This window comes from Adiantum capillus-veneris, chromosome 10 (genome assembly GCF_014529385.1).
Source record: "Adiantum capillus-veneris isolate H3 chromosome 10, ASM1452938v2, whole genome shotgun sequence".
Lineage (NCBI taxonomy): Eukaryota > Viridiplantae > Streptophyta > Polypodiopsida > Polypodiales > Pteridaceae > Adiantum > Adiantum capillus-veneris.
In genome coordinates, this window is record NC_140940.1 from 30,541,336 (window position 1) to 30,685,514 (window position 144,179).

The following is a 144,179-nucleotide window of genomic DNA, read 5'->3' on the forward strand; positions in this document are numbered from 1 at the left end:
AAGGGGACAAGGTTTTCTCCATTGGGAATCTCTTGGATTCTCACTCTAACAATGAGGCAGAATATGCAGCTTTAACTCTTGGGTTAGAGTGGTGTGTGACACAGGGCATTCAACGGTTAAATGTATTTGGTGATGCCATGCTTTTAATAAAACAAATACAAGGAACTTGGGCTTGTAAAAATCATATCTTGCTAGGCCATTTGCGCAAAGTCAAGGAACTTTTAGGGAAATTTCAAGTTGTACAATTACATCATGTCCCTCGAGCAGAAAATCAAGAAGCAGATGCTCTAGCTAGAGAGAAGTTGCAAGATGTTTCAGTGGTGGGTGCTATCAAGTTGAAGCTGCCTCTCTTCCAAGGTAGCGATGCTATGCATGACATCATGAGTTTCTTGGACACAGGAGAGTGTCCTAAGGATCTTACTAAGGGCCAAAAGCAGTGGCTTGTGCGCAAGGCAACAAAATACCGCCTTATCAATGACGACCTCTACTGCAAGGGTAAGGATCAAATTCTTAGGCGTGTACCTCTCTCTAGAGAGATCACTGAAATCATTTCAAGTTGCCATGATGGTGTTTGCGGAGGACACTTTGCACTTGACATCACTAGTAGAAAGATTCTACAAGCCGGGTTTGTATGGCCTAGTCTACATAGGGATGCGCATCATTGGTGTAAAACATGCAAGGAATGTCAAAAGGCAGGGGAAGGAGGCTCACATATGAGCCACAGACTCCTATAATCTCATATGGACCATTTGAGAAATGGGGAATTGATGCTATTGGGCCTTTGCCAAGGAGCCAATCAGGTAAATTTTATATCATCATGGGTGTGGACTACATGACCAGGTGGGCTGAAGCAGTTGCCACCACCCGGATTACAGCTAAGGAAGTGGCTAAGTTCGTATTTGAAAACATTTGTTGCCGTTTTGGCACTCCTCTTGAAATAATTTCTGACAGGGGACCAGGTTTTAGAGGAGACCTTGTAGGAGAGCTAATGGAGAAGTTAGGTATCTCACGACGACACTCAACTCCCTACTACCCACAATGCAATGGTTTGGTGGAAAAGATAAATGGTATGATCTCCAAGATCATCACTAAGCATGTAAACAATCACAAAAGTGATTGGGACAAGCATCTTATGGCTGCACTTTGGGCTTATCGCACTTCATTTCGCACATCCCTTGGGTTCACACCATATCACTTGGTGTCTGGTAAGGAAGCCATTTTACCCATTGAAGTACAATTGGCTAGTCTCAGGGTGCTAGCTGGGCAGGTGGAATGTCCTAATGCTCATCTCCACAACCACATTCTTGATCTAGAGAGGCTTCAACTAGACGGAGAAGATGCTATCAACTATTATGCAGCACAGGCATAGCAACGTCGACTTACCTTCAACAAGGGACTTAGGGCAAAAGGTCTCAAGAAAGGTATGTTGGTCCTACAGTATGATAACAGGTTTGACACTAGGAAGGATAAAAATTTTTCACCCAGATGGGAGGGGCCATTTGTCATTAGAAAGCGCTATGCCAATGGCAGTTACCGATTGATGGATGCAGATGGTAGGCTCCACAAAACACGTGTCAATGGATGGAGGTTGAAGCAGTACTTTTTGAGATTTGATCAAACACCTATGATGGAAATCCCCGAGGAGGGAGATTCCTCCACCTCAATTGAAGAAGAATCAGGTACAACGCTAGAGGCATGAATACCTCTAGCCTTAGGGAGAGGGCTAATGAGGCATGCTTTTCCATGCATGGGAACCCCCCCATATTTTTTTTCTCTTTTACCAAAAATATTTCCTATTATATAAGTTACTTTTGATTTTTTCTTCCCTTTTTCACTAATGTTTTAGCCTTTATTAAATAAATAATACTTATGCTAATCAATCACGATGTAGTATAATAAGTAAGCTTTCTTTGTTGATCTCTCTTTTGACCTTATATATTAAATATATATATATTCTAGTATTTTCTAATATATTTTTTTCATGTACATATATTAGTTCACTCTACCAAATATTTTATTCACTAGTTTTCATTTTCAAACCTCAACCCCACTTTCAAATTTCAAGAATACCTCCATCTAGATGATTGCCAATCTTTTCAACACTCTAGGTCATGTTTTCATACACATGAAGGAGCTTACACTTGAAGGCAAGAGAGAAGTCCACTCAAACGGGACCACCAAAAGACTGTTGCAGCCACAAATAATACATTATTTGGCTGAATTTTTTAAGTAAAGAAGAACCCCGAATCTGAAGGAGCGTTCAACATGAAAGATGTAGCTCGTGATCTCAACTTTTAGCTCAATTTTTTCCTGAATTTTTGGATTTATGAACACGGAGATATGATTTTTGTAGTGGACCCCAGTTTTCTCGTGTAATGGTGACACAGGTCATCCCCAATTTTCTTCTCTCTAGAATGTCTATGGTTCTACAAGTCTTCAAGCATGATTACAAGAGACAAGGCTCTTTTAATGAGGTCTTGGCAAGTCTAGAGTGATTCTATCACCATTTTTGGAGGATCCATCCTCATCAACAACTATCCACCTTTGAGAATCTCTCTTGTAAATTTCGTATCTCTCTCTAATCTCCCTAATAAGCTTATGTCTAGCCAAATCTAGACTATTGTAAATATCTCCTATCCTCTTCATCCTACCCGCATTCTCTCATCTTCTCTCTCTATTGACTCTGGTATTTTAAATAATGAGGAGACAAGATGGGAGCCACAGTCACATGCACCCCATTTTCCTAGTCACCAAAGTGGGACACTCACCTCAAATAGAAATATTGCTAAATCCTCTCCTCCTTCCCTATATAAGGAGGCCATGAGAGCTCACGTGGGGAGAGAACACACACACACACACACACCTATCCATACACACTCTTGTGCTACATACTTGTAGCATGAACCCTAATCACATAATCACAACACCATCATCATCACCATCACCATGCACAAAAGATAAGAACCACACCTCCACACCACTTGTAATTAAGGGTTGAAGGCACAATTTCAAGAAGAAGAAGGGTGGACACACTCATGATATTCCTCGTCATCAACTCCCATCTCTCCATTATGCCTCCTACGATCTTGTTCCCTTCTCATTTTTTTGCCATACACTACCTATTGTATTCATCTTTTGCAAGCAATCAACACACTCCATCTTGGTGCCATACTTTGTGTCGCTTTGGATACATCTCATTGTGAGTATGGTATATGCTTGTTCCTTGCCATTTGTTTTTCTGCTTATGTTAAGGTGTGCGGATTCGCCACCACACACACACACACTCTCTCCCTCTCATATTCCTATCATCTTGCTACTTCCATCTTAAGGTGTGCGGATTCACCACCTTTTGTATGAGAAGTGAGCATACTTGCATGTATCCCTGACCTCGTTATCTTCCTTACTACATGCACGCGTAGCGAGCCCATTCTCACTCACTCACCACTCCTCTCAACTTATTCTCCGACCACCCCATTCCACATTTGGGCATGGATCTTGAAATTGTTTTCCATGCATGCTTCATTGTGTATATGTATGCGTCCTAGCCGCATATCTTGCTAGGTGGTGCCCCTATTGTGTATTCCCCATGATGAGGCCATTGTGCATAGTCTTGGTGTAGAGGCCACCGAGTCTATTTTTTCACTTCCGCCTCTCAACACATGCACACACGCACGTACACTCTCCCTTGTAGCCTGTGTTTGGGAGCTCCTTAACTTTCCTCGAGGTAGTGTGTGCATAGAAAGTTTCTGCCTCATCCGTTCTCTGTCTGCGGAGCAATGAGAAATCGCAGATTTGAAGGTCTTTCACAAGACGCAATCACCTAATAAGAGAAGGCCTTTCACCAGATGCAATCACCTAACAAGGGAAGTCCTTTCGCTCTATGTTGCTTCTAGAGGTGATCTCTCTCACTTGAAGTTTTGTGGCCTTGCACAATACGTTTATATGTGTGATAGAATTTCCAAGGAGATGGTTTCAACAGGTTGAGTATCTACCAGTCGTAATATTGTTGATTGCATTCCGATGAAGAGAAGTCTTCCCTTCTAAGGCTTTCAAGGAAGAAATTTCCTGCATGGGAAGTAGGAAATTGTTGATTGCATTTCGATGAAGAGAAGTCTTCCCTTCTAAGGCTTTCAAGGAAGAAATTTCCTGCATGGGAAGCAGTCTCCCTCTGTTTCTTCTGAAGTTCATTAAAAGGCATGAGTCATCGTATTTCTCGCAATTGCTGCTGCTCAAGCTTCTCCGAGGCTTGTGCTGGAAGTGGGCTTGCATGGTTTTCCATTTGCAAGGGATGTGTGAAAAAGATGTGGGCTATTTCATCAATGCAAAGTGATGGACTCTCTCATGTTACAATCATGTATGATTGCAATTGGGGTTCGCATTTGAGCTTTGCAATGTATTCGTGGCCTCTTTAACATGTCCAACAAGCGAAAGACATGCCGGAGAAGCCATCTCTTTAGATGCATTGTTTTTTTATTATAAGATTTTTGGAATGAGAAGAGTGAGAAAGCTCTGGGCTACTTTGGTCCAATGTGAAGGCTATTTTCCTAGGTTGATGTCATCGGATGCAAGGCAAGCACTTTTCTCGATACGCAATCACTTATGCTTGCACCTGAAATTGTGGTTGTAAAATATGTAAGGCAAGAGTGATGATGCTATGGGCTATTTCCATCAAATGCAGAGTGATGGAGTCTCTCATATTTTGATTATGTGTGGTCGGATCTAGGCAACAGAGGCAAGAAGCTGTAGACTACCTGCAGCTTTGCATTCGCAAGAAGAATCATAAGGCTTCTAGAGATGGGCTTCTGGAGAGGATTCCTTCGATTCAATCCAGGTCCTAACGACTAGTGTCATCGAGACTTTTGGACTCGGTCCCTAACTGCACATACTGGTTTGTAGCTACGACTGACATGCACATAGAAAACAACGGCTTCATGCACTGCACTCTGCACCGCGATGCCGCTCTGGATATAGTCGTACAAGGTCTCTCGACAATGGTCTCAACATATTCAAGCCTTAAATGCATCCCTGAAGGATGTAGCTGTCATTACTGTTTCCCTTACCACCCTCGAGGCTCTTGCACCCATGGAGATCGGACAAGTCGATAAATCTCAAGCAGAAAGTGTTTCTTGCTTGTTGCGGTGGAGGGGGGGGGGGATAAAGAAAGTTGCCTACATCTCCCAGTCTCCCAAATATTTTTCCTTCGCCATCTCTTCAAGCTTGGAAGTCAAACATCTTTTCGAGCATTCCAACTGCAAGAATCGAGCACGGCTCTGGATATATAAGCATTAAGAAGTGAATGGGGTATAGGAGGTCCTCTTTATTTGGCAGTTTAAGGGAATGCTTAAAGCTTAAGCCAAGTTTGACCAAGCCTAAAAGAGAGGGCAAAAAGGCCTATGCTGAGATTTTAAAAAAATCCATTTCCATATTTTGAATTTGAAAATAGTTTATTAGTAACCCAAAAGAGAGGGGGGTAAATGAATTTTCAAATGTCCTTTTTCCACCCCTCTTCTCTCTCTAATATATAAAACACTCTCTCTCACTTAGAACTCATTAAAGAAGGCACTTTTTAGTCTTCCCCTGCCATAAAAGCAAAATTTTTACATTCTCTCACTGCATTCTCTCTCTAAAACGTGAGCCAACTCTCTCTCTTCCCCCCCCCCCCCCCCTTTTCTCTCATGTCACTTTCTCTTCCAATCATTAAGGAACATTCTTGGCTGCCTCTTTCTGAAAAAGTGCAGATCCTCCAAGGTTGCAAATCTGTCCTCTCTCCCACTCTCTCTTCCTTTATTCTCTCTCTCTCTCTCTCTCTCTCTCTCTCTCTCTCTCTCTCTCTCTCTCTCTCTCTCTCTCTCTCTCTCTCTCTCTCTCTCTCTCTCTCTCCCCCCCCCCATGCTTCTCCCACTCCATCTCCAACTGAGTGCAATGAAAAACTCCATTACCTCTGTGTCCTTCAACATTTCTCTCTCTACAGTCATTATCAACAATTTGAATTCAAACGAGATTGAGCTGCACTCTCTCTCTTTCTTTCCTCCACAACATAATATTTTTCTCCTAACTCTGAGTACTCTCCACTTCTTTCCTCCATAGCCACCTTCACCTGCTTGTAGCAGTCACCATTACACATTCTCACTAATTTGCTTGATTAACAAACACAAATGTCATTCAATCCTCTACCACTGCAAGACATTACAAACAAATCAGAACGATATCGATTAAACATTGATTTAGAGCAGGAGTATGCAACTGTGCAACTTGGCACATCTAATCCCAGTGATGGAGACTAGCTACGGAACCATGGATGTAAGACAATCAACTTATAGGTTGATGGCCATATTTACCCTGGCAATCCAATGATCGATGCATCACCGCCTTTCCGTAATGTCACTGAGCTACTCCGTTTTATTGGAGATGGGAGAGATGGACTGTGTGGCTACTGCTGGAGATTACATTCAGTTTCTTTCAATGAAAGGGAAGCAAGAAAATATCTCTGTGCCACCTATTCATCATTGCAAGAGAAGTACGTGAAAGACATTCAGCAAATCAGAGAGGAAGCCAATGAGAAGACGAAGCAGCTACATGACGAGATGTCAAAGCTTATTAAAAAGGCAGAGCATCAAAAAATGGACCAAGCGCGTTGTCTAGACAATTATGTTCAGCTACAACACACTACACATAATATGCATCGGCGAATCGATCATCTCACACACATTCCATTGGGCTATCACATTCGCAAGCGCAAGAGGTGATGTCTATGCTATCTTCAAGCGGTGGAGCTCAAAAGAAACGTATCCGTCAAACTCGATAGGAATACAAATGCAAGCTTCTAATTTCATACATTTTTTGTAGATTGCTGTAATATTATTTTAATATGTAGGACCTTGGCTCGGACAATGATGGGAATCGAGTCCAATGTTGAAACGATTAGACATACTCTACTGCAGCATATCATCAAACCAAAGGAGTTGGTGGAGCTATTGGATGATCCATCCAATGCTAGCATTGCTAATTTTTACGCCAGAAGTATTTCAGTGAGCTAAAAGAACATTCTTTTACCTCAGGAGATGATGGAGGTATGTGATAGCGCATGAATAAATTTCAAGGCTTATGAAGCTTTGTATAGACTTGTTACACTAGGTCACAGAGAAAAAGGTTTGTTTAGGTTGATGTCAATGCCTTAGAGTGTTAGCATCGCAAAAAAGATGTGCCAATAATGATGTTGCAAGCCTGTTGGTTGGATTTCAATATGTGGAGGATGTCTTGCCATTAGAAGAGAACAAATATTTTCGTTACAATGAGTTCAATAATGTCTATGTTGACTTCTTGGAGCTCCAAGAGCCAATGATCAGATTTTATGGGTTGACACAGGAAGAGTGTGATGGAAAAGTTATATTTGTGATGAAGCTTGATGAGTGCCAGATTTTCAAAGGTCAATGAAAAGGGTAAGCGTTACGCTTATGAACAGAGCCTTGGTGGACATTAATATTGAGCTAAATGCCAACAAGAAGGAAAACACCTATTTAGGTGTTCAATCCAAGAAGAATATTCGGTGATTGGCAACTTTTCATCTTCCACATGAGACACATGAGTCTCTCAAATGGTATTTTAATCACATCCCAATAGTTGACGTCATTCGGCAACAAAAAGAAGGACAACGATTGCAGGTTTCAGGTCTGGGTACATTCTAAGTGGAGTGGCATTTGGCAGGAGACTTAAAAACTCTCAAGTGTATGTTAGGATGCAAGCAAGGTGCAATGACCCTATTTCCATGCATTTATTGCTGCCACAGTAAGTCTCATTAGCAACTGAGGGCAAGGGTAAGGGTAAGGGTGGCAAATCTACAGTCAACTCTACAAAAGGTAAGGGTAAGGGTAAGGGTTAGGGTGGCAAAGCTGCAGTCAATTCTGCGAAAGGTGTGACCACTACACAAACAGTGGGTAAAGCACTCCAACAATGGTTTCAAGGTATCCTCAGTTGTAACCAGAGTGTACCCCCTAATCGAGACATGGACGATCCAAAGTGGGATTGTATTTTACCGATTCCTCTGATAAATGTGCATGTGTGCACTCTTCATGCCCGTTTACAAATTCTTGACAAGTTGCTGATGCTCCATATTAATTATGCTTGGAATATGGAGTCTGCAGAAAGAAGAGAAGAGTGTGTCAGAGAACTTAAATCTATTCTATCAAGCGTTGGCCTGCATGGCGGTGCAGTAGAGCTATCAAAGGATAGGAAGGCATCTGGAAGTACACAAAATCGTCCTAATAAAATATATATGGGTGGTAGTAAAGCTAGGCATATGCTTTCAGAATATTCTAACTCCCAAAGTCCCAATGAGTTTCAATTGTGGAAAAAGGTGTGTGACATTACTACCTACAGAGGTAACGAAGCAGCCCTAGGAATTAAGCGTGCTCGTGTGTGGTAGTCAGTAGATGATATTTTTTGTTTGCTTGAAAAGAAAAATCTAACTTCTGTTGAGATATCCACTTTAAAATTTGTAATCAATAGTTTCACAGCGCAAATGGTGGATGCCTGGGGGGAGACACACATAACACATTACATGGTGGATTGAACACTTTGTCTTTGCAGTAAAAAAACATCAGTGTTTGAACTAAAGGTTAATATTTTTGCAGCATATTCTTTTTGCTCATAGCTCATTTTTTCTTGACACATTTGGCTCATTGGGCATTTGGAATAGCCAAGGAATGGAGCGCTCACACTATCAAGCAAAAGCAATGTATTTTGAAAATACAAGGCATGGAGGTGGGAAGAAAAAGAGCAATGCCCTGCACAAAATGTTCAATTGGTTCTACAGAGTTTTAGCGGGAAGAGAAAGGAAGAAGACTAAAGTGCAAAGAAGCTTGAAATGTAGAATGGAAAAAGTGGTTAGCGTGAGGCGATCAATCATATCATGCTTCTAGTGCAAAAGATCAATTTCAACGGTGGTTGGTGACAAGGCAACGAAATGGCAGACGTTGGATGGAAAACCAATAAATTTTTGACACTAACCATTCGCATATTAAGCATACATTGTAATGCCACATGATTTATTGACGTCCCAATCACTAGTTTCATGTAACAAATTTCGACAATTTTGGAGTTATTTTGGACTTTTAATGACATTATTGAGTTTTTAAGTTTTTTTTTTTAAATTAGTACTTTATGAGTCACAACTCACAACTTGAAGTTCATTTCTTGTTTGCACATTCTAGAAGATGCACTCGAGCACAAACGCACGCGCACTCACATCTTGCACCACATGGACGATTCATACGAGCAGGCTGGCACTATGCACAACAATACCACCACAACCACTCACACCGTAGAAAATATGCAGCCGAAACCCATGCAAAATCTACGGCTTCAAATACACATCCGCAACCACAAGTGGATAACTCAGTGCCCCAGCCCACTCCAAACACCCAAGAGCCTCCCCAATTATCAAATCCATATGATCTACGCAACATGCGACACATATTTGAAGGTCTCGGCGATATAACCCATGCCACTCACACACCTCTTCCAGATCCCCCATCGATTTCACCTCTTCACAGAGCAACGCAAGAAACTAGAGAAACAGAAGAGGAATATTGAGGTACGCTTGAAAATCCACCGCAATCACCTCCTGCCACAACCACTGGTGCTCAGGCCACCCCACATACTACGCCACAAAAGTTTCCACCACGAATCAAAGAAAGAGTAATCAAGGTAATACCAGGAAACCTGATATCTAAAGCAAAAGAGTCTAAGCGAAGTAAAATACAAAGGGAGAGGGAAAAGAAGGAGGCAGCTAAGAAGGAAGCCCTTAGAGTACAAGAAGAGAAGAGAAGACAGAGAGAGCAAGAGGAAAGGCAGAGAGCTAAGGCTGAGAGAGATCATTTAGCCAACTTACAAGCACGAGCAGAGGTAGAGAAGAAGGCGGCACAAGATAGAGCTCAAGCCACCCAACAAGAAAAGGCTGGGAGCTCAAAGCCTTAAAAAATCCCTCAGAGAGCCAAGAAATGTGCAAAAAGAAAAAGGGACAAGGTGACACCAGAAGACCAGCAAACCCAAGAGGAGAGGAGGAAAAAATACAAAAATGATCCTCCTTAATGGGCTAGGTAGGTGGTTCCTCCACCACCACCAACAAAAAAAAAAAAAGCGGAGATGGAGGCCAGGCACAGTGGCTCTGTGTGAGATCAAGAAATATCAAAAGAGCACTGAGACAATCATACCCAAAGCGGCCTTCTCTCGGGTGGTGAGAGATATGATTGATGAATATAGTGACTCCGTTACAAGAATACAACGCGCATCTTTACTGGCCCTATAGGATGCCGTTGAAGATATTTTGATGCAACTTTTTCAAGATGGCCAAATCCATCTCATCCTCTATCTTGAAGCCCCGTTCCGTGAGGCCTTTTAATAAACCTCAACAAGCGAAACCGGAAGTTTTTGTCAGCCGCATAGAGATGCTTCAAGAAATCCGATGGCAACCACGCCATGTCGGATCCCTCGAAGATTATGGCATATTCCTCCATGGGTTGTGCCATGTAGTCAAGAACGCTTTTGAGTGCCTTTGCATGAAGGTTGGCAGTGGCCTGCATGTCATTGTCCCCTCGAACACATTGAGTAGTTCATGTGCTTGATCTGCAAGTCCTACCTTTTCTAATTGTGTGAGAAGTGCATCAGTAAACGTTGCAATGGGTTCGTTCGCGAAGAAGATGCGAAGAGAGCTTAGAGCTAGAGTTCTGTGAACGTGAGAAATGAAGTTTAAAAACTAGAAATTCACTTATATATCCAAAGTCACTTTTTGAAAATCACTTAAAGTAATGTCAAAATAACTTAAAACTTTAATTTTAAACAAAATCACGCGACAAAACATTGAAAGACACCAACATTGAAAACATTTGTGCTCCAAAACAAATAAATTGCACGTTTCATTCGAAAACTTGAACAAGCTGAGAATAAACAAGTATGCGCAAAAACAAAATTCAAAACACCGTATGTATTAATGTGGACAATGTTGGAATTAGGGTTGTAGAGAAACACACACAGCTTGGAGAAGACTAAGGAAGCTCAAGGCACACAATAGAGAGTGTGTTACTTAGTGTGCAATGGAAAGATAGATAGCCCTAGAGTGATGGGCGTATATACAATGCACGGGGGAAAAAACCTCCTAAAGAGGGAAAAAATGCCCCGGCGGTCCTAGTGTGTTCACACACATCACTACCACATGTCTATGGTAACAAATCCCCCCTGGAGTGATGTGGTGTGGCACATGAGTAAAGGGAAGTGCCATGCGCTGAGGACATGATCAGTCCACAAAGGGGAGTAAGCCCAAAGCTTTGCGGAAAGCTTCAAGCTTCTCACGAGACAATGCCTTTGTGAAAAGATCTGCAAGGTTGTCCTGTGTTGGCACATAAGCCAAGTTGATCTCTCCTGCTGAGAGCCTCTCCCTGACATAATGGTAATGCACCTCAATGTGCTTTGTGCGAGCATGAAAAACTGGGTTCCTCGCAACTGCCAATGCGCTCTGACTGTTAGTGTAGATAGTGTTGGCAGTGTCCTGTCAAACACCCAAATCAGCCATAAGGCGTCTAAGCCATACACACTCAACCGTAGCTGTGAAGACTGCCCTGTACTCAGCCTCACAACTCGAAGTGGCCACAGTAGGTTGCTTCTTGCTCAACCATGATATACATGAACTACCAAGCATGAAACAAAAACCACTTGTGGACACTCGCGCGTCAAAACAACCAGCCCAATCTGAGTCCGAAAAAGCATGTAAGTCTGGCGGCAACGATCCCCCATTGGGATAAAACAAGCCAAGATGTAAAGTGCCACTAAGGTAGCGGAAAATCCTCTTGACAGCCTGCCAATGCTTAGACCCTGGGCTATGCATAAATCTGCTGACCTGTGAGACTGCAAATTGAATATCCGGCTTCGTGTTGCATACATAAATGAGGCAGCCAACATCAGTTTGGTAAAGAGTGACATCAGTAGAATCGCCAGCATCATGTAGACTCGACTTCAAACATGTTTCCATGGGAGTGGAAATAGGTTTGCACCTCAAGGCCAAACTTACATAGCAATATCTCTATGTAACTTTTCTGACACAAGGCAATACCACCATCACACTGCTTAAACTGTATACCCAAGTAATGATGCAATAGCCCCAAATATTTCATCTTGAAAGTAGCATTCAAATCAGCCTTAAATTCAGCAATATGTCTCTCATTTGGTCCAGTGATCAGCAAATCATCCACATAAAGAACCATAATGAGAAGTACATCACCCTCACGCTTTACATACAATGTGCTTTCTGTTGGACTGTTACGAAAGCCTCGTTTAACCAAATGAGTGTCAGCTTTCTCATACCAAGCACGAGGAGATTGCTTCAACCCATACAAAGCCTTCTTTCATCTGCACAATTTGTCCTCTTGTTCTTTTATGACAAAACCGCGAGGTTGCGTTACATAAACTTCCTCAAATATGTCACCATTCAAGAAAGCAGTAACAATGTCTGATTGATGTACATCCAACCAAAATGAGCTGCCAATGCACATAGAAAACGCACAGTAGTCATACGACAAGTCAGAGCAAAAGTCTCTTCATAATCTATGCCTTTTTGTTGTGCATAACCCTTTGCAACAAGTTGAGCCTTATGGCGATCAATCTCACCATCCGGCTTGCGTTTCAACTTGTAAACCCACTTCGTACCAATGGCCTTTTTGCTAGGACGCAAATCAGATAAAGTCCATGTGTCATTTTCTATGAGTGCATCATATTATGGCAGCCATCCAATTTTTTGAATTCTGTGCTTCATCAAAAGAGAGAGGCTCCTCAACATCATGTAAGCTAGACACAGCCAAAGCATAAAAATCTGATGCATAAGATGCATGGCGAGAGCCTGAACGAGTATGACTAGACAAAGGTGCATCCAATTTACTGTCACGCAAAGTGGCCACATATTAAAATGGCACTATGTATGGTCGAAAGTCAAGCTTTGCCAAATTTGTTTTGGGTGTTTTATCCCAAATTGGTGTTTTATCCCACGACTAGCGAGAAATGCATTAAATTCATGAGACATATACTCCCTCCCTCGATCAGAACGGAGGGTGCCCATAGTACATTTCGAGACATTTTCAGCCATAGCCAGAAATTTTTTGAAGCACATAAAAACTTCGGACTTCGCTTTAAGCGGAAATATCCATGCATGCCTGGCGTAATCATTAATGAAAGTCATGAAGTACAGGTAATTGCCCAAGGACGGAGTTTGCATGGGTCCACAAACATCACTATGCACAAGCTGCAACCTGCATGTGGCCCTAACTGAACCATCCTTTGGAAACTTAGAATGTTGCATTTTACCCAGAATATAGCCTTCACAAACATGTTTGACAGATGCTTCAAGAGGCGTCAAAGAAGCAACCATATCAGATTTCTGTAAACGCAGCAAACTGGCAAAATTCAGATGACCAAAACGTACATGCCAAAGTTTTGCATCTGAAATAGCCCTTGAATTTGCAACAGCATTTGTAAAAATTTGTCCACACTTGTCATACAAAGTGAGCTTATACAGCCCACGGCACAAAAGCCCAGATGCAACAATTTCATCACCAAAACTGAGATCATGAACTGTACATCTGTCATCCACAAATTTGACTACAAGTCCAAGTCTAGCAAGTGCGGATACAGACAAGAGATTCTTCTTGATCCGAGGTACATAAAGTGCATCAACAAGTGTGAAGGAACATTAGCAGTAGTGAGCACAATCTTTTCAACTCCCTGAACTGGATAAGAGGCGTTGTTGGCACAAGTGACTGAATTCCCATGAGGGACAGACTCGAGAGAGGTAAACAATTCACGATGTGCGGTAATGTGCTTTGTAGCACCACTGTCGAAATACCACACATGTGAATCTGCAGCAACTCGCAAGCATGCATCATGGACAGCAGGGTTGTAAGTGCACTCTGCGCTAAAAGCCCATTCTGCATCAACATCAGCAACACAGTCTCCTTTCATAGAAGACTCAACAATGGCTGCATTTGTAGTGGAACCAGCATTTGCAGTGGAACCACACTCTTTCTTCTTAGCCTCTTTGGCCTTCAACTTAGGACATGACTTGATCAAGTGATTATTAGCTTTACAATAATGGCAACGCATCTTCTTTTTGCCCTTATCACCAGAATTGCTAGACGAAGTGTTGCCAGCAGAAGCATAAGGAATAGAATTTTTTCCACTCGCAGCAGAACCATAAGAAGTGACTGCATTGCTGTTACCACCCTTTATTTGAGAAGCAATAAAAGCCTATTCAACTGCACGCTGCCTAGTCCTGTTTTTTCTGGAAAGTGACTCTTGCAACAGCAATGTGCATAATGCATCAAACTTGACAACTTTTGGATTTCCTTGGGTCATAAGTCTCCAAGTACTAGCAAAAGTCTGGTAGGAATCTGGTAAGGCATCAAGAACAGTCTGCACAAGGGAACTGTCTGAAATGACTTCACCTGCAGAAATAAGTTGCTCATTGATATCCTTGACACGAGCAAGGCAAGTGTCCATATCATCTTCCTCATGCATAATCTTTGACTCTAGCTCTTCACGCGGCAAAGCAATTTTAGCCTCATTGCGACTTGCATAAAGACCAACCAAAATATCCCAAGCCTGTTTTGTAGATTTTGCTGAACGAATTTGAGGAACGATGGTGCGCTTCACAAACAATGCAATCAATTCATGAGCCTGCGCATCCTTTTCATCCCAACGAGATTTTTTTGCCGTAGGCAAAACAACTCTAATAGCAGCAATCCACAACATCGTCTGCATCCTCAGAACCAGGACGTACATCAATGACTTGCACAATATTCCAGACGCCCTTTGACACAAGAGCATGTTGCAGCATGTAAGCCCACATAGGGTAATTGTCCCTATCCAACCTGTCGTCAACGGCAAACATCTTGAACACATTTGTGTTGTTGTCAGCCATGGTAAATGCTGCACCTGATGTGAAAACTGTCCGAAAATAGGAGAAATGGAGCGGGAACAACACGTGCTATATAGCACAAATCGTAGAAGACTCTAAGGCACCTGTTATGCAGAAAGCGGCACTGACAGAAATTTTGCACAAAATGACGAAATTGCTTGTGCTGACCTGCCTGTAGTGGGAACGGAGGCCGAAATGAGCCCAAATCGAAAATCTGAGCAGATCGAGCTGTACGAGTATACCCGAAGTATTTGTCGACCTGCAAACACTCGCCAAAGCTCACTAAAATGGAAGAAAGTGAGCAAGCGTGTACTGGAGCAGTTGGCGACTAAGCCCGGGAGGACGCAACCTACTCTGATACCAATTGTTGGAATTAGGGTTGTAGAGAAACACACACAGCTTGGAGAAGACGAAGGAAGCTCAAGGCACACAATAGAGAGTGTGTTACTTAGTGTGCAATGGAAAGATAGATAGCCCTAGAGTGATGGACGTATATACAATGCAGGGGGGAAAAAACCTCCTAAAGAGGGAAAAAATGCCCCGGCGGTCCTAGTGTGTTCACACACATCACTACCACATGTATATGGTAGTAGACAAAATCCATGTCAGTTATAAGCTTTTACAAAAATACATCGCGAAAACGGAACGGTCTCACACAGAAAGCTCTTGTCTTTCCTGGAGCGAACAATCTTTTCATTGATTACAAAGAGATATTGCTTGGGCAAGGTATATATGAGATTAAGATACTCGCGAAGGTGATTAAGATGCCAGTCATTGTTCACTATAATGTGGTACACTACATCGTCATGTGGAGATGTATTTTTTGGTCAACTAATTCTCTAGCAGCAACCTCAGAGTCTAGTGCCTCCCATTCTTCCATCATCAGCTTCCATCTTTTATAGGGAAAGACCATCGACAAGCTTTGCTTCGTAATATGGTATCTGAACACCACCTTGTCAGCAACTATAGAGCACTTGATTCTATCTTTCTTGTGGTTGAACACCTTAGTTTCCCATCTAGCTGCAAGAAACCCATTGATCACACTTCCCCCTTTGCAAGTCCACATTGTTGGTGTCTTGTGAACACTCTGAAGCCGAAATATAAACATAAACACATGAAGAGACATAAACCATGTTACCGTGGCTTTATGGGAACCATAGGTGCACTTCATTGCTACTTGCATATCCACCTCGATTCTCCTTTTGGTTGCTGCGATCAAGGCACTGTCTGGCTTAGGCCATTCCAAACTCTCCGAGGTTGGCGAGTGAACCAGAGATAGATTACCATATCCATTTCACCTAGGTGTGACATAAGTATGATCATAAAAAAAAATGCACGTGAGGCAAGCTCAAAGGACTGACAACCAGCATAGAGCAACTTGCCAAGCTCAGTGTGGATGGCCTCAGAAGTTCCTGTGAAGGACTCTATTGGCTACCACTCTACAAAATCGGATGAAAAAACATCTTTAAACATGAGCAAAAAGAAATGGAAATCTTACAGTCATCAAAAGCAACACACAAGGCAGAAATACTAAATAGATAACCGAAAAACTTGCAAGAGGAGTAAAAATTACAATTTGCAGGAAACCTCAATGGATCCACTGCTGTCTCTAGCTTCAGTTGTGAAGCAACATACACATGCTGCACCTTCGCAAGCCTCTTACCTTCTTGTGTTCACTTCAACTCCATGATTCTTCCCTTCCAATGGTGTGCTCTAGAAGCCATGTGTCTCCTTGAGACCTTGTGTGCACCTCTTAAGCTGGACTGCATTATCACCCACATCATTTGTTTTAACTCCATCGTCACCCAATATCCATTGTCATCTTGTACATTGCTGCATGAAATGGAGTCAATGACACTCCTAGGTCGTCGAGTACCTGATGGTGCCATGAAAAATAGTGGCACAACCTGCACACAAGCACTTATGATTAGACATTGCATCCATGTTCTCAATTGTATAAAAAGCAAGAATCTTGATGGTACACAAAGGTGAAGGATGCCACTTACTGCTATACTGCTCCACCTGCTTGTTGGCTTAATGTGGAAGATAATGGTGCAAATCTTGAGAGGGAAGTCGATCCTCTCTAGAGAGCTTAATGGAGAAGGAGCAAGAAACCTCTTGAGGAAAGAAAGAGGGATGATGTAGCAGAAGGATATGCTGTAGACTTCAGCTTTAGCTAGAGGTGTTTAGTGAAGCCCATGGAGTAATGGAGAACTTCAGCTTGAGGAGAATGCAGCCCTCAAGAATGCAGTAATCTTGAGGAGGAAAAGGAGGTTAAAAATTCTGCTGCAGAGCTTTTAGGAGGGAAAACTGAAAGGAAGGAAAGAGAAACAAGGTGAAGTAAAGAGAAGTGAGAGATGGTACAGTAGAGAGAGAGGGAGGGAATGATCAGCACATTTTTGGAGGGACCCCCTTTTAGGAGAGAGAGGAGGAGAAACTAGCAGCCAATAGAGAGAGAAAGGATTGGTTTTTACTCAACTATTTAGAGAAAGGTTTATTTTTTTGAATTCATAAGAGATTTTCTCTTTGTATTTTATAAAAGAGTATAAGTTTGACCACTTACTTTTAGGCCCTGTCATACCCACCATTTTAGTCCACATGGCATCCACCCATTTGCCCCTTCCATAATCTCCTTTTAATCCCATGCCAAATAAAGAGGCCCCCTTAGACCCCATTCCCTTCCTAATGGGACCTTCTGTTCCATTTTTGTATAATAGTAAACTGTAAGGATACTTGCATAGAGGACTTGCATCTGACTGGTTCGAGCCTGCCCTTTTGTTGAGGATTATCATGTGATTGTCATTCTCATGACCCAACTGTATGCTCTCTTTTGCTGTCAGGCAGGGATCCCGATAAGAAAAAGCTTTGTCACTCTTAGCGAGAGCTCTCCGACTTGCACTCACTTTCAGGTTCACATTCAATACATGGTGATTTCCTTGCTTGGGAAGTTGAAAGACGTCACCCGCCACGAGCTTTCAATCTCGTGAATATTCTTACTCACTTCATACTTGCCCAATACATTCAGTCCCTGGAGCTTTTGACTGGTTGAGTCAGAAGAGAACAATGCATCATTGCCGACATTTACCCGTATAGTGTTTGACTCTTCAACTCTCAATGGCTCATTTGAATTTTCACTCCTTCAAGAAGGGATTGTAGTGAAGCCAAGAGAAATCCATTCGGTGATGAACTGTCATCAAAAGGATGTAGATGTGGCTCGAGAGAGATTTTGATTATCAAGTAAGGTGCCGCCTTTGGCGGAGAAGACATCCGATCATGTAATAAGGCAGTGAAATGCATATACTAAATAAAGCTATCATCAATTCTGTCTATATAAACAACAAACATCTACAACACTGCAGGCCAACAAGTGTGGGACATCACGGAGGAGCAGCAAGACCCCTCTATCGGCAAAATCCCCTCCCGCCCTTCCTTCATCTCCCCTGCCTACCACCCCTACGCAACCCCTCATCAAAGGTGTTCATTCCTCCTCCTCTTCTACTGCTCCGTGTGGAATTTCATCATCTGCACTTTGAGAGCTTTTTACTGAGTGTCGCTTAAACGTGATGCACGCAAAATTTATACATTTCAATCTTGATTTACTTCGATTGTAATGAGAATTAAAGTACATTCAAGCATTCATTCCTTTTGTCGGTCTTGGAACTCTCCTTAGAGCTCACTCCAGTCACCCGTTGGATCCCCTAAGCCCTACTGAGAAAGCAGTAGCTATTGCCAAGTCCGGGCAGCTGACACAACTCCAGAGGTGAGCATCTCACCATGTTAGGCATGCCAGTTGTGAGTTAATATGGCCTCACATGAGCATAAATTTTGTTGCAATTAATACTGATGCAGCTGAGGATGGGATGCATTTCATAGAAATTATCCTTAATGAGCCAGAAGAGCATGTTGTTGCTCTCGCAGATGCCTAGTCCCTCCCCCCCCCCCCCCTTCTCTCAAAGCAGTGGGCTTGGTTAATCAAGCCTTGGTTATACCAAGCCAACCAGACTCATCTTGCACCTGCCTACATGATTTCTCGAAGCCACCACATCTCTGGCCATTCTAACACCATTTATCTTGCTTTACAATAGTCGATAAGCAGTACCTCTTTTCACATCTCATAGCCACACCACCTTTAGCCCTCCTGTGCAGCCTCTTCACCTCATAATACCTTCCACCATTGGTTGCTGATTTGAACTCTTTGAAAGAATGGTGCAAGATGGCATAGAACCAAGTAGAGTGACATTTATATGTGTGTTCAAAGCATGCAGTTGTATAAGGCACATAATCTATGGTTTTTTGCTCCATGCACTTGCGGTAGAGAATGGACTTAAGGTAGATCTAAAGGTTGGAAACACTCTTGTCGATATGCATGCGAAATATGAATGTGTATTTGATGCTTATGTGGTATTTTGTGTGCTTCCTAACAAATGTTGTATCATAGTGTGCACTCATATCTGGATATGCAGAGTATGGCCACAATCATCTTGCAATTGACATGTTCAATTCTGTGCAGGGCGAAAGTGTAAAGGCTATAATTGCAGGATATGTCCAACATGGGCATGGCTTGCAAGCCCTCAAAATAGGGATTTTTTCTAGTTCTTTTACGTTTATGGAACTATGTACTGTGTGCTCTTTTGTGATACTCGGACTTGTTGAGGATGATTCAATTGAATCACTTGAAGATGATTCATTTGAATTACTATCTTTATTGTGTTTAGGTCTTCTGTCTGGGTGTTTCTTTTTTGTGCTCTGTTAACCTGTTGAAGCTGACATAATCAAATCTCTTTCCACTGCAAGGAGTTGGAATATCTGGTGCTTTGCTCACTGGGCAGATATTCTTTGCTCACTGGGTTCACATATTTTATTGATAGATATTGATAATCAGACCTATTGAATATGATTCATTTGAATCATTGTCTTTGTTCTTTGTAGGTCTTTGGTTTTGTATTTTGTCCAGGTGTCGTTGCCTATTTGTGTTTGTTTAATGTGTTGAAGTTGAGATGATTGAAGCTTTTTCCGCCGCAAGGTTCAACGTCAAATATTTGGTACTCTACTCACAGGGTTTAAATTTTTTACCGGTATGCAGGGGTATTTTTTAGAGCCTAGATCAGTAGCCCTTCTAGCGTCCATGTTTGTTTCTAGAAAGTATTAGATTTTGCTTTATAGTATGTTTAATTTCAAAAAATAAAACTTGAAAATTTGCCTTGATATGATATTTTGAGAATATAGCTATGCAAATAAAACAGAAATAATGTTAAAATTAAATTATAAGAAATAGATATACTAAAAAAAATGAAACTCCAAATCATATATGAAGCAAGTTTTGATTTAGGACATGCTCAGTTCTAGTTTTTTTTTAATTTGCACTTTGTTTTCCTCTCATGACGTATTTGTACAGGAAAAATAGAAAATAAGTCTGTGTTTAAATACATACCATCGTCTTTTCTTAAAGACTTGGTTGTGTTCCAACAAAAAAAAACTTGCATGTAAGTACACTCTTACGTCTTTCAAAGACAAAGTAGTACAAAAGAAATATGAAATTTCCTGCTTGAATGCATGCTAGTGTCTTCTCTAGAAGACTTGGTAGTGCTCCTTCAAAGCAGATAAAGTATTGTGCTCAATCTTATCAATAATTTATAATCTTGGTACTCATGTTAAAATTATACAAATTTAGAACAATCCTTTTTTTATGCTATACATACTGGAAATAATAATAGAATTTATGATATTGATTTGTATATGTCAGTTAAGTAATAATGAGGACATTTTTGTTTAGTATCTTTTATGCTGCGCTTGACAATTCATTTAAAAAGAATTATGTTTTGCATTAAAAAAAAGGTAGTTCATGAAGTTTTATATTTGTATATAAGAGGTTTCTTTATCAAAATTTTATGCTCATTGGTCACAATCAAGTAGTATAGTATAAATTGTCATATTTAAGGGTTTTTTTATTTGTTAAAAATTTAATGATTTCGGTTTTTGATAATTCAATGATTGACTCATATATAATTCATAGTCATGTTTTTTTGTTTGGGTAGAAAATATATTTCTATCTTGCTTGAATATATGCTTTGTTGGAATTAGGGTTGTAGAGAAACGCACACAACTTGCAGAAGACGAAGGAAGCTCAAGGCACACAATAGAGAATGTGTTTCTTAGTGTGAAATGGAAAGATAGATAGCCCTAAGTGATGGGTGTATATACAATGCTCGGGGGGAAAAACCTCCTAAAGAGGGAAAAAATACCCAGGTGGTCCTAGTGTGTTCACACACATCACTACCACATGTATATGGTAACAAATCCCCCCTAGAGTGATGCGGTGAACGAGAGATGGCACATGAGTAAAGGGAAGTGCCATGCCTTGAGGACATGATCAGTCCACAAAGGGGAATAAGCCCAAAGCTTTGCGGAAAGCTTCAAGCTTCTCACGAGACAATGCCTTTGTGATAAGATCTACAAGGTTGTCATGTGTTGGCACATAAGCCAAGCTGATATCTCCTGCTGAGAGCCTCTCCCTGACATAGTGGTAATGCACCTCACTGTGCTTTGTACGAGCATGAAAAACTGGGTTCCTTGCAACTGCCAATGCGCTCTAACTGTCAGTGTAGATAGTATTGGCAGTGTCCTATCCAACACCCAAATCAGCCATAAGGCGTCTGAGCCATACACACTCAATCGTAGTTGTGAAGATTGCCATGTACTCAGCCTCACAATTCGAAGTGGCCACAGTAGGTTGCTTCTTGCTCAACCATGATATACACGAACTGCCAAGCATGAAACAAAAACCACTTGTGGACACTCGTGTGTCAAAACAACCAGCCCAATTTGAGTCCAAAAAAGAATGTAAGTCTAGCGGCAATGATCCCCCCTTGGGATAAAACAAGCCAAGATGTAAAGTGCCACTAAGGTAGCGAAAAGTACTCTTGACAGCCTGTCAATGCTTAGACCCTAGGCTATGCATAAATCTGCTGACCTGTGAGACTACAAATTGAATATTCGGCCTCGTGTTGCATACATAAATGAGGCAGCCAACAACAGTTTGATAAAGAGTGACATCAGCAGGATTGCCAGCATCATGTAGACTCAACTTCAAACCTGTTTCCATGGGAGTGGCAATAGGTTTGCAATCCTCAAGTCCAAACTTACATAGCAATGTCTCTATGTAACTTTTCTGACACAAGGCAATACCACCATCACACTGCTTAAACTGTATACCCAAGTAATGATGGAATAGCCCCAAATCTTTCATCTTGAAAGTAGCATTCAAATCAGCCTTAAATTCAACAATATGTCTCTCATTTGGTCCAGTGATCAGCAAATCATCGACATAAAGAACCACAATGAGAAGTACATCACCCTCACACTTTACATACAATGTGCTTTCTGTTGGACTGTTACGAAAGCCTCGTTTGACCAAATGAGTGTTAGCTTTCTCATACCAAGCACGCGGAGATTGCTTCAACCCATACAAAGCCTTCTTACACCTGCACACTTTGTCCTCTTGTCCTTTTATGACAAAACCGCGAGGATGCGTTACATAAACTTCCTCAAATATGTCACCGTTCAAGAAAGCAATAACAATGTCTGATTGATGTACATCCCAACCAAAATGAGCTGCCAATGCACATAGAAAATGCACAGTAGTCATACGACAAGCGAGAGTAAAAGTCTCTTCATAATCTATGTCTTTTTGTTGTGCATAACCCTTCGAAACAAGTCAAGCCTTATGGCGATCGATCTCACCATCCGGCTTGCATTTCAACTTGTAAATCCACTTCGTACCAATGGCTTTTTTGCCAGGAGGCAAATCACATAAAGTCCATGTGTCATTTTCTATAAGTGCATCATATTCTGATTGCATGGCATCCATCCAATTTTTTGAATTCTCTGCTTCATCAAAAGACAGAGGCTCCTCAACATCATGTAAGCTGGACACAACCAAAGCATAACAATCTGATGCATAAGATGCATGGCAAGAGCCTGAATGAGTACGACTAGACAAAGGTGCATCCAATTTACCTTCATGCAAAGTGTGCACCAGCCATTTTGTCATACCTCTAGCCTGCTCATTTTTAGCCCTTTCCTTATAAGGAACATCATGTAAATCTGCATCAGTAATAGGCTGATCTGTAACATTTTCAGAAACCCCCATAGGCTGTACATTTGCCTCATTGGAACTTACATTCGTATTTCCACCACCAAAAAGAGGCAACAAAGTGTCATAAATTTCCTATGAGCTTACATTACTGTCTCTAGTACATGACAGCAAGGGGTGAATAGAATCTTCCACAAACACTACATCCCGTGAAATCAGAATACGTTTTGTATGTGGATGATACAACCTGCAACCTTTGCTTTCAGCACTATAACCAACAAAAATACATTTGATAGCTTTATCATCTAGTTTTCTGCGTTGTGCTTGTGGCACCAAAGCATATGCTAAACAGCCAAAAACACGCATGTGCTCAATAGAAGGCTTTCTATCATGCCATGCTTCATATGGAGTAATAGACTGCAAAGCTTTTGTAGGACACCTTTTTAGTACATAAGTGGCACACATGATGGCCTTAAGCCAAAAAGAATGCGGAAAAGCTTGACTTTTGACCATACATAGTGCCATTTCCGTAAGTGACCTGTTTTTCCTCTCTACAACACCATTTTACTGAGGTGTATAAGGCATTGTACATTGGTGTTTTATCCCAAGACTAGCCAGAAATGCATTTAATTCATGAGACACAGACCCCCCCCCCCCCGATCGGAAAGGAGGGTGTCCATAGTACATTTCGAGACATTTTCAGCCATAGCTAGAAATTGTTTGAAGCACATAAAAACTTCGGACTTCGCTTTAAGCGGAAATACCCATGCATGCCTGGAGTAATCATCAATGAAAGTCACGAAATAAAGGTAATTGCCCAAGGACGGAGTTTGCATGGGGCCACAGACATCACTATACACAAGCTGCAACTTGCATGTGACCCTCACTGAACCATCCTTTGGAAACTTAGAACGCTGCATCTTACCCAAAATACAACCATCACAAACATGTTTGACACGTGCTTCAAGAGGCGGCAAAGAAGCAACCATATCAGATTTCTGCAAATGCAGCAAACTGACAAAATTCAAATGACCAAAACGTGCATGCCAAAGTTTTGCATCTGAAATAGCCCTTGAATTTGCAACAGCATTTGCAAAAAAAATCCACACTTTTCATACAAAGTGAGCTTATACAGCCCACAACACAAAAGACCAGATGCAACAATTTCATCACCAAACCTGAGATCATGAAATGTACATCTGTTATCCACAAATTTTACTACAAGTCCAAGTCTAGCAAGTGTAGATATACACAATAGATTCTTCTTGATCCCAGGTACATAAAGTGCATCAACAAGTGTGAAGGAACTGCCATTTGCAACAGTTAGCACAATCTTTCCAACTCCTTGAACTGGATAAGAGGCATTGTTGGCACAAGTGACTGAATTTCCATGAGGGACAGACTCGAGAGAGGTGAACAATTCACGATGTGAGGTAATGTGCTTTGTAGCACCACTATCGAAATACCACACATGTGAATCTGCAGCAACTGACAAGCATGCATCATGGACAACAGATTGTAAGTGCACTCTGCGCTAAAAGCCCATTCTGCATCACCATCAGCAACACAGTCTCCTTTCACAAAAGACTCAACAATGGCTGCATTTGTAGTGGAACCAACATTTGCAGTGGAACCACCCTCTTTCTTCTTAGCCTCTTTGGCCTTCAACTTATGATACGACTTGATCAAGTGATCATTAGCTTTACAATAATGGCAACGCATTTTCTTTTTTCCCTTATCACCAGGATTTCCAGACGAATTGCTTCCAGCAGAAGCATTAAGAATAGAAGTTTTTCCACTCGCAGCAGAACCATAAGAAGTGGCTGCATTGTTGTTACCACCCTTTCTTTGAGAAGCAATAAAAGCCTGTTCAACTGCACGCTGCCTAGTCCTGTTTTTTTTGGAAAGTGACTCTTGCAATAGCAATGTGCATAATGCATCAAACTTGACAACTTCAGGATTTCCTTGGGTCATCAGTCTCCAAGTACTAGCAAAAGTCTGGTAGGAATCTGGTAAGGCATCAAGAACAGTCTGCACAAGGGAACTGTCTGAAATGACTTCACTTGCATAAATAAGTTGCTCATTGATATCCTTGACACCAGCAAGGAAAGTGTCCATATCATCTTCCTCATGCATAATCTTCGACTCCAGCTCTTTACGCAGCAAAGAAATTTTAGCCTCATTGCGACTTGCATAAAGACCAGCCAACATATCCCAAGCCTGTTTTGCAGATTTTGTTGAACGAATTTGAGGAACAATGGTGCGCTTCACAAACAACGCAATCAATTCATGAGCCTGCGCATCCTTTTCATCCCAACGAGATTGTTCTACCGTAGGCAAAACAACTCTAATAGCAGCAATCCTTGCAGCAAGGCCTGCAACATCCTCAACATCGTCTGCATCCTCAGAACTAGGACGTACATCAATGCCTTGCACAATATTCCAGACGCCCTTTGACACAAGAGCATGTTGCAGCATGTAAGCCCACATAGGGTAATTGTCCCTATCCAACCTGTCGTCAACGGCAAACATCTTGAACACATTTGTGTTGTTGTTAGCCATGGTAAATGCTGCACTTGATGTGAAAACTGCCCGAAAAAAGAAGAAACAAAGCGAGAACAACACGTGCTATATAGCACAAACCGTAGAAGACTGTAAGGCACTTGTTATGCAAAAAATGGCACTGACAAAAATTCTACACAAAATGACAAAATAGCCTTTGCAGACTTGCCCACAGAAGTGGAAACGGAGGTCGAAATGAGCCTGAATCAGAAATCTGAGCAGACTAAGCTCAAAGATCTTACCCGAAATATTTGTTGACCTGCGAACGCTTGCCAAACCTCACTGTAATTGGAAAAAGTGAGCAGGCGTGTGCTGGAGCAGCTAGCGGCTAAGCCTGGGAGGACGTAACCTGCTCTGATACCAATTGTTGGAATTAGGGTTGCAGAGAAAGGCACACAGCTTGGAGAAGACGAAGGAAGCTCAAGGCACACAATAGAGAGTGTGTTTCTTAGTGTGCAATGGAAATATAGATAGCCCTAGAGTGATGGGCGTATATACAATGCTCGGGAAAAAAAACCTCCTAAAGAGGAAAAAATGCCTCGGCAGTCCTAGTGTGTTCACACACATCACTACCACATGTATATGGTAACATGCTTATGTCTTTATGTAGACTTTATTTATCTTGTTCAAAAATTTATTTTGACTGGTAAAACTTTCATGTTTATCAACCATAATCGAGAATATGGTCTGGATTGTCGTATTTAAAAGTCATTTTGTGCTCCGATAATTTAATGATTAGTCTGTGTATAATTCATAGTTGTATTTGTTTCATGAGTAAAAAATATTTGTTTCATACATAACAACAAAGTTTTTCATTAATCAGATTTCTATACTGATTAGCCCAATTGAATAATGGGTACAAAATGGTATGATCATTTTGTCTTATAACGGTTTATAATATATTTGGTTTATGCTCAAGAGACATAAACTCTAGAAGATGAAAAACAAATTCTTTATTGGTTAAATTTTGATACTAATGGGTTAGAGACAAGTAATGAAACACAAAACAGTTCTTTTAAAGACAAGGGATACATTTTTTATTGTTTAAATTTTCATGTTAAGTAATTGTGATCAAGAAAATGAGTGTAAAATAATATGTTTATTTTGTCTTCCAATGATTTGCAGTACATTTATCGTACGCTCGAAAAACTTGAGCTCTATTACTGAATTCTATGTTTTTATACGGATAATACTCTCATAATAATTGATTGTAGGTAATTGGTTAGTCATGTGTCGCAGCATGAACTATTGTATTTGAAACTAATTTTGTTTTATAATAATTTGTTGTATTTTTATTTATTTATAGATAGATTACTTTCTTTTAAAAAATAGAATGGATTTTACATAGTTCGATATTTTGAGTTACTGCTTATTTATATTGATTTAAATATACAGAAACATGCATATAATTATTTAAAAGTACGAAACTATTTTTCAGTAAATACTTGTATACCTATTAACAACTTCTATTAAACTACCTACAATTTATTAGATTCAATAATGATTTTTTTTTAAAAATAATATTAATAAGAGCAAAAGTCTGCAAATCAATATGCTAGGACATGCCACGATTTTGTATCGATTTCTTTGTTTATGATTGTTAACTACTAACATTCACTCTCTTCTTTAATACTGAATATAACTGTCATTATTTTAATGTACATCATGGAAATTTCAAGAGAAAAGGGGAGTTTAGATAAAGATGAGCACGGGTGTGTGGTGACTACAATTGTTAGAAGATGTTTCGCTTTCACCGACCAAGAGTTTGAAATTTTTTTAAACCCTACTCGCACTAATCTACAGGAGTTATTAGCGATATTGCAAGAAGCAAGTGCTGCTAGTTTGAAAGCTACATGGCCTTATTTTGAACATTGCGATAAATTTCTTTCTTCAAAATCTTTTCTTAATGAAATAAACAGAGGCCTTGGTGAATTTAAAAGATCGTTTTGCAACTAGAAAACAAAGACTGCGGAGATACTTTTATTGTATTGAGAGTAGTAAAAATAGAGCAGTTGTACAAAAAATTACAAGCGGCACAAATAACACGAAAGTATGTACAGATGGACTGTGCACAAACCAAGAAAATTAACCGTGGTAGACAACCATCTCAACACGTGCAACTTACCTTGTTGCAGCGCCGACAAGTTTATTTTTTTAAAGACTCACACGGATTCAGCATGGCTAGGGTACTTACTCTTGTGAGTACAAAATTTTAGATCATTTGTTTATAGAAAACACGTACACAACAAAAAAAATTTACTACCGTTGAAAATATTACTTCGCCAAAATTGCGAGCAGCCTCTGAATCTACAAGCATATCTATAAATCATATTGGCATTATAGTACCTCTTGGTCTCTGTCATAGTGAAGAAGAGTCCATTGTGATATACCCCTTCTGGAACAGACTTTCACTCATGAACTGGACATGGTTAGGAACCTCAGCAAGTACTACTACACCACCTAAGCATTATGTCAGTGTCTCCTAGAAGGTTGGTACAAAAGAGCGTTTCAAGGCACATATATTCAATATTATTAATGGATTGGAACAAACTATAAGCTTCATACATTTGAATGGTTATTTGTACAATGACTTGCAGCTACATAATATTTATCTGCATTTCTCAGAGAAAACAGAAGATGTTTATGTAGGCATTTCAAACTGGGAAAAAAGTACGAACATCAGTACGATGAAAGTGCACAAACCATTGTCAAAAAACAAAAAAGAGATTGTTGAAGAATACAAAAAGTGTTATCCATGGGTCTCTCCTGAAATTTTTAGTTCTACACCAACAGTTTATAGCGTAGCAGCTGATATTTATTCCTTTAGCAAAACTCTTCTTAGGCTTTTGAAGTTTGTTTTATCTGAGGGTAGCGAACCAAAAAATGTATTTATAAGAGCTTTGTATGGATTTGCAGAACGTTGTACTCGTATAAATCCATTGGAAAGCGTAGCAGCTGATATTTATTCCTTTAGCAAAACTCTTCTTAGGCTTTTGAAGTTTGTTTTATCTGAGGGTAGCGAACCAAAAAATGTATTTATAAGAGCTTTGTATGGCTTTGCAGAACGTTGTACTCGTATAAATCCATTGGAAAGGTCTAGATTATACGTGTTATTTTCTAGGTTGAGAAATGCTCATCGGTACAGTCTCTATATAGATGTAGATGTTGGTGTGCGATCAAGCTGTGAATTAAAAAAAATATCTTTTATTAAATAAAAATTTACAGCCCAGTTATTGTGAGTCTGAGATACAATTAATATGTATACATCTGCAGTGATTTTGTCTTCTTGATGATTATTTTTATAAAAAAGTATACAGTGTATAGATTGTTCATTACTTTGTCTCTTTTTAAATAATAACGCATGTATATTGTATAAGTCTTTATCTCAGTTCGTAATTTTATCAAAAAAGGCTATTAAAAATTATATATTGTAATGAATTTTATAAGTAGTCATATATTAAAAACAAGCTTATATTATATATTATTAAGTACTTAGAAGTATAGCTTATGAATTATTTTCATGGTTGATTTTTAAAAAAAATAATTAGATCATCATTTGATATAATTTTAATATGTTTGTATAAGAATTGATATTTATACATACGCATAAAAAATACGTTTTGTTATATATAATTTAATACTATGATTTTTTTAAAGGTGTATATGAAGTATAATAGAATAACCAAAAAATATATTCTCCATATACTAAATGATATTAAATTTTTACAATATATATGTCGAGTATAGTTATTTCTCTGTGTGTGTGTGTGTGTGTGTGTGTGTGTGTGTGTGTCTACTGTTGGCATTGAAATGGAATCGTGCATTTCAAAACTATATGCTTTTAAATGGATTATTTATTATTAGAGTATAAAAGTAAATGTACAAATTAATTAGTTTGCTCTTTAACTTTTTATATATATATTAATTAACAAACATATGCATGATATTTTTCAAAAGATTTCCAAAAGAAACAACCCTCAATAAAGTGAAGCAATTCGGCTTCTCTTTCAAATGACTCGAGTCCAGTATTCATTTTCCCAGCTAGTAATAGTTTTGTACAGACAAGTACAGAAGCTTTGTTGCTCTTGACAATGAATATAAAAACTGCTTGGCGGAGTAAGAAAAGAACAGAAGGTTATATTGATGTACATGATTTAGAAGAGGTAACAGTCCAAGACTTTCCTCCAGGTTTTGAACCAGAAGAACGCAGCGACAAGAACACTGTTGAAGAAGCTACCAAAAACTATTCCAAAAACACAAAGTAAATGTTGTTTATGATCGATATTTAGGTAGCTTGTACTATGGAAACTATGTTCCGAAAAATGTATAAATTATGTAGCCTATATGTTTTCTAGAAAAGATCTGATTATTTTAGACCAGCTTCTCCTACTTTTGTATGTAGGTAATCTGCAATACATGAAATTATCATTACGATAATTTTTTATTTTAATAACTTCTATGATGTTCGATAACATAGAGATTTTTGAAAGAACCTAGTGTAATATGCTTTACATTTTTGCACCTGATTTTAATATCGTGTATGTATTTATTTTGATTCTTTTTACTAGTTTGTATTTGTAAAAGTCAGAAAAGGATATTATTTGGTCTTTCTATATGGGCTTTTATATCTATGATTTATATTCATTTAAAAAAATATTTATATAACATTATTAGATTGATCTTTTATATTTTAAGCTTCCATTTTTATAATCTTAATATTTGTTGATAGATTATCTGTACAATATTATTAAATCAATCATTTTTCAGATTTGGCTAGCATAGCTAATAGTTTCATTTTACAATAATGTACGATTACAACTCAAATATATATATATATATATATATATATATATATATATATATATCCAAAGCTATAACACATTCTTGAGTATCAACGTACAGAATCTTACTTGAAATTACACCTTTAGAAAATCAAGACTCTAGTACGTATATGTACCTTTCACATCATTTTATAATTTAAAAATACAAAAGTGTCTTTTTTAATGCATTCTTTTATCTTTGTTCTCATTATAGAAATGATTATAATTAATAAAATATGACAAATAATTCTCTTACAATCATTTAACTGAACCGAACTATACTATATTTAAGTAATTCTTAAAATTTAATAGGTCTTTTAAAAATGGTAACAGCATTGAATTTGATTTTTTCTTTCTTGGTTACAGATGGATTTAATGGAATTTTTACGTAAATTGCCTCTTGAATATACAAAGAAAATATTTTCTCGATACACAACGGTAGCATCCTGTTGCTGTAGAGTTGAAGTCATTCCAAAATTAGCAAATATAGCAACAACTGAGTATTTGGTACCAAATACGTTTCTCGGATAGGAAACTTATGTGGACGGTCAACCAGAATTTTGTATTGAACCTTCGACTAGTTTTTCTCAGAATATTCAATGGGCATAAGAATAAAAGGAAATATTATAATAGGACGTAATATATTATATGTTCATGTCCATGAATTATTGATATACCCTTCAAGTAATACTATACATGCAAAAAAAGCCTTGATGATGAATCAAAAGCTCGGAATCTATTCAATTGTGATCTTCAAGATTTGGGAGCAAGATGCATTCCGGCTCAACATGTAGAAGGAAACATAAGTATTACTTTTTTTAAAAGAAATCTGCAAGCGAAGCAAAAGAAGAAGACAATATAAGTGCTAATTATCAATGTAAAAGTATCCACAATTGAACAACGAGGTAGGTATTAATTCTTACTATGCAAAAAAAAGAGTAATTTATATACTTTTTTTAATAGCATAATGCATTCTGCATTATTGATTATAAAGAGGTAAGTGGACCGTATTATTTTGTTAAGCACAATATTGAACATAGTATCTGTATATCAAAAAAATTTATTTTTATTTTTGTAAATATACATAATAATTAAGTATAACCGGTATGCAAATAAATTATGTCTCATGTATATTTATGTAAAGTATATATTACACCACTTGTACGCTGAAAGAGTAGTTTCAAAATATAATTTTTCGTCTATTGTATATTGTTTAAAATAAGGTTTATGTTTAACCTTATTACAATTATAATATTTTAATTGGATGTTAATTGTGTATTAATTCATGCATGATAATATAAATAATTAATTTCATTTTAAATAGTTATTTCATTGTTATATATAGTTGAACTAAGTATGTAGGTCAATTAAATATGACTAACATTGTATGTAGGTCAATTAAATATGACTAACATTTAGAAAATTAATTGTTTATGGATATTCTTACAAAAAAAGACATATTTTAAAATGCATAATGTTTTATTACTATTTAGAGTTTAAGTCTCGGATCTCTTAGATTGTTTCTATGACGTTAAGAACTTGTTTGCTTCTTTTTCTTCTTCTTCTTCTTCTTCTTCTTCTTCTTCTTCTTCTTCTTCTCTCTCTCTCTCTCTAATGTGCTCACATTTTGAAAGCATATAACATTATGCAAACTATACTACTATTACTTAATAAAAAGTAAAGTACTACAAATAAAAAAATTTCAAAGATTCACTTCAAATTGTTTATTTATATATATATATATATATATATATACTTTAGATACATATTCAAGATGGTTACGAAAGAAAACTGTCAACAAGGAAGAAATACATCGTACGAAGAAGCTTCCCATGTTTTGTAATTAGCAATGGATTGAATCTATATATGTGATATACATGTGAGAGGAATTGGTAGTGTAGACAAAAGGCACTAGACAAAATACAATGCAATGAAGATGTCTATAGATAAATTATCAAAAGTTATTTTGAAAATTGTAATTATTTCTAACAAAATTTATTATGCTTATAGTTTATGTAGTATTTAGAATATAAAGTATTAAACATATATTAATCAAATTAAATAAAAATATTAAATATATATTATTTATATTAGATTTATAGTATTATTTACTTTGTTGTTTTATAATAATTTGAAGTAATACTAATTAATTCATTAATAACATATCGATCACCATGTTTTCCTAGCTTAAAGTTCAAAATGAATTCTTGGATTGTAGTAATCTAGTTTTCATTTTTTATTGATACACTCTATTATTTATATATCTTTTTTTTCTATCAAATGAATTTTCTTTTTATCATTTTAGAATACAACTATGTTATGCTGCATTAACATATAGAATAAAAATGTTGATTCTCTTGTGCATTTGCTATGTGATGCATCATATATGGGCATTTTGCGGCTTATAAGAACAAGCGGATATACAAATAAATCTATGAGTGCTGAAGTATAAGTGAAGTAGGAGGTCCATGTTTCCTGGATTAAAACAAGATGGTGTGCCTCTATTATATAATGTTCTATTATTGCGAATTAGTCCAAAGCTCAGTTCCCGATAGATTTTTAAGGTCTTTTGACATTGTTCCTATGATAAGAATTCTTCTTCTTCTTCTTCTTCTCTCTCTCTCTCTCTCTCTCTCTCTCTCTCTCTCTCTTTTTGATGCTTACAATTTGAAAGTATACAGTATTATGCAGACCATACCACTATTACGTAATAAAAAGCAAAGTACTACAAATGAAAAAACACTTCAAATTGTTCAGATATACATATATATTATTTAAATACATATTCAAGATGACTGTAAAAGAAAGCTTTGAAAAAAATAGAATCTTGGTCAACCATTGCTTCTGATATTCAAGCATTGTTCCATACACATCTTGGTTTATAATAATGATCAAATCTTATATCCAAACCCAAGGGATTATTGGCAGTGATCTTTTCAAAATGCTCATGAAATAAATACTGCGACGCACAAGTAAAGTTGAGTCGAAATGCATCTTGCTCCCAAATCTTGAACATCACAATTGAACAGATTTCGAGCTTTTGATTCATCATCAAGGCTTTTTTTGCGCGTATAGTATCCCTTGAAGAGTATATCAATAATTCATGGACATAAACATATAATATAATACGCCCTATTATAATATTCCCCTGAGTAGTTTGTTCTTGTGCCCCTTGAATATTCTGAGAAAAGCTAAGTTCAATATAAAATTTTGGTTGACCGCCCACATAAGTTTCCCACGCAAGAACTGTATTTTGTACCAAATATTCAGTTGTTGTTATATTTGCTAATTTTGGAATGACTTCGCAACAACAAAATGTTGTCGTTGTGTATGGAGAAAATATTTTCTTTATACATTCAAGAGGCAATTTATGTAAAAACGTCATTAAATCCATCTGTATTCAAGAAAGAAAAAATCAAATTCAATGCTATATACCAATTTTAAAAAACCTATTAAACTTCGAGACTTAATTAATTATAGTTTAGTTCAGTTAAGTTAAATGACTACTAGAGAATTCTTTGTCATATTTTATTAATTATAATCATTTCTATAATAAGAACAAAGATAAAAGAATGCATTAAAAAAGACACTTTTTTATGTTTAAATTATAAAAGATACATATACGTACTAGAGTTTTTATTTTTTAAATGTGTAATTTAAAATAAGATTCTATACATTAATAATACAAATGTGTTATAGCTTTGGATATATATATATATATATATATATATATATATATATATATATATATATATATATATATATATATATATTAAAGCTATAATTGTACATTATTGTAAAATGTAACTATTAGATATGCTAGCCAAATTTAAAAAATGATTGATTTAATAATATTGTACAGATATTCTATCAACAAATACTAACTATAAAAATAAAAGCATGTGAAAGATCAATCTAATAATATTATATAAGTATTTTTTAAAATGAATACAAATTATAGAGATAAAAGCCTATGTAGAAAGACCAAACAATATCTTTTTCTGACTTTTACAAATACAAACTAGTAAAAAGAATCAACAAATAAATACAAATACGATATTAATGCCAGATGCAAAAATGTAAAGCATACTACACTAAGTTCTTTCAAAAATCGTTATGTAATCGAACGTCATAGACGTTATTAAAATAAACAATTATCATATTGATAATTTCATGTATTGCACCTTTTGCAGATTACCTACATACAAAAGTAGGAGAAGCTGGTTTCAAATAATCAGATCTTTTCTAGAAAACGTATTTGTTGCATAATTTATACATTATTCAGAACATAGGTTCCATAGTACAAGCTACCTACATATGGATCGTAAACAACATTCACTTTGTTTTTTTGAAATAGTTTTTGGTAGCTTCGTCAACAGTGTTCTCGTCACTACGTTTTTTTGGTTCAAAACCTGGAGGAAAGTCTTGGATTGTTACCTCTTTTGAATCATGTACATCAATATATCCAAACAGTTTTCTTACTCCGCCAAGCAGTTTCTATATTCGTTGTCAAAAGCAACGAAGTTTTTGTATTTGTCTGTATAGAACTATTACTAGCTCGGGAAATGAATACTGGAGTAGTCATTTGAAGAAAAAGCTAAATTGTTTGACTCCATTCAATGTTGTTTATCTTGAAAATCTTTTGAAAAAATTATACATATGTTTGTTAATTAATAAATATGAAAAAAGTTAAAGAACAAAGTAATTAATTTGTACATTTACTTTTATACTTTAATAGTGAATAATCTATTTAAAAGCAGGTACTTTTGAAATACACGATTCCATTTCAATATCAACAGTATATATATATATCTATATATATATATATATATATATATAAAAGAGTAAGAGAAAGAGAGAATAACTATACTCCATATATATATTATAAAAATTTAAAATCATTTAATATATGGAGAATTATTATTTATTATTATTCTATTATACTTCATACACACCTTTAAAAAAATCATAGTATTAAACTATATATAATCAAAACGTATTTTTTATGTGTGTATAAATATCAATTCTTATACAAATATATTAAGATTTTATCAAATAATGATCTAATTAGTTTTTTTTTTAAAATCAACCATGAAAATATTTCATAAGCTATACTTCTAAGTACTTAATAATATATAATATAAGCTTGTTTTTAATATATGACTACATATAAAATTCATTACAATATATAATTTTTTATAGCATTTTTTGATAAAATTACGAACTAAGATAAAGAGTTATAAAATATACATTCGTTATTATTTAAAAAAAGATCAAGTAATGAACAATCTATACACTATATATTTTTTTATAGAAATAATTATTAAGAAGACAAAATTACTTATTCAGAAGTCAAAATCACTACAGATGTATACATATTAATTGTTTCTCACGTTCACAATAACTGCGCTGACAATTTTGAAAAAAAAGATTAAATTTTTGTATTCACAGCTCGGTAGTAATTGTACTGAGATGAGCATATTTCTCAACATAGCAAATAACTTGTACAATTTTGGCAATGAATTTATACTTGTACAACGTTCTGCAAATTCATACAAAGCTCTTATAAATACATTTTCTCGTTCACTATCCTCAGATAAAAAAACCTTCAAAAGCCTAAGAAAAGTTTTGTCAAAGGAATAAATTTCAGCTGCTACGTTATAAACTGTTGGTTTAGAACCAAAAATTCGAGAGTGACCCATGGATAACGCTTTATTCTTCAACAGTCTCTTTTTTGTTGTCTGACAATGGTTCGTGCGCTTTCTTCGTACTAATACTCATACTTTTTTCCCAGTTTAAAATGCCTACATAAACATCTTCTGTTTTCTCTGAGAAATGTTGATAAATATTCTGCAGCTGCAAGTCATTGTGCAAATAACCATTCAAATGTATGTGGTTTATAGTTTGTTCCAATCCATTGATAATGACGAATATATGTGCCTTGAAACGCTCTTTTGTATCAACCTTCTGAGAGATACTGACATAATGCTTAGGTGGTGTGTAGTACCAGTTGAGGTTCCTAACCATATCCAGTTCGCGAGTGCAAGTCCGTTCTATAAAGGGTATATCACAATGGACCCTTCTTCACTACGACAGAGACCAAGTGGTAATATAATACCACTATGATTTATAGATATGTTTATAGCTTCAGAAGCTGCTTGCAATTCTGACGAAGTAATATTTTTTACGACAGTAATTGTTTTTGCTGTGTATGTGTTTTTCATAAACAACTGATCTAAAATTTAAAACTTACAAGAGTAAGTACCATAGCCATGGTGAATCCGTTGTGTCTTCAAAAAAATGAACTTGTCGACGCTGCAACAAGGTAAGCTGAACGCGTTGAGATGGTTGTCCACCATGATTAATTTTTTTGGTTTGTACATAGTCCATCTGTACATACTTTCGTTCTCTTTTTGCCGCTTGAAATTTTTGGTACAATTGCTCTATTTTTTCTTTATTAATACAATAAAAGTATCTTCGTGGTCTTTGTTTTCTACTTGCAAAAACGAGCTTTTAAATTCACGAAGACCTCTGTTTATTTCATTAAGAAAAGATTTTGAAGAAAAAATTTATCGCAATGTTCAAAATAAAGCCATATAGCTTTCAAACTAGCAGCATTTACTTCTTGCAATATTGCTAATAACTCTTGTAGATAAGTGCGAGTAGGATTAAAGAAATTTTCAAGCTCTTGGTCAATGAAAGACAAACATCTTTTAACAATTGTAGCTACCACACACCGACGCTCGTCTTTATCTAAACCCCTCTATTCTCTTGAAATTTCAATGATCTACATTAATATAATGACAATTATATTTAGCTTAAAAAAAGAGAGTGAATATTAGTTAACAGTCATAAACGAAGAAATCGATACAAAATCACTACGTGTCCTAGCATATTGATTTGCAAATTTTTGCTCTTACTAATATTTTGAGAAAAAAAATCATAATTGAATATAATAAATTGTAGGTAGTTTAATAAAAGTTATTAATAAGTATACAAGTATTTAATGAAAAAATAGTTTAAAACTTTTAAATAATTATATGCATGTTTCTATATTTTCAAATCAATATAAATAAGTAGTAATTCAAAATATCGAACTATGTAAACTCCATTCTATTTTTTGAAAGAAGCTAATCTATCCAAAAAGAATAAAAATACAGTAAATTATTATAAAACAAAATTACTTTCGAATACAATAGTTCATACTACGATACACGACTAACCAATTACTTACAATCAATTATTATGGAACAATATTATCCATATACAAACAAAGAAGTCAGTAATAGAGCTCAAGTTTTTCGAGCATAAGCTAAGTGTACTACAAATCATTGGAGGACAAAATCAACATATTATTTCGCACTCATTTGCTTGATCACAATTACTTAACATAAAAAGTTAAGCATTAAAAAATGTATCCCCTGCCTATAAAAGAATTGTTTTTTGTTTCATTACTTGTATGTAACTCATTACTATCAAAATTTAACCAATAAAGAACTTGTTTTTTATCTTCTAGAGTTTATGTCTCTTGAGCATAAACCAAATATATTATAAATCATTATAAGACAAAATATTCATACCATTTTGTACCCCATTATTCAATTGGGTTAATTAGCATAGAAATATGATCAATAAAAAACTTTGTTCTTATTTATGAATATGAAATTTCTTAGAGCAGGTTATTTCTTAAAATGCATGCAACGTGAATGATTATAACAATCTTCTAAGCAAGATAAACAAATCCTACACAGAAATATAAGCATACGTTCAAGTGAAGCATTTTTTTCCTCATGAAAAAAATACAACTATGAATTATACACGGACTAATCATTAAATTATCGGAGCACAAAATGACTTTTAAATATGACAATCCAAACCATATTCTCGATTATGATCGATAAACATGAAAGTTTTACCAGTGAAAACAATTTTTTGAACAAGATAAATAAAGTCTACATAAAGATATAAGCATATATTCAAGTAAAATAGAAATATATTTTCTATCCAAAAAAAAACATAACTATGAATTATAATAAATTATTGATAAGATTGAGCACAATACTTTATCTATTTTGAAGAAGCACTACCAAGTCATCAAGAGAAGACACTAGCGTGCATTCAAGCAAGAAATTTCGTATATCTTTTGTACTACTATGTCTTTGAAAGAAGTAAGAGTGTACTTACATGCAAGTTTTTTTTTTTTTTGGAACACAACCAAGTCTTTAAGAAAAGACGATGGTGTGTATTTAAACACACTTATTTTCTATTTTTCCTGCACAAATACGTCCTGAGAGGACAACAAAGTGCAAATTAAAAAAAAACTAGAATTGAGCATGTCGTAAATCAAAACTTGCTTCATATATAATTTAGAGTTTCAGTTTTTTTAGTATATCTATTTCTTATAATTCAATTTCAACATTATTTCTTTTTTATTTGCATAGCTATATTCTCAGAATATCATATCAAGGCAAATTTACAAGGTTTGTTTTTTTTAAATTAAAACATACTATAAAGCAAAAGCTAATACTTTCTAGAAACAAACATGTATACTAAAAGGTTACTGATCTAGCCTCTAAAAAATATGTTAAGTATGGAGTATGATTTACCCCTTGTAATTTTTTGTGGTAAAAATGCATATTTGTAAGGCCCCCATTATGAGGAGCAGCCATCGTGCGTGAAGGAAAATCACTCACCGGAAACCAAAATTTTCACGGCTAAAATCCAAGGGCAACTTTAGGGGCCTTCCGCCCCCGAGACTTTTTTTTTTCCTTCGCCAAAATATTCTTTTTCGCCGGAATATTATGGCCGGACGGCGGCCGGAAAGTGGTCGAAAAACGACCAGTCGATTGGCTGGTTGGCCGGTGGCTGGTAGTCAATGGCCGGTTGGCCGGTGGCTCGAAGTCAATGGCCGGTGACCGGTGGCCGAATTCAATGACCGGTGGCCAAATTCAAAAGCGGACTTGTCTTCTCAAGGACGGCCACACATGGGCGGATTGAAGGGTCCAATTTGGACTTATCTACACAAGGGCGGCTACACATGGCTGCCTCTCATGAGAGAGGGCAGCCCTTTTGGCCTATAAAAGGAGGCCATTTCTACACACATTTTGTAGTGTGAAGTTGATGCAATAAGGTGAGTGTGAAGTGGTGAGAGTGAAGCAAGGCGAGAGCTCCATTAAGGGTATAACACTCTTGGCGCTAACACTGATCTTGATTTTTAAAACTCTTGCCTGCAGCCCTTCTGTCGATTTGGCTTGGACCTAGCCTCGCTAGCCTCTTCATTGTGATTCAATACTTCGCCAATCCATTATAGGCTGCAGAGAAAGTTGAGGTGTACTATGGTGTCCATGGGGTGACCTGCTGTAAGGTCTCGCTACAAAAAAAAGGCGGCGATGAAGATGTCCATGCACTAGTGCAAGGACAGGCTGTAGAATAGAGTCCATTGAATGATATTGCTCATGGAGTGCCTAGGTCAAGGCGTGCTTGCTACCCATGCAATGCATGGCTTCCATACGAAGCTCATGCCCTGCCACCACTCACTCTCCAGAAATACGATAGTGTTGCATGGCACCCGACCTACATGAGTCTCCACGCCTTCTCAGTTCTTTGCATGCCCTGTGAACTATTCCTCATTATGGATGTAATTCATCCACTGTTTAATTTCTCTTGCTTTAGTATAGCCTGAAGATTTCTATTTATATCAACTAATTTGATGCTTTTTTATTTCTTGAAATTATTTTGAATGATGGTTGGAACTTGGACTTGTTTTTCAACCCTACAGCTACTTAGGCAAACTTAGGACACAGAGAAAATTTGCAAATAAAACTGTGAATGGAACTCAACACTTCAAGACATTTCACGACTTGGTATCCAGAGCGCTACCAAGCAAACAGTGACACCCTGTAGGCCCCAAAGGCTAGTGCTCCTTTCGATATTTCTTTATTCTTATTATGCTTGAGAAAAATCTGTAAACTTCTATAAGTTGTCCTTTTATCGCCCTCAAATTTCTCTACTCTAACCGGATTTCGGCAATATAACCACAGCAAGAGTCTCCATGGACAAAATCCCAAGTAAGCATTGACTTTCCACGCACTTTAGAACTCTTTGCAAAACCTGGCGAGGAATTGCAGATTACTGAATTCTCTATTTTGCACTCCGATCCTCATGCCGATCACTTCTGTGGATAGCCCTCGAGCTCTCGCACTTATAAAGTCACCTGCCTCTTAAATTGAACGAGATTCCTCTTGGGAAATCTGTCTAAATTGTTATGTACAAGCACCCAATGCTTTCCCAAGACTCCCCTGGCAAATAGACGATCCAAACGCTTTCACCTAACCCTCACCAAGCTGTCCAAACATGTCCATGGCTGTAATTGAAGATTGTTGACTCAATTTTGCTAGCATAATGAGGCAAAAATCCCTGTAGGTCAAAAACACAAGTCAAGGACGCTTTCCCTTGCCATATAGAAGCTTTCCAGTGAGTTGCACATCAATTTCAGTATGCTGTAATTTTTTGTTTTGCCACTGTTAGGTGCCTACTGCCCTGTACAAGCATCCCAAGGCCTTCCCGAGGCTCCCCTAGCAATCCCATGCAGTCTAGGTGTGGAACCCTAAACCTACAAAAAAACACAACAGGCTGTGAATCTCTATTTTGGGGCAGTTCTCCTCTAAATCGGACAAGTTTTCACACGAAAAGATAACCTCACATTTAAAAGTTGTAGGCTCTCTCCTCTAGTCTTTGCCCATCAGATTTCGATATCCTTTGGCTCTTGTCACACACCAAAGCTAACCCGCAAACGATAGGAAACCACTTGATCCAAGCTGACTCTCAACTACCCAAGGCACCCACAAAACTATCAATTCTCAATGTTTAAAGAAAACCCAGTGACAAGGTGCCAAAAGGTTGTCGTAAGCTTCAATGCAGCCAATAAAACCTGGAGTCAAGAGGGAATGCGGTGTGTCTAGGCAAGATCACAATGGGAACCCTAACGAGGCTAATTCCAAATCGGTCCAGCAAGAAAAGCACTAAAAGCAAAAAAACACTAGAGCTAATATACAGCCATGAATAGCAGTCGCAACGATAGCGAGCCGCTGAATTTTTCTATTGTTCTTGAGATATTTGCAAAGTCTCGCGAACCTTGGCAAAAGCCGTATCTAAGTCTCGCGTATATTCATCCGCTTCAAAAATCTTATCTTTCGTGCTTAGGAAGGGTGGAACCTTCGTAGCACCTTCAACAATCTCAAATGGCGCCTTCCCCATCGAAGAGTGTATCATGTTATTGCAGGCAAATTCCACCAAAGGTAGGTACTTTTCCCATCGAGTCTTCTGATATGAGATATAAGACTTCAATAAATCTAAAACCATTGAATTGGCAATCTCAGATTGCCCGTCAGTCTGTGGGTGGAACGATGACGAGAACTGCAATTGCGTGCCAATGTTCTCCCAAATTTCCTTCCAAAACAAACTCGTAAGTCTGGGGTCCCTGTCGGAAACAATCGTCTTAGGCATGCCATGTATCTGAAAATCTCGGCCACAAACAATCTCGCTAAGTGATTCGGCTTGATTGTTTTTTTCACTGGAATGAAATGAGTCTGTTTTCTAAATCTGTCAATAACAGTCCAGATACCATCGTGACCACTCTGTGTTCTCGGGAGATCAAAAATGAAATCCATTGCAATACTTTCCCAAGGACGGGTGGGTATGGGTAAAGGCTGTAACAATCCCTATGCTTTATGCCTGTCAAACTTGACCTTCTGACATACTAAGCAATTGCGCACAAACTCTTCCACATCCTTTTTGAGTCTCGGCCAAAAGAAGTATCTCTCTACCCCTTTCATGGTGGTCACAATGCCACGGTGACCCGTAAAAGGTGGACAGTGGCGTTCAGTCATAACCTTTTCCCTCAACGGCTGTGTAACGCACAACATGGTTTTTCTCATCAAGTAGTCATCCCGAATGGAATATCCCGCTATTGTCTCCCCATCCCGTATACGTGTGAAAACGTCTGCAAAATCTATATCTGTGGCAGACCGGTCGACCATATCCTCGAAGCTCCTATGATGTATCGTGAAAATAGCTAGAACCAACGGCTTCCGAGACAAAGCATCTGCCACCACATTCTTCTATCCCTGCACATGGACAATCTGGAAGTGAAACTGTGAACAATAAAATCCGCTCTGAGTAGGTAATTCCGCCACTTAGTAAGAGCATGGATAACCGCCAAAAGCTCTTTCTCATAAATCTGTGCTGTCATTTCCGCCCTTGAGAACAATCGGCTCTCGTAAGCAATGACATGGCCTTCTTGCATTAAGACCGCACCCAGACTACGGCCACAAGCATCACAATATACTTCAAAAATTTTGCAAGTCCGACAAAGTCAAAACTGATCCCGTAGTCAATTTCTCTTCCAATTTCTGAAAGGCAGTCACCTCTCTGGGTCCCCACAAGAAAAGGACTTCTTACTGTGTCAAGATATGCAAAGGGAAGTAACCTCTGCAAACTTTCGAATGAACCGCCTGTAGTACGAACACAGTCACAAGAAGCTTCTAACTTCATGGACATTCTTCAAATCGGGCCAATCGAGGATAGTTTCTATCTTGGCCGGATCCATTTTCACTCCTCCTGCTAAGACAATGTGTCCCAAAAAGTGTATCTCTGGTAGGAAAAATTTGCTTCTCTTTGCATTAATCACTAACTTGTGATCTCGTTGTCAGGAGTTTTTTGGAGCAAGGGATTGTGCATATGTACATATACATGCATGGTGCATCAAATAAAGAATTGCCCATTTTTCAGAGCCAGGTGGTTACGTGGGGCCCACATGTGTACAGGTAGGACAGGGTGTACATAGTGCATCGATTTTCACTATTACCAGTACCACTGTGTTTTTTCTACAATGAGGAGTTGGTAGCGCGTAAAACTTCTCGAGGAATCTATCCGAGGGCCGACGACATGAGGCAAGCAGGTGCGTCAGATGGCATCTAGTGGCGTCAGGAGGGCGAATGGGGTCAATACTTGCACGCGGAGGAGTACGGACACAGCGTGGGTGTTTCCTTGTGATAATTATGCAGAAAGGTCATCATGAGGACCATACTTTGGGGCCACTTCACGTGGTGGCGGGATGCATTATTGAAAAAAGCTGAGTGTCAGGTGTGCGGATGATGCAAAAAGGTGACAACTATTCACTGCGAGGTCAGTTTTTGGCCTATTCGGGGTCCGTTTGAGGTCATCTAAAAGACCAAGGGTGCCCAACTAATAAAGCTAAGTGTGGGAACTGGAAAAACAGAGAGAAGACCAAAAAAAACGTGGAGAAGAGAGGAGGAACAGCCGCAGGTGTGTTTTTGGGTTCTTTGGAGCCTGTTTTGGCCGTAAACTGCTCATCCGAGGTCGGATTTGAGCACTTTGACATTGTAGACTAGGGTTTTGGGCCGTTCCGGACGCGATGGCGCTGTCCATTTTGCCAAATTCCTCACTCTTTTTGTGTTGTTTTTGCTGTGTAAGTTTCTCATATGAGCGAAGCTTCTGCTCCAATTTGTGATTGTATCTGGTATCTTTACCCATATTGTGTGAGCTATTTGTCCCATTGGTGTTGGCCCGAGCTCAATTGTATCTAAACATCAGAAATTCTCCTCTTTTGAGCTGAGTTTTTGAGGGGTGTGTGTGTGTGTGTGTGTGTGTGTCTGTGTGGAGTGGACAAGTGGATAGTCTCTCTTCTCTCACTCCAGAGGTGTGTTCCCTGTCTCGGCCAGGTGTGTTGTGTAAGCCGAGTGGTGCCCCATAGTGTGTGTGTGTATCTTCCCAAGAGTGTGTGTCGGGTCGTTATAGAGGCGTTGTGTGTGTTTTCATCCCGCTCACATTCTTTTGGTGCCCCCACGGAGGATCTTCTTCGAATACCTTCTACTTCGAGCTTCAAGCTTCGAGATTCAGGGCTACAGCTTACAGGTTACAGGGACAGGTACAGGTACAGGTGATTCACACAAGTACAGGTAGCTGGAGTACAGTGATATACTAGCAGTGATGTCACTTGCAGTTGTTGTGGGAATGCATCACTTGGCGCCTATTTGAGAGCATTGTCTGCTGGATTGTACGTTACTTGTGGAAACTGCCATTGTACGCATTTATGGAGCCATACTTGGTTGTATTTGGCAGTCCCAGCCATTTCTGAGACTTGGTCTGGAAGATAGTCATTTCTGAGACTTGACTATACGCGATTTGCATTAGCCTTCGTGTGAGGGTCGATAGTGTGAGGTTTTTATTGAGCTGGGGGATTCTCAAATGTAGAGATCCTTTCGGTGATACAGGTAGATGGAGCACCCTTTTTGTGACCTCGCCATAAGCTATGTACTAGTGAGTCCTACTTGATGCTCGGGTTCTATTGTTGACAGTTTATGCATACATATATACAGTCTATATTTTGGGTTCCTACTGCTCTATTTCTGGGGAAACTCTGCCAAAATTTTTCCAAGTTATGATGGCTGGTTTTTTGGTCTTTTGGGCCATTTATGCTGTTATGCTGTTGAAATTTTGGCAAAATCAGAGGTTAAGTCAGGTGTGCCTTCTTGGGAGCTTCATGGTTGGCTTTAATGGATGATCAAAATGGCCCTCAATTCACTCCATTTCATTTAACTCAAAGAATCCAGATAAATGTTCATGTGTCCACGAAGATTTTTTTCCAACAGCGCATAGTCTTTATGTTCGGGCCAAGAAGATTAAGAGAGATCCTGGAATGTCCTTTGCCTGTTGTAATTCCGATGATCAACTATGAAAACTCATTTGATATGCATGTGTTTGTCCTTATCTAAAGTTGAGCTCCATTGAATTTTCTGGGAATTGAGTCAGTAAAAGTTTTGGGTTCTTGCACGTGTGTTCAAAGGGGTTCTCAAAGCATTGAAACTTGGGTAGCCATGGCTTTCTCTTATCCGGAGTTTCATGAAAGAAGTGACGAAGATGTGGAAGACTTTCTGGAAAAGATGGAGGTTGCCTGCATTAGCAACCAGATTCATGACCCTGCGCAGATGTTACGTGTTCTCCAAATTTGTTTGAAGAGTGATGCACGAGTTTGGTCCAAAGCATTTGAAGAGGAGTTGAGTGTAGCGGATCCACCTGTAAGATTGAGTTGGGACAATCTAAGGCATGGGTTGGAAGTGGAGTTTGTGAAGATAGAAGATCCTGACAAAGTGTGGCAAGAAGTACAAGGTTTGGTGCAAAAGGAAGGTGAGCCAGTAGATGCGTACATACGTAAGTTCTCATTGGCATGGGAGCGCATGTGCAAGGCCTTTGCACCACAGGTACCCCCGTCTGACATGATGAAGAAGGACAGGTTCTTGGCTGGTCTTTAGGAGAATATACGTTGGAGAGTGGAGCTAAAGAAGCCTAGGACATATGAAGATGCACTAGAGGTAGCAAGGAACAAAGAGTGGAAGTTGAGGAAAATGAGCCAGTTAGGGGTGGAGTCTTTGCCCATGAGGTCTGAATTTCAACCTATAGAGTCTTTACAAGGTCGCATGTCAGGGGTTCATCATGAACCAGTGGTTCCTGTTACTACTCAGGTTATGCCAGCAGTGGTCACTACATCGGTGCAAGATGATGGGCTAAGGCAAGACATGAGGCAAGTGGTAGATTTGATGAAGAATCTCAGCCTAAACATGCTAGGTCAAGTGGCAAATAATCGAGGTCGAGGGAGGTTTGCAAATCAGCTAGGAGGTGAAGAAAGGCCTAGGAATGGTGTTGGACAAAGCAATGGTAGGTTTTGGAGGCAGACGCCCACATGTTACAATTGTGGAGAGTTGGGTCACATCAGCCCGCAATGTGATAAGCCACTAAGAATGGGGGGAGACATGTATCCATTGCCAAGACAGGTGTTAACCAAGTCAAATGATTATGGCATCGAAATTAAGGGAGATGAAGGAACCAGTGGATTAACCCAAGAGGAAAAGGGAAAGACAAAAGTGTTAAGTGTAGTCACCTTGGAGAAGGCATCAAAGCTAGAGGATACATTAGTGATGCTTATTGGGAAGAGGACCACAGAGGATAAGGAAGGAAGAAGTGCCCCAGGTTCTAGTAAGAAGAAAGGAAAGAGCCATGAAGGCGAGGATGTCAAGGCCAAGAGGAAAAGGAGAGCTCGTCGAAAGTTTCATGTTTCAGATTTTCCACTAGGGGATAGGCAATTAAGCTATGACTTGAAGGAGGATCTGACGAGCAGGAAGGCAGATGTTACTTTTGGGCAGCTTATAGGATGGTGCCTAAGCTAAAGCGACAGTGGAAGAGGATGGTTAACCCAATGGAGAAAGAGCCAGAGAGAGGTTCAGTAAAGGTGTTGGCAATGGATGAGCTACCAGACATTTGTCCAATAGTAGATGTGTGGCATAAAAGGAAAAATTTGGGACAAGGTTATGTGGATGGCGAAGCCCAAATATGTGTCATAACACACTCATGCGTTGACAAGATGGGTCTCACAGTGACTGGGGTGTCAGGTTTTTGGATCAGATTGGCAAACCATCAAAAAGTAAAATGCTTGGGTGTTGTAAAGAGCTTAGAAGTGGAGGCATATGATGCAAAGGCAGTGGTTGATTTTCATGTGATGCCAGCAGGGTTGGGAGCATATCCTATTATACTGGGCAGACCATGGTTACGTGCAGTGGGAGCTGTTCAAGATTGGCGACATGGTACGATTAGCCTCTATGGAAAGACAGGTACCAAGAAGCTTTATAATATGGACACAAGGAAACGATTAGAGGAGCTTTATGAAGATGAGGATGAGTCTAGTGATGAAGACTCTTCCACGGTGACAGATGAGGACAGTGATAGCACTACCAGCAGTGATGAGGATGCTAATGTTGCATTTCTTTTGATGGACAAAGAAATCCAGGAGTTTGGTTTAGTTGCATTTGCGAATGAGGTTGAAGATGAAAGTGAAGGGCCTTATGAAGTGATTGAAGGGCTGATGCAAACCAAGGTTGAGTTGTCAAAGAAGCAAGAATTGATGACACAAATGATCAGTGAAGACCTCTCAGCTATGGAGAAGGATATATATTTGCACATGCTAGCTAGTTTTCCTGATTTGTTCATTACTTCATATGAAGAGATCAGAGGGTTCAAGGGCGAAGAGATACATATAGAGCTGAAAGAAGGTGCTAAGCCAGTGCGGCAAAGGCTAAGAAGGATGGGTCAAGAGCAAATGGAAGCCTTGCGAGAAGAGGTGGACAAGTTGTTGAAGGCAGGGTTCATAGTCCCTGTGGAGACCACAGTAAGGTTGAGTCCGGTTGTAGTCAGTCCAAAGAAGGATAGGAAGTGGAGAATTTGTGTAGATTTTAAACCCTTAAACGCAGCCACTAAGAAGAACCCATATCCTCTTCCATTCATCGATCAGATCTTGGATTCAATGGCAGGTTATGAGAGATACAGTGTGTGTGATGGTTTTTCAGGCTATTTTCAATTGAAGATTGCTCTTAAAGACCACTTTTATTACGCCATGGGGCTGCTATTGCTACACAGTATTGCCATTTGGGTTGTCAAATGGACCTTCCTTCTATCAAGAGAGAGCAAATTGGGTGTTGGAACCATTCATTGGTAGTTGTGTTAAAGCTTTTATGGATGACTTTTGTGTTTATAGCAGTAGGGCTGAACAACATGAGAAGCTGCAGATGGTATTGGCTCGATATGATGAATGTGGAGGACAACTAAATCCAAAGAAATGTCATCTAGCACGGCCAAGGGTGAAGTTATTGGGCCATATGGTGTCAGAAAATGGCATTGAGGCTGATCCAGAAAAGGTTAAGTCTATTATTCTTCTTCCATCACCTACGAGTACGAAGCAATTGGCAACTTTTATACACAAAGTGAAGTACATGGCATGGTTTATTCCATTGTCTTCGCAGCTTCTTTATCCATTACAGCAAGTGGCAAAGCATGATCCATTGCAATGGGATGACAAGTGTGAAGAAGTGTTTCAAGAGGTGAAAGAGGTGTTAGGGGGGTTGTCAGCCATGCAGGCTCTTGATTGGGAGAAAGTGTTGTATGTAAATCCATCAGTAGGGGATGATGCCATTGGAGCCATGCTATTGCAAAAGGGGAAGGGCAGCCATTATATGAGGCCAGTGTATTGTGCAAGCCGAGTGAAGTTGGTAGCGGAGAGAAAGTTCTCGGAAGTAGAGCTAGTGATGGCCAGTGTAATATTTGCTTGTCGATGATTTCGTCATTACTTGCTACCATGACCTTTTGTTTTCTTGACGAGTTATGCCTTTTTGCCACAGTTAATTAATGGCACTAACATGTCAAATGTGTTCAAGAAATGGGTAATTGAGCTGCAAGAATTTGAGTTCTCTTTTCTAGTGGAAGATAGTACAAGGGCTATCCTAGCTGATTTGTTGACCTACAAGGAGAATCCCCTTATTGTTAAGGAAGAGGTGGTGAGAAAGGTAGTTGAAGAAGTGCCACAGATCAGCAATGCACATGTGTTGTTCTTTGATGGTTCATACAGAAAGAGCCATGATGCAGCTTCAGGGGGTATAGCACTTTATGATCCAGAGGGGAAGCTAGTATGCAAGAGAGGGTTCAAATTGGATGCTCATAGTAACAATGAGGCTGAATATGCTACTCTGGAAGCCGGATTACACATTTGTTTGAAGCATGGGGTTCGAAGGTTGAGCATAAAAGGTGATGCCTTGTTAGTGGTGAAGCAAGTGTTGGGTGTGTGGAAGAGCAAGAACACCTCATTGAAGGAAATGTGCTTCAGAATTAAAGGCCTGTTAAAAAAGTTCGAAGCATGGATCATCAGACACATTGAACGTGCTCTAAATGGAGAGGCACATGAAGCAGCTCAAGGCATGATTGGAGAGCTATTTGTGTTGAGGACCACTTTACCTCTTTATCATGGCCGGGAAAGTTTGGCTCAAGAAGAGGAGTTTTTGCTAACAGGAATCATTCCAAAGGAGATTCAGAAGTCTAAGAAGTATGGATTTGTGCGTAGAGCATACAGGTACAAATTGATTGGTGATGTCTTATACATAAAAGGGGCTGATCTCGTGTTGAGACGTGTACCTTGGCGGGAGGAGCTTTACAAAGTGTTGGAAGAGAATCATGAAGGCGCATGTGGTGGACATTTTGCTCTAAAGATCACCTTGCATAAGATTTTGCAAGAGGGGTATGTATGGCCTAGTTTGCACAAGGATGTTCACCATTGGTGTAGGTCTTGCAATAGGTGTCAAGCATTTGGGAAGAGAGTGTTGAAGCCAGAGCTACGAAAAACCATTATGGCGTTTGATGTGTTTGAAAAGTGGGGGATTGATGCAATAGGCCCGTTACCTATCACAAGCAGGGGCAAAAGCTATATCTTGACGGCAGTGGACTATCTCTCTAGATGGGCAGAGGCTATAGCAGTAAAACAGATCACTGCAAAGGATGTGGCAAAATTTGTGTATGATGAAATATGTTGCAAGTTTGGGGTGCCATTAGAGCTACTTTCAGATAAGGGGCCAGGATTTAGAGCTAAAATGCTAGACTTCTTATGCACAAAGATGAAGATTAGGCACCAGCATACCACTCCTTATTACCCGCAGTGTAATGGCTTAAATGAAAGATTCAATGGTGAGTTGGTACAAATTCTTTCTAAAGTGACAGAGCACCAAGGAAAGAATTGGGATTTGGAATTGCCTAGTGCATTATGGGCTTACCGTACTTCGGTGAAGACAGGTACAGGGTTTACTCCATTTCATTTGGTGTATGGAAAGGAAGCACTATTGCCTGTGGAGGTAGAGTTGCCTGCGGTCAAGATGTTAGAGAAGTTGCTTGGGCCGCCTAGTGATGCATTCAAAGAGAGGCTCTTGCAGTTACAAGAGGTCCAGTTGGATAGGATGAGCGCATTGGAGCATTATGGGCAGATGCAGGATAAGGCTTTGGCAAAGATAAATGAAAAGGTCAAAAGTAAGGGTATCAAGAAACATGACTTGGTTTTGCGCTACAACAGTAAGCTGAACAACACCTTCCAAAAGAAGTTTCAAATTAAGTGGGAAGGCCCTTTCAAGGTAGTGGTATCAGCTGGCTAACCTGGATGGTGTTCTACATAAGTCAAGGGTAAATGGATTGCGTCTTAAATTGTATCATGCTAGATTGATGATGGTGGAGCACGATGAGCTTTCTGTGGATCAAGCAGTGTTGGTGAGGGATGAGGAGACCTGTGATGCGGCGAGTCTCATATCTCTCTTTGCTGCTGCTGATCATGAATGATCTAGCAGGCTAGGGGATGGGCAAATTATGTCAGGAGTTTTTTGGAGCAAGGGATTGTGCATATGTACATATACATGCATGGTGCATCAAATAAAGAATTGCCCATTTTTCAGAGCCAGGTGGTTACGTGGGGCCCACATGTGTACAGGTAGGACAGGGTGTACATAGTGCATCGATTTTCACTATTACCAGTACCACTGTGTTTTTTCTACAATAAGGAGGAGTTAGTAGCGCGTAAAACTTCTCGAGGAAGCTATCCGCGGGCTGACGACATGGGGTCAATACTTGCACGCGGAGAAGTACGGACACAGCGTGGGTGTTTCCTTGTGATAATTATGCAGAAAGGTCATCATGAGGACCATACTTTGGGGCCACTTCACGTGGTGGCGGGATGCATTATTGAAAAAAGCTGAGTGCCAGGTGTGCGGATGATGCAAAAAGGTGACAACTATGCACTGCGAGGTCAGTTTTTGGCCTGTTCGGAGTCCGTTTGAGGTCATCTAAAAGACCAAGGGTGCCCAACTAATAAAGCTAAGTGTGGGAACTGAAAAAACAGAGAGAAGACCAGAAAAAACGTGGAGAAGAGAGGAGGAACAGCCGCAGGTGTGTTTTTAGGGTTTTTGGAGCCTGTTTTGGCCGTAAACTGCTCATCCGAGGTCGGATTTGAGCACTTTCACATTGTAGACTGGGGTTTTGGGCCGTTCCGGACGCGATGGCGCTGTCCATTTTGCCAAATTCCTCACTCTTTTTGTGCTGTTTTTACTGTGTAAGTTTCTCCTATGAGCGAAGCTTCTGCTCCAATTTGTGATTGTATCCGGTATCTTTTACCCATATTGTGTGAGCTATTTGCCCCATTGGTGTTGGCCCGAGCTCAATTGTATCTAAACATCAAAAATTCTCCTCTTTTGAGCTGAGTTTTTGGGGGGGGGGGGGGTGTGTGTGTGTGTGTGTGTGTGTGTGTGGAGTGGGCAAGTGGATAGTTTCTCTCCTCTCACTCCAGAGCTGTGTTCCCTGTCTCGGCAAGGTGTGTTGTGTAAGCCGAGTGGTGCCCCATAGTGTGTGTGTGTGTATCTTCCCAAGAGTGTGTGTCCGGTCGTTATAGAGGCGCTGTGTGTGTTTTCATCCCGCTCACATCGTAATGCCTGAAAGACCTGAAGCAGATGATCTCTATGTTCTGCCTCATTCTTGGAGAAAATAATGATATCGTCAAAGAAAGTGCCAACAAATAGCCTGTACTCTCGAAAAATCCTGTCTATCATACGGTTAAATGTCACAGGAGCATTGATTAAGCCAAAACGCATCACCAAGAACTCAAATGACCCAAAAGTCGTCCGAAAAGCTATCTTGTAGACATCTCCCGACGCGATTCTGATCTGATGATATCCACTCTTCAAATCAATCCTGCTAAAGCACGGGGATCCCAGTAATCTGTCGAGTATATCATCAATCCTAGGAATCGAAAATTTGTTCTTGATGGTGATTTTGTTGAGAGCTCTATAATCGATGCACATTCTCCAAGATCCGTCTTTCTTCAAAACCAACAACACTAGAGAGGAATACGGTGAAGTACTAGGCTGGACAAGACCCTTTTCCAAGAGGTCTTTCACTTGGTTCATAATCTCTTCATTCTGTGCTCGGCTCACACGGTAAGGTGGCCGGTTCGGTGGTGTGCTTCCAGGCATCAGATCAATGGTATGATCTTCACGACGAGCAGGTGGTAACTCGCCTAGTAGGCCCTCTGAGGAGCAATCGGCGTGAGAGTGGAGAAAATCTTGGCGTTCTTTATCAAGTTTAGACATATTTGTCCTATCCTTATTGCTTAATTCTTTCATAAAGATCGAGTAAACAAAAAGACTGGATTTCATTAATTTAGAAATGACCGAAGCCGATACAATAGGGATAGACTTGCCTTCAGTTTTATGTCAAGTACATTGGTTTTGCCCTTCTTTGTAGTCAATGTCGCTTTCCTTGCCCAATAATCGACCACGGGGTTGTTCTTGTGGTACCAGGGAATCCCTACGAGAACATCACAACCTTCCAAAGGCATTATGAAGAAGTCATCATGCCCCAAATATCCCTGACAAGGCAACCGAAGTTTGCCAATGACAGGTGTAATGGCTACGTCCCTGTCGGGTGCCGCTAAAACAGCCTCCGCAAGTGGTCCCATCCGATCGGGAGTGATCTTGAGCCACGCCGCCAATTCCGGTGAAATGAAGTTGGCCTTGGCTCCTCCATCAAAGAAGATCAGGGCCTCTTGGTCTTTCACTTTGCCCCAAGCTCGACAAAGTTATGTACTCTCGTCCATGGTATTGGGATAGGTATCCACACAATCTGGAACCAGTCCTGTTTTCATCTTGCCTTTTCTTCCACGTTCCTCAGCTGCTCTCGAACTCTCATGCCTTTTGTCGTCCTTGTCATTCTGTTCTTTCTGTGCCTTTTTAGGGCACTTCGCGGAGATATGTCCATGTTCCCCGCATCCAAAGCACTTCCCCTCCCTGATAAAGCAAGCTCTCTCTGAGGAGTAAGCTTGGTCGTGCATCCTTCTTTTCTGGGTTACGCTTTCTCTTTCTACTTTCATTCGCTGAAGTCTGTTCGGCTCGTTGTGTCATGACCTCATCGGTGGGGTAGGTGAGACTGCCAGAGTGAATGGCAAAGCCCCGTTTCGCACGACTCATTAACTCCTGAATAGAAGTTGACTTCTGTTCCAAGCAGTGATCTCGGATCTCTGTAGGTAGACCCAAGGTAAACCGCTCAATCTGTTCTTTGAATGAGATCCTCTTGATTGAAGAGGCGGGTAGAAAAGAGCTCCAGAATCTCTCGCAATAAGCATCCACTGTATCTCTCTTGGTCATCCGAAGATGGTTCCAAGCAGCTCGTATATCGCGTTCATACTCTTGAGTCAACCAAGAAGAATTAAAAAGCTTCTTAATTTCAGCCATTTAACCGGCGATGTCAAACTGCTGTGTAAAAAACAAAGCCTTCGAAGCATCTTTATATCCTGTAAAAGTGTCAGATTTGATCGACTGTCCACCTTCCTTAAACTCTCGAACTTTTTTGCTTTTATCTTCCAGAAAGTGATACTGGTTGGCTTTATAAAAATTCTTCTTGTTCGCATAAAAGTTGCCGTCATCAGAATCTGAACTGTCTGTAGACGAGTCCTTTGTAGAACTGTCACTCACTGGGGAGATTAAGACTTCTTTGCCTTTTTCTTGCCCTTTCCAAAGCGCTGTTTCTTGCTTCGCTTTTTGCCTTTTCTTTCTTTTTCGCTCGAATATGAAGAGCTAGAAGAACTGTCAGAAGAAGAAGAAGAAGAAGAACTGGGTACTCCTTCAAATCGAACACGCTTCTTCTGTTTCTTTGCCTTATCAAATATCGACTGACGACCCAAATAACCCGGGAAGTCAGTGTCTTTCTTCTGCTTTTTGCCGTGCTTTTTAGCTTTGTTTTGCGCGTCAAAAAGCTGAGCAATCCGTGCATCAACCACCTCTTCTAATTCCTTCTCTGAATATGTCTTGTGAGCAGAAGGTTTCTTGAGAGCGGGTTTCGGGGATGGTGTTGTGGTTTTCTGCCACTACTCGTGCACTTCCTGAAAAGAAGTCTCGCTCATATATTTTTCCAATTTTGGGTCCTTCGCAAAACTGAGCATCATCTTTGTTGCATCGCCAATCAATTGACGATGCTTCATCTCTCGTTGCTCCGCCTGAGTAGGCCGAGGCAGGCCATACTCTGTAACTAGAATCTTCGTTGTGATCCCTGTCCGCATCTCCGGATGCAGAGGGAGTCAACTGATCCCTGCGTGAAGCCATAGGTGGCGCGGAAAAAAAAATTGGGATCGAATTTCCCGTAGAAGAGAAATCGGCCGTGTTATGATACCAGTGTAACAGACTTGGACACTCCAAGTCAAGAATCAACCACGACAGCACTAAATAACCACTTCAAAACAGTTCACAGCTCACAATAGATTTACACTGGCCCGGCGGAGTTCCGTGCCTAGAGATATTGGCCCCTAAGACTGGCGCCCCTTTCGGTATTTCTTTTTGTATTAATTAGTTCAAAGTACAAAGTTGGGTCTCACTCTCAGACTCTGCGTCCAGATGCTCTGCAGAGTGGGAGCCCAATCCACATATTTATTGTTTACAAGGTTGCCAAAAGCCTAAAAATAAAAGCAAAGGCTCTTTCTCTCACAAGCTCTCTGAGCTTCAGAAAATAAAGCAAAGTTCCTTTCTCTTTCTCTCTCTCTGATGATTGCGTCAAGCAAAAAGCAAATCTGCCGCCGCTAAAAGCTGCCTCCGTAATTTCCAAAAAGCTGCCGTACGGTGCCATGTCATCATTCTACGCTTTTTCCGGGACCTGCCCTGCTGCCCTAGGGTTAGGGTTAGGGTTTCTACTGTTTTAGGGCTTTTGGCAGATTTTAGGATTGGGGATTCCAAAATTAGGGTTTTCAGCACCAGTTAGGATTTCTGCTCTTGGGGAGCCACGTCATCACTTTGTGACAATCACCCCTAGCCTTTTCAGTTTTCAACCCTTCCTCCGTCGGTTTGACTTGGACCTAATCTCGCTAGCCTCTTCATTGTGGTTCAGTACTTCGACAACCCATCGAGCCTCTCCTCGGCCATTCCCTCGCCATCATTAAGTACTCCCATCAATTTCTATCATCGGTCTCATTGAGAGCTGCATTTTCAGCCCTGATTTACATGATAAATCTATTGCGTTTTGTGTGCCGCATCTGTGTTTTTTGTAGCTAGCTTTCAGCTCTTCATTCCAATAAAATTAAGTCTGTAGCATTCATAAATCACCAAAACTAGAGAAGATACTTCATCCAATTAGATCCAAAAGGAATCATGACGCCAAACAAGAAAGACATTCTGAGGACTGGTCAGCTGAAGGTTGTCAATCTTTTAGAGGGCTAAAGCAATTCAACCTTTGAGATGGTTGTAAATTGTGGAGACATCCCAACACCTGGCTCTCAACTCACTCATTATTCATCGCTATTGCTTGCAATTTCTTTATCTACTAGTGATGAATCATTGATCAATCTAGCCACGTTTAACTGCTTGGAGAACTCTATCATTCCAAAAGAGGCATTGCATCAGCATTGATTTATACACATCTTTGGCAACACATCGCAATCTACATCTTCTTATCAATCAGTAGCTATTAATCCGGAATCAAAGTGTTCCAATCTAAGACAACCACCACGGGCGCTCGCAGACATCATGAGCCTACATTTGGAATCACATCTTTTATAGGGACAAGGATTTATCTAGAGCTTCTATCTTTTAGAAATCTAGTCAAAGCCCCAAGATGAGCCTCTATCTGTGGAGAGTTACTTGGTTGTTTGATGAGACATCATCCATTTGACTTGCCATGGTTCATGGACATTCCACAAAACGTATCCATCTTCATTTCCGATTTGGCGTTGCTCTTGCCAATCTTCCCCTGTAGAAGCAGCACAGGCTGGTGGGTAACCTTCGTGAACATCGGTGTTTGCATACCCAGTCATGCGCTCTACATGCATCCATCTAGTTTTCAGTTTGGTTTATACCGCTCTCAACTGTTTATACCGCTTGAGTTGAGACAGCAAAGGTTACCATTTGCCGATAACCAACAATAGCATCGTTGATCCAGCAAGTAGTCCATTGTTTATGAGTAGATGCATCATTATTATCCTTGTGTTTTGGACATTTCTACATCACCCAGGGGAGCCTTTCTCTCAAAAATCACTATGGAGGACATCATCTAGCCGGGACTTCATCCGAGACCATCTTATAGAGTGCATGGAGTCTGGTACTAGTACCTCACTTTAAATAGGAGGGAATGTCATGTACACTTGACCCTATATGCCACATGGACATGCTTCATCGACTTCTAGAGCAAATTTCTAGTTGAGCTTTTGGTCTGTTGTCACAAGACGGGCACCACGTGCCAATAGAAAAGAACAAACTGAACAGACTTTTAGCACTTCAATAACAACTGAACTGAAATAGAGAGAGACGACATGCGACACGGAGTGGCGAAATTCCACCCCAGAGAGTATTGGCCCCAAACCTTGGCGCCCCTTTCGGTATTTCTTTATATTGCATCAACACAGTACAAGCCGGTACTCCAGACTCTGCACCTTCTCCAAGAAGCATGCCAGAGAATGAGCCCTAACCTCATATTTAAAGGCCCTTGGCCTGAAAAGCAGTTACAGTAAGAAAGTCTTTAAAACTCAAAAGCTTATGGTCCAAAAAGCAGTGCCAAAAGCTGTCAGCGTAATTTACGAAAACCCGTACAGCATGCCACGTCATCAGTCAATGCAAAATGCGGAAATCCGTACAGCTTGCCACGTCATATTGCCAACACAATTTTTGGAAATCTACCACGTCATCAGTTTTTGCGTGTGTGCGGATCCTGCTTTATTTTAATCCTTTATGTCACCTGGGGCCCCATCGGACGGGGTCCCCATAAGTTGGTAGGACTTCTTCTTCTATTACTTGTTCTCTTAGGGTTTAGGCCCCTCGGCCAGCATCTACAAGTTGGCTCCATTCTTTAGGGTTTTGACACGTCAGCAATTTGTAATATCTCCCCTTCTTAAGAAAGAGTAATCGTCCGCGATTACAGCAATCTGCAAAACAACTCAAGTTAGCTAAAAAATTTCCGAGGGACAATCAGTGTGCTCTTTTTATTAAGGAGTTAGCTTCTCCTTTCTACACTTTTGATCAAGGTGTTAGCTTCTCCTTTCGGCTGTTTTGATCAAGGAGTTAGCTTCTCCTTTCTGCTCTTTTGATCAAGGAGTTAGCTTCTCCTTTCGTCCAGATCGGAACTCTTGATATTCCGGCGTAGTAAAATTAGCCATCACACCCATACCGTATTGATCTTCCACGGGTGTCTTGATGCACTAAAATTACATACCCAGGCAATCTCATCCAATTAGGAATATTCACTAATTGACACATCACAATGCAACACAAATGCTCACATATGCATGTTACAAGACACAACAAACAACACCGTTGAGCACTCCCCCGAGACAAATGGTCTGCGGTATGAAGCTACTCAACGACTACCCCGTCACTCCCCCCACAAATAACCTAAAAAGGTCCGGGCCATGAGCTCAGAGGACTGTACAACCAAACATTCCCCAGACCGCAGTCTGCGTCGCTCGGAGGTTCAAGCATACAACCAAACGCTCCCCAGGCATCAGCCTGTGTCGTTCGGAGGTTTTCTAGCATACAACTCCCTAGGCATCGGCTTGCGTCGTTCCGAGGTTCAAACAATACCAAAACAATATTTCTCACTTCTCCACCCGGGAGTAAAAATCACCAATCAATGAAACCAGTATTAAAACCAGAGTACATTTCAAATCGGCACCAAGACAGGTTTAAAACAGATAGCATCCATTACAAACAAAGTTCAAACAATCCTTTCTCAAACAATGTTCAAAAATATCTAACTAGAAAACAACTAGAGAGGTCATTCAGGGTTTTGTTCGGACAATGGGCTTGCCCTTCTGCATCACGGTGATGGTTCAGTTCCTGACCTGGAGAGTTGCATCATTCTTGTCGTGCCAGGGCAGTGGAAATCGGCTTTTCCATTATAATCTTGTATATTCATTGGAAGTGCACCAATGAGCGGTACCACTTTCTAAGTTTGCCCCGTGGCTAGCTCAGCTTCAATTTTTCTACCCTCTGCATCATAATCAAAGTGCATTTGCTTCAAGAATTCTGGATGGATGAAGTTCTCCATAGCTCCGGGTCAAAGAAAATAAGGGCTTTCAGGCCGTTGACTTTTCCATAAGCTCTGCATAATTCATTAAAACTCTCGAGGTGTATAACATAAATATCGGGTACTAGTCCAATAGCAGGTCTAGCCTTCTTGGCCGGAGGTGGCCGCAGGGATCTGTCTGTCGTGGGAGCAGAAGGTTGCACTGAGGACGTCGAGGCTTGGTCAGGACATGTATTGAACGTATGCCCTGTTTGGAAACATTCAAAGCATCGGCCTTCTTGTAACAAGGCGTCCCGTTGACGTTGTGTCAGACGAGGCCGTTGAGGTTGGTTTTCACGGGATTTTGGAGAATTGTTTGTTGTTGCCAGGAGTTCTGGTCAGTAGCCAGAGGTTCTTCTGTGGTAAACTCCAACTTTCCTTTCATGAGCTTGTAGCCGACCGCGGCACGGAACATAAGCTCTTGCATGGTAGAGACTTGCTTGGAGAGACAATATTCTTGCAATGGTGATGGTAGTCCAATGGTGTAGCGCTCGCATTGGTCCTCCAAGGGAATGAACTTAAAGGACACCGGAAGGTACACGTCGAGAAACCTTTGGTTATAGTCGTTCATGGTTTCGATGGCAAGCATTTTTAAGTTACCCCACTCTGCCAAAATCTGGACTTCAAACATCGAAGTCATGTAACTATGTGCAAAAACTGTCTTGAAAGCTTGCCAGGTCGTTGGAGCATGTGGTTGTGTCGTGATTGAACTCCACCATTGCATAGCATTATCTTTAAGAAATCCCGCTGCTCGAGAAATCTTGGATTCTTCTGTATAGTTCCCCAAAGCATAGATGTTGTCGAATTGCTGTAGGAACTGCAATGCTTTCTTGCGATCTTTCACCCCGGAAGAAGTGAAAATTTTAACTGTCGCGCCACCATCTTTGAAATCTTTGGGTTGGTTAGGTGCATGTCCCGAGTATGGATAATAAGGGTATCCATATGGGCTCCAAACATTGTAGCCTGGTGGAGGTGGTGGTGGAGACGGGGGCAATGGCGGTGGCAAAGGCGGTTGCACTGGATCAGGTTCAGATGGCTGCATCATATTCCTGAAGACTCCCCCGATCGGAACAGATGGCTGAGAAGGTTGTCGGTTGGAAGCTCTCGTACTTCCTGGTGCCGGAGGAGGAGGTACCACCTAGGGCATTAGAGGGGGTAACATGTAGCTCAAAATTTGTTGAAAACTTTGCAGCATCGGAAGATTTTGCTGAGGATGCCGCGAAAGAATGTCGTGAAGCGCATTGAGCAGAAACTGCACATATTCTGCTGAATCCATGAATTCCAAGTCTGGGGTTCTTTATGGCTTATGCCTTGTAAGACACAGCGATGAAGACGAGAGCGCGCGATGCGCGATGAAGTAAGGGTGGGAGTGGCTAATAAGTCCGGGTTGGAGGGCGAAGATACCTTGAATAAAATTCCAATAGCTCTGTCTATTCTTTTGTAGGACCGGTATGCTTTCAGAAAAGCACACGACTGATGCTCTGATACCATTGTCACAAGACGGGCACCACGTGCCAATAGAAAAGAACAGACTGAACAGACTTTTAGCACTTCAATAACAACTGAACTGAAATAGAGAGAGACGACACGCGACACGAAGTGGCGGAATTCCACCCCAGAGAGTATTGGCCCCAAACCTTGGCGCCCCTTTCGGTATTTCTTTATATTGCATCAACATGGTACAAGCCGGTATTCCAGACTGTGCACCTTCTCCAGGAAGCATGCCAAAGAATGAGCCCTAACCTCATATTTAAAGGCCCTTGGCCTGAAAAGCAATTACAGTAAAAAGTCTTTAAAACTCAAAAGCTTCTGGTCCAAAAAGCAATGCCAAAAGCTGCCAGCGTAGTTTACGAAAATCCATACAGCATGCCACGTCATCAACCAGCGCAAAACGCAAAAATCCATACAACCTGCCACATCAGTATGCCAACGCAATTTTCGAAAAACTGCCACGTCATCATTTTTTGCGTGTGCGCGGATGCTGCTTTATTTTAATCCTTTTTGTCACTTGGGGCCCCATCGGACGGGGTCCCCATAAGTTGGTAGGACTTCTTTTTCTGTTACTTGTTGTCTTAGGGTTTAAGTCCCTCGGCCAGCATCTGCAAGTTGGCTCCATTCTTTAGTGTTTTGACACGTCACCAGTTAGTGACACTGTGCTCTTGGGCCCGAATTTAAGTTTGAGCCTCATGACCTGGATGCTTAGTTTTAAAGCCTCATGAGCAACTCTGTGTGTGCACACCCGTCATCGTCCTTGACTTCAATATTCTCGGCATCGGGTTTTCTCTCCGTCTCGACATCGGCTTCGGTTTTCGACGTCGAGCTCTCCGATTTCAACTTTTTCGTCATCGTTCTCTTCGGCATCATACTCTTCAGGAAGATTTTCTCCAGCATCATTTTTTTTGCATCAACATACTTCAGGGTTTTGGACAACTTTGAGTGCTGAATATTCAGCCATAGACAGGTGCATATATGCATGTGTGGGCAGCCCGACTACTAGTCGATACACACAAGTGGGAGGCTTGTTGCAAGCCATATACAAGTGTTCTTTCCAGGTTATTTTCAGCTCTATATAGCTGAGAATTGAGGGAATTTATAACCGTGTTTTGCATGTGGAAGTGGTCTATATGCACGTTCGGATTGACACTTCGATGCATACCCATGTACATCAGTGGTAGTAGGACATTTGAGGAGGTTTTGCATGCGTTTGGTGTATGATATTTTCAGTTTTTCATTGCTGAAATTTTACAAATTTTGCAACCATTTTATGGTTATGTACGACGCCCAAATGCGGCTCAAGACATAGCTAGTTTTGTACCTACCTAAGCCTTGAAGGGTTTGTAACTCGAAAACTTGCATGTAAAGGGAGACCCCGGCCTAGCTACTCCACAAGTTTACAGATAATGCCCATGCTCCAACGTTTTTATAAAGGCGGCCCAAGCATTCGTCGATCTTAGTAAGATTCGCAGCGCCAGGTGGAGAAGCAGATCAGCCCTAGTGTTTTCCTGTGGATTAGCTAGCGTTTTTTGGAGTAGCCCTAGTGTTTTTTTACTCAAATCAACCTAGCGTTTTCAACAGCAGCATTCAACCCTAGCGCTTTTACCCTGCATCATCAGGTCAATCCTACCACTGTGCATCACTGTAAATCACCCCTAGCATTTCCGACTTTTAGCTCTTCCCTCGCTGGATTGCCTTGGATCTAGCCTGACTAGCCTCTTTTTTGTGATTCAGTACTTCGGCAGCCCATCGAGCCTCTACACGGCCATTCTTTCACCATCATTAAGTGCTCCCGTTGATTTCTATCATCGGCCTCGTTGAAAGCCACGTTTTTAGCCCTGGTTTACATGATAAATATGTTACATTTTGCATATCAAACCTGCATTTTTGCAGCCAGCTTTCAATTCTTCATTCCAATAAAACTTTTGATAGTATTTTACGCACTTTCTTAGTCACAAAGAAAAATAGCCTTGTGATGGCAAGCGTAAAACACTATCAAAGGCTCATTACACATACATGCATAGAATTCATACTCCAATCTCACTTACAAACCAAACAAATATCATAACCAACCGCTCTTCCAGTTAACCATGCACCAGAAGACTGCCTTTTCACCCCAGATCCCCAATTTTCCCCAAGTCGACCAGAGCAAACACTCTCTCCTAAAAGGAAACACAACAAATTGCCAAAGCCTACATCGTACTTCCATGAAGCAAGAAATCTCTCTCAACCAAACCCAATAGGCGTTATGACACATACTAGCCCAAAACATTGGTTAATATATTTCAATCCCATACACTGCCACACATTACAAGCATAAACTCCATTAACTTCACTTCACATTATTAGACAGTTGGCATATGAGTTTCATGCACGCACAACAAATTCGAAACGTTGACCACACCCCGATTTCCCAAAACATGTGACCAGCAATCAAACCAAGAGCATAATTACGCACCTTGCTACAAATAACCTCGTCCGCTTCTCTTTCAGATACTTGCAAAAAGCTGCATAGAAAATAGTTAAACGATATAAACAAATTTGACTTCTTCCAATAACGAAAAAAGACATTGCCTTGATAGAAAGATCTATGGTTTAAAGTAGCCCCAGTGCCCAAAAAAACCTAGGTTTAGTGGAAATCTTTTGCTTTACCATAATAAGTTAAGAGTGGAAATGGAGATGTCTTTCCATTCTAGTCAGAGTAATCATTCTTTTTCAATACTTAACCCTACACCCAAAGAAAATTCTGATTCAAGATTCGTGCCCTAAGCTTTTTTGAATTTGGTAGACCTTACATCGTCATTACATTTGCATAAAGCTTCTAGAGTGATCAAACCTAAGAAAGATTTCAGGAAACCATAGTTAGGATGACTTGACGGGCTCGCTGCTACTGCTTCACCTTCGCACGCCATCGCTCCCCCCCCCCCCCCCCACCTCAGCCCGCTGCCTCCCCCCCCCTGCCCTTATGCCTCGCTGCCTGCCCCGTGCTGCCTTTTACCCACTGCCGCCCCCGTCACCCCCTCCTCCTGCTGCCGCCAGTGCTTCCACCTTCCCCAGCCCGCTGCCCCCCCCCCCCCCTCCCCCCCCAGCCCGTCTTCCCGCCCGCCTCGGTTTCTCCCCGTCAACCCCTGCAATTCGGCCTTCAGCATTGCTTCAATTTTTGGGGTAGTGTTTCCTGCACCTGATTGCAACGTCCACCCGTAGACCTCTTCTTACGACACAACAGTAGACACAGATGGAGGCTCCAGCTTCGCCAAAGAGGGACTCGCCAGAAGCCCCCTCGCCCGACCCCGCTGAGCCCACCATTCGACTTGCTCTCTCGCCGACAGAGCAAGCGAGCCTTGCCGCAAAGGTAGAGCGATTGCAGGCGACTTCGGTCATCTGCAAGATTCTCAACAACCGACCTAGCAGAGGACAGCTGCGAGACCTTCTCCAAGCCCGCCTTCTCGCAGAGGTGGGCAAGATCTTGGATGTCCAGATTCTCGGACGGGGGTACTATCAGATCGAGTTTGAGACCTCCGAGATGGCGTCCAAGGTCATAGCTATGAGTCCACTGGCCATCCGAGCATCACGCGCCCACTTTCGACAGTGGCCACATGGTTTTGACCCGGCTTCGGATGTTCTAGTAGAGGAGGCAGACATCCCCATCTCAGTCTGCTTTCCGGGTTTACGGAGGGAGTACCTACCACTTCTTTCCAAGATCAGCTCCGCCATCGGGACTGTCCTGGAGACACCTCGTACGGCAGCATCAGTAGCTGCCAAGGCGACTGGCATCCCCTCAGTTCGAGTTTTGGTCAGAGATACCCACACGCTCCCGAAGGTCATCCTTCTGCCTCAGGTGAGTGGGGGTTGGTTTAAACATGTGGAGTACTCGGGCCTCTCGAACCAGTGCTTCATTTGCCGACAGATGGGCCACCTAGCAAAGGCCTGTCCATGGAGGAGGCCGCGACCTGCACCACAGCCTCAGCCCCAGCCTGCCAGGGCTGGGCCGCAGCCACAGTCAGCTGCACAGCGCACAGATTCAGAGCCACCCTCCGAGCCTGGGGCTCCAGCGGAGGAGGGGTGGCAGCAGGCCCGTGGCCGTCAACGCCAGCGGCTACAGCGACAGCCTGGCACTCAGAGTGGCCCTCAGGTGCCTACTCAGCAGCAGTGGGTTCCCACGGGGAACCTCTTTGGTCCTCTTGAGCAGGAGGAGTCCCCTATGCCAGCCTCCACCTCCGCTTCACCCTCGACAGCCGCTCCCCCTTCAGAGTTCCCCTCCTCCTCCTCATCCTCCCCCCCCCCCCACCTTCTGCTCCCGTCGCCTCTCCGCCTCACCCCTCTACCTCTGTCGCCCCATCCCGCCCCTCTTCTCCTCCGCTCCCCCCAACTCCTTCTCCCCCCCCCCCTCCTGCTCCAGTTCCACAGTCGACTCAGGAGAGTGGTCCCTCTCCGACGGCTAGGAGATCTCTTAAGCGCCTTTGCCACGAGTCGCCTAGCGAGAGAGGGTCAGCCCTTCTTACGGCCCCCTCTGCAGATTCAGACATCTTTCCTTGCAGCTATCCCTCGTGGTCTGACGAGCATTGACCTCCGACGCCGCTGGGACTTCTTCGACTACGGGTTCACTCGCTTTCTCGGCGATTCCGCAGCAGACCACGAGGCAGCCTGCTTCAGGGTCCATGCTTTGTTCCTCGCCGCTAGGGGGACAGAGACCTTGGACTCGGCAGTTGGTTTCTCCTTCCCCCTCTGTGGTAGGGCCGAGACAGAGCGGTCCCTCGACTCAGTGTTGGGATGGTTGCATACACAGGTCCTCGAGTTCTCTCATCACATGGGAGAACTTGGAGTACAAATTTGCTGCAGACTTTGTGGCCATTGACAAAGTTTATTGTGACACGCCCAGACTCAGCAAGATGTAGGAACATTGTGGTGTACTTCTTTGCTGATACGCAGTGTTTGCCTTGCTATGTATACAATCATGAGGACTCCTGGACAGAGGAGGTTGCTTTACGCACGGCTTGCTCAGCTTGGGCTTGGGCTAGGCACTCACTACAGTCACGCCTATCTAGAGGACGCTCGGATGCGGATTACTCCCCATCCAAGCCAGCCTCGAAGATAGCCCGTCTTGCTGCTGCGGCAGCATCTGTTCTCTCTCGCTCCCCATGAGGATCGTCTCATGGAACGTGCACGGACTAGGTGGGCCCCAGTTTCAGCGACAACGGGGCCGACTGCGTGAGGAGCTTCAGGGTTGCCTTGTGGGAGGAGAGATTGATCTCCTTATGCTTCAGGAGCACCATCTGTGTGAGAGCCGCATTCGGCGATGTGGTCAGATTTTGCGTGGACGATATGATACCTTTTGGTCAGCTGCTTTTGGACCTGGAGGCATCCAGGGTGGGGTATATATGACTTGCGGATTCATTGCAGCAGGCCATTGTGGGCAGAGGGATTATTGTGTCAGGCAGGGCTCAGTGGATTAATATGCACGTTCAGGGTGGCCTTGTGGGCTTCCTGAACATCTATGCGCCCAATGTGGCGAGTGCTCGTGCAAAGTTTTGGTCACAGATTGTTGAGTCTTTGCCGCAGGCCGACCATTGGTGTATAGGAGGGGACTTCAACATGTTGGAGGACCCTTCTGACAGGATTGGAGGCAGCCATGCTATTGTGCATGGAGTCGAGTTGGCAGCTTGGGAGAGGTTGTGTATGACTTTGAGGGTCTCGGATACATGGCAGCACTCTGGCTTTGTGAGGCCTCCAGCCAATCTTGCCTTCTCTAGATCGGACCGCAGAGTGGGAAGAGTGAATCTATCGCGGATAGATCGCTTCTACACTAGTGACCACTTCAGTGACTTAGGGGAATCAGTGGGCATCCTGGCTGGGACATCCTTCTCGGACCATGCACCAGTGATCCTCACAGTGGTAGACAGGCAGAGGAGTGGGAGCACGATGCTTCGCATCCCAGAGCGGGTCTTGTTGGACTCGGCACTCAGAGAGAGGGTAGAGGCTCTCTGGACAGAGGGCATGGACAGCCAGGTTCCACCTGCAGACAGAGTGGCCTTAGGCCTAGCTCAGCTTAGCCACTTTTTTCTTCTTTTTTCTTCAGGAGTCTCTGGCTCGCCGGGCTGCAGCGAGAGAGGAGGAGCAGCGTCTCACATGAGGCATTGCTTCACTACAGAGGATGCAGGAGCAGCATCCAGACAGTCCATGGTTGGAGGAGCAGTTACAGCAGGCTCGACAGGAGCTTGCTAGCACAGAGGAGAGGCGTCATGAGTTTGCCTTCCACCGACAGGCATCTCAATGGACTCAGGTGGGTGACAGAGTGACTGGTGCTTTTTTTGAGACAGTGGGACCTCGGCACTCGCATGCCAAGGTCAATCAGTTGAGGAGACCCGACAGGTCAGTTGCTTGTGAGCCCGAGGATATGCGTGCAGTTGCTATTGACTTTTACCGTGAGTTACTGTCGACTGAGCCCCAGTCAGAGCGGCAGGATGCATGCAGGGAGCAAGTTTGGGCACAGATGCCTTGTCTTGTGACAGAGGAGATGCGCCAGAGGCTAGAGATGCCACTTCAGCTTGAGCTGCACACGGCTCTTAGGGCCCTCCCTCGTGGTAGCTGTCCAAGTGAGGATGGGTTGACTCCCAGCTTTTTCTTGGAGTACTGGGACTTGCTTGGCCCAGATCTCTCTAGTGCCTTTCAGTACATCTTGCACACAGGGCCTGATCTACCTCATTCCAAAGGAGGGTGGCTCCTTGGATGAGATTCGACAGTGGCGCTCTATCACCATCCTCAACTCAGCCTACAAAATTCTTGCCAAGGCTCTGAGTTTGAGGATTCAACCACTTTTGGAGAGCCTTATACATGGGACTCAGACAGGTTTTGTCAAGGAACGCAGTATCCTTGACAACATCTTCACTTTCTGGGAGGCTTTTGCCCTGGCACGGCTTCGTAGTGAGGACCTTGTGATTCTTCTTCTCGATTTTGAGAAGGCATACGACAGAGTTGACTGGGACTTTCTAGAGGGCACTCTACGCAGGATGGGCTTCTCAGATGCTTGGATCAAAGGGGTGTCAGCTTTGTACAGACAGGCTCACAGTCAGGTGCTCTTGGCAGGAGGAAGAGGTGAGCGCTTCATGCTCACACGCTCGGTCAGACAGGGTTGTCCTCTTGCCCCCTTTCTCTTTCTGTTCTATGCGGAGGTGATGAGCAGATTTTTGGTGTCACAGCAAGTTGGTCTGCGGGGCTTAGCACTCCCCATTCGAGGAGATGAGCTACTGGACGCTGAGTTTGCCAATGACTCAGCCTTGTACTTAGAGGGCCAAGAGGCCAATCTGCACAGATGTGAGCAGGCTTTGGAGACCTTCTATTGTGCATCGGGCGCACTGATCAACTGGAGAAAGACAGTGGCTTTCTCGGTTGGCAGTGCTCTTGTGCCAGATTGGATGCCAAGAGAGGGTTTCAGGTGGATTCCCCCAGGGACTGCAGTTCGGTACTTGGGTTGTCAGGTTGGTTTGAACTTGTCCCTCGAGCAGCAGATTGCTCCTCTTCTCCTGTCCATCAGGAGAAAGCTGTTACATTGGAGCTCAGCACGACTTTCGCTGGCTGGTAGAGTAGTAGTTGCCAACCAGGTGTTGTTGGCGACTATATGGTACATCACTTCTTGCTGGATCTTCTCGAGTTCTTGTATCAGCCAGGTAGAAAGGCTGATCAGGAACTTCCTTTGGTTAGGACATGACACTCAGATTGCCCGAGCCAAGGTGGCTTGGTCGGTCATCACACTTCCTTGTTCTCAGGGAGGGCTTGGGATCATTGATCCAGCACAGCAGAGCAGAGCCCTTCTTGGGAAGTTCGTAGTCAGAGGACTTCTTCCAGGAGAGGGGCCCTGGAAGGAGTTCTTGCTACAGAGGCTTCGTGCCAGGGTGCCTCAGTTAGGAGACCCTTGGCAACCTTCGACCAAATGGATCCTTACAGAGTTGCGCCGAGTTGGTTTGAGCAGGAGACTGGAGGACCGCTTCGCTGTGAGTTTGCTTCGATCATGGGAGCTCTTACGGCATGGCCTGGAGCAGAGACAGCCAACGTGCACGGAGGAGCGCCTACGGTAGCCCCTCGTCTGGAACCCCATGGTTAGCACTCAGAGAGGCCACTTGGTTGGTAATCGGCCTCATGTTTCTTGGGGTCCAATGGCAGCAGGTCCAGCGCTCTCTCTAGGTGACTGACTAGAGTTCACACGTTTGTTAGACGAGGTGCAGGGTTTCTAGCTACAGGGCATGAGAGGGGTGCAGAGCATGTGTCAGGACATCTCAGAGTCAGTTCCCGCTCAGTGGCTCACGCCTCTCGAGCCAATGGCACCCCGGTGGATGGGAGCCTTCACACGACTGGAGGTTCTCATTTCAGTCAGGGCCTGCTCAGAGATTGTCTCAACCCTGTTCTTCGAGCTTCAGGGTGGGGGACGACTACAGCGAGTTGCAGTAGAGGCCCCCGTAGGTAGCAAAGTGTTTTTTTTAGAGGATCCGAGTACTGGGCATCTGTGGGAGGACCTGCGTCATAGACCCTGACCCAGCAGTTCTTGAGATTGGATACTGGAGGCTATGGGCTTGGGAGTGTTGTCCGCTGGCACAAGTACAGTGGGATCCTGGTGAGTGGCTATGGAGGGACCCCTTCTCTTCTGCAGACCACCCAGGAGTCCCGTTCTTTCAGTACACTGTTCGACTGGGACGTCATATACTAGCAACACAGAGAGAGGCCCACCCCGCTGCAGCACGTCATTGGCAGGAGGAGGGTCTCACAGTCGAGTTCTTGGCAGACTTTTGGGAGAGGTTATGAGACTCCAAACAGCCGAGACGAGTCACCTTGTTTCAGTGGCTGGTCGCAGATAGAGCTACAGCAGTAGGGAGTTGGCTAGTGCATAGTGGTCTCTCGGCCACATGTGCAGTTTGTGACCATTTGGTGGAGAGTCAACATCACTGTCTTTGGGACTGTTCCTCGGCCCAGCAGGTGTGTCTACGAGTTCTTCGGCTGATGCCTGCTCTCTCCACGGCTCGACAGTACGCTTGGGGGGCAGCGGCTTGGTCCACCCTCACGGGCCCGGCACTTTAGTTTGAGCTAATCTTCCACCAGCAGGATGATAGTGATGCAGGGGGGGCGACCTACACTCTAGCCTGCTACTACAGAGCTTACTCCACAGGAGTGGTGCAGTGAGAGAGAGGAGTGTTGGGAGCTCATCAGTGGCCTGACACTTTGGTTCATCTGGCGGGCCCGCTGTTTCCGCATCTTTGAGGCTCGCCCAGTGCCACCAGCAGAGACTGTTCGTGACTTTTGGCTAGAGCTGATCCATACTCTCAGAGGAGAGCTTGAGGGACTACAGGGCAGCTCCGACCGCATGCGGGAGCGCCGCGAGGCTTTCCTTCGACTCTGGCGCCCTGGGCCTTTCTACACCATAGTCCAGGGTGTGCTCAGATGGCACTACCGTCCACCTGTGTGGCCCTTCCCTCCTCCTATCTCTTGATTTAGCCTCATTGTATATATGCTGTTTTTTCATTGGGAGAGTCTCCCTATCATGTTTGTTGTAGCCCTCTCTTGCAGAGGTGGTTGTAGCCCTATGGGCAGTTTTCATTAACTAATAGAAGGATCTTTTTCTCGGAAAAAAAAAAAAGCTTCTAGAGTGGCATCAGTTTGTCGGAACTAATTAAGCATCAACTAAATAAATCGGAGTGCAGAATAAAATTTCAGGAGCTCGTCATTTGCCCTCCCATTACTAGTAGAAAAAATCATACACACAAGACGATGACAGAGCAATCAAATCTAGATTCCAAAAAAAGCTCTAAGATGAGACTATGAAATAATCATTGCCATGACTCTAAAATGATACACTTACGAAGGACACACCCATCTCCCACACAATCACATGTAGCATCATATTTATCTTCAAGGAGTAAAAAGAGTCTCGACTCGGGGATGGCTTTTAGATGCGATCAAAGAGCTACCGAGAGGAAGAAGAACACGCGGCGGAAGAAAACCTAATCAAAGAAAAACGCACAGAAAACTAGGTTCATATAGTTGTTCACAAGTACTACCTAGAATTTCCTATTGGCTGACATCTACAGCTACAGATTGAACAATCAATGTTCGCTTTTGCGTAAGTGCTGAAACAGTCTCTTCGCTTGCCTTGGAGCTCTCCCAAAGCTGGCAACATGATTCTTATCAGTAAAGTCATGGCTAAGATGACACAATTGATATCGCAGCAATCACACTTGGATGAGGGTGCAACCAAAGTTTTTGTCTATGATTCAGGAAGTGAGGTCAAGCAACTAAAATCCCTTTTGCACGGCACAGTGAAGCTCATTCAATCCTTCCTTGCGAAACTAGATGCTCATGAACAACAAATAAACCGCACGCACGCACACACAGACACACATGCACACACGCACGCTCTCCCTCGCAGCCTATGTTCGAGAGGTCCTTAACTTTCCTTGAGGTAGTGTGCGCATAGACACTTTCTGCCTCATCCATTCTCTATCCGCGGAGCAGCGACGAATCAAAGATTTGAAGGTCTTTCACAAGACGCAATCACCTAATAAACGAAGGCCTTTCACCAGATGCAATCACCTAACAAGGGAAGGCCTTCCGCTCTATGTTGCTTTCAGCGGTGATTGCTCTCACATGAAGGTTTGTGGCCTTGCACACGACGTATATATGGGTGACAGAATTTCCGAGGAGATGGTTTCAACAAGCTGAGTATCTACCAGTCGTAATCTCGTTGATTGCATTCCGATGAAGAGAAGTCTTCCCTTCTAAGGCTTTCAAGGAAGAAATTTCCTGCATGAGTTTTCGAGAAGCAGTCTCCCTCTGTTTCTTCTGAAGTTCATGAAAAGGCATGAGTCATCGTCTTTCTCGCAGTTGCTATTGCTCAAGCTTCTGCAAGGCTTGTGCTGGAAGTGGGCTTGCATGGTTTTCCATTTACAAGGGATGTGTGAAAAAGTTGTGGGCTGTTTCATCACTGCAAAGTGATGGACTCTGTCATGCTACAATCATGTATGATTGCAATTGGGGTTGGCATCTAAGCTTTGCAATGTATTCGTCGCCTCTTTAACATGTCCAGCAAGCGAAAGACAGGCTGGAGAAGCCATCTCTTTAGATGCATTGTTTTTTTATTATAAGATTTTTGAAATGAGAAGAGTGAGAAAGCTCTGGGCTGTTTTGGTCCGATGTGAAGGCTATTTTCCTAGGCTGATGTCATCGGATGCAAGGCGAGCACTTTTCTCGATATGTAATCACTTATGCTTGCACCTGTCATTGTGGTTGTAGAATATGTAAGGCAAGGCTGATGATGCTATGGGCTGTTTCCATCAAATGCATGGTGATGGGTTCTCTCATTGTAAGGTGCAGCGGAATGAATGTTGAACTTTGCTCAAGATGAGTGCTTCGAACTGTGCTCAAGGTTTCTCTTACGTACGGAAGGGAGAGCCTTCCGTTCCTTTAGTGAGAGAGTGCAATGGACACAAACAAAGTGAATGGACACTATGCGTGAAGGTGCATGAGCCTGAGAGATAGAGAGAGAAGAGAATACAACACCAGAGCTGTTGTCAAACCCTCCTCCGAAGGCCCCACTCTCTATGGCGAGAGTGGTCTACTATTGATTGCACAATCTCTACAATGCTTGGACTTGCCGACAATGTCGACGACGATGAGGATGACGACGAGACGGACTGAAATATGAAAATGCCAAGGGCTGAAATCTGCAAATCTTTATCTGCTGAATTCTGACACTATGTCGGTGACGATGTCGATGGCGACGATGCGACGACGACGCGCTGAAAACGCAGATGCTGAAATCTGCGTTTTTCAGGCTGAATCTGCAAACTTTGCGGGATCTGACCGTGCGCCAAGGATTTGCTGCGGGAAGGTGAGATCTGCGAGGTTCAAGACTTGATCTGCGATGTCTAAAGGCTGAAAACTGAAAACACTGGTCTTATGGCTGATTCTGTCGCGATGATCTGCAAAAACCCTGAGGTTGTGCTGCAAACCAAAAACGCTATGGCTGAAATTTGTCCTGCTGTCGCCGGTGGTTCTACAAATGCAAAACGCTAGGCTGATCTGCTATGTCGTGATGACGTGGGGGCTGATCTGCTTGCACAAAACGCCAAGGCTGATCTGATGCAAAAACGCTAGGTCTTCTGTGGAGAAAACGCCGGAGTAGTCGCGAGGGTTGGTCTTGCTGAGAAGTTGCCTGTTGAGCAAGGTGCTCGTGCTGCCTCTTCTGCTAGAAAGTGCTAACTCTGGTTTGCTTATATATTAACTTAGCAAATTGCCCTACCTACTTTCCAACAAAAGTCACTTAAAAATAATAAGTGAAAAATGTCAAAAATAGGGAAAATAGGTTTATGCACTGTAAAAATGCTACTGATGGAATCTCACTTGAATCTAATGGTCATGTTGTGTGCAACCAGAGGATATGCATCTTATCTAAGTGTCTGGACATGCACGGTCTCTGAATAGACTCGCAAAAGTGCGAGATCACTTCCTATTCTAGACTGACTTGACTAAACTAAAACCTTGTCGTGTTGTAGCTTGTCCACGTACACATAGGGTTGGATGTGTCACGTGACATCCCCTCCTTTTCAAAGTGAGATACTGGTACCGATTTGTATGGCGTCGAGGGAGATCACCAATAACATCCGGAATCCTGGAAGGGACTCTTCGCCGGCCCACTCTGATGTGTGGGTCGTGCAGTACTTGAACTTCATAAAGGTCTGCAACGCTTGCTTCTTTGGGCCGCGCCGAAAGCGACACAAAGTCTTCTGAGGCTCCTTTGATGCTTCAACTTCATCTATGGTCATGCTTCTTTCTCCTTCAAGAGTCTCCATAACTGAAAATTCCTGAAACCATTTCCAACACAAAACCATGAACATACCTATTCCATGTAAAGTGACTAGAAAAAATCTTGTCTTCCTCAAAGACTGTGCATGCAATGTAGATGAACAAAGAGACGGAGTGCCAAACCGTTCACCACACACACGCAAACAATGAGATCGAATCTTTCTCTTTTGATCTAAAGCAATCAACTATGGCAATTCACAACGGAAATGCCCATGCTTGGTGCTCATACTTTCATGTGCTCTTTCTACAACTGTGTCATGCCAAGGAAGAGACATGGAATGTGACTTCCTTGAATGCAAACTTTTCAGCTTTTCATGGACAATCCGCATACATTCGTGCTCATTCATGAGTGAAACGTGCTTAACATACAATATGTCATGCCTAGGAAAAGGGATCACATAAAGACGCTGACGAAAATACAGGAAACGATCACGAATGAAACACTCGTACAATGCGTGCTGACGAATCATTCGAACACATAGTACTTCCTGTGAGGGTTCTTTGGACCTAGGCTCGAGAGCCAATATCGATCCTTCCTGAGGGGGTTTTGTGGACCTCGACTCGAGAGCCAAGACCGGTTCTTCGTGATTGATCGAATCTGCAATGAGGTTAGCTTCACTAGAGAAAGTATCAACTAACACATCATCCTTTTGAACACTCACATCATCTTCATGCAAATCATCATGCTTGTGAGAAATCACATCTTGATCATCATGCTTATCATTGTCATTCAAATCATCATGCAAATCCTGTGTATCATGCTTTGAAGAAGACGAGACCGAGAGAGTCTCCTTCTCCTGAATCTGTGCAAACTGCACCTGCACAATAGAAAAGAGTCGCAAGAACTCTTTCATGTGTTGGTCGCTTTGTTCTTGTCTTCCTTCGGTCTCGCGATCAAATGTTGCTTGCCTTTCGTTGTTCTCGCGATCCAATTTGGCTTGACTTTCTTTGGCCTCCAAGTCGTACTTACGCTCTATGGCTGCCACGCTTTCTTCGTAGTCACGATCTATGGCTGCCATTGTTTCTTTGTAGGCCTTTCTTTCTGCTTCTCTTTCTTCGCGTTCTAACTTTCTTTCCATAAACAACTGCTTCAACTCCTCCAAAGGAGTTAGTGCAATCCTTCGCGTAGATGGGCAAGGGGGAGGGTCGGAAAAATCTCCTGATGGGGAAAATTCTTCTTCGTCTCTCTCATGCTCATCACCTCCAAGCGAAGTATCCATTCCGCTTCGAGTGATGACCATCCACTGAAGTTGTGGGTTCTGGTGGGTTCTTGTGGTCTTGGGTTCTTAAGTTCACGAGGAACTTGGGTTCTAGGGGGTCTTGGTTCTTGGGGATTCTTGAGTTCTTGAGGTTCTTGAGGTTCTTCTTTCGCTTGCAATCTGTGTTAAAGAAGGATCTTCTCTTCACCCGAGTTCTTCTCTTTCCCGCGGGCGCTGTCACAAGTGCGGGCACCACGTGCCAATAGAAAAGAACAGACTGAACAGACTTTTAGCACTTCAATAACAATTGAACTGAAAGAGAGAGACGACACGCGACACGGAGTGGCGGAATTCCACCCTAGAGAGTATTGGCCCCAAACCTTGGCGCCCCTTTCGGTATTTCTTTATATTGCATCATCAAAGTACAAGCCGGTACTCCAAACTCTGCACCTTCTCCAGGAAGCATGCCAGAGAATGAGCCCTAGCCTCGTATTTAAAGGCCCTTGGCCTGAAAAGCAGTTATAGTAAAAAGCCTTTAAAACTCAAAAGCTTCTGGTCCAAAAAGCAGTTTACATGAAAAAACTTTCAAACTCAAAAGCTTATGGTCCAAAAAGCAATGCCAAAAGCTGCCAGCGTAATTTACGGAAATCCGTACAGCCTGCCACGTCATCATGTCAGCGCAATTTTTGGAATTTGTTTGCTGCCTTAGGGTTAGGGTTAGGGTTTCTGGCAGAAATTAGGGTTTGCAGGTTTTAGGGTTAGGGTTTTCAGAATTAGGGTTTGCAGCAATTAGGGTTTCTGGCAGAAATTAGGGTTTGCAGGTTTTAGGGTTAGGGTTTCCAGAATTGGGGTTTCAGCAATTAGGGTTTCTGGCAGAAATTAGGGTTAGGGTTTTTCTGCACTCGGGCAACCACGTCATCACTCTATGACACTTCCTCTGTTGCTTGTTCTTCTTAGGGTTTAGGCCCCTCGGCCGGTAGCTCCGTTCTTTAGTAGGTCGACACGTCAGCAATTTGTCACATCTCCCCTTCTTGAAAGAGAGTAATCGTCCGCGATTACTTACTATCGTCCGCGATTACAACATATCTGCAAAACAACTCAAGTTAGTTCAAAAATTTCCGAGGGTCATTCCGAGGGACAATCAATTTGCTCTTTTTATTAAGGAGTTAGCTTCTCCTTTCTGCTCTTTTGATCAAGGAGTTAGCTGCTCCTATCGTCCAGATCGGAACTCTTGATATTCCGGCGTAGTAAAATTAGCCATCACACCCAGACCGTACTGATCTTCCTCGGGTGTCTTGATGCACTAAAATTACATACCCAGGCAATCTCATCCAATTAGGAATATTCAGTGGTTGGCACATCACAATGCAACACAAATGCTCACATATGCATGTTACAAGACATAGAAACATAAAGCCGCCGATGAACACTCCTCCCGCATAACCTAACAAGGTCCGGGCCAGGAGATATTCAACGACTCCCTCATCACTCCTCCCGCATAACCCAAAAACGTCCGGCTGGGAGATATAGAGGCCTTTTACAACCAAACGCCCCCCAAACCGCAGCCTGCGTCGTTTGGAGGTGCTGAGAGTAACCACTGCTCAGACTTCTTAATACTCCTCCCGCATAACCATCCAGGTCCGGGCCGGGAGTCACAACAACAATTATTTTACAAGCATACAACCAAACGCTCCCCAGGCATCGGCCTGCGTCGTCCCGAGGTTCAAACAATACCAAAACAGTATTTCTCACTTCTCCACCCAGGAGTAAAATCACCAATCATTTAAACCAGTATCAAACCAGAGTCAAACAATTCAAATCGGCACCAAAACAAGTTCAAAACAGATACCATCCATTTCAAACAAATTCCAAACAGGACCACCAAACAAGCTCAAACAGAACTCAAACTTAAAAAGCAATCTCGACATCAATCGAGCTCAAAAAGTCGACTGACTTTCCATCTTGAAACCTGCACCAAAAATTAGGGTTAGGTTCCTTCCATGAGGTCGTAGCCGAACACAACATGGTCCATCAGCTCTTGGACAGACAATGTTTCTTTGGCGGCGATGGTAGTCCCAAGAGATAGCAATCACACTGAACCTCCAAGGTCATCTGCTCGTGAAGAGACATCTACTGAGAGATGTCGAGAAATTTCAATTTATAATCTGCTAGGGTTTCCATGGCAAGCATTATAGAATACCCCACTCTGCTAGAAGTTGCACTCCGTAGGAAGATGTCAGAAACCATATAACTTCGGGCAAATTTTTTTCTTGAAAGCTTGCCAAGTACTTGGAGTATGCTGCTTGGTAGCTGTAGACATCAACATCTGCATGACACTGCTTCTGAGAAAAAAAACAGTGACTTGAAACAAATCTGGATCCTTCTCTTGCAAGTGATCTTAATTGGCTTATGCCCTGTAAGACACTGCGGTGAAGACGGGAGCGCGCCCGATGCGCGATGAAGTAAGGGTGGGAGTGGCTAATAAGTTCGCTGTCTGCTCTTTTGTAGGACCGGTATGCTTTCAGAAAAGCACTCTTGATGCTCTGATACCACTGTCACAAGTGCGGGCACCACGTGCCAATAGAAAGGAACAGACTGAACAGACTTTTAGCACTTCAATAACAATTCAACTGAAAGAGAGACGACACGCGACACGGAGTGGCGGAATTCCACCCTAGAGAGTATTGGCCCCAAACCTTGGCGCCCCTTTCGGTATTTCTTTATATTGCATCATCAAAGTACAAGCCGGTACTCCAAACTCTGCACCTTCTCCAGGAAGCATGCCAGAGAATGAGCCCTAGCCTCATATTTAAAGGCCCTTGGCCTGAAAAGCAGTTATAGTAAAAAGCCTTTAAAACTCAAAAGCTTCTGGTCCAAAAAGCAGTTTACATGAAAAAACTTTCAAACTCAAAAGCTTATGGTCCAAAAAGCAATGCCAAAAGCTGCCAACGTAATTTACGGAAATCCGTACAGCCTGCCACGTCATCATGTCAGCGCAATTTTCGGAATTTGTCTGCTGCCTTAGGGTTAGGGTTAGGGTTTCTGGCAGAAATTAGGGTTTGCAGGTTTTAGGGTTAGGGTTTGCAGCAATTAGGGTTTCTGGCAGAAATTAGGGTTTGCAGGTTTTAGGGTTAGGGTTTCAGCAATTAGGGTTTCTGGCAGAAATTAGGGTTAGGGTTTTTCTGCACTCGGGCAACCACGTCATCACTCTGTGACACTTCCTCTGTTGCTTGTTCTTCTTAGGGTTTAGGCCCCTTGACCGGTAGCTCCGTTCTTTAGTAGGTCGACACGTCAGCAATTTGTCACAGGCGCACCCCTTGGCGGCCTTGCGCTCACACCAAGGTTGCTTTTTCCCACCTCACGTCGATTGGCCGGCCGCTAAGTGCACGGTCCGCTCTCAATGAGTGAAAAGAGGCACAAGGGGAGGCTGAACAAGCCCTTCTTTCCTGGGATTCCTGTCACTCTTCAAAAACACGATTAGGAATTGACACGCCCAAGCGAACTTCGGTTTGTGCTACCCCAACAAGCAAAAAAATTTATGTGGTTCTTGTGGTTCTTTCCTTGAGTGATACAGAACATTGCCAAACCTCTGATACCAATGTAAGGTGCACCGGAATGAATGTTGAACTTTGCTCAAGATGAGTGCTCCGAACTATGCTCAAGGTCCCTTTTACTTACGGAAGGGAGAGCCTTCCGTTCCTTTAGTGAGAGAGTGCAATGGACACAAACAAAGTGAATGGACACTGTGCGTGAAGGTGCATGAGCCTCAGAGATAGAAAGAGAAGAGAATACAACACCAGAGATGTTGTCAAACCCTCCTCCGAAGGTCCCACTCTCTATGGCGAGAGTGGTCTACTATTGATTGCACAATCTCTACAATGCTTGGACTTGCCGACGATGTCGACGACGATGAGGACGACGACGAGACGGACTGCAATCTGAAAATGCTAAGGGCTGAAATCTACAAATCTTTATCTACTGAATTCTGACTCTATGTGACAATGCCGATGGCGATGATGCGACGACGATGCGCTGAAATCTGCGTTTTCCGGGCTGAATCTGCAAATTTTGCGGGATCTGACCGTGCGCCAAGGATCTGCTACGGGAAGGTGAGATCTGCCAGGTTCAAGACTTACAGTGGTACCAGAGCATCTGGACGCAGAGTCTGAGAGTGAAACCCTAACCCCTCTCTTGTACTTTGATGATTGATTAATACAAAAAGAAATACCGAAAGGGGCGCCAGTCTTTGGGGCCAATATCTCTAGGCACGGAACTCCGCCGGGCCAGTGCAAATCTATTGTGATCTGTGAATTGTTTTGAAGTGGTTATTTGGTGCTGTCGCGGTTGATTCTTGACTTGGAGTGTCCAAGTTTGTTACAGGATCTGTGATGTCTAAAGGTTGAAAACTGAAAACGCTGGTCTTATGGCTGATTCTGTCGCGACGATTTGCAAAAACGCTGAGGTTGTGCTGCAAACCTAAAAACGCTAGGGCTGAAATTTGTCCTGCTGTCTCGCCGGTGGTTCTGCAAATGCAAAGCGCTAGGCTGATCTGCTGTGTCGTGATGACGCCGGGGCTGATCTGCTATGCACAAAACGCCAAGGCTGATCTGATGCAAAAACGCTAGGTCTTCTCTAGAGAAAACGCCAGAGTAGTCCGCGGGTTGGTCTTGCTAGGAAGTTGCCTGTTGAGCAAGGTGCTCCTGCTGCCTCTTCTGCCAGAAAGTGCTAACTCTGGTTTGCCTATAAATTAACTTAGAAAAATTGCCCTACCTACGTCCCAACAAAAGTCACTTAAAATAATAAGAGAAAAATGTCAAAAATAGGGAAAATAGGTCTATGCACTGTAAAAATGCTACTGATGGAATCTCACTGGAATCTAATGGTCATGCTGTGTTCAACCAGAGGATATGCATCTTATCTAAGTGTTTGGACATGCACGGTCTGCGAACAGAATCATAAAAAAGCCAAATCACTTCCTATCTAGACTGACTTGACTAAACTGAACCCTTGTCGTGCTGTAGCTTGTCCACGGACACATAGGGTTGAATGTGTCACATGACACTCATATTTTGATTATGTGTGGTCGGATCTGGGCAACAGAGACAAGCAGCTATAGACTACCTGCAGCTTTGCATTCGCAAGAAGCAGCATAAGGCTTCTCGAGATGGGCTTATGGAGTCCAGGTCCTAACGACCAGTGTCATCGAGACTTTTGAACCTTGTCTCTAACTGCACATATTGGTCGACTGACATGCACATAGAAACCAATGGCTGCCCTCTGTACCGCAATGCCGCTCCGGATATAGTTGTGCAAGGTCTCTCGACAATGGTCTCAACATACTCAAGCCTTAAATGCATCCCTGAAGGATATAGCTGTCATTACCGTTTCCCTTACCATCCTCCAGGCTCTTGCACCCGTGGAGATCGGACAAGCCGATAAATCCCAAGTAGAAAGTGTATCATGCTTGTTGGGGGGGGAAATAAAGAAAGTTGCCTACGTCTCCCAGTCTCCCAGATATGTTTCTTGTGCCATCTCTTCAAGCTTGGAAGTTGACCATCTTTTCGAGCATTCCAACTGCAAGAATCGAGCACGGCTCTGGATATAGAAGGACCTTCTGTTCCATTTTTTGTATAATAGTAAACTGTAAGGATACTTGCATAGAGGACTTGCACCTGACTAGTTCAAGCCTGCCTTTTCGTTGAGGATTAGTATGTGATTGTCATTCTCATGACCCAACTGGATGCTCTCTTTTGTTGTCAGGAAAGGATCCTGATAAGACAAAGCTTTGTCACTCTTGGAGAGAGCTCTCTGACTTGCACTCGCTTTCAGCTTCGCGTTCAGTACATGGTGATTTCCAGGCGTGGGAAGTTGAAAAGACGTCACCCGCCCTGAACTTTCAAGCTCGTGAATATTCTTGCTCACCTCATACTTAACCAATACACTCAGCCCCAGGAGCTTTTGACTGGGTGAGTCAGAAGAGAACAATGTATCATTGCCGACATTTTCCCGTATGGTGTTTGACTCTTCAAGATCCAATGGCTCATTTGAATTTCCACTCCTGCAAGAAGGGATTGTAGTGAAGCCAAGAGAAATCCATTTGGTGATGAACTGTCATCAAAAGGATGTAGATGTGGCTCGAGAGAGATTTTGATCATCAAGTAAGGCGCCGCCTTCGGTGGCGAAGACATCTGATCATGTCATAAGGCAGTGAAATGCATACAGTTAATAAAGCTATCATCAATTCTGTCCATATAAACAACAAACATCTACAACTCCGCAGGCCAACAAGTGTGGGACATCACGAAGGAGCAACAAGACCCCTCCATCGCCAAAATCCCCTCCCGCCCTTCCTTCATCTCCCCTGCCTACCACCCCTGCCCACCCCTCATCAAAGGTGTTCATTCCTCCTCTTCTACTACTATGTGTGGCATTTCATCATGTCACGTGACACATCCCAACCCTATGTGTCCGTGGACAAGCTACACCACAGTAGGGTTCAGTCGGTCCAGTCAGTTTAGATTAGCAGTGATCTCGCACTTTTGTGAGTCTATTCGTAGACCGTGCATGCCCAGTCACTTAGCATAGATGCATATCCTCCGGTTGCACACAGCATGATCATCGAAATTCCCATCAGAATCCATTAGCATCAGTTAGGGGAATTTTCCAGTGCATTTAGCCTATTTTCCTATTTATTGGTATTTTCACTTATTATTTTTAAGTGACTTTCCAACAAAAGTAGGTAGGGCAAATTTGCTAAGTTAATATATAAGCAAACCGAAGTTAGCACTTTCAAGCAGAAGAGGCAGCAGGAGCTTCCCGCTCAACAGGCAACTTCTCAGCAGTATCCCCCTCAGCATCAAGGTCCATCGCCATCCTCACCTAGCCTTGGCGTTTTCTCAGCATCCACATCGCCACCACAGTTTCCCTCTTTCCTGGCGTATGTTCCCCTTGCAGATCCTTGGCGATTGTGCCCCCAAACCATCAGCCTTCTCAGCGTTTTTACTAACGCTAGTCAACTGCAGCAAATCAGCGTTTTGGAGCATATAGAGCCCAGCATTTTTGGCAAGAACAGGACAGCATCAGCATTTTTAATTCTCAGCCCAAAACAGCAGCAGATCCTCGCAGTTTTCAGCCTATGACTCGGTAGCAGAACCATCCCAAGTTGGTTGCAGATGTTCCCCTATTTTCAGCCATAAAAACGCAGCCAAAACAGTCATTTTCAGCCACCGAAACAGTCCCGAAATTCAGCCATTAGAAGATCTCAGATTTCAGCCATCAAGTCGGCGTCGTCATTACTGTCGTCGTCATTGGCATAGTCCCATTGCATCAGTCCATTGCATACGCATTGTACACCTTTATGCAATCAAAGTAGACCACTCTCGCCGACGAGAGTGGGGCCTTCAGAGGAGGGTTTTACAACCTCTCGGGTGTCGTATCTCTTCTCTCTCCTTCTCTCAGTCTCATTCACTTGAACACACAATATCCACTCACTTGTTCGTGATCATAGCACTCTACAAGACGGAAGGCTCTCTCCTTCCCTAAGAACTAAAAGGAACCTTGAGCAATAAAGATCACTAATCTTGAGAAAATACAACATTCATTCTGCTGCACCTAACATTGGTATCAGAGCTTTGGAAGTGTTCTGCATTACTCAAGGAAAGAACCACAAGAGTTTTTTTTGCTTGTTGAGGTCGCACGAACCCAAGTTCGCTTGGGCGTGTCGATTCCTAATCGTGTTTTGTTAAAGAGTGACAAGAATCCCAAGAAAGAAGGGCTTGTCCAGCCTCCCCTTGTGTCTCTTTTCACTCACTGAGAGCGGACCGTGCACTTAGCGGCCGGCCAATCGACGAAGGGTAGAACTCGGGTGAAGAGAAGATCCTTCTCCAACGCGATTTGCAAGCGAAAGAAAACCTCAAGAACCCCAAGAACCCAAGACCCTCAAGACTCAAGAACCCAAGATTCTCACGAATCAAGGACCTCAAGAACCTCAAGACCCTCAAGAACCCAAGTTCCTCGTGGACTTAAGAACCCAAGACCTACAAGAACCCACGACTTCAGAATGATCATCACTCGAAGTGGAATGGATACTTCGCTTGGAGGTGATGAGCATGAGAGAGGCGAAGAAGAATTTTCCCCACCAGGAGGTTTTTCTGACCCTTCCCCATCTACGACACTGATTGCACTAACTCCTATGGAGGCTTTCGACAAGAGGATGATGGACAAGAAGTTAGAAGACAAAGCAAGAGATGCCGAACGAGAAGCAGAAAGAAAAGCCTTCGAAGAAGACATGGCAGCCATCGAGCGTAAGTACCAAGAAAGAATGGCAGCCATAGCGCGTGAGAACGAGCAAGCATGCTTGGAAGCCAAAGCAAGAGAAGCAGAATTTGATCAAGCGAACAAAGCAAGACAAGCATAATTTTATCGCGAGAACAAAACACGAATGCAAGAGATGTTGCGACTCTTTTCTCAAGTGTCGACACCGATGCAAGAGATTCGGGAAAAGAAGACTATCTCAGTCTCTTCTTCTCCAAAGCATGACACACAAGATTTGCATGATTGTATGAAGCATGATGATGATTTGATTGACAATGACTTGCATGATGATAAGCATGATGATTTGAATGACAAGCATGATGATTTGGATGACAAAGATAAGCATGATGATTTGAATGATATTGCTAAGCATGATGATTTGGATGCCAATGGCAAGCATGATGATTTGCATGATCAAGATGTGATTTCTCACAAGCATGATGAGTTGCATGAAGATGATGTGATTGTTCACATGGATGATGTGTTAGTGGATGCTTTTCCTAGCGAAGCTAACCTCGTTGTAGATTCGAGCAGTCACGAAGATCTGATCTTGGTTTTCGAGTCGAGGTCCAAAGAACCCCCACAGGACGATTCGATCATTCAGGACGAATCGATCTTGGCTCTCGAGCCTTGGTCCAAAGAACCATCACAGGAAGTATTATGTGTTTGCATGATTGATACGCATGCATTGTTCGAATGTTTCATTCGTGATCGTTTCCTGTATTTTAGTCAGCATCGTTATGTGATCCCTTTTCCTAGCCATGACATATTGTATGTTGAGCACGTTTCTCTCGTGGATGAGCACGAATATATGCGGATTTTTCGTGAAAAGTTGAAAAGTTTGCATGTAAGAAAGTCACGTTCCATGTCTCTTCCTTGACGTGACACAGTTTCCGAAAGAGCACATGATTGTATGAGCACCAAGCACCCCTTGAATCCCCTAAGCCCTACTGAGAAAGCGGTAGCTATTGCCAAGTCCAAGCAGCTGGCACAACTCCAGAGGTGAGCATCTCACCATGTTAGGCATGCTAGTTGTGAGTTAATGTGGCCTGACATGAGCATAATTTTTATTGCAATTAATATTGATGCAGTTGTTTCCCTCATGCAAGAGGAAGCGCGCTCGCTACTGCTACTGACCCCCCTTGCTGCGCCATCGCTAAACCCCCCCCTGCACCAGCGCTGCCCCCCCGCCCCCGCCAGCCCCTACTTGCTGCCTCACAGCCGCCCGCTGCCCCCCCTGTTTTCGCGCTGCCCCATAGGCCGCCCGCTGCCTCCCTTTCGCGTTGCCCCCCCCCCCCCCCCCCCCCCCCCTTTTTTCCCCGAAGCCTTCTGCAAATTGGCTCGTGCAGTACCGTCTTTTTGGACAATGCTCAGCGCTCGTCTGCAGATTCTCTACACCGCCCGTTTTTTCGCCACAGCAGTAGACAGATGGAGGCTCCAGCTCCGCCACAGAGGGACTCGTCCGAAGCCCCCTCGCCCGACCCCGCTGAGCCCACCATTCGACTTGCTCTTTCTCCGACAGAGCAAGCGAGCCTTGCCGCAGAGGTAGAGCGATTGCAGGCAACTTCTGTCATCTGCAAGATTCTCGGCACCCGACCTAGCAGAGGAGAGTTGTGTGACCTTCTCGAGGCCCGCCTTCTCGCAGAGGTGGGCAAGATCTTGGACGTACAGATACTCGGACGAGGGTACTATCAGATCGAGTTTGAGACCTCCGAGATGGCGTCCAAGGTCATCGCCATGAGTCCACTGACCATCCAAGCAGCACGTGCCCACTTTCGACAGTGGAGACATGGTTTCAACCCTGCTTCGGATGTTCTAATAGAGAAGGCAGACATCCCCATCTCTGTTTGCTTTCCGGTTTCGCGGAGGGAGTACTTACCACTTTTGTCCAGGATCGGCTCAGCCATTGGGGCTGTCCTGGAGACACCTCGCACGGCAACCTTAGTAGCTGCCAAGGCGGCTGACATTCCCTCAGTTCCTCGCGTTTTGGTCAGAGACACTCACACCCTCCCAAAGGTTATTCTTCTGCCTCGGGTGAGTGGGGATTGGTTTAGACAGAGAGTGGAGTATTCGAACCTCCCGAACCAGTGCTTCATTTGTCGACAGATGGGCCATCTAGCGAAGGCTTGTCCACGGAGGAGGCCTCGACCTACACCACAGCCTCAGCCCCAGCCTGCAAGGGTTGGCCAGCAGACACAGACAGAGACACAGCGCACACATGCAGAGCCACCCTCTGAGCCTGGGGCTCCAACGGAGGAGGGATGGCAGCAGGCCCGTGGCAGACGACGACAGGGGCCACAGCGTCAGCCTAGCACTCAGAGTGGTCCTCAGGTGCCTACTCAGCAGCAGTGGGTTCCCACGGGAAACCGGTTTAGTCCTCTTGAGCAGGATGAGTTCCCTGCTTCAGCCTCCACCCGAGCTTCACCCTCGACAGCCCCTCCCCCCCCAGAGTTCCTCCCCTCTTCCTCATCCGCCCCCCCCGCCTCTTGCTCCCGCCGCCTCTCCCCCCCGCCCCTCTACCTCTGCCGCTCCCTCCTGCCCCTCGTTCTCCACCGCTCTCCCCAGCTCTTTCTCCCCCCCCTCCTGCTTCAGTTCCACAGTCGACCCAGGGGGCAGGGCCTTCTCCGGCGGCTAGGAGATCTCTTGGCAGCGCCTTTGCCACGAGTCGCTTAGCGAGAGAGGGACAGCCTTTCTTGCCACCCCTCTGCAGGTACAGACATCTTCCCTTGCAGCTATCCCTCGTGGTCTGACGAGCATTCACATCCGGCACCGATGGGACTTCTTCGACTACAGCTTCACTTGTTTTCGCGGCGACCCCTCAGCAGACCATGAGGCAGCGTGCTTCAGGATCCATGTTCTGTTCCTTACCACTAGGGCAACAGAGGCCTTGGACTAAGCAGTTGGCTTCTCCTTCCCCCTTTGCGGCAGGGACCAAGACAGAGTGGACTCTCGACTCAGTGTTGGGATGGTTGCACACACAGGTCCTAGAGTTCTCTCACCACATGGGAGAACTAGGGAGTTACCGACATCCTCCAGACTTTGTGGCCACTAGCCAAGTTTGCGGTGGCACCTCCAGACTCAGCAAGATGTAGACACATTGTGGTTTACTTCTTTGCCAATACACAGTGCTTGCCATGCTATGTATACATTCATGAGGACTCCTGGACAGAGGAGGTTGCTTTACGTACGGCTCGCTCTGCTTGGGCTTGGGCCAGGCACTCGTTGCAGTCACGCCTATCTAGAGGACGCTCGGATACGGATTACTCCCCATCCAAGCCAGCCTCGAAGATAGCCCGTCTAGCTGCTGTGGCAGCATTTGTTCGTTCTCGCTCCCCATGAGGATCGTCTCATGGAACATGCAGGGACTAGGTGGGCCCCAGTTTCAGCGTCAGCGGGGCCGACTCCGTCAGGAGCTTTAGCGCCGCCTTGTGGGAGGAGAGATTGATCTCCTTATGCTTCACGAGCACCATCTATGTGAGAGCCGCATTAGACGTTGTGGTCAGCTCTTGCGTGGACGATATGATACTTTTTGACCAGCTGCTTTTGGACCTGGAGGTATCCAGGGTAGGGTATGTATGACTATTGCGGACTCTTTGCAGCAAGCCATTGTGGGCAAAGGGATTATTGTGCCAAGCAGGGCTCTGTGGATTACTATGCAGGTTTAGGGTGGCCTAGTGGGTCTCCTGAACATCTATGCGCCCAATGTGGCGAGTGCTCGTGCAGAGTTTTGGTCTCAAATAGTTGAGTCTCTGCCGCAGGCAGAACATTGGTGCATAGGAGGGGACTTCAACATGTTGGAGGACCCTTCTGACAGGATTGGTGGTAGCCATGCTACAGTGCATGGAGTTGAGCTGGCAGCTTGGGAGAGGTTTTGTATGTCTCTGAGGGTTTCGGATGTTTGACAGCACTCTAGTTTTGTGAGGCCCCCAGACAACCTTGCCTTCTCTCGGTCCGGACCGCAGAGTGGGAGGAGTGAATCTATCGCGGATAGATCGCTTCTACATTAGTGACCACTTCAGTGACTTGGAAGGGACAGTGGGCATTCTGGCAGGGACCTCCTTCTCGGAACATGCACCAATGATCCTCACAATGGCAGACAGGCAAAGGAGTGGGAGCACGATGCTTCGCATCCCAGAGAGGGTCTTGTTGGACTCGGCACTCAGAGAGCGGGTAGAGGCTCTCTAGACAGAGAGCTTGGACAGGCAGGATCCTCCTGCTGGCAGAGTGGCCTCAGGCCTAGCCCAGATTAGCCGGTTTTTTCTCCAGGAGTCTCTGGCTCGCCGGCGGGCTGCAGCGAGAGAGGAGGAGCAGCGTCTCAGACAGGGCATTGCTTCGTTACAGAGGATGCAAGAGCAGCATCCAGACAGCCCTTGGTTGGAGCAGCAGTTACAGCAGGCCCGACAGGAGCTTGCTAGCACAGAGAAGAGGCGGCATGAGTTTGCTTTTCACCGACAGGCATCTCAGTGGACCCAGGTGGGCGACAGAGTGTTTGGTGCTTTCTTTGAGGCAGTGGGACCTCGGCACTCGCATGCCAAGGTCAGTCAGTTGAGGAGGCCAGACGGGTCAGTTGCTTCTGAGCCCAAGGATATGCGTGCAGTTGCTACTGACTAATACTGCGAGTTACTGCCTGCAGAGTCCCAGTCAGAGCGTCAGGATGCATGCAGGGAGTAGGTTTGAGCACAGATGCCTTGTCTTGTGACTGAGGATATGCGTCAGAGGCTTGAGCTGCCACTTCAGCTTGAGGAGCTGCACACATCTCTTAGGGCCCTCCCCCATGGTAGCTGTCCAAGTGAGGATGGGTTGACTCCCAATTTTTTCTTGGAGTACTGGGACCTGCTTGGCCCAGATCTCTATAGTGCTTTTCAGTACATTTTGCACACAGGAGTGATGCCTGACAGCATAAGTGAGGGCTTGATCTACCTCATTCCCAAGGAGGTGGCTCCTTGGATGAGATTCGACAGTGGCACCCCATCACCATCCTCAACTCAACCTACAAAATTCTTGCCAAGGCTCTGAGTTTGAAGATTCAGCCACTTCTAGAGAGCCTTATACATGGGACTCAGACAGGTTTTGTCAAGGAACGTAGTATCCTTGACAACATCTTTACTTTTTGGGAGGCTTCTGCCCTGGCACAGCTCCGTGGTGAGGACCTCGTGATTCTTCTTCTCGATTTTGAGAAGGCATACGACAGAGTTGACTGGGACTTTCTAGAGGGCACTCTACGCAGGATGGGCTTCTCAGATGCTTGGATCAGAGGGATGTCAGCTCTGTACAGACAGGCTCATAGTCAGGTACTCTTGGCAGGAGGTAGAGGTGATCGCTTCATGCTTACACGCTCAGTCACACAGAGCTGTCCTCTTGCTCCCTCCCTCTTTTTGTTCTATGCGGAGGCGATGAGCAGGTTTTTGGTGTCGCAGCAGGTTGGTCTATGAGGCTTAGCACTCCCTATTCAAGGAGATGAGCTACTGGACACTGAGTTTGCCAACGACTCAGCCTTGTACTTAGGTGGCCAGGAGGCCAACCTTCACAGGTGTGAGCAAGCTCTGGAGACCTTCTGTTGTGCATCGGGCGCACTGATCAACTGGAGAAAGACAGTGGCTTTCTCGGTTGGTAGTGCTCCTGTGCCCGATTGGATGCTAGGAGAGGGTTTTAGGTGGATTCCCCCAGGGACTACAGTTTGGTACTTGGGCTGTCAGGTGGGTTTGGACTTGTCTCCTGAGCAGCAGATTGCTCCCCTTCTCCTGTCTATCAGGAGAAAGTTGTACATTGGAGCTCAGCACGACTTTCTTTGGCTTTTCTTTGGCTGGCAGAGTAGTAGTTGCCAACCAGGTGTTGTTGACAACTATGTGGTACATCACTTCTTGCTGGATCTTCTCGAGTTCTTGTATCAGCCAGGTAGAGAGGCTGATCAGGAACTTCCTTTGGTCAGGACGTGACACTCAGATAGCCCGAGCCAAAGTGGCTTGGCAGGTCATCACTCTTCCTTGTTCACAAGGAGGACTTGGGATCATTGATCCAACACAAGAGAGCAGAGCCCTCCTTGGGAAGTTCATCGTCAGAGGACTTCTTCCAAGTGAGGAGCCCTGGAAGGAGTTCTTGCTACAGCGGCTTCATGCTAGGGTGCCTCAGGCAGGAGGCCCTTGGCAACCTTCGACCAGATGGATCTTTACAGAGATGCGCAGAGTTGGTTTGAGCAGGAGACTCGAGGACCGCTTCGCTGTGAGCTTGCTTCGATCTTGGGAGCTCTTGCGGCGTGGCCTGGAGCAGAGACAACCTACGTGCATACAGGAGCGCCTACGGCAGCCCCTCGTCTGGAACCCCATGGTTAGCACTCAGAGACGCCACTTGGTTGGTAGTCGGCCTCATGTTTCTTGGGGTCCCATGGCAACGGGTCCAGCGCGCTCTTGAGGTGACTGCCTAGAGTTTACAGGTTTGTCAGAGGAGGTGCAGGGTCTCTAGCTCTACAGGGCATGAGAGGGGTGCAGAGCATGTGCCAGGACATCTCAAAGTCAGTTCCAGCTGAGTAGCTCACGCCTCTCGAGCGTGTAGCACCCCGGTGGATGGGAGCCTTCACACGATTGGAGGTTCTCATCTCAGTCAGGGCCTACTCAGAGACTATTCCATCTCTGTTCTTTGAGCTCCAAGGTGGGGGACGCCTTCAGCGAGTTGCAGTAGAGGCCCCGCAGGTGGCAGAGTGCTGTTTTCAGAGGATCCGAGTAGTGGGCATCTGTGGGAGGACTTGTGTCATAGATCCTGACCCAGCAGCTCTTGAGACTGGACACTCGAGGCTGTGGGCTTAGGAGTGTTGTCCACTGGCACGAGTACAATGGGATCATGGTGAGTGGCTATGGAGGGATCCCTTCTCTTCTGCAGACCATCCAAGAGTCCCGTTCTTTTAGTACATTGTTCGTCTGGGACGTCATACACTAGCAGCACACAGAGAGGCCCGCCCCGCTGCTGCAGCACCTCATTGGCAGGAGGAGGGTCTCACTGCTGAGTTCTTGGCAACATTTTGGGAGAGGTTGTGGGACTCCAGAAAGCCGAGGCGAGTCACCTTGTTTCAGTGGCTGGTCGCACACAGAGCTACAGCAGTTGGGAGCTGGCTAGTGCATAGTGGTCTCTCGGCCACATGTGCAGCTTGTGATGATCTTGTGGAGAGTCAGTGTCACTGTCTTTGGGACTGTCCCTCGGCCCAGCAGGTGTGGCTACGAGTTCTTCGGCTGATGCCTGCTCTCTCCACAGCTCGCCAGTACACTTGGGGAGCAGCGGCTTGGTCCACCCTCACGGGCCCGGCACTTCAGTTTGAGCTATCCTCCACCAGCAGGATGATAGTGATGCAGGTGGGTCGACCTACACTTCAGCCTGCTACAGAGCTTACTCCACAAGAGTGGTGCAGTGAGAGATAGGAGTGTTGGGAGCTCATCAGTGGCCTGACACTCTAGTTCATCTGGCAGGCCCGTTGTTTCCGCATCTTTGAGGCTCGCCCTGTGTCACCAACAGAGACTGTACGCGATTTTTGGCGAGAGCTGATCCACACTCTCAGAGGACAGCTCGAGGGACTACAGGGCAGCTCCGACTGCATGCGGGAGCACAGAGAGGCTTTCCTTCGACTCTGGCGTCCTGGGCCTTTCTACACCATGGTCCAGGGTGTACTCCGATGGCACTACCGACCACCTGTGTGGCTTTTCCCTCCCCCCATTTCTTGATTTAGCCCCATTGTACATATGGTGGTTTTTTCATTGGGAGAGTCGCCCACCACGGTTGTTGTAGCCCTCTCTTGAAGAGGTGGTCGTAGCCCTATGGTGTCACGTGACACATCCCAACCCTACGTGTCCGTGGACAAGCTACACCACAGCAGAGTTCAGTCAATTTTAGATTAGCAGTGATCTGGCACTTTTGTGAGTCTATTCGTAGACCGTGCATGCCCAGTCACTTAGCATAGATGCATATCCTCCGGTTGCACACAGCATGATCATCGGAATTCCCATTAGAATCCATTAGCATCAGTTAGGGGAATTTTCCAGTGCATTTTAGCCTATTTTCCTATTTTTGGTTATTTTCACTTATTATTTTTAAGTGACTTTCCAACAAAAGTAGGTAGGGCAATTTTGCTAAGTTAATATATAAGCAAACCCAAGTTAGCACTTTCTGGCAGAAGAGGCAGCACGAGCTTTCCGCTCAACAGGAAACTTCTCAGCAGTACCCCCCCAGCACCCCATCGTTTTTGGACATCCATCCTCGCGGGCAGATCCCAGCACTTGGCGCCTCCTTCCATTGCAGAGTCGCCACCATTACCATCAGCCATCGCCAACATCCTCCATCTGTTGGCGTTTTTCCCCTAGCACCAACATCAGCGTTTTCAGCCCATTCACTAACGCCAGCAAGACAGATCCCTTCAGCGTTTTTGTTCAGCACTCGGACCCTTCCAGACCAGCGTTTTCAGCATTTGAGAACCTGCTGTCCAGCGTTTTTCAGCCAAGGTAATCAACCCTAAAACGCAGCCTAGCAGGTACAAGACTTCAGCGTTTTTACCATCAGCAGGACCCCGACAAATCGATCATTTTCAGCCATGAAAACAGTCATTTTCAGCCACCAAGACAACCACGAAACATCAGCCAATAGAAGATCACAGATTTCAGCCTAAGTCGCCGTCGTCTTCACCGTCATCGTCATCGGCATAGTCCCATTGCATCAGTCCACTACATACGCATTGTACACCTTTGTGCAATCAAAGTAGACCACTCTCGCCGACGAGAGTGGGGCCTTCAGAGGAGGGTTTTGCAACCTCTCGGGTGTCATATCTCTTCTCTCTCCTTCTCTCAGTCTCATTAACTTGCACGCACAATATCCACTCACTTTGTTCGTGATCATAGCACTCTCCATAAGACGGAAAGCTCTCTCTTTCCCTAAGGACTAAAAGGAACCTTGAGCAAATAAAGATCACTAATCTTGAGAAATACAACATTCATTCCATTGCACCTAACATTGGTATCAGAGCTTTGGAAGCGTTCTGCATTACTCAAGGAAAGAACCACAAGAATTTGTTTTTGCTTGTTGCGGTCGCACGAACCCAAGTTTACTTAGGCGTGGCGATTCCTAATCGTGTTTTGTTGAAGAGTGACAGGAATCCCAAGAAAGAAGGGTTTGTCCAGCCTCCCCTTGTGTCTCTTTTCACTCATTGAGAGCGGACCGTGCACTTAGCGGCCGGCCAATCGACGTGAGGTGGGAAAAAGCAACCTTGGTGTGAGCGCAAGGCCGCCAAGGGGTGCGCCCGCAAAAAGGAGTAGAACTCGGGTGAAGAGAAGATCCTTCTCCAACGCGATTTGCAAGCGAAAGAAAACCTCAAGAACCTCAAGAACCCAAGACCCCCAAGAACCCAAGTTCCTCGTGAACTCAAGAACCCAAGACCCCCAAGAACCCAAGTTCCTCGTGAACTTAAGAACCCAAGACCCTCAAGAACCCAAGTTCCTCGTGAACTTAAGAACCCAGACCACAAGAACCCACGACTTCAGAATAATCATTACTCGAAGCGGAATGGATACTTCGCTTGGAGGTGATGAGCATGAGAGAGGCGAAGAAGAATTTTCCCCATCAGGAGGTTTTTCCGACCCTTCCCCATCTACGACAAAGATTGCACTAACTCCTATGGAGAAGTTAAAGCAGATGTTTATGGAAAGAATGGCAGAAATGAAACGCAGACATGCAGAAGACAAAGCAGAAAGAGAAGCCGAAAGAAAGGCAAGACAAGAACGGCGCGACCAACACATGCAAGAGTGCTTGCGACTCTTGTATCCCGTGCCGACACAGATGCAAGAGATTCAAGAGACGGAGACTCTCAGTCTCTTCTTCTCCAAAGCATGATACACAGGATTTGCATGATTGTGTGAAGCATGATGATGATTTGATTGACAATGACTTGCATGATGTTTTGATTGACAATGATAAGCACAATGATTTAGATGACAAAGATAAACATGATGATTTAAATGATATTGCTAAGCATGATGATTTGGATGCCAATGACAAGCATGATGATTTGCATAATCAAGATGTGATTTCTCACGAGCATGATGATTTGCATGATCAAGATGTGATTTCTCAGAAGCATGATGAGTTGCATGAAGATGATGTGATTGTTCATAAGGATGATGTGTTAGTTGATGCTTTTCCTAGCGAAGCTAACCTCGTTGTAGATTCGATCAATCACCAAGCATCGATCTTGGCTTTCGAGTCAAGGTCCACAGATCCCCCACAAGAAGATTCGATAGATCCGGAAGAAGCGATCTTGGCTCTCGAGCCTTGGTCCAAAGAGCCATCACAGGAAGTATTATGTGTTCGCATGATTGATACGCACGCATTGTTCGAGAGTTTCATTCGTGAAGGTTTCCTGTATTTTAATCAACATCGTTATGTGATCCCTTTTCCCTAGGCATGACATATTGCATGTTGAACACATTTCTCTCATGGATGAGCACGAATGTATGCGGATTGTTCATGAAAAGCTGAAAAGTTTGTACGTCAGGAAGTCACATTCCATGTCACTTCCTTTGCATGACACAATTTTTGACAAAGCACATGATTGTATGAGCACCAAGCATAGGCATTTCCATTGTGATTTGCCACAGTTGACTGATCACATAGAAAAGATTGATCGCATTGTTTGCATGTGTTTGATGAACGGGTTGTCACTCCGTCTCTATGTTCATCGACATTGCATACACAGTCTTTAGAGAAGACAAGTTTTTTTTCCTTCACTTTATATGGAATAGGTATGTTCATGGTTTTGTGTTGGAGATGGTTTTAGGAATTTTCAGCCATGGAGATTCTTGAAGACGAAGGAAGCAGGTCTCTAGACGAAGTTGAAGCAAGGAAGGAGCCACAGAAGACTTTGTGTCGCTTTCGGCGCGGCCCAAAGAAGCAAGCGTTGCAGACCTTTATGAAGTTCAAGCACCGCACGACTCACACAGCAGAGTGGGCCGGCGAAGAGTCCTTCCAAGATTTCGGATGTTGTTGGCGATCTCCCTCGACGCCATACAGTTCGGTACCAGTACCTCACTTTGAAAAGAAGGGGATGTCACATGACACATCCCAACCCTATGTGTCCGTGGACAAGCTACACCACAGCAGGGTTCGGTCAGTTCAGTCAAGTTTAGATTAGCAGTGATCTGGTACTTTTGTGAGTCTATTCGTAGACCGTGCATGCCCAGTCACTTAGCATAGATGCATATCCTCCGGTTGCACACAGCATGATCATCGGAATTCCCATCAGAATCCATTAGCATCAGTTAGGGGAATTTTCCAGTGCATTTAGCCTATTTTCCTATTTATTGCTTATTTTCACTTATTATTTTTAAGTGACTTTCCAACAAAAGTAGGTAGGGCAATTTTGCTAAGTTAATATATAAGCAAACCCAAGTTAGCACTTTCTGGCAGAAGAGGAGCAGGAGATTCCCGCTCAACAGGAAACTTCTCAGCAGTACCCCCCCCCCCCGCCCCCCCCCCCCCCCCCAAAGCACCCCCAGCGTTTTTGGACATCCATCCTCGCGGGCAGTTCCCAACACTTAGCGCCTCCTTCCATTGCAGAGTCGCCACCATTACCATCAGCCATCGCCAGCATCCTCCATCAATTGGCGTTTTTCCCCTAGCACCAACATCAGCGTTTTCAGCCCATTCACTAATGCAAGCAAGACAGATCCCTTCAGCGTTTTTGTTCAGCACTCGGACCCCTTCCAGACCAGCGTTTTCAGCATTTGAGAACCTGCTGTCCAGCGTTTTTCAGCCAAAGTAATCAACCCTAAAACGCAGCCTAGCAGGTACAAGACTTCAACGTTTTTACCATCAGCAGGACCCCCAACAAATCGATCATTTTCAGCCATGGAAACAGCATGAAAACAGTCATTTTCAGCCACCAAGACAACCATGAAACATCAGCCAATAGAAGATCACAGATTTCAGCCTAAGTCGCCATCATCATCACTGTCGTCGTCATCGGCATAGTCCCATTGCATACGCATTGTACACCTTTGTGCAATCAAAGTAGACCACTCTCGCCGACGAGAGTGGGGCCTTTAGAGGAGGGTTTTACAACCTCTTGGGTGTCGAATCTCTTCTCTCTCCTTCTCTCAGTCTCATTCACTTGCACGCACAATATCCACTCACTTTGTTCGTGATCATAGCACTCTCCATAGGCCGGAAAGCTCTCTCTTTCCCTAAGAACTAAAAGGAACCTTGAGCAAATAAAGATCACTAATCTTGAGAAATACAACATTCATTCCGCTGCACCTAACATATGGGCAGTTTTAGTAACTAATAGAAGGATCTATTTCTCGAAAAAAAAAAATACTGATGCAGTTGAGGGATGGCATGCGTTTCATAGAAATTGTCCTTAATGAGCCACAAGAGCATATTGTCGCTCTTGCAGATGCCTAGTTTCCCCCCCCCCCCCTTCTCTCAAAGCAGTGGGCTTGGTTAATCAAGCCTTGGTTATACCAAGCCAACCAAACTCATCTTGCACCTCCTACATGATTTCCCGAAGCCGCCACATCTTTGGCCATTCTAGCACCATTTATCTTGCTTTACAGTAGTCGATAAGCAGAACCTCTTTTCACCTCTCATAGCCACACCACCTTTAGCCCTCCTCTGCAGCCTCTTCACCTCCTAATACCTTCCACCATTGGTTGCTGATTTGCACTCTTTGAAAGAATGGCTCAAGATGGCATAGAACCAAGTAGAGTGACATTTATCTGTATGTTCAAAGCATGCAATTGTATAAGGCACATAATCTATGGTTTTTTGCTACATGCACTTACAGTAGAGAATGGACTTAAGGTAGATCTTAAGGTTGGAAACACTCTTGTCGATATGTATGCAAAATGTGGATGTGTTGCTGATGCTTATGCAGTATTTTGTGTGCTGCCTAACAGAGATGTCGTATCTAGTGTGCAGTCATATCTGGATATGCAGAGTATGGCCACAGTCATCTTGCAATTGACATGTTCAAGACTATGCAAGGCGAAGGTGTAAAGGCTATGATTGCAGGATATGCCCAACATTGACATGGCTCGCAAGCCCTCGAAATATTCGAGTTTTTACAACATGAAGGTTTGGTGCCGACTCTTGTTGTATTCCTTTCTACTCTAAAAGCATGTAAAAGCATTAAGGCTGTAGACTATGGGAGAGAAGTGCATGATTCGATCATCAAAAGAATGCTCGAATCAGACGTTCAAATTGGAAATGCATTATTTGATTTTTATGCAAAGTGTCGGTATTTACGGACAGCATTGTCCATGCTGTCCATTTTTCATAAAATGACCAGCCATGATGTTGTTTCCTGAGGTGTAATCATAACCGCCTGTGTAGAAAATGGGAGTTGTCTGGCTGCCCTCGAGTTTTATGAGAAGATGGCCAAGGAGGTCACTTTCCCTGATAAAGTAACCTTCTTGGCATGCTTGAGAGCACGTGCCTACACATGCACAATAGTAGAAGGCAGGTGGACACACATGATGATTGTAATGAGCGGACTGAATCAAACATCGCTATTAGTAGTAGCCTTGTGGACATGTATGGTGGATGTGGATGGATAGTGGAGGCATGCCATGTATTTGAGAAGTGCCCATTTAGAGATATTGCAATGTGAGGTTCGATGATTGCAGGAAATGCACGACATGGATCTCATAGCCATGTGGAGAAGTGTCTACGAGGCTTGCAACACCAAGGCTTGGAGCCAAACAGCAAACTGATAACCAGTGTTCTTTCTATGCGGAATCGCACGAGTCCTTTAGATATCTGTCGTGCCTATTGCGAGCATTTGTCCAAGGGTGGCAGTAGTGATGTAAGCATCGAACATTACAGCCGCATCATCAACATATTGGGGTGTGTGGGACAGCTCGATGAAGCAGCAGGTCTGGTTCATACCATGCCTATTTCTCCCAATGCAATCTCATGGACAGGTTTGCTCACAAGTTGCGACACTTTGAGCGACAATGGACTAGGATATCGGTGTTTTGACGAGACAAAGAATGTGGATATGGAAGCCTGCAGCTTTACACATTCTTCAAGCATCAAGATTGGTGCCTAATACTAGTTTATCAGGACAGACACCTACATATTAGAGGTACAGCAAGTGCTTAAGAGGCCCTATGCTCATTTTTACAAACCAAAGATGTAGGGCCTCAATTCATTTGGTTTAGCTTTCACTTGCACTTAGCAACAAATAACAGCCTTGCTATTGTTGCTTGCCCCGTTTTGGCATCTATCTACCTAGTATCTTGAAGACTGCCATCTCTACAACGGCCATTTCATTCGACTACAATCTTTATTGTCTTGTGGAGACTCCAATTGTTGCACCAAGCTGGCTAGCTTTGATAGCTCTGGTCCTATCGCCAGCTCCATCCTCTTCATTGTCTCTGCATGACGCTCCACCATCAATCCCATGCCTCAGCAGAAATGTGTCCATCATCAGCAACAATTCCTCGTCTCCTACCCCCGTTTCTCCCTGTCCGTGCCTTCATAGCCAGATTTTCAAGGTCCTTGAAGAAGATGAGCAAATCGCCAAGCTCGCTATGGAAATGCTGCTGTTTCATTTTCCCAGTTCTCGCATGAAGGACTTCTACCCTTCTTCCTCGAGGCCTTCTCGGCTGGGCCTTCGCACTCGAAATGAAGGCTTTGTACAGTGAGTCGCCTCTAACCATTGTGGAGGTTGGCAGTACATGAAGAAATTCATTGCAGCACAATGAACCTAAGTTTAGGTGGAATCTTTGGACTACTTTTTTCAATGAACGCAAAGTGCAGGTGAGGCAAGTAGTTTTTCTTTTTTACTCAGTCAGAGGAATTTTCCCTTTAGACAGGGATTGCCTAGACGAATCTCAGAGATTGCTGAAGTGTATAGATACAATACAAATTATTACTAAAAATATATTGGTTAGTATGCAGTACCTTGCTTGGCCCCATTTCTCCCTTGCTTGTTGTGTGTGTGTGTATATGTGTGTGTGTGCGCGTAGCAGAGAGCCTAAAACAAAGAGAGAGAGAGAGAGAGAGAGAGAGAGAGAGAGACCAGCTTCACACGTACACACACACTTAAATGTAAATACTACCATTTCAGCACTTGTAAATGTAATCACAACTCTGAATACTGCAGAGCTGCAGAAAATCCCACCCCTCTCTCACTCTCTCTCTCTCTCTCACACACACACACACACACACACACACACACATCATCTACGTTATTTACAGCTACGATTACTTGGTCTACACGGGCAAAGCAGGCATCAGCAGCAAGCAAGACAAGAGGGAGGAGGAGTGGAAGAAGAGGTGTGTGTGTGTGAGAGAGAGAGAGAGACACACCTCTTCAAAATCACACGATCCCTTCCTCCCTCTCGCTACCTCGATATCAACTGCAGTTTAGAAAAAGTACACACACACACAATCAAATTTCCACGCCCAAAATGCACCCGAACCACCAAACAAATATAGAAATCCCGTGCATGCCCTCCACCCAAAAAAAAACCCTTGCTCGACCACTCCCGAGTCCCCATTGGCCTAAATCCCCTATGGCCATGCTAGCAATAGACCCTACCTTACGACGTGCCAATAAATGAGCATTACCCATGTTCTTACTTATCAATGTACCTAATAAGGTTATTTTTTCCTTCTTATATAGACATTTCTCCTATTTGCTCGTTCATTTTGCATATATGAACGCACACACAGACCCTTGCCGTAATCGCGCACACACTCTTGTTCTGTGTGGTTTTGACTGCATCACAAGATTGGCTTCGTTTTCTAAGCTGATTAGAATAGTATTCTTCTTGCTTGGCCTAGTTAGGTTGCTTTTTGCTTGCCCATATAAGGTCTCCCCTTTGCTTGGCCTGGTTAGGGTGCTCTCTGTTGTTCTGTGTTCGTTTTGATACCCTAAGTCGCTTGCTTAGTTCCCTATACACTCGCCACAGAGGTCTTCTCTTTCGCTACTTAGGGATGGTATTCAACACACACACACACACACACACACACACTTGCGCACCTTGTTGTTCGCCTTATCCTTATTGATCCTGGCGGTTTTTTGCAAGTAGGTTGACCTTGGCAGCCTATCTTTGGATTGGTTTTGTCTCGGACCTCTGCTCATTTTTTAACATACACATCGAGAAGGATGTCTGCAGCATACACACACCCTTTTGCTCACACATAAAAACACACACTCACACATGCAAACGAGCTCATGCACGCACACACACACATGCAGCGTTAATATGAAGGAGTAGAGTACATACGAAAATCTTGCAAAGCGACATGGTTGCATCTACAAATGAATGGTAGCATGTCACATTCTGAAACCCTCTCGTCACAGCTCGCATCTGGAATTCGACAACAAATGATCTTGATGATCACATTGGGATACATACCATGTAGGTGCATTTACACCTGCTTAGAATTGGTCATGGGATATCATTATGCTTTGATTTTCATAAAGACTGTCATTTGACTAGATGCATTTGGTAAACTTTAAACTTTTGAGTCGTAGTTCTGAGATATTGTTGAACTTGGATTTTTGAATAAATATCCAAATAATCTGAAATGATACGGTGTCTGATATTGTGATTTGTTTGGTAATGGTCATGTTGAAAGCAAGCACTTCTCACTTTGAGATGAAAGGTGCTCCACTTCCACTTGTGGTGTTATTAGCTATTTCGGGATCAGCTGATGATCTGGTTATATTATATATGTGCACTATTGGAAGGTAAGATTCCCTCAGTTAAGAATGGTTTTGGTATTCGTAAAGGTTATGTTACCCATTACTTAACAAAAATTGAGTTTGTCGATCACGAACATCGAAACACAAGATATACACTGGCCTTGCCAATGAGGGTATGCCATACTTACTACTACTAAATAACTTTTTACGGTTAACACTGCCCCCTTTGTGACTGACACTTACTTGAAATTGGTTTTGGTTCGTAAGTAACAAGTATGCAATTTTGAGTAAATATTGAAAATGAACTCAGCTAATAACAAATTGATGTTGCTAAGGAATGATATATTCACATTGGGGGCCTCAAGGATGGTGGAGTTCATAAGTTTTTTTGGACTCTATTTGCCGCAAGATGATATCTAAAAATTCTTAGATCTGATTGATTTCTTGAAAAACAATGTCTTTTGGAACAAAAGAAACACACTTAGATTGTATTGAGAAGTCTTACTTGATGATTGATTTAGATTTAGACGGTATGTTCAAACTTTTTGATATAATGAAGGGCAATGGATAAACTAAATGATAATGTCGTTTTCCTATGATTGCTTGATTACTTAAAGTTGTCCACATTTTTTAAACGCCTTAAACCTCATGTGAGGGTCTCAAAAGGGATGGCAATTACTGGGTTCTTTTGACAAATTCTTCGAAATAAAAACAAAATGCTGTCCAATTTTTTATTATAAAGAAGACGCCTAATTTTTGGTTTTGGTGTTCATGCGACATATGATAGTTCGTAAGTTGAATTGCAAACTAATTTTGTAGGTGTGACATGGATAGCAACTGGACCCCGTTCTGACACCTGCAATACACACAAACATAACCAGTTCTAACTGAATGCTTTTGTATGGATGCAGGTAACAGCCGAATCCTTCTCTTCATAGGATTGGTGGAGGTTTTTCTCTAAGGATTGTATAACCTCTAAGCGGATCACATCAATAGTAATACTTGAAGAGAGGAGGTTCTACATAAAACAATTTTTCATTCATTGATACTTCAAGCTATTGTAAACTAATATGATAAACAATTACCATGATGTTATATACATGTACTTACCTTTCTACATTATGCCAGTGTCTATATGTCATTACCCTTGTACATATATCAAGTCTGATCTACTCCATTGTGTGGTTCGATAGTTTGTATAATCAAAATATTGTTAGAATTTTCATTTCAAACACACACTTTTGTTTCTAGCTAGCTTTTGGTCGGGCTAGCACCGTGCAATGGTAGTAGATCAGTTCCATTAATATTAACTTGACCCACCTAATCCAAAGGGATGGGTTGGGACTCTTCAACTCGTAAATTGGTCAGGAACCTACACGTTTACATACAATCAATAGCCACCAACTGACGGGAATCAAACTTTAACTGATCTGTGTCTTATAGCGTTGGAGTATATTACAATGACCAAGACGATGACATATGGTCACAAATTGTGTTGAAAAACCGAACGAAAACATGGATTCTAGGTAGTATGTATGCCTTACTTTACCATATTTTCCTCCTTGGAGAACCCCCTTGTCGGAAATTAATTTGATACTCTCGTATCAAACCACTTGCCATACATTACAGATGAGTGACCAATTGGACCTTTTCTCAGGGATGGGAGACACACACACAATAATACGGCTCTCAGGTATAGATACCTTACTCACTCACGTGGTTGTCCATTGTATCTATTCTTACACCCTTTAGAAGGATCATTAATTTTCATATGATTGATGAGAGGCTGACAACCTTCTCTATGGTAGGAATTATTGGGTCTCATGTGCGCGTACACACACACACACACACACATTAAAACTAACATATCTTTTGTCATAAAATCTAATATCTAACCAACCCAAATGATTTTCTCATATTAAATTGATCACTTAATGTGGGAGAATAAACAGGAACAAGTGTTAAGATATAGATATGTGCTTATAGATCTATCTCAACACGGGGCCAATGGTAAAGGGGCCCAAATGAGAGATGGTCTACCAAAGAGCAAGGCTAACCAATGGAGCATAAGACCTTAGGGTTAGCTTTATTAAAGACCTCCAATAATGTGTGTAAAAGTCCTTTGACCTTAGGTAAGCTAGGGCTGAGCTTGAGGCGGGAACCCGGCCCAAGCTCGAGGTGCTTGTTGTGCTTGAGGTGCTTGTCCTGCTTGAGGTGCTTGATTAAGGTGCTTGAGGTGCTTGATCTGCTACATGCTTGAGGTGCTTGACTTGCTACATGATTAAGGTACTTGAGGTGCTTTGACAAGCTTGCCTGAGATGCTTGTGGGAATATCCCCTAGTCCGAGTGCTTAGTCATGCTTGATGACTAAGGTGCTTGAGCACCAAAAGTCAAAAGGATCTCTACAAAGAGGGGAGCGAGCCCTTTTCCTAGGGGCTAGAGAGAGAACACACACTCACACACACAAGGAAGGCCCAAGCTTGAAGAGGCAGCAGGGACACATGTCATGCCCCTACCTATGTTACCTTCATGAGATGCCTGAAGCCTAATTGTTGGCCACCCAAGGGATCCAATAGCAATTTAGGAGATTTAATTAATTGATTTAGCATTTATCTAGCCCTCTCTCTCAAAGGGGAAAGGGGGAACACTTGTCTCAAGGCTACCCCTACTGCTTGTAATGCCTCCTGCTCATGATTGGCTAGGCCTGGAGGGGTCCAATGAGCTTCAAGCATGAGCTACAAGGGGGGGTCGACCCAAGCAAGCTAGGTGGATGCTTAGGGGGTATACTCACCCACACACACTCACAAACACTCTCATTGTGTGCTATGCAAAGTGAAAGAGCTCCCTCTCCTTCTCCAAGCAAGTAGAGGTTGAGAGCATACACCAACACTCTTGGCTATGGAGTGCAAATCCAACCAAGAGCCATGCTTCAATGCTTAAGCTTGCCATCTCCTTCTTCTTCATTACTATGCTATTATGTATGCTAGCAACAAGAGTATGATAAGTGAGGAACTAATTATTTCTCCTATGAAATGTTTCTTCTTCCTCTTCCCTACCCTCATTCCCTGCTAGCTCTCTCCACCTTCGAAGGTGTTTGAGGTCTTGGGACTGAGGCTTGGGATAGTTAAAGCTTTCTTGAAGTTTATGTTATGTTTGTGATGCATGAAGCTTTCCATCTTCATTGCATCACCTAGGTCACAAGGAACACAAAGACTGTATTGTAACAAGTCTCTCTTAATGGGAGAAATCATAATACAAATGCCTATTGGAGGGGGGACCGTCTCCACATGAATCCGGTCCTCAACTGTTGTCATGTTCTCTAAATTCTCTCTCTTGCAAAAGTATTGTTCATGCCAAGTTAACTAATTGCTATGATTATGTTGCTATCTTCAATTATGTTCACCCGTTATGCTCACAAAGTTATTTCTCAAAAGTACTCTCATTAATTTCCGCTATTCTCAAGTTAAATAGGCCAATTCCATTACATCTTTCAAACCCTGACAATCACAATAGTAAGTGTTTCAAATAATCTATTTGTTCATGTTGGAATGTTATTTGTTATAAAGCAGACACGAGTACCTTTACTTTTATGATACTTGTAACTTGCCATTCAATGCATAATATATACCCTATAAGGGGAAGGATGTTCCCCACTCCTATGCGGGCAAGATATTGCCAATAGTTTTTTGCACAGGTTTTTATAGAAATGACTTGAGGTCTCATAAAGAATGCGAGCCACTTGAAGTGTGGTGAACATTAAATAAAGTTTGCTTTATTTAGGAGGCAAACTGATAAAAAATATTGCTAGCATATTTCATTTCTCTGCATTGTGTTTTAAGCTGAATACTCAAACACTGCTAAGGTCATGGATTCTAATTATGTTTTCATTGAGATGATTTTTCAATAGGCTACACAGCATTGTCTTGTCAACTCAATACTCCAACACTGCTACAGTCAGGGCTTACTACTTGCACGGTATGAAATTTTTTATTGACCTAATTATTCATTAGCTATGCAGCTCCTCATTTGAGCTAGGGTCCTCTCGGATATCAAGCCACAGTTTGTAAGTGCCTTGTTAGTGGAACATACTCTAATTTGGTGTCAAATAGGTGGAAAATATTTTCTTTTTATGTCTTGCTTGGTCCATTGGTCACATGCACACAGATTCGCCGATTTAGGCAGTGTGTCAATGCTCATCTAGTGCAAATTCGCCGATTTAGGCAGCACAACAACAAACTACAAATTTACGCTTTTTGAACTTATATCAAATGCAGATTCGCCTATTTAGGCAGCATTAGTGCAGATTCGTCGATTTAGGTAGCACGTCAGGTGTAGATTTGCTGATTTAGGCAACACCGATCACAAAATCATGCTGCAGTGACTGGCCACCACTGTAACTGGTATGATTTTGTTACCCGGGTACATAATAAAAGCGATTTGGATTTGGAATTATACTGTGGAATTGGAATTGGATTGGGATTTGGTATCTGATGATTATTACAGCAGTGTTTATGTGATGAGACTTGACATTATGAGATCGATGATGAGTGTGATCAATGATATCCTGATTCATCAGGGTATGACATATATTGCTTATTCTAGTGGTATGGGACACTAGAATAGGTAGTATGTGGATGACGGCAGGAATAAGCAATATTTTCTAATTTTATGTATTTTTCTTTTATTATTTGATATAGATTTATAATCATTGTTTTGGACAAGTATTGTTTGCAGATTTTTACCTTCGCTTAACTAAGGACAGTTGCTTTCCAACGGAGAGGTATCTTATGGAACTGATATTTTATTATTCATTGCAGATGTGACAGGTGGAAAAGACTAGACCAAGCTAGGCCTTTGCGAATGAAACTATATATATTGTACATTTTTATTATTCAAGTGCTCTTTATGAGCTTTGGCCATTTATGACCGGCCAGCTAGTTTGTACTCACATTGACCATTCAATAAATCTATAAATGAAATACGTGCAAGAGGGAAATGGTCACTCTTGCACGGGGGGAGATTGCACCCAGTGTCTGTGTTTTCTTCTCTTATCTCTCGTCGTGCTAGTCATAGCACTCCGCTCTAGGAGGTGCGCCTGCACGCGCTCTCTTGCTCTCTCTCGCACGCTGTCCCTCTCTGTTCGTGTATCTCGCGATTATGCGTCTATGTGTTGCCAGGTATGTCGATTAGTTTATTTTACGGTTTGTAGTGTGCTATTTTGGGTATTTTGCAAGGAACTCCACGCCTCTGGCTGTAGCAAATATCTAACCAACCCAAATGATTTTCTCATATTAAATTGATCACTTAATGTGGGAGAATAAACGGGAACAAGGGTTAAGATATTGAGATGTGCTTATAGATCTATCTCAACACGGGGCCAATGGTAAAGGGACCCAAATGAGAGATGGTCTATCAAAGAGCAAGGCTAACCAATGGAGCATAATCCCTTAGGATTAGCTTCATTGAAGACCTCCAATAGTTAGGGTAAAAGTCCTTTGACCTAGGTAAAGATTGAGGTGGGAACCCGGCCCAAGCTTGAGGTGCTTGAGATGCTTGAGGTGCTTGATGATTGAGATGCTTGAGGTGCTTGTCATGCTTGAGATGCTAGGGTTGCACTTGAGGTGAGAACCCAACCCAAGCTTAAAGTGCTTAAGGGCCAAGCTTGTGGTGGGAATTGGGCCTATGCATGAAGGGCTTGAGGTGTCAAAAGGTCAAGATTCAATCCCTACAAGGAGGGGGTGATCCCTACAAGAGGGGGGATGAGAGAGAACACCAACACACTCACACAAGGCATGCATGGTACAAAGAAGGCAGTAGGGACACTTGTCAAGTTCCTCCTCATGTTGCCCTCATAGTGTGCCTGAAGCCTATTGGTTGGCCACTCAAGGGGTCCAATAATAATTTAGGAGATTTAATTAATTTATTTTGCATTTATCAAGTCCTCTCTCTCAAAGGGAAAAGGGAGACACTTGTCCCAAGGCTACCCTTGTTGCTTGTAATGCCTCCTGCTTGTGATTGGCTAGGCCTGGAGGGGTCCAATGAGCTTCAAGCATGAGCTACAAGGGGGGGTCAACCCAAGCAAGCTAGGGAGTTTCTTAGGGGGTATATTGTCCCACACACACTCACATAGACTCTCATTATGCAATGTGCAAAGTGCAAGAGCTCCATCTCCTTCTCCAAGCTCCTTGAGAAGTTGAGAGCCTACACCAACACTCTTGGCTATGGAGTACAAATCCAACAAAGAGCCATGCTTCAATGCTTAAGCTTGCCATCTCCTTCTTCTTCATTACTATGCTATTATGGATGCTAGCAAGAAGAGTTATGATAAGTGAGGAGTTAATTCTTTCTCCTATAAAATGTTTCTTCTTTCTCTTCCCTACCCTCGTTCCCTGCTAGCTCTCTCAACCTTCGAAGGTGTTTGAGGTCTTGGGATTGAGGCTTGGGATAGTTAAAGCTTTCTTCAAAGTTTATGTTATGCTTGTGATGCATGAAGCTTTCCATCTTCATTGCATCACCTAGGTCAACACAAGCAGCACAAAGATTGTACTATAACAAGTCTCTCTTAATGGGAGAAATCATAATACAAATGCCTATTGGAGGGGGGACCGGCTCCACATAAATACGGTCCTCAATTGTTGTCATGTTCTCTAAATTCTCTCTCTTGCAAAAGTATTGTTTATGCCAAGTTAACAAATTGCTAGCCCTATGTTGTTATCTTCAATTATGTTCATCCACTATGCTCACAAAGTAATTTCTCTCATTAATTTTCATTACTCTCAAGTTGAAAGGCCAATTTCATTACATTGGTATCAGAGCATTTGTTTTCTCGTTTCTTACATAAGAAGAGAGGTCCGTAAGTATCCTATAAATGGTTGATTTTGTTAATTATATTAGGGTAAGTGGAACTGGGAACTATTATCGGTTTTGTTGAGCCCACTATGTGGGATATGGTGCACACCTCGGGAGCGGAGCTTTGGACTTAATAATGGAGTCTTTTTAGACTTGCCTACGGCTTTACCATTATTGAGCCATAAGAAATCCGAAAGGAGCTAGCCCTCAACAACTCTGCTATGTTAGACCTACTCCACTACTCTCTATAATCAACCACTTCGAGCCGTGGGTGTAGATTCTTAAGAGCCAATTTCAAAGGCTAAGAGGAGTGGCAACTAAGGTTTTGAATTGCCAAAGCATACACTAATACATATATAAATTTTGTTAACATGGCTGACAATAATCAAGAGAGTAGAATGAACATTGATAGCTTTGATTTTGCACATGAAGGTGCTAATGATGATGCCCCCATGTTTGTCAATTATCTCATTACTAGGTTGCAGCAAGCTATGGGCAACCCTGCTTTGCAAGCCAAAGTTACTCAACAACTTCGTGCTTATGGAATCTCCTTTCCTCTCCAAGAGGAGAGAGAGCTTAGGAGGCCTCTTGAAGAGACCCCCAAAAGAAAACTCTCTCCCATTCAAGAGGAGGAATCCAAAGAGCAAGAAAGCAATGAAACGTTAAGTTCCTCTGAAGATGTGGCTCCATGAAGATGGCGGTCTACACGATTTCCCACTCCTCCCAAGAGAAAAAGACCAAAACACACTCCCTCTCCTCGTCATTCCAAAAGAGAAGAGAGGAAACAAAGAAAGAAAATGGCTAGGAAGAGGTCGCCCTCTTCTCCTTCTTCTTCACCTTCCTCCTCTTTCGGTAAAAGCTATGGCTATTCTCCTAGAGAATACAGAAAGGGAGGACATCACAAATCATACCCTGCATGGCGCAGGTCACAAAAGCTAAAGAAGTTCAAGGAGGAAGGAAAGAGTATCTCTTTTCTCATCTATGATAGCACCTTTGGTGCTACCGACATAGTGTTGGCCTTCATCCATCAATTTGATGCAGCCTTTGGAGACGAGGGCTTCACGGAGTCCTCCAAGCTATTCCATGTAGTTATGTACTTTCAAAAATCAGCTTGCAATGGTGGGCTAGCCATGGTGAAGCCCCAAAGATATGGAAAACTCTACGAGTTTCTATCATGAAGAAATTCCTTGCAAGCGATGCAAAGTATGTGCTTACCGAATGGTGCAATCTAAAGCTTCTCTCTCATGAGTCTATCCACAAGCATGTAGACAAGTTTTGGGATTTACATCTCAAGGCTACTGTCTTTCAAAAGATAGACTTTACCGAGCAAAGATAGAAATTCTGTGTGGGATTACCTGAAGAGATGGCCGAATACATCAACTCTCAATGGCCTGGTACTAATAGCGAAGTAATCCATCACACCATGGTTGCTTCATGTATCAATTTCCATCAAGGGGCTAGATGGAATGTCAAGCCCATGGAAAACAAATACAAAAATGATGCAAAGGGAAAAACCAATACTCAAAATTCTTCCCAAGGCACTACGAACAACAACAACAACAATCGGTCCAAGGAGAAGGGAGTTTACAAAGGCAAAAGCAAACTCTCTCCTGAAGAGCTTGAAGCTTTTCGCAAGGACCATAAGTGTTTCAAGTGTGGGGAGCAAGGACATAGCTATCGTTCTTGTCCCAAAAAGAATGCTCGCAATGAGACTCCTAGGGCTTCCACCATAGAAGCTCAAAAAGAGGATGCTCATTGCAAAGGATCAGCACTTTCCTATGCTTGGAGAAAGGTAAGAGAGCATGATGCCTTCATCTTGTTTGACCCTGGCTCTACTCACAACTTCATATCAACGGACTTGGCCACCAAGTTGGGCATTCAAGCTTTCGAGATGGGAGATATGGTAATGGCTAGCACAGCTTTCAAGGGACAATAAGTCTCCATTACTCCCTTGATTGGTAAGTTGAGGCTTCATGTCCAAAGCTATGTCGACAAAGAAGACTTTTTCATCCCTCCTCTCCAACATGAGGATGCTATCCTAGGGGCACCATGGTTTGATCGCATGGCTTCCAATATGAAGTTCCATGAAAGAAGAATCTACTTCACCTATAGGGGAAAGAACATGTATATAGATGCTAGTGAGCGTGGTCACACCATTCCACTTGTAAATTCTCCTGCTTTTGATAAATCAATGAAGAGCTCAGTTTCTGCGTACATGATTTTTGTCAAAGAGTCTCTAAAAGATCCTAATGTTTCATCAAATGTAAATGGTAGGAATCAAGAAGAGGTAGACCTGTCTAATTTTCTAAAAGGATTCCAAGATGTGTTCATCAATGATATCCCTATGGACTTACCTCCAAAATGAAAGGATGATGACCATCGCATTGAGCTCCTTCCAAGAAGCTCACCGCCTAACAAGCCTCCTTATCGAGTCTCACAAGATCAACAAGAGGAGATCATGAGGCAAGTACAGGTATTGGTAGACAAAGGGATGGTGAGGCCTAGTTCCTCTCCCTTTTGTTCTCCCGTCCTTTTAGTGAAAAAGAAAGATGGTACATACTGTATGTGTGTGGACTATCGAGCACTAAATCATATCACTATCAAAAATAGATTTCCCGTGCCTCGGATAGAAGATCTATTTGATAAGCTACAAGGCTCTAACTACTTCAGTAGGATTGATCTTAAGAGTGGCTATCATCAAATAAGGATAGTGGATGAAGATATCCTAAAGACCGTGTTTTGTACAACGTTTGGTCTTTATGAATATCTAGTCATGCCTTTTGGATTGACTAATGCACCAGCTACATTCAATCGTCTAATGGAGAAAATTTTTAGACCGTACCATAAATGCACTGGAGTGTTATTTGATGATATCATCATCTACTCCAAGTCTTTGAAGGAACATAAGCAACATCTCCAAGTGATTTTTCAAGCATTGAGGGAGAACAAGCTTTTTCTCAACCAAAAGAAAAGCGGAAGCAGATTCTTCCTTCAAGAGATTCAATACCTAGGTCCTATTATCTCTCAAGATGGTATCACCATGGATCCATCAAAGTTACAGGTAATAAAAGCATGGCCTAATCCAAGGAATCTACATGAGCTAAGAAGATTTATTGATATGTGCGCATACTATAGACGCTTCATAGCAAAATTCTCTCAAATAGCAGGATCATTACATGACTTAACTAAGAAGAACTTTAAGTAAGTATGGACTGCTAAGGAGCAAAATGCTTTTGATAAGCTCAAGGAGAAGCTTACCTCACAACTAGTCCTCATGCTTCCGGATCTCTCAAAGCCGTTTGAGGTTCAATGTGATGCTTGTGTAATTGCCTTGGAGCAGTTTTTCTTCAAGAAGGGCATGCCATAGCATATGAGAGCCGAAGGCTCAATACGGATGAATGAGTCTTGGGCATTTATAAAAAAGATCTTTTAGCTATTCTACATGTCCTAGACACATGGAAGCACTACTTATTGGGGACTCCATTTATCCTAGAAACCAACCACCAAAGTCTCAAGTATTTCATGGTGCAAACGAGCTTTCCCACAAACAAATGAGGTGGACAAATATTCTTTTGCAATTTAATTTCCATATTGCTCACATTGTTGGTAAGCACAATCAAGTGACCGATGCAATTTCATGATGACCAAAAGTTAATGTGTTGTCTATAGCTACTCACCATGATCTATCCTCTATGATAGATGAGTATGCTACTGACCCTGATTTAAAGACATAATGTCAGCCCTTGCTTTGGGGAAGAAAGAGGAACCATTCACCTTGCATGCTGGTTATCTTCTCCACGGCAATAGGCTATGTGTTACGCATTCCCTTCGTGAGAAAGTTATGTATGAATCCCATGCTCCTCTCTATGTGGGGTATAGAGGTATTTAACTTACTCTTTGAGGAGTAGAGACGTATTTCTATTGGCCTACCATGAAAGTGGACATACAAGAGTGTTCAAAATGCGTAGTATGCCAAAAGACCAAATATGATAGAGGGAAGCAACTTAGATTACTCCATCCATTGCCTATCCCAAATTCACCATGGGAGAGTATATCCATGGATTTCATCTTTGGATCACCCAAGTCTATCTATGAGAATATGGAAATATGGACAATAGTCAACAGGTTTAGCAAGCAAGCACACTTTATTCTTATAAAAAAGACTATTAAAGCACACCAAATGGCAACTCTCTTCATATCACAAATTTTTAAACACCATGGATTACCAACATCCATCGTGTGAGATAGAGATCCTAGAATGACCAGTAATTTTTGGAAAGGTCTTATTGAAAATTTAGAAACAAGATTGAATTTCTCTTCGGTCTATCACCCACAAACGGATGGCCAAAGTGAAATAGCCAATATTACGATACTCGATCTACTCAAGACTTATGTTACTGAAGTAGATCAATGCTCACAATGGGAAAAGTACTTACCTCTTGTAGAGTATGCCTACAATAATACTGTACATACTTCTATGGGAAAAGCACCTTTTGAGATCATTTAGGGAAGACCTAAAAGTCCCTTTCTACTCAAAGTACATGGGAAGATCTTCGCCGCCGATGAGTATAGCCGTGACCTACAAGATTCTTTTCAAAAAGATTAAGGAGGCTATATCCATCTCTCAACAAAGGCAAAAAGCTGTTGCTGACAAGCACAAAAGGGCCTTAGCAGTCAAAGAAAATGATTGGGTCTTACTTAAGTTTCCTAAGGCTCGATTAAGGCAAACAATGGACAAAAATCCTATGGGCCATCAAAAGTATTATGCTAAGCTAGCAAAAAGATAACATGGTCCTTTCCAAGTTTTGAAGCCTATCAATGAGACGGCCTACCAACTCAAATTTCCCAACCATTGGCTCATGCACAATTCTTTTCATGTGAGCCTACTCAAGCCCTACAAAGGAGAGCCACCAAGTGAACCAAGTATTGAAGACCCTCCCGAAGTTGAAGACCAAGAAGAGATGCTACAACTCGAAGCTATCCTTCGGTATGAAGACAAGGTACTATGACATGGTACAATTATCTGATGGTATCTTATTAAGTTCAAAAAATATCCTTTGGAAGATGCTAGATGGATGCAAGGAATACAGCTTAAGTATGAACCTTGTCAATGCTTAAGGATAGTATGAACCTTGTCAATGCTTACAATTCTACATTAGAGTAAGCAAATGTAGAAATTTCTTTTAAATGACCAATGTTTTTGTCTTATAAGACTAGTTCTCTTTTTATTGTGCACAAATTTAAATAGTATGAATGCTTAGAATCATGTTTGTGATGACGACGTCTCTCAACACCAACAAGTAGAATTTGTCACTCTACTTTGGGAGAATGAAATGGACTAAAGTGCAAACATGCTTGCGATAGCTATGTCTCCCAAGCACCAAATGGATTAGTCATCCATCTTGGAAAGATGTCGTAGGATAAAAAGGGATCCTCTATCCGCTAAATAAGATTGACTAATGACTAAGGCTTTATCTCTTCTACCTCATAGTCGAGGATGACTATAATTTCAAGAGAGAGGTAATGTCATAAAAATTAATATCTAACCAACCCAAATGATTTTCTCATATTAAATTGATCACTTAATGTGGGAGAATAAATGGGAACAAGGGTTAAGATATTGAGATGTGCTTATAGATCTATCTCAACATGGAGCCAATGGTAAAGGGGCCCAAATGAGAGATGGTTCATCAAAGAGCAAGGCTAACAAATGGAGCATAAGACCTTAGGGTTAGCTTCATGAAGACCTCCAATAGTTAGTGTAAAAGTCCTTTGACCTTAGGTAAGCTAGGGCTGAGCTTGAGGTGGGAACCCGGCCCAAGCTTGAGGTGCTTGAGGTGGGAACCCACCCCAAGCTTAAGGTGGTTGAGGTGCTTGATGATTGAGGTGCTTGAGATGCTTGAGGTGCTTGATGCTTGAGATGCTTGAGGTGTTTGTCATGCTTGAGATGCTAGGGTTGCACTTGAGGTGAGAACCCAGCCTAAGCTTAAAGTGCTTAAGGGCCAAGCTTGTGGTGGGAACTGGGCCTATGCATGAGCGGCTTGAGGTGTCAAAAGGTCAAGATGCAATCCCTACAAGGAGGGGGGGAGCCTTACAAGAGGGGGGATGAGAGAGAACACCCACACACTCAAACAAGGCATGCATGGTACAAACAAAGCAAAAGGGACACTTATCAAGTTCCTTCTCATGTTGCCCTCATGGTATGCTTGAAGCCTATTGGTTGGCCACCCAAGGGGTCCAATGACAATTTAGGAGATTTAATTAATTGATTTTGCATTTATCAAGTCCTCTCTGTAAAAGGGGAAAGGGGAACACTTGTCCCAAGGCTACCCTTGTTGCTTGTAATGCCTACTGCTTGTGATTGGCTAAACCTGGAGGGGTCCAATGAGCTTCAAGCATGAGCTACAAGGGGGGGTCGAGCCAAGCAAGCTAGGGGATTTCTTAGGGGGTATACTCTCCCACACACACTCTCATTATGCAATGTGCAAAGTGCAAGAGCTCCATCTCCTTCTCCAAGCTCCTTGAGAAGTTGAGAGCCTACAACAACACTCTTGGCTACGGAGTGCAAATCCAACCAAGAGCCATGCTTCAATGCTTAAGATTGCCATCTCTTTCTTCTTCATTACTATGCTATTATGTATGCTAGCAAGAAGAGTTATGATAAGTGAGGAGTTAATTCTTTCTCCTATGAAATGTTTCTTCTTTCTCTTCCCTACCCTCATTCCCTGCTAGCTCTCTCAACCTTCGAAGGTGTTTGAGGTCTTGGGATAGTTAAAGCTTTCTTCAAAGTTTATGTTATGCTTGTGATGCATGAAGCTTTCCATCTTCATTGCATCACCTAGGCCACAAGGAGCACAAAGATTGTATTGTAACAAGTCTCTCTTAATGGGACAAATTATAATACAAATGCCTATTGGAGGGGGGACCGGCTCCACATAAATCTGGTCCTCAACTGTTGTCATGTTGTCTAAATTCTCTCTCTTGCAAAAGTATTGTTCATGCCAAGTTAAGTAATTGCTATCCCTATGTTGTTATCTTCAATTATGTTCACCCGCTATGCTCACAAAGTAATTTCTGTCATTAATTTTTGCTACTCTCAAGTTCATAGGCCAATTCCATTACACCAGCTTAGCATAGACCCACATGCATGTTACAAACAAATTAGGGAGCTCCAAAATAATACTACAAAGGTTTGCATCAAGCAATGTCAATTTATAATGAGTGCCAAAGTTTTTATATGGTAACACCATGGTTTATTGAGAATACTATGTCGATCCCCTCCTGCAACCTACGTTGGATCTGTTTTTGACGCGCACACACATGCATACTCAACCGTCGGCTTACACACCGACACAAGGTGACACTCTTTCTATCATCCACCATTTAATGCGGCTATCTTGTTCTCTCTGTCTCTTCTACTCTTTGTGTATGTCACACACACACACACACACACACACACACACACACACACACACACACACACACACACACACACACACACACACACACACACACACACACACACACACACACACACACACGTCGACCTTCTCTATGAGATGTGTATCCATCATGGAAGGAGGCTTTGCGCGCTAAAAGTTCATGGTATCTTCTGGTGAAATCCAAGCACAAGGACAGACTTGTCACATTAGGTTATTTTTTATATGGTGCATCTAGAACCATGAACCACAACATTGTCTATTTCGGAAAGGAAAATGATCGACATACAGGTAGTGATAGCCGTTTTTCGGCTCTCCGTAATTGCCATAGTGAGTTAACCCACCCTACCAAAATCATCCAAACACTGTGGCTATCCCTACCATTTCACTCTATATAGGTGTGTGTGAGTTATGAGACTTTTCCCATATCTTCTTAAAAACCCTCAGCTAGCTAGTCACTGGGCTAGTTGAGCCAAAAAAAAATAAAATATAAGTATATTATGGCCCATTTGTGTAAATATTTCATTGTATATAAGGCCTAAATAAAAAGATTTTTCATAATTATTTTGGTATTTATTTAAATATTTTCACCTATGGTGTGTTATTTATGCTATGTACATTGACTCACCATTACCATATTTTTTCTTACCATTTTGCATACTCTTTATTCCATATAAAAATAATTTCATGCAAGCTTCTCTTATTTTTGGTGTAACTCCATCCCAACAAAAATCCAAAAAAACTAGTTTTATTTATGTGTATATTTTTTCACTATTGTGATTTTTCCTTCCTACATCTATTCTCTTTTACTCTCATAAATTAGAACACCAATAATATTCATCTTTTTATGGTAGACTTATAATGAGAGATTTATTTTGACCCCTTTATATTTTTTCCACCTATATTATTTATATTTGACATGTACATATTTTTTTAGACCCCTCAATATTTGATTTTCTTAGTTGTACTATTCACTTATAACATCATCTCAACAATATCTTCAATTATAGACCTACCAAATAAGGTCAAGGGTATGTGGAATGCATGCATGCACCATGGGGAGCTCGCTCTTGGAGATATTCAGAAGAATCATCCAAAGAAGGACCTTACGAGGACCTTGTGCAGTGGAAAAAACAGTCGGTTTTGATGAATTTTTAAAGATCACATGCTCCACGAATTTGAAAAGGTGATACAAACAAAAGTTGTAGCTCGTGAGCTGAACTTTCACCTCAAATTTTTTCTTATTTTTTTGAGCTACGAGCTGTGAGCTAGGATTTTATTTGTGGACCCCAGTTTGCCCATGTTGTGCAGCCACACTCCCTCTTCCACTTTATCATTTTTCTCTTTCACACACACCTTCTCCACTCATCATCCCCACCTCTCTCAGCACTCCTCTCTGCACGCTACTCACCTTCTTCTAAACCTTGAAGAATAAGAGAAACCATGGTGAACTCATGTTTCCTACACACACTTCCATTCCAAAATTGACCACCTAGTCTCATTTTTCCTCATCCATATTACCCATATCTATCAAAAAACCATAAAATTCAGGCTCTTCTCTTGAAAGACAGCATCATGGTGATTGATTACTCATATTCAATTACCTTGGCTCCCAAAGGAAGGTCAAGAGTGAAAAAAACGTACCGTCAAAGCTAGTGGACCGTCAACAAGCGTCAAAATTGACCCTACTCAAGACACTTGGAGCATCAACATTGTAAGAAATCCATGTTTTCTTACCTATTAAGAGTTTTTTCTTCCTTATTTGTATCCTACTTGGATACTCCCATTGTAAATATCCAATTCCATTTGTAAATCAATAAAATAACTAACTCTACTAATTTACTAACACTAACCTACTATGAAAAGTCCTATCACCTCTACTTCTCTCCTCTCTCTCTTCTTCATCTATCCACACCAACTTCTTGATAATTCCAAGCAAAAGAAATTAGATAAGTGCTGAAAATCTAACCCAACCATGGTCAGAGGAGTAACCCTAGCCTTCAAAATTGCTATAAAAGGAGGGTGTAGCTAGCACAAAGGGAGAGTCATAAGCAAGTATTAGGGGTGATTAGCAAGGGAACACTATGCCATTGTAAGAGAGAGTGATCATTCAATTGAGAGTAGGAAATCTATCATTTCTCCTACTAGTGTAAGCTCAACATTTGCTGAATCAAGGAGGGTGGATTTGAACTAATCTTGGATACTTTGTCTTTCTTCCAATGTAAAGTAATGGACAACAATGATGTGTAAGTGTCTTGGTGTTTTTTTAAGTTCTTAATAGCTTGTCTCTGGGTGTTGTCATCAATTCAACCATAAATTCCACATATTGTAAGAGGGCAACAGGGTGGAGAGGACTCCCCTGGCCTTAAGACAGTGATTGGGGTGGCTTTTCTTGTGATGTGTTGTGGTGTAATTTACTCAAGCTATGTTGAACAAATACTAATCTCACTTTGATTGTTCGTGGACAGATTTGTAAGAAGGTATTAATGCAACAAGCATCCCCTCCCCCTTCTCTCTCTTTCTTACATATATAATTGTGTTTGCTTGATCATTGCCGATACATTTCAAAGCATCCCGAGCACTCTCTCTCTCTCTCTCTCTCTCTCTCTCTCTCTCTCTCTCTTTACGCGTCCTAGTTCGCATCCAAAACTAGGTGGTGCCCCAAATTTGTGTAGGGTTAGGTTGCGGGTTTGTGTGTGTGTTTGCTATTTTTTCCAACCCCAACCCAATTGAGCAGCACGGGAGCCTAGAAAAGTGCTTAGAGGCCACTCTTCTTGTTGCCCGCCCCGGACCGCCTCAAATTGGTGCCCCCACTGAGGACGGCTTGTGTATTTTTGTGAAGGCTCAACCTTTAGCATAATCAAGTAGCTTGCATGAATCACGAGAATTTGTATGATCCCTTCATTCCCATTGCAAGGAAAAAGGTACACATAAGTGTTAGTACTAAGTTGCAATTTCAACGTGTAATTCGTAGAATTTTAGGTCCTCTTAGGTTGGCAGAGATAAACGCATCAGTAAATCCTTTTATTTTGCCTCTCATTAGGTACGACCTTAGTTTGGACGTCTATATTTTTGTTTTGTTTTAAGAATTAGGTCATGCATAGACCATGGATAATGGCCCAAGAATAGAGGTTTTCCCCTTTCATTTCACTCCACACATTAGAATAAACATTGCAATTAGTAAAAAAATCCATTTTCAACAACGTATGGTGTTCATGTTTGGTGCCCAAAGAGTAGGAGAAATTCTCGCATCACCAAACCCTATCATCCTGCCTCTTATTGATTATCATAGGTCATTTGATGTGAATATTTTTATTTTGTTGTAGAATAGATTGCAATTTAGAAAACATTATTGTGTAAATTTTTTAAGAAAGAAAAACAAAAACGTGTTGTCACTTTGAAACCGATTCAATGGAGGCCCAATGCCAAATGTCCGGGTATCCTCTTTTCTTTGGAGAGCCTGGAGAGGATACATAATTATTTTTAGCAAATTTCAAGATGTCTTGTCGTATCAAGAGGATAGTAACTAATCAAGAACCTGTAGAGATGTTTGAGGTGGTCCTTAGGAAAGATGCTAGCACTTGGTTTGACTCTGTGCCTGAGGAAGTTAAAGGGAATTACACGGAAGTTGTGAATCATTTCAAGAGATACTTCTTTGATCCCCAAAACACTCAAAAGCTATGGCAAGACATTGTTTCTCATAAGCAAAAAGACTTAGATGACTACTACTTGTACAAGCAAGAGTTTCTACGTCTTGGGGCTATATGGGTGAGAAATGTTGCTAACCCTGGTGATGGTGCAGAGTTCCTAAAGGAGGAGAGGTTCATAGCCGGACTCTTTCCTGACCTTAAGATAAAAGTTGAGGCGGGTGCACCTGCTACCTTTGATGCAGCTGAAACTAGGGCTGCTGAGAAATATAGAAAACTCAAGTGCCTAAGGGGAGAGGTTCCAATAGAAGGTCTTAGACCCAAAGGTAAGTCACAAGCATCAACATCTAGGGAGCTTCCTAAGGTAACGGCGGAAGTGATTGAGAAGTTAAATGAATCTTCAAGTAGCTTGTCAATTCACCTTGCACAAGCTGTAGGTCCAAAGGGACAAACAAAGAAATCTGAAGAGCGAGATTCACGACTTAGGAGAGTCTTGCAATGTTGGAATTGCGGTGAGTCTGGACATGGGATGTATAATTGTCCTTGGCCCCGTGGGGAGCCAGGGAGACCTAACTTGAATTACCCAGTGATGAATGCAGGAGAAGGAACTAGTCAGCAACCACGGCTTCTACAAAGGAAAAATGGAGCAAGACCACCTCCACAAGGAGTGGAAGGAGTTCCACCTTTGCCAGACCCAAATGTGCATGTAGTAGAGGTGACAAACTCAAATGAGGTTGACATGGAAGCAAATGGCATTAAGCGTGCCCGAGCAAAAGGTAAAGAGAAAGAAGGTGTCACATCACAAAGTGACCATGGACGAGAAAAGAAGGCAAAGGAGACCAAGGAAGCTAAGAGGACTCGACGTCGTATCAATCTCCAAGACTTCCCTCTTGGACATGGTATGGCTCCATATAGCCTATTGGAAGACATGAGACGTAAGGGTCCTGATATCTCATGGCCTCAGTTTCTTGCATTATGCCCACAAGTTAGGGGGGATTTAACAAAGGCAGTTAGCACTAGGAGAAAGATAAAAGAGAGTGTTCCTGTTGTAAAAATTGCACATGCTGAAATGAATGAGGATATCACACCTATGCTAGATTGTTACATCAAAGGAAGATTGGTTAGGAAAGGTCTAGTGGATGGGGGTGCACAAATTTACATCATGACAGAAGGACTCATGCAAAGACTAGGCATGCACATCCATGAGACACCTGAAATTAAAGTAAAAATGGCAAATAATAGCAAGGCTAGGTGTGTAGGCATTTGTAAAAATGTCTTTGTGGAGGTCTTTGGCATTAAGAAGGCAATGGATTTCTATGTCATGTCTACCAAAGGAAATGGTTACCCATTTATCCTAGGGAGACCATGGCTAATGAAAATGCGAGCTTTGCAAGATTGGGAGAGTGGAAAGCTAATTTGGAGGAATGACAATCATAAGAAGGTTTTCTTTGACATGAAGGAGCAACGCCAAGAGGAGCTCCATGAAGAATCATCTCAAAGTGAGACAGAGGAAGGCTGGACTGATAGCAATTCAGAAGGAGAAAGTAGCGGCAGCATTACTGAAGAAGAGCCTTCCATCAAAGTCATGGGGGTAAGGTTTAATCCAAACAACCAAGAGACCTCTTGCCCAGGTTTGGAAGAGGTAGGTTCCCAAGAGAACCAAAATGTGCAAGATGAAGGAATGTTAGAAGATATGTTGTCTACAACACTTACAAAGGACGAAAGAGAGGAGTTCAAATGTGTGCTAAGGAAATTTCCTAGGCTTTTTGCTAAAGACTACACCGATGTGCGTGGAATAGATGCTGTTCAACTCAAAATTGAGTTGAAGCCAGAGGCCACACCTAAGGCTCAGAAGCTACGAAGGCTAGGAGTCATCAAGGAGCAGGCTTTACTCAAGGAAGTAAGAAAGCTTCTAGCAGCAGGTTTCATTTATCTAGTGGAGAATTCAGAGTGGGTCTCTCCCGTTGTTGTCACTCCTAAGAAAAATGGCAAGTGGAGGGTGTGTGTGGATTACCGTCCGCTCAATGAGGCAACAAAAAGAGATCACTTTCCCCTCCCATTTCAGGATGAGATACTAAATGAGGTAGCTGGTCATGAGAAGTACACTGTGTGTGATGGCTACTCGGGTTACTTTCAAATAGGTATCACATTGAAAGATCAGTTAAAAACAACCTTCATCACTCCTTGGGGTTGTTATGCTTTTAGAGTCATGCCATTTGGACTGACAAATGCTCCTACAACTTTCCAACGCTTCATGAACATGGTGTTTCAAGCATTCTTTAGAAAGTCAATTAGGGTGTTCATTGATGATTTCTGCATTTATAGCTCAAAATCATTGCATCTACAAAGGGTAGAAGAAGGTTTAAAGAATCTCTATGACATGGGAGGTCAACTCAACCTCGACAAATGTCACATAGGTGAGGATGAAGTGATCTTGCTTGGTCACAAGGTTTCCTATAAAGGCATTGAGGTGGATCCTTCAAAGGCAAAGGCTCTTATTGAACTCCCATCACCCAAGAATCTCAAAGAGGTAATCTCATTCATTCAAAAGGTGAAGTATATGTCACGCTTTATTCACTTAGCTTCGGAGTTGCTTCATCCTTTGCAAAAGTTGACACAACAAGTAGAATTTGCATGGTCTGATGAGCTTGAAGAGTACTTTTGTAACATTAAAGTCATCCTGTCACAACTACCAACACTAATGCCTCCTTGTTGGGAGTACACATTCTTTGTTAGCTCTAGTGTTGGGAAGGAAACAATTGGTGCAGTTTTATTACAACAAGATCTCCATAGTACCAGGATGCGACCCATCTACTTTGCTAGTAGGGTCATGAATGCTTTGGAGAGAGGCTACACGGAGGCAGAACTCATGATGCTTTCTCTCATGTTTGCGATGAGAAAGTTTAGATCCTACTTGCTACCAAAACCTTTTGTAATTCTCAATGTAGAAAATTTATTTCCTTGGGTGTCATCTCAAATGAATCTTAGCACCAGGATTTCAAAGTGGATTATGGAATTGCAAGAGTTCCAATACTCTTTCAAGGTAGAAGATAGTGTGCGTGCACAATTGGCAGGGATCCTTACTTATAGGGTATATGAGAAGGAGATTAAGGTGCCTGAAGTAAAGACCCTACCATTGCCACCACCTAAAAGTATTCCTAATGCTTTTACCTTGTTCTTTGATGGAGCTTTTCGACGAGTCACAGGAAAAGCAGGGGGAGGGCTAGTATTGCTCAACCCAAGTGGGGAGGTGGTCATGCAAGAGAAGGTCAATCTACCAGGTTCAAGTAGCAACAATGAAGCAGAATATGACACACTACTTCATGGTTTAAAAATATGCATTGGCCAAGGTATACAACATCTCATGGTAAAAGGGGATGCACTTCTCATCGTGAAGCAAATTTTAGGCATTTGGGCATGCAAGAATGAAAGCCTAAGGACAAAAGTTCATGCCATTTGTAGATTGTTTAATCAATTTGAAGAAGTGCAACTATATCATATTCCTAGGAAACAGAATGAAGATGCCGATTTACTTGCACAACAAGCAGTTACATGTGTTGAGAAAGAAGTGCAGGTCATCATGGTGGCAGAAACTGTCAAGAAACCGAGATACCAGGGATTGGAGTCATTGACTCCCATTATTAGCTGCATTTTGGAGGGTGAGTTTCCACAAGACTTCACAAAGGCTAAGAAGAGGAGACTCATGAAGAAGGCAAGCACGTATCTCTTCCTAGAAGGATCCCTCTACCAAAGAGGGAAGGATCAAGTGTGCAGAAGAGTACCAACTATTGAGGAAATCCCAACCATTCTAGAAGGTTTGCATGAGGACGTGTGTGTTGGTCATTTTGCACAGGAACTCACTGCAAAAAAGATTTTTCTTGTCGGATATGTTTGGCCAAGCTTGCACATTGATGTTCAACATTGGTGTAAAAGCTGTCATAACTGTCAGATTAATGGAAACAAGCGTCTGTTACATGGTCCATATCAGTTAGTCCTTGCAAATGGTCCATTTGAAAAATGGGGCATTGATGCTATGGGTCCATTGCCTAGGACTAAAAATGGGAAATCGTATATCTCGGTGGCCATAGACTACATGACGAGATGGGTAGAAGCACAAAGTGTGGCAAAGGTAAATGAGAGGACAGTGAGCAAATTTGTCTACACTCACATTTGTTGTAGATTTGGCACACCTTTGGAGATTGTTTCTGATGATGGTCCAGGGTTTAAAAAGGGCTTGCTCACAGAGGTCTGTCAAGAACTTCACATTCTACATCGTCATAGTACACCCTACTATCCCCAATCCAATGGTCTGGTAGAAAAAGCTAATGGTGTCATTGCATGCATCATTAGAAAGATGGTGAGAAACAAGACAAAGTTGTGGGATGACTTCTTGGATGGTGCCTTGTGGGCGTATCGAACCACATATAGGGAAGCCACGGACTTTACACCATTTCACTTGGGTCTATGGTCAAGAGGCTTTACAACCAGTTGAGCTCAACATCCCAACAATACGACTTCATGGCAAAGCAACACAAGATGATCAAGAAGCATGGATGGATCGACTTCTTACCTTAGCTGAGCTTGAGTGGAAAAGATAAGCAGCATACGAGTGCTACAAGAGGAAAGCTACGCAGGCGAAGGAGAAGCTTGACAAGAAACTAAAGGACAAAGGCATCAATGAACGAGATCTTGTGCTAAGGTATGACAATCGACTCGACAATTGTTTTGATGCCAAATTTGAAACTAGATGGCAAGGGCCATACATAGTTAAGAAGGCTTTCAATTCAAGTTACTATCAACTTATGGACTTGAATGGGAAAGAGCACTCCAGGAAGGTAAATGGGTATCGCTTGAAGCCTTATTTGAGTCGCCTTCTACCAAAGGATCTACCAAAGATCTGTCAAAAGACAGCTATCTCATGTAGGTATTGTTCCGTGAAGCATGAGTGTAACTCAAACAAAAATTCTGAGGGGCCAAAAAATGAAGACCTCGTCAAGGACTCTGAAGCACTCTCTTTGGAAAAGATGCTCTATGATGGTACATGAATATACCATCATCCTGGGGGAGGGCTAATAATAGCCATTTTTCGGCTCTCCGTAATTTCCATAGTGAGTTAACCCACCCTACCAAAATCATCCAAACACTGTGGCTATCCCTACCATTTCACTCTATATAGGTGTGTGTGAGTTAGGAGACTTTTCCTATATCTTCTTAAAAACCCTCAGCTAGCTAGTCACTGGGCTAGTTGAGCCAAAAAAAATAAAATATAAGTATATTATGGCCCATTTGTGTGTAAATATTTCATTGTATATAAGGCCTAAATAAAAAGATTTTTCATAATTATTTTGGTATTTATTTAAATATTTTCACCTATGGTGTGTTATTTATGCTATGTACATTGACTCACCATTACCATATTTTTTCTTACCATTTTGCATACTCTTTATTCCATATAAAAATAATTTCATGCAAGCTTCTCTTATTTTTGGTGTAACTCCATCCCAACAAAAATCCAAAAAAACTAGTTTTATTTATGTGTATATTTTTTCACTATTGTGATTTTTCCTTCCTACATCTATTCTCTTTTACTCTCATAAATTAGAACACCAATAATATTCATCTTTTTATGGTAGACTTATAATGAGAGATTTATTTTGACCCCTTTATATTTTTTCCACCTATATTATTTATATTTGACATGTACATATTTTTTTAGACCCCTCAATATTTGATTTTCTTAGTTGTACTATTCACTTATAACATCATCTCAACAATATCTTCAATTATAGACCTACCAAATAAGGTCAAGGGTATGTGGAATGCATGCATGCACCATGGGGAGCTCGCTCTTGGAGATATTCAGAAGAATCATCCAAAGAAGGACCTTACGAGGACCTTGTGCAGTGGAAACAACAGTCGGTTTTGATGAATTTTTAAAGATCACATGCTCCACGAATTTGAAAAGGTGATACAAACAAAAGTTGTAGCTCGTGAGCTGAACTTTCACCTCAAATTTTTTCTTATTTTTTTGAGCTACGAGCTGTGAGCTAGGATTTTATTTGTGGACCCCAGTTTGCCCATGTTGTGCAGCCACACTCCCTCTTCCACTTTATCATTTTTCTCTTTCACACACACCTTCTCCACTCATCATCCCCACCTCTCTCAGCACTCCTCTCTGCACGCTACTCACCTTCTTCTAAACCTTGAAGAATAAGAGAAACCATGGTGAACTCATGTTTCCTACACACACTTCCATTCCAAAATTGACCACCTAGTCTCATTTTTCCTCATCCATATTACCCATATCTATCAAAAAACCATAAAATTCAGGCTCTTCTCTTGAAAGACAGCATCATGGTGATTGATTACTCATATTCAATTACCTTGGCTCCCAAAGGAAGGTCAAGAGTGAAAAAAACGTACCGTCAAAGCTAGTGGACCGTCAACAAGCGTCAAAATTGACCCTACTCAAAACACTTGGAGCATCAACATTGTAAGAAATCCATGTTTTCTTACCTATTAAGAGTTTTTCCTTCCTTATTTGTATCCTACTTGGATACTCCCATTGTAAATATCCAATTCCATTTGTAAATCAATAAAATAACTAACTCTACTAATTTACTAACACTAACCTACTATGAAAAGTCCTATCACCTCTACTTCTCTCCTCTCTCTCTTCTTCATCTATCCACACCAACTTCTTGATAATTCCAAGCAAAAGAAATTAGATAAGTGCTGAAAATCTAACCCAACCATGGTCAGAGGAGTAACCCTAGCCTTCAAAATTGCTATAAAAGGAGGGTGTAGCTAGCACAAAGGGAGAGTCATAAGCAAGAGCACTATGCTATAGCTTGAGAAGCCAAGCTCAACCTCTTTAGAAGGAGCTCTTGAGTGGAAGCTCATTGGCTTATGCATATGCATGTGTTGTATTAGGGGTGATTAGCAAGGGAACACTATGCCATTGTAAGAGAGAGTGATCATTCAATTGAGAGTAGGAAATCTATCATTTCTCCTACTAGTGTAAGCTCAACATTTGCTGAATCAAGGAGGGTGGATTTGAACTAAGCTTGGATACTTTGTCTCTCTTCCAACGTAAAGTAATGGACAACAATGATGTGTAAGTGTCTTGGTGTTTTTTTAAGTTCTTAATAGCTTGTCTCTGGGTGTTGTCATCAATTCAACCATAAATTCCACATATTGTAAGAGGGCAACAGGGTGGAGAGGACTCCCCTGGCCTTAAGACAGTGATTGGGGTGGCTTTTCTTGTGATGTGTTGTGGTGTAATTTACTCAAGCTATGTTGAACAAATACTAATCTCACTTTGATTGTTCGTGGACAGATTTGTAAGAAGGTATTAATGCAACAAGCATCCCCTCCCCCTTCTCTCTCTTTCTTACATATATAATTGTGTTTGCTTGATCATTGCCGATACATTTCAAAGCATCCCGAGCACTCTCTCTCTCTCTCTCTCTCTCTCTCTCTCTCTCTCCCTCTCTCTCTCTCTCTCTCTTTACGCGTCCTAGTTCGCATCCAAAACTAGGTGGTGCCCCAAATTTGTGTAGGGTTAGGTTGCGGGTTTGTGTGTGTGTTTGCTATTTTTTCCAACCCCAACCCAATTGAGCAGCACGGGAGTCTAGAAAAGTGCTTAGAGGCCACTCTTCTTGTTGCCCGCCCCGGACCGTCTCAATTGCACCTACTCATTTTATTTCGGGTTTATGGTAAATAAGAAGATCTTAAAATATTCTACAAAGAGGGCATTCCTTGGAATACAATACTATTATATAATTCTGAAAAATTAGTGTCAAGCTTTTGCATTAATAGGAATGCCTTCACTAAATATTTTCCATCGAAGCAAAAACATGTGGAAATTGCAAGTTATAGTATCCCTTTGCAGGTTTTTTTACGTAGCATAATGTGAATTTTCTGGGTTTTCTATTCACTCATGACAATCAGTGGTTGGGCTTTAATCTTGCTGGTTGTTTCTATCAGGCTACATATTGTTATTGCTAGGTCGTTGGGACATAAAGTCCTTGGCCTTTTGCACCTACTCAGTACATAGTTATAATTTTTTAAAACATTGCTTTTTCTGCTCAAGATTTGGAGAAAGTGTACAAGTGTTATGTTTTGAGATCTACTTAGCTAAAACTTAATGATAAATGTGGGTTTTTATTTCTCATATCATGCAATTCATATAGAGATCGGATGGTATACCAGACTGATTCATTGACCTGAATGTATCAAGGCTGGATAGAACAAAAAGAAAAAAACAACCTTTGTCTGTGGAAATAATTGTCATTATTTGTTTTGCATACAACCTCATGTGAGTGTCTCATGGGAGATGACATTGGTTGGATTTTTTTGAAATGATTGAGCATATATAAAGGAAATGTTGTCGAAATTTTTGCGTACATAGATAGTTTAGCTTATAAATGGTTATTAACTTTAAAATGAAGAGGACGGTTGGAAGTTCATCATGTGGATTCTGTATGAGTGATGGTTGTTGAGATGATCATCCTATACGCATTTCCTATTCTCGAGTCTATGAAAGAAGCATATCCGGAATGCACGATGGCATTGTTATGACTCACGACGACTTTTTGGTTGAGCATTCTGACGGTCTTTTTGGGGCTGAGCTCTGAAACCTATGTCAAGCTATACATTCATTTTAATTACATAGACTGAAAATCAAAATCTTACGGTTTTTATACAACAAATTCATAAAGGTTAACTATTCTAAAAATTGGATTTTCTTGAGGTTGAAAGAGGATAATTTTTTTTGCGGTTGCCTAGATCCACATACATGCCTCTTTTGATAAAAGATATGCACATCTGGTAAAGTATTAGTTTTCGGATTTGTTATTGGTACTGATATAAAATTAAACCAAACTCATGATGATATTTATGGAAAATTGGTACTGATGAAATGTTTGTAAGGGATTCTTGTGAATTGGGATGATTGGGATTTGGAATATTGAGCCTCACTAAACTACTTGAAAAAACATATTGACTGGTTACACTTACTATGCATAATTGTTAACTTTAGCAATTTGAATTGAGGCTTATCTTGATAGTTTTTGATGTGAAAATAACACATTTACAACTTTGTACTTTTGAATAATTTAGCTTTGGATTGGTTGCTAGAAGCCTTAAACCTCATGTGAGGATCTTAGTAGAGATGGCATCGAATGGATATTTGAGAAATTGTCCATTTTACAAAGGAAAGCTACCAAATTTTTACTTTTTCTTGTCATAAAATCTAATCTCTGCTAGGCTATTAGTTTCTTTGTAATTTTGGAAACCGATAACAAGGAAAAGGGGTCATTGACACCTGTTCTCCCAAGTAATGCTAGTACTGACGTGCTTGTGTTCTTGGATGGTGGCAGGTAAGAGGTTCCTTCCTTGGGATTACGAAGGAAACTGCATCAATAGTTGGGGATCATCTAGTGTTTGGTTTTTTAACAATGTATAGATAATCCTTGTAAACACTTCTTTGATAAGTATATATATGCATAAGTGATACAATTGGTATCAATACATCCAATCTAAATTTTGTCAGTTGTACAATCTTGTCTCTGTCAGTTTTGTCTATTATAAAGACGCATTTTGTTATGTACCCCTTGTCTGGTCTCTAGTCCCATTGTATGGTTCAATAGTTTATCAAATCTAACTATTGTTAGATAATCAATCATAAACACACACACACACAAGCTTGTGTGTGAGCTTAGATGGATTCATACGGTGGCTTGACAAGGAAGTGTAGCAAATCAAGAAAGCCTTGAGTTATGTGCATTGTGTAGTACACACACCGGCTCACACATAGCCAAAAATAGATTTCTGTGTAGTGTGGATCCTCTCCTTGGCATCGACCGGAGCAAGAGAGAGCAAGAGAGAGAGTCTCTTTCGAGTTTGCAACAACAAATTCATACGACTATTTGCCAACACAATCACATTGCCTTTTTTTGGCATCCTTCACATTGCTGGCTTTGCACATAGGCCTTGCATCCTATCATTGGTTGCTTGCATTTGGTGCTACTGCTGCCATTGTTGTTGCTTCAGTACTTTAATACCATTTGGAAGGGGTATGCATCTCCTTCCCACACTTGCGGCAATTTTTTTGATATAGGAATCATTTGCTACATGTTTTGTTCTTCCACAATCGTAGCATTTTTTGACACTGGATGATGATACAAAATCTAAGGATGATAATAATGGTTCTCCTCTCCTTGAGGATGATGTGTCATAATGTCACCTTGACGATGTGATGAGCCTTTTTGTTTCTTCTCCTTAGCTTGAAGTGGGTTAATGACATCTTAAAGTGCTGAGGCTAGATCTTTCTCCTCAAGGATAGTGACTACGTGATCATATGAGGGTGGAAGTGTACTTAGAATGATGACCACTTTGTTATTTTTAGGGACTTCAAAATTGATGTAGGTAAGTTGAGTGATGATGCTCTTAAGTCTGTTAGCTAGGCTACATATGTTCTCACCTACATCCATGGTAAGTTGGTAAAGTTTCAATTTAAGGCTAACTTTACTCCTTTTAGCTCTAGACCCAAAAAATTTCTCAAGGACAAACCATGCTTCATGTGCACTTTTGCACTCATCAATTAAATGAACGTAGTTATTGTGAAGTGAAGTGATGATGATACCTAGTGAATACTCATCTTTTTCTATATTTATTGCAACCATTGCCCTACTTTGTGTGAAGTCTTGATTAGTTTGTGGTGTTCTGACTACTCAACATAAGGTATTCTTCATTAGATATCCCCTGAGCTTTGTTTTTCGTGTATGAAACCCTCCCCATTAACTTTAACAACTCCCTTCTCCTTCATTGTGTCTTGAGGATGGTCTTATCTTAGAGATTCTCATAGAAAATATCTTTATCCTCTTACAAATGCACAATCACCTCTCTAAATGAAGAACATATAAATATTGTAATGTATTGTGCTGTGAAAAGATGAGTTTTGTTTTAGCTTTGTGTGTGTGTATGTATGTGTGTGTGTGTGTGTGTGTGTGTGTGTGTGTGTGTGTGTGTGAGAGAGAGAGAGAGAGAGAGAGAGAGAGAGAGAGAGAGAGAGAGAGAGAGAGAGAGAGAGAGAACTTTTGTTTAAATTCTTACATGACTACCTCTTCACTCCAAAGTGAAGTCACCCTTCATGCTCTTCTTCTTTATTTTGTGTAGCTTTGAATCTTCTTCAAAGACCTTCAATGCCTTGCTAGCCTGCGGGGGAAGGAGATCTTAGAAAAAAAATGCTACTTCTTTGCATGTGAGAACCTTCCCTTTGGAGCACTTGAGGTTGCTTGATTTTATTGAGCTCCTCGTAAGGGGTAGTGGCATGTGAAAGGTAGCATGTTGGAGTGGTGGACTTCAAGCCATAGTGGATCAGACTTAACGATCTCACAATCGGGTCTCAAATTGGTCCTTCTTTAAGAAATGCCACTTAGGCAGACTTCGATTGGGTGCCAAGCTATATTGCAATATTTTTTGGGTTTGGAACGGACTGGTAGAGTGATCAATGGGTGAAGTTCACAAGGAGTTTGATGGATGAAGCAAGATCTCGGGTAGAGTTGGTCATTAGTTGAACCGGGTAACTAAAGATCGGTTGGCGACTACTATTGTTAATGGACATAATGCTCTACTTAAATTTAATTGAGTGCATTCTTATTGTTAAGATGCCCAAAAGTGGCACCTTATGAGACCCAATTAAAAGGGCCTTTGAGATCTAGTAATGACCACTTGGTGAGCGTCCCAATACTGGGACCTTTGGACTTTTGAACCCTAAAAATGGAGGGTCTTCCCTTGCCTTTTTTGCAGTGATAGGGATTTCTCTCTAGAATGATATGATTGAGCTTTAAATGCTTTTAGGCACACCCCAAAAGTGAAAAGGGGGAAACCAAGCTGTTGAGGCGGTCTGGGACGGGCAACAAGAGGAGTGGCCTCCAAGCACTCTTCTAGGCTCCCATGCTGCTCTATTGGGTTGTGGTTGGAAAAAACAACAAACACACACACAAACCCGCAACCTAACTCTACACAAATTTGGGACACCACCTAGTTTTGGATGCGAACTAGGACGCGTAGAGAGAGAGAGAGAGAGAGAGAGAGAGAGAGAGAGAGAGAGAGAGAGAGAGAGAGAGAGAGAGAGAGAGAGAGAGAGAGAGAGAGAGAGAGAGAGAGAGAGATAGTGCTCGGGGTGCTTTGAAACATATCGGCAATGATCAAGCAAACATAAATATATATATGTAAGAAAGAGAGAGAAAGGGGGAGGGGGTGCTTGTTGCATTAATACCTTCTTACAAATCTGTCATGACAAATCAAAGTGAGATTAGTATTTGTTCAACATAGCTTGCGTAAATTTCACCACAACACATCACAAGAAAAGCCACCCCAATCACTGTCTTAAGGCCAGGGGAGTCCTCTCCACCCTGTCGCCCTCTTACAGTATGTGGGATTTATGGCTAGATTGATGACAACACCAAAGACAAGCTATCAAGAACTTAACAAAAAACACCAAGACACTTACGCATCATTGTTGTCCATTACTTCACGTTGGAAGGGAGACAAAGTATCCAAGCTTAGTCCAAATCCACCCTCCTTGATTCAACAAATGTTGGGCTTACACTAGTAGGAGAAATGATAGATTTCCTACTCTCAATTGAAGGATCACTCTCTCTCTTACAATGGCATAGAGTTCCCTTGCTAATCCCCTATTACCACACATGCACATGCATAAGACAATGAGCTTCCACTCAAGAGCTCCTTCTAGAGAGGTTGAGCTTGGCTTCTCAAGCTATAGCATAGTGCTCTTGCTTATGGCTCCCCCTTTTGTGCTAGCTACACCCTCCTTTTATAGCAATTTTGAAGGCTAGGGTTACTCCTCTAACCATGGTTGGGTTAGATTTTCAGCAATTTATCTAATTTCTTTTGCTTGGAATTATCAAGAAGTTGGTGGGGAAAGAGAGAGGAGAGAAATGGAGGTGATAGGACTTTTCATAGTGGGTTAGTGTTAGTAGAGTTAGTATTAATTTACAAATGGAATTGGATATTTACAATGGGAGTATCCATGTAGGATACAAATAAGGAAGAAAACTCTTAAGAGGTAAGAAAAGGTGGATTTCTTACAAGGTTGATGCTCCAAGTGTCTTGAGTAGGGTCAATTTTTGACGCTTGTTGACGGTCCACTAGCTTTGACGGTACATTTTTTCTCCACTCTTGACCTTCCTTGAGAGACAAGGTAATTGAAGCTGATTAATCAACCATCATGATGCTGTCTTTTAAGAGAAGAGGCTGAATTTTGTGGTTTTTTTGATAGATATGGGTAATTTGGAGGAGGAAAAATGAGACTAGGTGGTCAATGTTGGAATGGAATTGTGTGTGGGAGGTATGAGTTCACCATGGTTTCTCTTATTCTTCAAGGTTGAGGAGAAGGTGAGTAGGGTGCAGAGAGGAGTGGTGAGAGAGGTGGGGATGATGAGTGGAGAAGTGTGTGTGAAAGAGGAAAATGATAAAGTGGAAGAGAGAGTGTGGCTGCATAGCATGGGAAAACTGGGGTCCACTAATAAAATCATAGCTCACAGCTCGTAGCTCAAAAAAATATGAAAAAATTTGAGGCAAAAGTTCAGCCCACGAGCTACAACTTTTGTTTGTATCACCTTTTCAAATTCGGAGAGCAAGTGAACTTTAAAAATTCAGCAAAACCGACCGTTTTTTTCCACTGCACAAGGTCCTTGTGGGGTCCTTCTTTGGATGATTCTTTTGAATACCTCCAAGAGTGAGCCCTCCATAGTGCATGTATGCATGCCACCTACCCTTGACCTTATTTGGTAGGTTGATAATTGAAGATATTGTTGAGATTATGATATAAGTGAATAGTACAACTAAGAAAATCAAATATTGAGGGGTCTAAAAAATATGTACATGTCAAATATAAATAATATAAGTGGGAAAAATATAAAGGGGTCAAAAGAAATCTCTCTCATTATGAGGCTACCATAAAAAGATAAATATTTTTGGTGTTCTAATTTTTTAGAAAAAAAAAAAAAGATGTAGGAAGGGAAAAATCACAATAGTAAAAAAATATACACATAAATAAAACTAGTTTTTTTGGATTTTTGTTGGGGTGGAGTTACACCAAATATAAGAGAAGCTTACATGAAAATATTTCTATATGGAATAAAGAGTATGAAAAATGGTAAGAAAAATTGTGATAATGGTGAGGCAATGTACAGAGCATAAATAACACACACCTAGGTAGAAATATTTAAATAAATACCAAAATAATTATGAAAAAATCTTTAATTTAGGCCCTATATACAAAGAAATATTTACATACGCATGGGCCATAATATACTTATATTTTTTATTTTTTATTTTTTTTTTGGCTCAACTAGCCCAATGACTAGCTAATTGAGGGTTTTTTAAGAAGATATGGGAAAAGTCTCGTGACTCACGCACGCCTATGTACAGTGAAATGGTAGGGATAGCCACAGTGTTTGGGTGATTTTGGTAGGGTGAGGTAACTCACTGTGGCAATTACAAAGAGCCGAAAAACGGCTATCATTAGCCCTCCCCCTGGATGATGGTATATTCATGTACCATCATAGAGCATCTTTTCCAAAGCCTTCTTGACTATGTATGGCCCTCGCCATCTAGTTTCAAACTTGGCATCAAAACGATTATCGAGTCGATTGCCATACCTTAGCACAAGATCTCCTTCATTGATGCCTTTGTCCTTCAGTTTCTTGTCGTGCGTTTCTTTCGCTTGTGTGGATTTCCTCTTGTAGCACTCATATGCTGCTTCTCTTTTCCACTCAAGCTCCACTAACGTAAGAAGTCGATCCATCCATACCTCTTGATCATCTTGTGCTCCTTTGCCATGAAGTCGCATTGTTGGAATGTTGAGCTCGATAGGCTGCAAAGCCTCTTGACCATAGACCAAGTGAAATGGTGTGAACTCCGTGGCTTCCCTATATGTGGTTCGATACGCCCACAAGGCACCATCCAAGAAGTCATCCCACAACTTTGTCTTGTTTTTCACCATCTTTCTAATGATGCCTGCAATGACACCATTAGCTTTTTCTACCAAACCATTTGATTGGGGATAGTAGGGTGTACTGTGACGATGTAGAATGCGAAGTTCTTCACAGACTTCTGTGAGCAATCCTTTTCTAAACCCTGGACCATTATCAGAAACAATCTCCAAAGGTGTGCCAAATCTACAACAAATGTGAGTGTAGACGAATTTGCTCACTGTCCTCTCATTTACCTTTGCCACACTTTGTGCTTCCACCCACCTAGTCATGTAGTCTACAGCCACTAGAATGTAGAGTTTACCATTCTTTGTCCTAGGCAGAGGACCCATAGCATCAATGCCCCACTTTTCAAAGGGTCCATTTGCAAGCACTATTTGCCTCGGGCCATGCACCAACCTTCTATTTCCATTCATCTGACAATTGTGACAACTTTTACACCAATGTTGGACATCCACATGTAGACTTGGCCAAACATACCCCGCAAGCAAAATCTTCTTCACAGTTAATTCTTGGGAAAAATGACCACCACATGCCTCTTCATGCAAACCTTTTAGAATGGCTAGAATCTCCGCGATAGTTGGTACTCTTCTGCACACTTGATCCTTCCCTCTTTGATAGAGGGAGCCTTCTAGGAAGAGATATGCGCTTGCCTTCTTCATGAGTCTCCTCTTCTGAGCCTTCGTGAAGTCTTGTGGAAACTCGCCCTCCAAAATGTAGCTAATAATGGGAGTCAATGATTCCAATCCCTGGTATCTCGGTTGCTTGACAGTTGCTGCCACCATGATGACCTGCACTTCTTTCTCAACGCATGTAACTACTTGCTGTGCAAGTAAATCGGGATCTTCATTTTGTTTCCTAGGAATATGATATAGTTGCACTTCTTCAAATTGATTAAACAATCTACGAATGGCATGAACTTTTGTCCGTAAGCTTTCATTCTTGCATGCCCAAATGCCTAAAATCTGTTTAACAATGAGAAGTGCATCTCCCTTTACCATGAGGCGTTGTATCCCTTGACCAATGCACATCTTCAAATCATGAATTAGTGTGTCGTATTCTGCTTCATTGTTGCTAGCTGAACTTGGTAGATTGAACTTCTTTTTCATGACCACCTCTCCACTTGGGTTGAGCAACACTAGCCCTCCCCCTGCTTTTCCTGTGGCTCGACGAAAAGCTCCATCAAAGAACAAGGTAAAAGCATTAGGAATACTTTTTGGTGGTGGTAATGGTAGGGTCTTTACTTTAGGCACCTTAATCTCCTTTTCATGCACCCTATAAGTGAGAATCCCTGCCAATTGTGCACGCACACTATCTTCTACCTTGAAAGAGTATTGAAACTCTTGCAACTCCACTATAGCTCCACCCACATAGAGCGTACACTCTCCTGCACACTGCACTCCTGCAACCGCAGTCGCACGCATCCGCTCTACCTCACAAGTGGTATCATAGCACGACGGCTCTCCCAGGTCTGACGATAATGCATGCACAAGCTCTCATTGTTTTGAGTTTTACAGGTTTACAGGTTTTCAAATATGCACATGTACATCGCCTTTCAGGCACTTTTGACACTCATTTATGGAACAATTTCTCCACATATGGTTATGCATTGACGTATGTATACTTTTTTAAGCAAACACAATGTCATTGAGCTCTTTTGAGAGCAGATACCTCTGCAAGGATTTGTCTACTGCATGTAGCAGTTTTTTGGCACCTGTTTTTGCGCAGTTTCTCATGTACGTTGAGTTGCGATTATTGCCCATTGTATATCATGTAGAGCCATTTTTTGACTTTTTTGGCAGTTTTCTTGGCCGTTTTTGAGACTCGGACTAGAAGAGCTCTTTTTGATACTATGGCTAGTCTTGAGTCTACTTAGCCTTTGGAGGGTCATTTGTGTGAGGTTTTCTTGAGGTGGGATGTTCTCAAATTTGGAGATACTTTCGGTGATACAGGTGACTGGAGTACCCTCTTTCGGTATCCTCATCCTAGGCTATGTATTTGGACGGACATTTTTTCCTTTGACATTGAGATGGCAGTCACATGATAGTTTGTTACATTAGTCTTATGTCCAATGACTGCTTTTGCCAATTTATGCGTTGATTTTGTCCTATCGAGTTTGAGATTTTGTTCCCCGTATAGATGAGACTCTGTCGAATTTTTCCCGTGAGTCAATCATATGCGTTCTTGGCACTTTTGATTGCTTACACTCAGTGATTCTGGCACATTTTGTCTTGAGTTTTTGTTCCCATTCTAGGGGCAACTCTATCAAAATTCTCCAAGCACTTTTCACCATAAATCCTTGGTCCTTTTCTCTTGAGTTATGTCTGCTACTAGTAGTGCTTCAAAAAGGGAAGACTACTACATAAAGAAGTTCAATGGCACAATTTTTACGTTTAGGAGAAACATATACTTGATGTCTTGGTCAACAAGGACATGGCAGCGCCATTGAAAGAGCATAGAGAGAACGCTTACACTGATGATCAATGGGAAGATCTGGATGCCTGTGCTATAGTCACAATTAGATTGCATCTTGGCAATACGATATTATTCACTATTATGGACAAGACTACAACATGGGTGCTTTGGGACTCTCTATGTGTAGCTTTGGAAAAGAAAAGCTGCTTCTAGCAAAGTTTTCTTGATGAAAAAACCTATGTGTTTGAATATGGAAGAAGGTAGCAGTGTTAATGCACACTTTTAGCAGTTCAATAGCATATAACTCAACTGACACCAAAAGGGTTGGATTTTGATGACAAAATGAAGGACATTTTCTTGCTATTCTCTTTGCCTTCTTTTTGGTATACATTCAATACTGCGACTAGTAACTCTGTACCAAGCGGTAAACTAAAGTGCAATGATGTTACTAGTGCATTGCTCACTAAAGAGATTAGACGTCAATCTCTTAACAATGGTGGGCATGGAGATGCATATATGGCAAGTCGCCGTAATTGCCATAGGCAAAGAGGTGGATGTAGTTGTTGCCACACGGTCATTCATTTGATCGTAAGGATTTCCAGAGTCATAGCAAAAGTCGAGGCTGTGATTTGAGAAATGTAGAATGCTATCATTATGGTAAGAAAGGACACTTAAACAAAGACTTTTGTGATTTTCACTGTGAAAAGGTCAAAGCTATTGTGAAGTCTGATGCTCCAAAGAGCAATGTAAAGATAGAGGAGTTCAATGTTGTTGAATATCCACATCCAAAGATTGTTTCTAACGTGCAATAGTCATCAACCGTGCTTGTTTTCACTTCCAATTTGAGTCCATATGCGTTATTGGCTCTTGATGAGTGTTATGTGCAAAATTAGATCACTGATTCAAGTGCCAATTTCCATGTTACTCCCCATAGGGAATGGTTCTCCACATATACTACTATGCATGGTTCAATCAAGCTTGGAGATTCCTGCCAGCTTGATATATGTAGTATGGGAGATGTCAAGTTATGCATGACAAACGACATTAAATTTATACTTCGTAGAGTCAGACATGTTCTTAAATTGATTAAGAGTTTGGTGCCAGTTGGTCAGCTTGATGCTCTAGGCTATACTACTATTTTTGGCAATGGTTCTTGGATGCTGCATAAGGAAAAAATTGGTTGTCATAAAAGGTCACAAATCTGGATCATTGTACTCTTTATATGTCTTTTCACTCAAAGAGAGTTCTATCTATGTAGCCAAGCAACCTTCTACTGAGTTGTGGCATAGCCGGCTAGGCCATATGAGCCAAAAAGGAATGAAAATAATTCAACGTTTGGGCTACTTACCTCTGTTAAACATTCTAATTTTGACTTATGTGAGCATTGCATCTATGGCAAGAAAACTAGGCAAACTTCCTTGCCATTACATCAAGAGTTGGGAAACCCTCTAGAATTGATTTATAGCGATTTATGTGGGCCTATGCCACACAAATATCTAGGGAGAGCACTATATTTCTTGAAATTTATAGATGACTTTAATTGGAAGGTGTGGGTCTACCTCTTGAAGAGGAAAGACAAAGTGTTTGCTACATTAAAAAATTCTTAGTCATGGTGGAGAACCAGTCTAGTAGAAAGCTCAAACTTTTTGAACTGACAATGGTGGAGGTATGTCTTCACAGAGTTCAAGAAATTCTATAGTAAACAAGGGACTTGGCAAAAGTTTACTACGTCGTATACACCTGCTCAAAATTGCATTGCTGAGCGTATCAATTGCACAATTCAAGAAAGAGTCACAGCCATGTTATCTATGGAAATTTTACCTCCTGAGTTTTAGGGAGAGGCTGTTATGATAAATGTACACATCATCAATAGATCGCCTAGTACTCCATTGAATTTCAAGAGTCTGCAAGAAATGTGGAGTGACAAGAATCCAACTTATGATAGATTACATATGTTTGGTGTGACACATTCTCACACATTCCCAAAGAACTTTGCTAGAAGCTAGGTCCCAAGTCACACAAGTGCATCTTCATTGGTTATGGTGAAGATGGAGAGATGGGATATTTTCTTTGGCATCCAGAATCTAGAAAGGTTATTCGTAGCTCACAAGTGATATTCAATGAATCTAAAATGCATAAATAGCCCGTTAAAGAGGCCAAATATCGAAAAGTCAAATTTGAGGATGTAACCTCCACACTTTTGGGAAAACCAACTCAGTCTACTGGTGATGTTCCTACCATTAGTAGTACTCTAGAGAGAGAGAGGAATCCAATAGTTAGGTAGTGAGGAGATCTACGGGTGTATCTCGTGCCCCTGAGCGGTTGACCAGAATTAGATTATGTGTTAGTCATTGACTACGATGAGCCCACTTGTTACAAAGAAGCTATTTAGATGGAAGATAGCATGAAGTGGAAGTAGGCTATGAAATTTGAGTATAACTCAGTTTTATCCAATGAAACTTGGGAATTGACAAAGTTACCAACCAGAGGGTAAACAGGCATATTGCCTTGCAAGTGGGTGTACAAGAAGAAGTACACAACATAAGATCCAAAGCCTAAGTATAAGGCTAGATTGGTTTCTAGAGGCTTCAAGCAAAAGAAAGGCATAGATTTTGATGAGCTTTTTTTTCTCTAATAGTCAAGATGACTACACTACATCTTGTGCTTGGCTTAATAGCCATTGAGGACATGAAATTGGTCCAAATGGATGTGAAAACAACATTTACTCATGAGTATCTTGAAGAAGATGTATATATGAAACAACTAGAAGGTTTTGAGATAAAGACCAAGAAGCCAACAAGGGCAGACTTGGTGTGTAGACTCAAGAAATATTTGTATGGACTGAAGCAAGGTTTCTTGAACTATCACAAGAAGAGTATATTCACAAGGTCTTGCAACATTTTAACATGCAAGGGGGGAAAGCATTGAGTACCCCAATGACTGTATATGTAAAACTTAGCAAGAATGATAACCCCAAATTGGATGCTAAAAAGGCAGAGATGGAAAAGGTGCCATATTCTTTGGCAGTTGGCAGTCTCATGTTTGCCATGGTTTCCACACGAACAAATATTGTATTTGTAGTGGGAGTGGTCTTGTATTGTGGTAGACCTTGGTATACACCGGACTCTAGTGTTACATTGTGAAAGTCAGAGTACGATTGCGTCAGCAAAGAACCTTGTGTTTCATTCCAAGTCGAAACACGTTGAGGTTAGGTATAATGTGATATGGGATATTTTGGCTAGCAAATGTATTGAGTTAGCCAAATTTCAGATGGATGACAACACTGTAGATACTCTTATGAAGAGCTTAGCCATAGAGCGGTTTGCACATTGCAATAAGATGATGGGCGTAGGGTGAAGCCTCATAATGCTTCACAATTGTATAGGTTTGTACTAACATAGGCTACTTGGGCCACTATGGACTTCAAGTGGGAGATTGTAAGGGTGTAGGCCATATTAGCCAGGCATAGAGTGCCGCCCATCTAACTTCAACCTTATTCTTTTAATACAAAAACAATAAGGAGCAGTGGTGTATTATCCACTACAACTCCAACCACACAGAACGTACACTCTCTTGCACACTGCACCCTTGCACCGCACTTGCACGCATCTGCTCTCTTTCAGAAGATAACTTGAAACAAGATAATCTAAGAGTCAAACTCAAATTTTCATGTTTAGGGGTCTTTATTCATGTGTATATGACTCCTACATGTGATATTATGTCCTAAAAATGCTCCACATTGGGTAGCTTATGACCAAGTCCTTTTGAGGTGATTGAGGGAAGACCTAAAAATCCCTTGTTACTTAAAGTACATCGGAAGATCTTCACTGCAGATGAGTATAGCCATTATGGCAATGATATGTATGCTATATGCCACTTAAGATGCCTAGTACACTAGGGTTATGCTCCATGGTAACTGTAAGACAAAACACAAAGAAGCCGCTAAGTTGCTTGGGTCTTAACCTCCAAGGTCCTATGTATACTCAAACTTCTCTTTGTTGTAAAGAGCTCCAAGAGCATGAGTAATGAAAAGCCTTTAGGGGGGTGGGGGGAGGCCTTATGAAATTCGACCCTTGGTATTGTGTCATCTCATGTTAACCTTCTCCTTAATTCTGGTTATAAGCATGCTAGTTTAACCTTCTCCTTAATTCTGGTTATAAGCATGCTAGTTTGAATATGTATGTGGAGATGATGATGCACCAAAAAATGTAACCTATGCTATAGTGAGTTTATACCTAAAGTAAGCTAAAGCTAACTAAAGTTTCATAGACTCAAGGAAAAGGCGCATGTAAGGTGTTTGTACCTTTGCTTGAATAAAGTTTGTGAAAAAACACTTTTTGAAAATTTTAGAATTTTATCCAAGTGGAGACACTGATGCTCCCACCCTCTACTTCTACCCCAGTAAGAAGTACAAATGCTACCAAGGTATCAAAGAGATATTCCTTGAGGATGAACATTTGATATCCCCTTGCTGTCAAATGTTTTTAAATGCATAGTAGGATCTCTTCTTGACATCACTATGGTGTGTAGCACATTCACACTATTTGTGGTTGGTTGGAATTTCAAGGCCAAGATATTTGAAACTTGTTCTACTTCAAGTGTCTCCTCTTGATTATTCACAAGAATGGTTTATCCTTGTAAATAGTTTTCCGAAGCATAACCTTTGTCTTTAGAATGATTTTATAATACTAGTTTTACAAATAGCAAACCACAAGAGTTCCACTTCAACCATGGAGTTTTTTAATGATAGCTACATTAATAGAATAAAGCCACTATTCTATAGTAAGATCCAGTGCTAGTAGAAATTAAGTATCACTTTCAAAAAGGTAGTGTTGTAGCACTTGTGGTAATATAACAGAGAAATTACAACGAACACTGCACACAAGGTGTGCGGCAAACCTTGTGGAAGATACTCATGATCCGCGTGATGCAAAGATAGATGTGTTTGGAGAGCCACAAAAAAGCTACCAACAGGCATAGGGGTACGATCAGACTAGCACAAGTAACCAATAGAGTTTAAAGAGATGTAGTAATAGGCACAAATATGTGTAGGAGCATGAGCAACAACAATGTTTGAAGGTACGCCACCCTTCATACACAGAGCATGATCATTGCAAGGATATATACAATTGAGATGTTGGAAGTGACTATGATGATGAACATAGACACCAGAGGTAGTCAAGGGCTACTGGATAGGTACAATTGATATGCTCGTAGTGATGATGATGATTGCTGCAGTTGGATCTAGTCAAAGGTTGTTGGAGAAACATGTCATACTTGAAAATGCTTTGGTTGCACATAGCATGATGATCATAGGGACATGTACAATTGATATGTTGACAGTGACGACAATGATGACGGTAGATATCGGAGCTAGTCAAGGGCTATTGGAGAAACTTGTCATGGTCTGGCCGATGGTGATTAGAGAAAGATATCATGCTTGGCAATTCTTTTGTCAAGATGTTGTTCTTGGAATGCACTAGTTGTAGGATCTGCCCAACATGGTTGTAACAAGGAAGTGATGGTTTTTTCAACATATGCAAAGTTAAGGCCTTTCCTTGGCCATGCCCAACATGAGAGAAGGTATGAAAGACAAAGAAACCATGATAGAGAAGATGAATATATAAGGGATGTGACAATTTCAATTGATATGTTGGCAATGATGACAATGATGAAGGCACATACCAGAGTTAGTCAAGGACTATTGGAGAAACATATCATGCTTGGCAGTGCTTGTGGAGGGTGCTTGGTCAGTGATTATTGAAGAAATATGTCATGCTTGGAAATCATTTGGTCAATATAAATGCTAAATGCGGCATCCTCCTAAAAGTACAAAAATCTTTTGATGAGCTTTCTGTCTAAGATGTTGTTCTTGGAATGCACTAAATAGTGGATATGCCAAGCATGGCTATACCAAGAAAGCATTGTGTTGTTTTTTGCATATGAAATGTTAAGGCCTCTCCTTGGACATTCCTAACATGAGAAAAGGTATGAAAGATGAAGAAACCATAATATAGAGAATAAATATAGAAGGGATAGGACATGTATAATCAATATGTTGGTAGTGAGGAGGACGATGATGAACACAAAGAATGGAGCTAGTCAAGGGCTATTGGAGAAACATGATGTGCTTGGAAATGGTTTTCTCTCACAAAGCATGATGATTGCATGGACATGTATAATTGATATGTTGGCAGTGACGATGATGTTGAACATAAAGATTGAAGCTAGACAAGGGCTTTTGGGCATGTACAATCAATATGCTAGCAATATATTCATGATGAACATAGAGACCGGAGCTAGTCATGGATAATGGAGAGCCATGTCATGCTTGGAAATGCTTTGGTTGCATAGATCGAGGGATATTGGAGAAATATTTCATTCTTGGAAATGCTTTGGTGCCTGCATAGATCAAGGGCTATTGGTGAAACATGTCATGCTTGGAAATGCTTTGGTTGCATAGATCATGATGATCACATGGATGTGTACAATTGATATGTTGGGAGTGACGACAATGATGAACACAAAGACCACATCTAGTCAATGACTATTTGAGAAACATGTCATGTTTGAAAATGTTCTTGTCAACATGCATGCCAAATGTGGCGTCCTCATGAAAGCACAAAAAGCCTTCGATAAGATTTTTGTCTGGATGTTGTTCTGGAATGTTAATTGCACAATATTCCCAACATGGCTATATAGCAAGGAAGCTTTGGGTTGTTTTTAGCACATGTAAAGCTAGGGACTCTCCTTAGGCAGGATTGGCATGAGAGAAGGTATGAAATACAAAGAGACCATGACAAAGAGGATGAATATAGAAGGGATCATAGCTACATGGATGGCGATTAAAGGACTCGTAGAGAGCATGATGATCACTCATATAGGTACTGGACCTAGCCAAAGACTATCAAAAAAATATGGGTGCTTGGAAATGTTTTAATGAGATTTCCATTTGGGATGTTGTTCTTGAAATTTGCAAATTGCAGGATATGTCCAACATCTATTTTCTGCATATGCAATATCAATGCCTCTCCTTGGACATGATTGACATCAGAGAAGGTATGAAACACAAAGAGACCATGATAGAGAGGATGAATATAGAAGGGATGCTGCTAGTGACAATGATGATGAATTCAGAGAGCCCAAAGATAGTCAACGGCAAGTTAGAGAAACTTTTCATGCTTGGAAATGGTTTGTTCACATAGAGCATGATGATTTCAAGGACATGTACAATCAATATGCTAGCAACGACTATGATGATGAATGAAAACATTAAAGCTAGTCAAGGATTGTTTTACAGGTATAATCAATTTTCTAGCAATGACAATGATGATGAACATAGAGACTAGAGCTAGTCAAGGGCTGCTAGAGAAACATGTCATTCTTGGTAATGCTTTGGTCACATATCATGATTACATACACGTACAATTGATATGTTGGCACTTATGATGAATGCATAGATTGGAACTAGTCAAGGGCTATTTGAGAAACATGTTGTGCTTGGAAATTCTTGGTCAATATGCATGCTAAATGTGGCATCATCATGAATGCACAAAAATATTTTGATGAGATTTCCATATAGGATGTTGTTCTTGGAATGTGCTAATTGAAAGATATGCCCAACATGGTTGTAAATAAGGAAGCACTAGGCTAATTTTGCAGATGTAAAGTTAAGGCCTCTCCTTGGACATGATCAACATGAGATGAATATAGAAGGGATTATATCCATAAAGATGGTGATTGAAGGGCTCATAGTAGAGAGCATGATGACCAAAAATATTTTGATGAGATTTCCATATAGGATGTTGTTCTTGGAATGTGCTAATTGCAAGAGATGCCCAACATGGCTATAATAAGGAACCGCTAGGCTATTTTTGCAGATGTAAAGTTGGACATGATCAACATGAGATGGATATAGAAGGTATTGTATCCATAAAGATGGTGATTGAAGGGCTCATAGAGAGCATGATGACCAAAAAACTTTTGATGAGATTTCCATATAGGATGTTGTTCTTGGAATGTGCTAATTGCAAGAGATGACCAACATGGCTGTAATAAGGAACTGCTAGGCTATTTCTGTAGATGTAAAGTTAAGGCCCCTCCTTGGACATGATAGCCATGAGATGAATATAGAAGGGATTGTATCTGTAGGGATGGTGATTGAAGGTCTCATAGAGAGCATGATGATCACATGTCTTAAAAAGATCTTAGCCATCTCCTTGGAAATCAACTTTAAAAGGTACACACAGAGATAACAGACGGTGACAAGCACACATAGAATAAAGTGTTCATGTTTCTGCATGGATATAAACAAACCCTTGAATGCAATCAAATCAAAACTAGGGGGAGCAATAGATTTGTCAAGATGTTTAAGGATAATTTCAATTTGTAGGATCTCCTCTTAGTCATCAAACTCTGGAGGGTCCTCTTCAATGGGTCCATTGGAGACGTACCCTTAAATGGCTTACATAGATCACACGAAATGCATTATGTATGTGCCAATGCTCAGGTAACTTGAATTTGTAGGATCTTCTCTTATTCATCAAACTCTAGAGGGTCCTCTTCAATGGGGTCCATTTTAGGCGTACCCTTAAATGGCTTAAGTAGATCACATGAAATGCATTATGTATGTGCCAATGCTCAGGCAACTTGAGTTTATAAGTTTTTGTATCATGGATTGTTTTTGAAATCTAGAATGGACCATAGTACCTCTTAGCGAGTTTAACATAGGACTTTTGATATCTTGTGGGTTTGCCTTGCTAGTTCTTGCTTGTCTTTTGAGATATATGGTCCTTATGGAATTTAAGAAAAACCCTTTCTTCTTTCTTAAGAACTAAAGGTCTTCTATGCTTATCAACAGTTCTTTTTGGCTTTTTCTATGATGTTTGAATATAGTCTTTTATCTTTTGAAAAGCTATCTTAATATGACACACATTTTCATCATCTACAAATATCTTTTGATGTATTTTTAAGATAGATGGAGGCTTGGGATGGCCTTTAATTATTTCAAATGGAGACTTGCCTATAAAATTTTACACCGTGTTATTGTGTGCAAACTCTAGCAAAGATAAGTATTTCTCCCATAAATTATCTTTGTCCTTCTCACCAACATATTTTTTGAGAAGAGCAAGAATTATCAAATTTTTTATTTCACTTCATCCATCCCCTCCAAAAGGCATGTCATATATGAATCTCTATCAAAGATTGTTAAACTTGGTATATCATGGTACTTAAAAATTTGTGAAATGGACAAAGTAGCCATGTGATGTAATTTAATAATATTTTATCACATGAATAAAATGAGCATAGTTACCAAATCGATCATCCACTATCAAAATGCCAATATTTGTATGTATGGACTTTGGCAAGCCAAAGATAAAGTCCATATAAATTCTCTCCCATGGAATTTTTGGGATTAAAAAAGTTTGCAACAATCTAGGCACCTTTGTTACCATATATGTAGTAGTGATGTGTATGAACACACTTAGGACTATTGGGACACTTTTTCCCTCACTAGGAGGTTTTTTCCCGTGCATTGTATATATGCCCATCATTGTAGGGCTTACTTATCCTTCTATTTGTGCATTAATAAATACACTCTCTGTTGCGTGTGCATCCTTGAAACCCTAAAGACAACGTTTGCTATCAGAGCAGGTTGGATCGTCCCATGCATAGTCACAACATTTCCAACACCCCCTTGCTCACTATCTACAATTGGGGTGAGCTTTGGTGAGCATCAAAAGATCAATTAATACTTTGAGGAAGCTTGTAGATCTAGGTATAGTACTCAAAATTTTGATTCAAGCTCACTTCAGTGTCCATTTTCACTATATCCAATATCGTGTGAGCAATTTCATCCTTTTGTGAAGAT

General features: G+C 42.0%; 1 long non-coding RNA gene and 1 pseudogene across 1 annotated transcript; one reads left to right on the forward strand and one right to left on the reverse strand.

Annotated features, from left to right (window-relative positions):
• Nucleotides 1–15,640: 15,640 nt before the first annotated feature.
• LOC147448637 (uncharacterized) lies at nucleotides 15,641–97,724 on the reverse strand. Its single transcript, XR_015189514.1, has 4 exons — nucleotides 97,588–97,724; nucleotides 62,346–62,394; nucleotides 16,095–16,863; nucleotides 15,641–15,976 (listed from the first exon to the last, which is right to left on the reverse strand). It is a non-coding gene; the product is annotated as an uncharacterized LOC147448637 (long non-coding RNA).
• LOC147448638 (pentatricopeptide repeat-containing protein At1g20230-like) lies at nucleotides 94,948–96,356 on the forward strand (annotated as a pseudogene).
• Nucleotides 97,725–144,179: the final 46,455 nt, after the last annotated feature.